Here is a 119,821-nt window from a genome sequence, read left to right on the forward strand (position 1 = left end):
GTTATTCCTTACTAATAAGGTAAACTCGTTGTGGGTCACATGACACGGTTTAAATAAAATACTTTCCTAATATGATTAACACATAAATCCATAAAATACATTCATCTTAATGATTGTCTTCTCTCCTAAACCCAACCGATCGGCAGAGCAATATCAAATATCATCGTAATCGAAGGTATTAACAACGTTTCTTTCATCTTTTAGTTTAGATCTTCGTTTTTTATAATTTGATTCTAAATTGGCGTTTAGTTTATCGATGTTGGTTATGTATATAGCAATATCACATGTCATCGTAATCAAATGTATTAACCCCTTTTCCATATCATCACCCTATTATAGGTTATTCAGGTGAGTTTGCATGTTTGGGTTTCATGTCAAATGTTTGAAATCATAGCTAAAATGGCACGCCTGTAATAATCCTACATAAACCTTATTGGCCATTAATAATCCCACCTTAAAATATTCCTCCCACCAGTCCCACCTTTCACCTATTTTTCCTACAATGGTCCCCCGTTAAAAAAACTTAACGGGGTTAAGCTTTTTTTCTAAATTACAAACAGACTTTTTAGGGCTTTCGATTAGAACGACGATACGAGTCCATTGATGTAAAACTTGCCTCAAAATGATGCTCCAAAAATGTTAGATTTAAATACAAACACCTTTTAATATGTAAATATTACAAATAGTAACTACGGTAATTATGTTTCAAGTAGGTTAATTGTAGTATTGTATCATAATACTTACTAAACTTAAGCATAATTACTCTACTTATTCGTACCATTTGCACATTAAAAGGGTACTAAAGGACAACCCAAAGTACCCAAATAACCAAATTAAAACAATCAACGATACCAAGCCACCTCATCTCTTTTTAACAAAACCCTAATTAAACAGGGTGGTGTTCCAAACCACTCATTTACCCTGAAATTATTATTCCCCTTGAATTCTCCATCATCACAACCAGGTAGTGATGAAACAATAGTTAACCGGGCAGGATTAACTCACTGGTCTCGTCAAGAAGGGTTAATCCCTTCCTCTCGAGGATCGCTGGCTAGATCGTCCGCTGGTTGATCTCATGCACAAGGAAACAAGCCGTGACTCGTAACAAGGAGGATGGGTGGGGGGTGCTCCTTGTTACCACTCTCCGGCGTGAGAATCAGTAATTTGCTTGGGAAGCAAGGTGTGATAGTAGTAGTAGTGAGAGAGTTGTGAAAAGATACCTCAAACCTGGTTTGGGGTTGGTATTTATAGTCGAGGAGTGAAGGAGGAGTTGAATGGACGGACTGACGACGTGCTGCCCTTATGCAGGTGTGTCAGGCTTGTCGGTTGTGGAGGTGAAGCCACGTCCTACTGCAGTGTCAGTCTGTCTCTTACGTATGGCCTGACAGGCGACTGTCATTGGTGCCACTTGCTCTGTGGTGTCAGTCCCACTTGCCTCGTGGGCAGGATGCGGTGCTGCGCCGCATCGCTGCCTGCAGTAACTACCGTTGTTTCCGCGTTCTCACTCTGGCTAAGTTTGCGGGATGCGGTGCCAGGCCGCATCGCCACTTGTGGTGCTGCTGCTGTTGTCCAGATCCCTTGTATTGATGAAAATGTTCACAGGATGCGGTGCGAGGCCGCATCGCTGTGCACCCATTTTCATACACCAGGTGACCAGGTAAGGAGACACACATAGGATGCGGTGCCAGGCCGCATCGCTTATGCCTCTTATTTTCCTATCGCTTGACCGATTGGATTCGACCATTGTGTTTGTGACAACCCGAGGTTTCAAGGTTAGTGTCTTCGGTTTTGTGTCTTTCTTGGGCTTATGATTGGGCCGTAACGTATTATAGGACCACAATTGATTTAACTTGTTACCAGATGAACTTGGCCCAATTGATTTAACTTGTTACCAGACTTGGGCCAAATAACTGTTTCGCATATTTTATGGATCCGGTCCAAATCAATGTAGTGTTAACGATTGAATTACTTGTTAGGTTGTATGATAGTCGATCATCGGATCACTAATATAAACCTCGAACATATGATAATGACATAGGTTTGGAACAAATACATTAACAATCTATGTACATACTAGTGGGATCGATGTTTGTTACTGAACCGATTAGAATTAATGGGTAAGATTGTGGTTGGGCCGCATGTAACTGTGGAAAATGTAGGCTCACATTGAGTCCGAAATGTTGGTTTTAGGGTCTGAATCAGGCCCAGTAGCGGATCTGCTGGACTGATTTTATGGGTCGGGTACATTGGTTGGGTTCATGAAACATAACAGTGATATTATATGTTGGTGTTAGTTAAATGTGTGTTGAAATTTCATGCTCATTTAAGTGGACTATCCATGTTAGTGATGATCGGCCAGTATGTCATATATGTGAATAGGGTACAGTAAACTGTGGTAGACCAAATAGCAAGAAATGACACAAGCAATAGTCCCATACCATTGGGTTGGTATGATCGATTGTGGGCGACATAAATATGTTCGGTTAACCAACAAGTGGGTTGGGCTTAACACATGATGGTTTCGATTTACAAAGTTATGGGCTGCATGGGAATCCATCCGGATGGAAATCATTCGGATGCTGGGCCGAGTACGGTTTAGATTGGGCCGGTTGGGGGAGGGACGGGTTGGTGTGGCTAAGATGTGTATAACTGGAACATTCGTTGTAACTCGTGTGACAATACGTGCTAGGTTTATTCATATTTGTGTAATAACAGTATGTGATCTACTTGAATAAATAACTGACTGGTACTGAAACCATAATAGGATTGGATTGATCAAATTTCGAACACATACGCTAACCTTACCGTGCAAACCAAAGGTGAGTTCACTACTTTTGAGCATGCGTCCCGGTGGTTGGGACAGCCAGTGGGTATCCCGGAGAGGGATAAATCTTTTGGGTAAAAACTGGTATATATTGGATAATATTCTCACCCTATCATTCTTAAGTCCCATCTTTTGTTACCGGGGAGGTAACGGGGTATTAGTTGGTAGCTACTTAGGTTTGGCACCCTCACGCCGTACCGGGGAGGACGGTTGTGAACTAATTACCCAGTCGGGCCCAGTGCTTTGATAGGAGCACTGGGGAAAGGGCAAAACATACATCAGGAGCCGTCTTGTTCTGTATCGAGATATTATCAATATTACTTGTACAATTGTTAATGAACTGTTTTAAGCACTTGGTAATAAACGTTTTCATAAACTGTGAACTCGCCAGCTTTGTCTGATACACGTGTTGCATGCTCGCAGGTCGTTAGGTATCTTGGATTGGGGACTTGCTGTCAGGAGGAGCAGGAGTGGTCATGTGACAACCCTCACTAAACCAGGTATCCGTACGATTTAATTAATAATTAATTGCTGCTTAATTACTGTGCTAAACTGAAATTTCTGACAAACTGCTACTTGATTTCTAGTACTTGCATATTCCTGCATCATACTTTGATTTCCGTCACTACATTTCTTACAAGTTGAACCTTAGTGACAAACATGATGCACTAAAGCACAGTAGCATTAGAACGGATAACCTATTGAACATGCTGATAAAGCCAGCATCAGGCAGACACTGCCTCTAAGGGCCTGTATGAGCCAGAAATATTTTACTACACCCATAGTGAGTGTAGGGATACAAGAGTTGTAGAATTGCGTCTCTAGGAATAAGATATAATAACTGGATGTGCCTAAAACGTACTCTAAGCACAAGCCACAGCACTTTTAATAACATACTAGCTTCTGGCTAACTAATAAAGTGCCAAAACATGAGGAAAATATTCCTGACACTTTGCAAAATGAGTTGTGTCACTAAAAATATTATTTACGACACTTAAAAGCTTACTTAAGCACTTTAACGGATTACTATCCAACCGAACAACCGGACTATACCCGGAACATAAAAATATTGCCAAAAATATTATTGGTCTTTTTCTGAGCCAGTTAGGGTCCCTGATTACCCTAACACCCGCTATAGAACGCATCACACCACTAACCGAGTTAACCCTAAATCTAACTTGGTTTAACATAACTAAACTCTAACCATGTGATTGAAATCGAACTAGAAACCCCCCCACCCTGGGCCGATCGGTCACATTGTGACCAAGTGTAGTACCATTTTGATTATAATAATATATGTTGTCTCAAATCTAGAAGACATTTGATCCAAGGGTTAATCACTTTGATTTTGCCTATAAGTATTAGCTTAAACACACAAGATCATTCTCATAACTCAACACCACAACTCTCTCTCTTTCCCCTTGCCATAGCTCTCGGCCGAACACCCCACCCCCTACACACCCATTTTCGAGTTTGGTCATCTCCACTCCAACATCATACAAGTGTTCAAGGTCACGTATAAGGAGTCTTGGAGCTAACGGAAGGCAAAGGACCTCGTTATCTTGCTTTTATCCACCACATTTTCGCATAGATTCTTCCCTAGCCTCGAGCTAGAGGTATAACACTTAAAACTCATACTCGGATCATTCTAAGGTGGTTAATAAGATTTGTAACGGTTAAAACTCGGAAACTTGCATTTTGAATCTTTAAAGTCTACTAAAACATGAATATAGTTGGTTAAAAGCTTAATACTTGTGTAAAAGTTGTAGTACTTGAAAGTGGTGATTATTTAGGCCCGATCTACGTTGTGGTAGCTCGGATCATCGTTTAACCCGACTTTGTTAAGATCATAGATCTTGACATAAGCTTGTTTCTATCGGTACAAGGGTTAAAAGGTGAAACTCTACCACACGAGAAACATGAACTTGTGTAAAAGTATTATTTACTTGTAAAATAGTATTTAAAACTAGCGGATCTACGTATCTGCAAGTGGTATTTTCGTAGAACCAAGTGTCGAGAAAATCATGTTTTATAAAAGTCGGATGACACACTAACAAATATGATTTTTACAAACCACAAGTGTATAAACACTTGTGAAATGAAAGGTTTCGACAAAATAACAATCTTTGAGAAAGATGACGGGAAGTTGTAAAGGATGATTTATTCTAAAAACGAGGTTTTTACGGGATTAAACTATTTTATACAAAGATCCACCAAATATAACGGGATCTACACTATAGTTTTCGGAAAAACTACAAGTTCATGCGATTATACGATTTACATACTTGTCGACTAGTTTGATGTGTCGGAAATTGATTGATTGATTAAAGAAGTGTTGAAATGATTTTGTAAAAGAAAATGATACGCTTGAAAGCGTGGCCACCTCCAGTTACAGGGGAAACTCTGGCGAAATTTTTCTAAAACCTAACACTTAGAATTATTTACAAGTGTTAGAATTATTTTCGACATGTTTTCAAAATATATTTCGCCACGACTTTATTTACAAATATTCGGAGGTGGGATTTTCACAAAACTAAACGTGATAAATATATATTTGGTAAATATAATTTTTCACAACACTGTTTATGATTATTTTGTGAAAATACACAAATATTATTTTTAGAGTAAAAATAATATTTGCAAACGTTGACAAATCCAAAATAATACAAACGCTTTCACGATAAACATATAAGTTACAACGGTAATTATTATTACCACTTAATCGTTAAAACGTAACTTACGCATTATACGGAAATATTCATGAACGCGTATTTTGTCAACGCATTATTTTGGAAGTATTATGTGAAATGGAAATATAATATTTTTGAGAAAAATATTTATATTTGGAATGAAGATATATTAAGTGAGACTTAATATTATAAATTGAACGCACATGTATTAAATCCCCCATCCTTGGAAAGGAGATTAACTACCAAGTACATGCAAAATATAAACACGAAATAGTTGTCTAACTATTTCCCAAAAACCCAAACTATAAAGCTAAGGCACGGCCATCCGTCTAATAGAATTAGTACATGTAGGTCGTCGCACAGCTGACATTCGGAGTACTTGGTAGAGACGCACTGACTGTGAGTTCATGTCCCCCTTTTTCTCTTAACTGTTTTCAGTTTTCTAAACTGCGGGGGTGAAATACATGTTACTATGATTATGAGTACTTTTTACATGGTATGGTTAGCGTAAGGAGGGTTACTACTTAGATCATGTGAGTGGGTAGGCGGAAACTTGAGGCCATTAATCCTCTTGGTAGGACCGAGGGACAGGAGCGGTAGATCTATCTGGGTGTAGCGAGCCCAGCCCCAGGTCCAGCATAACGGACCTCGGGGTGACTTAGTGCCCGACGCATAAATCCGCTAGGTTTGAGTCTTCCTACTTGCACTTCACACATATCAATGGCCTTGCAAACCATTGGTGATCTCTTTTTCCTTATTTGCTACATACCAGGATTTTTGATAAAGACAAAGGTTTATTTACTCACTTACACATGAACTCGCTCAACATTATTGTTGATTTTTCAACTTACATGTATTTCAGGGAATTAAAGATCTGGCACGGTATGGCATGTTTTTCCCGCTGCATTAGTCACCGAGGTTATCCAGGGTTCGGGGAATGTGACTTTTTCCTGGACAAGTCACAGTCCTTGAATCATGTTTATGTTAAGATTGAATTTGTAATGTTTGGTGAACAAGTTTATGGTCGTTAGGGTGTTATCCCGTTAAGACAATGTTATGGTATTTTTATTTTAATGGATGATCTTGCATATTTTTAATTCATATAGCTTGGTTATGATTAAGCTATGGTATTAAGAAGTCACACCAAATTAACCACGCTTCCGCAAAGCCAGGGTGTGACAGCTTGGTATCAGAGCTCTGATCATAGCGAACTAGGATTCCTTCTCGAGTCTAGACTATGATCACTAGGGCTCTCACGAAAACATTTTTACTGCATACCACTTAAGTCCAGATCCAAAACCTTTTTATAAACAAATGTTGAGCGCATTTTATTTATTATTTTTAGGCTCAGTCTGGGAGGCTGAGGCTCGGCCTGGGAGGCCGAGGCTCAATCCAATGGATCGAGGTAGTTGTCTAGTGGGACTAGGGAGTCAGTCTGGGAGGCTGGGAGATTTGGCTAGTGGGACTAGGGAGTCAGTCTGGGAGGCTGGGAGAATTGGCTAGTGGGACTAGGGAGTCAGTCTGGGAGGCTGGAAGAATTGGCTAGTGGGACTAGGAAGAACAGTCTGGGAGGTTGGGAGGCTAGTGGGACTAGGAGAATTATGTGATTTTTACTTGGTGACTTATGTGATTACCTGATTGTATGACCGATTATTTGTGCATATTTGTGTTGGTGTTACAGACACATGGACTCACCAGGCACAGGTGACTCGGACACCACCAGACCCCTACCTATCGTATCTGATGACCTCCCATCTTCGGAGCATGAGGTGCATACATCTGATTCCACCAGCACGGACGACGACGATTTCCAGCCCTTCGCACTACCCGAGGGTGCTGATGAGCCTGCAGATGGCCCCCTGCTGAGTACCTACCTCTAGTTGTGATTCCGGCTCCTATACCTTTAGCCGTTTATCCCGCATATGACTTACTACTTGACGCCGAGGCTGACGGCGATATCGATCTGTTTGAGGATGAGCCTATAGAGGATGAGATCCCGGACGCAGCCCTACTTCCTGCTGGCGATCTTCTGATGATCGTTGATGCCCCTGCTGAGGACTCACCCGCACATTCACCGGTCCCAGACTCCTTTGAGTCTGTGGCTTCCGCACCTTCTCACGAGGTGAGCGCACAGCACTTTGCACACGATTCGGATCCTGACCAGGCATCCTCTGCTGCACCTATCCCGAGTTTTGCGTTTGAGCATGACGATATAGAGGATTCTGATCCCATCTTTCCTCCGGGATTTAATCTGGATCATGATATTGAGTTTATCCCGATGGACCAGCCCATGGAGGATCCCGCCGATCCAGTTGACCCTATTGATCCCATTTTGATTTCGAGATGGCTTTTGATGACCATGAGCCTGCCTTGGCTCCTGAGCAGGCAGCTGCTCTAGATCCTATGCCCGAGCATGACCCCGTACATGTTGGCATCCCAGTTGAGCCTGCTCTAGCTGACCCGCCCGTTGATGATCATCTGGAGGGTGATCATGTTGTTGCTGTCGATCCTGTTGTTCCTCCACCTTTTGTTGCTGATATACCTGTTGACCATCCTGTTGATCACGTTGCACCGGTTCACCCTGTCGTTGCTCCCCCATTTGATCCCATTCCACTTGAGCCTGAGCACGCACTGTTTGCAGACCACATGGATCCACCGGATGAGCATGCACAGCACGGTTGGATACCTGCTGATGAGGACGTTTGATGCGGGCCCAAGCGTGGAAGAGCGGGCCATCCTGTATTTGGAGGCCCAAGATCGGGTCACAAAAGGGGCTTCACTGAAATGGCTCTAACTTGGGCTTCGGGGGTCCGTTTGGGGCGTGTGACCAGTCAAAACGAACGGGAGAACGAGCTCTATCTTGCTGCAAACCGCCTATGGCGGTTTGAGTCATCGTCCGAGCCGAGAAAACGCTTATTTCTATTAGTTTTTTCCATTTTTATGTTTTTTCAAGTATTTTGGGCATTTTGTTTTTGGGCTTGTGTTTGGCCCGTTGTCTTTTTTAGGCCCGTTTCGAATTTCTGTCATTATTTATATGTCCCTTTAGTGTATGAAACAATCAGACTTGAATTTTGAGAAAACTTATTTTTCACTTCAAATTCCGTGGCCTTTGGGTTGCAATTTGGGGGTTGGGGAAGAGACACACGGGTATTCGTAGAATCAACGTGTTGATCTTCGTTTATCGTATCACTCACTACATCAACGTTCCACCTTTGCCCCCTCAGATCCCTGTTACACGACCTGTTGATTTCACTTTTCAGGTTCCTCAGTTTGTACCTCCAGCGAGGCCTGGAGAGGGTTCTTCAGCCCATCCTTTTGGGCACGTACCGATGTCTAGCCCCTTCATGCCCCAGATGTCATCTGTTCCACCCTCTACTTCACCGTTTCATATGGCACCATTTGACCCCACCAGTGAGCCTTTACTCTGGTCGACACCACCAGTCATGCCACCTACTGATCCTTACCATCCATTTCATGTGGGACACACTATAGAGGATGTTTTGATGTCCTTCGTTCATCAGCACGAGTCACATACGTAGTGTCTCCAGGAGCTCGAGAGAGCTCAGCTGCCACCATGTTCATGCCATGGTCAGATACACTCTCCTCTTCAGCCATGTCGATCATTACCCCCAGATTATGCTGCTCGCCTCTTTACACTAGAGCAGCAGGTTGCTTCTGTCATCCGTACTCAGCAAGCTATGGAGGAGGACTGGCTCCAGTTACGTCGCTTGCTTTACACTTACTTTCCCCCTCCTCCGCCGCCATCTGTATAGAGCTCATCAGTACTGCTTGTGTAGACGTTGGTGAGAGGACCGCGATTGCTTTTGGTTGCATAGCATTTTGGAGACTACATGATGATACTGACTTTTGACACATACTTGATGTATTTGACACTGATTTGATATAGCTTTTGGACAGGGGTGATGTAGCCCCTAGTTGATTGATGATTGTATGACACAGTGATGTACTGATACACTTACGTTGTGGTCTCGATATATATGGCAATCGTAGTATTCTCATCATATTTGATTCGCTTGATTGCTTATTTACATTTTTATGACATGGGATGTTGTGTGTATAATATTTGTGACATGGGATGTTGTGTGATTAGTATTTGTGAAGTATCGATAACATGAGATGTTATGTGCTATTACTATTACTATATACGTACGCGTTACTATGGCCTGACCGACGTAAACACATCTTTAGAAGATGCCGCCAAGACGACAACAACAGCAAATGCCTACGACTCAGGACGAACTACAGCAAGTCATTGCTGCTGCTATTGCTCAATATGCTGCCTCTCAAGGAGGAATGAGTGGAAGCAACTCTGGCAACACTGGCAACAACAACAATCCACCTCATGGTAACCCTAAGTCATTAAGACATACCATGACCTAAATGGATTTCCTTAGCAGAAATGCTAATGCCAATCATATGTTATAATGTATGTGCAGGGTGCACCTACAAGCAGTTCTTAGACTGCAAGCCCATGAACTTCGATGGCACAGGTGGTGCTGTCTCCTTCGTCCGCTGGGCTGAGAAAACCGAATCCGTACTTCGCATGAGCAAATGCGCGCTGGATCAACAAGTCACTTATATCTCTGGGCTATTTTTGGATGGAGCCCTATCATGGTGGAATCTACAAGTACAGACACTTGGCGAAGCTGCTGCTTACGCGCTGACTTGGGTTGAACTGAAGGAACTCATGCGCAAGAAGTACTGTTCCCGCGCTGAAATTCAGAGATTGGAGACCGAGTTCTGGCATTTGAAAATGGAAGGTCCTAAGATAGCGGAGTATGTTCAGAGGTTCCACGACTTGTCGCATGTGGTACCCTACATGGTCACTCCTGAGTTCAAAAGAATCGAACGCCTCATTTGGGGATTAGCTCCTCAAATCATAAGCATGGTGACTTCCTCCAAACCTGCGACTATCATTGAAGCCATTGATTTGAGTGTGGCTCTCACCGAGGAGGCAATTCGTTTGAACAAGTTTGATGAAGCTGAGCCCAAGAAGAAAGAGACTCATGTGGAGTCGTCAGGTGGTAACAAACGAAAGTTTTCGAACTTCAAGCAGGGCACCGGAGTGGTGGTTAAGAAAGGAGAGCATAACGCGCCAGCTCAGGATACAGCTGGTGGTAGGAAGAAAGGAAAGGGATATATGGGTGCACAACCCAAGTGCAACTCATGCCAACGACATCACTCTGGTCGTTGCAGGCTAAGAGTTTGTGAATCATGTGGGAAGACTGGTCATACGAAGGATTTTTGTTGGGCTAGTGCTGGCCGGGGAGGCCAAGGAGGATCTGGGAATAGGAATAATCGCGGTGGTAATGGGAACCGCCCCCAAGGAAACCATGGAGGTGATGGGAATCAGGTCAATCATGCAAACCAAGCGGGCGCCATGAATCGAAATCAGGGAAACAATCAAGCTGGAAACGTTGGTGGAAATGGGCAGAGACCCGGATGCTTTAACTGCGGCGACATTGGGCACTACAAAAGGAATTGCCCGGAATTGAACCAAGCCCGCGGAAGGGTTTTCAACATAGAAGCAAGGGAAGCGCGCCAGGATCCCAATGTTGTCACTGGTACGTTCCTTGTAAACCAACGCTATGCATCCGTTTTATTTGATACTGGCGCCGATTATAGCTTCGTGTCGTTAGAATTTAAGAATATGCTTGGTTTAGCCGCTAGTAAATTAGATACTCCGTACTCGATCGAGTTAGCGAATGGGAAGTTAGTAGAAGCTAATGAAGTGATTCGAGGCTGCGTAATCGAATTGGGAGAGCGCGAGTTCGCTCTAGATCTACTACCAGTCCAGTTGGGAAGCTTCGACGTGGTAGTAGGGATGGATTGGTTATCGAGTAACAAGGCCGAGATAGTTTGTCATGAGAAGGTCGTTCGTATCCCGACCGATGATGGTGAGACCATTGTTGTTCACGGAGAGAAGCGTGAGACGCCGTTGAGGATTATTAGCTGCCTGAAGGCAAGAAAGTGTTTGCAGAAGGGATGTGCTGCCTTTCTGGCACACATTGTAGATAAGAAGGCTGCTGAGCCAAAGATTGAAGACATCCCTGTCGTGAGGGAATATCCAGAAGTCTTTCCAGAAGATTTGCCTGGCTTGCCGCCTCAGAGACAAGTGGAGTTTCGCATCGACTTAGTTCCAGGCGCCGCGCCTGTGGCTAAGGCACCCTACAGACTTGCTCCGTCTGAGATGCAGGAACTGTCGACACAACTTCAAGAGTTGTTAGACAAGGGATTTATCCGACCAAGCTTCTCGCCTTGGGGAGCTCCAGTTTTGTTTGTCAAGAAGAAGGACGGTAGTTTCCGTATGTGCATTGACTACAGAGAGTTGAACAACCTGACAATCAAGAATAGGTATCCCCTGCCAAGAATCGATGATCTGTTCGACCAACTACAAGGTTCAAGCTTTTATTCAAAGATCGATCTTCGATCCGGATATCATCAGTTACGGATACAGGAGGAGAGTATCCCAAAGACAGCCTTCAGAACTCGATATGGACACTACGAGTTTCTCGTTATGCCATTTGGCTTGACAAACGCACCTGCAGTATTCATGGATTTGATGAATCGAGTTTGTAAGCCGTACTTGGATAAGTTCGTGATTGTATTCATCGATGATATTTTGATTTATTCAAAGACGAAGGCTGAGCACGAGCAGCATCTTAGAGCCATTCTGGAGCTGCTGAAGAAAGAACAGTTGTACGCCAAGTTCTCTAAGTGTGAGTTTTGGCTACGAGAGGTGCAATTCCTTGGGCACGTGGTGAATGGCGACGGAATCCACGTGGATCCCACCAAGATAGAGGCGATCAAGGATTGGGAAACGCCAAAAACGCCAACCGAGATTCGGCAATTCCTGGGTTTGGCTGGCTATTATCGAAGGTTCATTGAGAACTTTTCAAAGATCGCCCAACCATTAACGCTCCTCACGCAGAAGGACAAGAAGTTTGATTGGGGAATCAAACAGGAGGAAGCATTTCAGATATTGAAAGATAAGCTTTGCAACGCGCCAATCTTAGCTCTACCGGAAGGTACAGATGATTTTGTGGTATACTGCGACGCATCGCGTCAAGGATTGGGTTGTGTGTTGATGCAACGCCAAAAGGTTATTGCCTACGCGTCACGTCAACTGAAGGTACACGAAAAGAACTATACCACACACGATTTGGAGCTAGGTGCAGTAGTTTTTGCTTTAAAGATCTCGAGACACTACCTTTATGGTACGAAGTGCACAATCTTCACAGATCACAAGAGCCTCCAACATATATTCAACCAAAAGGAGTTGAACATGAGGCAAAGATGATGGGTAGAACTGTTGAATGGTTACGACTGCGAGATTAAGTATCATCCAGGGAAGGCGAATGTGGTCCCCGATGCCCTAAGTCGAAAAGAGAGGATCAAGCCCATAAGGGTTAGGGCTTTGGAAATGATTATTCAAACCGATCTTTCCTTACGCATTCGTGCAGCGCAGAAAGAAGCTCTCAAGGAAAGAAACCTTGAAGAAGAGTATCTCCATGGGATGGAGAAGTTATTGGTACCAAACAGGGAAGGAACGTTGTGTTTTGAGAAAAGGATTTGGGTTCCTCTGTTTGGTGGTTTAAGGAAGGTTATTTTCGATGAAGCTCACAAATCGCGGTACTCTATCCACCCTGGAGCGGATAAGATGTACCAGGATCTTAAAGATTATTATTGGTGGCCTAGGATGAAAGGCGATGTGGCTGTTTATGTGAGCAAATGTTTAACATGCGCCAAGGTTAAGGCGGAATACCAGAAGCCTTCGGGACTTCTGCAGCAACCAGAGATTCCCAAGTGGAAGTGGGAACAAATCTCTATGGATTTTATTACGAAGTTGCCAAGAACGCCAAGAGGCCATGGCACTATTTGGGTAATAGTGGATCGCTTAACGAAGTCAGCACACTTCCTACCTATCCGAGAGAAGGATAATACGAGCAAACTGGCCGAAATTTACATGAGAGAGATTGTTACACGCCCTCGATTATCTCTGATAGAGACGGAAGGTTCGTGTCAAGGATATGGCAATCCTTCCAGGAAGCTTTTGGCTCAAAGTTGTTCACCCACATACCGACGGTCAAAGCGAGCGGACGATACAGACACTAGAAGATATGCTGAGAGCATGTGTGATGGATTTGGGCGGTAGCTGGGATAAGCATTTGCCTTTGGTTGAGTTCTCATACAACAACAGCTACCACACCAGTATTGGTGCCGCGCCATTCGAAGCTTTATATGGGCGCAAGTGCAGATCACCGCTTTGTTGGGCTGACGCAGGTGATAGACAGTTGGTTGGTCCTGAAATGGTACAGGAAACCACAGATAAGATCACACAGATACGAGACCGCATCAGTGCGGCTCGTGACAGGCAGAAAGCCTACGCGGATCGGAGCAGGAAACCTCTAGAGTTTGAGGTTGGTGAGATGGTTTTGTTGAAGGTATCACCCTGGAAGGGTGTGGCACGCTTTGGGAAACGTGGAAAGTTGAACCCGAGGTATATTGGACCGTTCAAGATCTTGGAGAGAATCGGGTTAGTAGCTTACAAGTTGGATTTACCTGCTGAACTGAATGGTGTTCACGATACATTTCATGTATCCAATCTGAAGAGAAGTCCAACACAAGATACCGTTGTCATTCCTACCGATGAAATTCATGTTGACGACACGCTCCATTTCGTTGAAGAACCTGTTGAGGTCACGGATTGGAAGGTTAACAAGACCCGCCGGAGCAGTGTCAAGCTCGTCAAAGTTCGTTGGAATGCCCGACATGGTCCTGAATTCACCTGGGAGCGTGAGGACCGAATGAAAGAGAAATACCCCCACCTATTTCCTGAGAACCCTGCTTCTACAAGCAGAACTTAAAATTTCGGGACGAAATTTTTCTAACGGGGGGAGAATGTGACAACCCTCACTAAACCAGGTATCCGTATGATTTAATTAATAATTAATTGCTGCTTAATTACTGTGCTAAACTGAAATTTCTGACAAACTGCTACTTGATTTCTAGTACTTGCATATTCCTGCATCATACTTTGATTTCCGTCACTACATTTCTTACAAGTTGAACCTTAGTGACAAACATGATGCACTAAAGCACAGTAGCATTAGAACGGATAACCTATTGAACATGCTGATAAAGCCAGCATCAGGCAGACACTGCCTCTAAGGGCCTGTATGAGCCAGAAATATTTTACTACACCCATAGTGAGTGTAGGGATACAAGAGTTGTAGAATTGCGTCTCTAGGAATAAGATATAATAACTGGATGTGCCTAAAACGTACTCTAAGCACAAGCCACAACACTTTTAATAACATACTAGCTTCTGGCTAACTAATAAAGTGCCAAAACATGAGGAAAATATTCCTGACACTTTGCAGAATGAGTTGTGTCAATAAAAATATTATTTACGACACTTAAAAGCTTACTTAAGCACTTTAACGGATTACTATCCAACCGAACAACCGGACTATACCCGGAACATAAAAATATTGCCAAAAATATTATTGGTCTTTTTCTGAGCCAGTTAGGGTCCCTGATTACCCTAACACCCGCTATAGAACGCATCACACCACTAACCGAGTTAACCCTAAATCTAACTTGGTTTAACATAACTAAACTCTAACCATGTGATTGAAATCGAACTATAAACCCCCCCCCTTGGGCCGATCGGTCACATTGTGACCAAGTGTAGTACCATTTTGATTATAATAATATATGTTGTCTCAAATCTAGAAGACATTTGATCCAAGGGTTAATCACTTTGATTTTGCATATAAGTATTAGCTTAAACACACAAGATCATTCTCATAACTCAACACCACAACTCTCTCTCTTTCCCCTTGCCATAGCTCTCGGCCGAACACCCCACCCCCTACACACCCATTTTCGAGTTTGGTCATCTCCACTCCAACATCATACAAGTGTTCAAGGTCACGTATAAGGAGTCTTGGAGCTAACGGAAGGCAAAGGACCTCGTTATCTTGCTTTTATCCACCACATTTTCGCATAGATTCTTCCCTAGCCTCGAGCTAGAGGTATAACACTTAAAACTCATACTCGGATCATTCCAAGGTGGTTAATAAGATTTGTAACGGTTAAAACTCGGAAACTTGCATTTTGAATCTTTAAAGTTTACTAAAACATGAATATAGTTGGTTAAAAGCTTAATACTTGTGTAAAAGTTGTAGTACTTGAAAGTGGTGATTATTTAGGCCCGATCTACGTTGTGGTAGTTCGGATCATCGTTTAACCCGACTTTGTTAAGATCATAGATCTTGACATAAGATTGTTTCTATCGGTACAAGGGTTAAAAGGTGAAACTCTACCACACGAGAAACATGAACTTGTGTAAAAGTATTATTTACTTGTAAAATAGTATTTAAAACTAGCGGATCTACGTATCTGCAAGTGGTATTTTCGTAGAACCAAGTGTCGAAAAAATCATGTTTTATAAAAGTCGGATGACACACTAACAAATATGATTTTTACAAACCACAAGTGTATAAACACTTGTGAAATGAAAGGTTTCGACAAAATAACAATCTTTGAGAAAGATGACGGGAAGTTGTAAAGGATGATTTATTCTAAAAACGAGGTTTTTACGGGATTAAACTATTTTATACAAAGATCCACCAAATATAACGGGATCTACACTATAGTTTTCGGAAAAACTACAAGTTCATGCGATTATACGATTTACATACTTGTCGACTAGTTTGATGTGTCGGAAATTGATTGATTGATTAAAGAAGTGTTGAAATGATTTTGTAAAAGAAAATGATACGCTTGAAAGCGTGGCCACCTCCAGTTACAGGGGAAACTCTGGCGAAATTTTTCTAAAACCTAACACTTAGAATTATTTACAAGTGTTAGAATTATTTTCGACATGTTTTCAAAATATATTTCGCCACGACTTTATTTACAAATATTCGGAGGTGGGATTTTCACAAAACTAAACGTGATAAATATATATTTGGTAAATATAATTTTTCACAACACTGTTTATGATTATTTTGTGAAAATACACAAATATTATTTTTAGAGTAAAAATAATATTTGCAAACGTTGACAAATCCAAAATAATACAAACGCTTTCACGATAAACATATAAGTTACAACGGTAATTATTATTACCACTTAATCGTTAAAACGTAACTTACGCATTATACGGAAATATTCATGAACGCGTATTTTGTCAACGCATTATTTTGGAAGTATTATGTGAAATGGAAATATAATATTTTTGAGAAAAATATTTATATTTGGAATGAAGATATATTAAGTGAGACTTAATATTATAAATTGAACGCACATGTATTAAATCCCCCATCCTTGGGAAGGAGATTAACTACCAAGTACATGCAAAATATAAACACGAAATAGTTGTCTAACTATTTCCCAAAAACCCAAACTATAAAGCTAAGGCACGGCCATCCGTCTAATAGAATTAGTACATGTAGGTCGTCGCACAGTTGACATTCGGAGTACTTGGTAGAGACGCACTGACTGTGAGTTCATGTCCCCCTTTTTCTCTTAACTGTTTTCAGTTTTCTAAACTGCGGGGGTGAAATACATGTTACTATGATTATGAGTACTTTTTACATGGTATGGTTAGCGTAAGGAGGGTTACTACTTAGATCATGTGAGTGGGTAGGCGGAAACTTGAGGCCATTAATCCTCTTGGTAGGACCGAGGGACAGGAGCGGTATATCTATCTGGGTGTAGCGAGCCCAGCCCCAGGTCCAGCATAACGGACCTCGGGGTGACTTAGTGCCCGACGCATAAATCCGCTAGGTTTGAGTCTTCCTACTTGCACTTCACACATATCAATGGCCTTGCAAACCATTGGTGATCTCTTTTTCCTTATTTGCTACATACCAGGATTTTTGATAAAGACAAAGGTTTATTTACTCACTTACACATGAACTCGCTCAACATTATTGTTGATTTTTCAACTTACATGTATTTCAGGGAATTAAAGATCTGGCACGGTATGGCATGTTTTTCCCGCTGCATTAGTCACCGAGGTCATCCAGGGTTCGGGGAATGTGACTCTTTCCTGGACAAGTCACAGTCCTTGAATCATGTTTATGTTAAGATTGAATTTTTAATGTTTGGTGAACAAGTTTATGGTCGTTAGGGTGTTATCCCGTTAAGACAATGTTATGGTATTTTTATTTTAATGGATGATCTTGCATATTTTTAATTCATATAGCTTGGTTATGATTAAGCTATGGTATTAAGAAGTCACACCAAATTAACCACGCTTCCGCAAAGCCAGGGTGTGACAGGTCATGGGTCGACTGAAGAGACTCATGTGATTAATTGTTTACTATTACACATTGGTTTTTGAACAATTTAATTATGGTTTAATACTTTGCTTCCGCTGAACATAATGATTTTCGTATAAACTTGTTATGGGATTTTATTATTAATTTGTGAACTTTATTTTGAAACGTGTGGGTTCAATGTAATTAGTGGCTCATTGTCAGTACGTCACATGCCTATCAGGGACACTCTCTAGGTGGTATTTTTGGGGGTGTGACAGTGTTCGCGCATGCCCGCACGGACACAGATAAGTTCTTGTTGGTGGGGTTTTTTATAAGGGTACTGGTCACTCGCGGTCATGCTGACGCGAGATCTGGGACCATACCCCTTCAGGTAGCACAACCCGAATTCCATAGCCAAACACGGTACCCAAGTGAATGGCCCCAGTATTAGCAAACTACCTATATAAAACCGAACAAGCGGTAGTACCGTAAATGTGTCGAGCCAGGTTGGGTTCGAGCTTGAGCTCCAATTTAACGAGGTAGCTCAGATCGGCTCGAGCACGAGCTCAAAGCTAAACGAACCAACGAGTCGAGCCATGAGCCAAGTCGAGCTTGGTTCGAGCTCAGCTCAGTTACAAAATTAGCCAGATCGGCTCAAGTCATTGAAAATATATTTATTTAGCTAGTTGTTTTTCGAGCTTTTAGTCGCGAGCTTTTTAAACAGCCTCACAAGGTACCGAGGGTGCCTGGCGTGCCCTAACCGTGTATTTATTCCATATCGGAATATCCCACCCCTTAACAAAAACAAGTGTTTTTACAAGTATAAAAGAACTCTAGGGGTTAAAGTGTTAAACCAAAACTTGACACCACTTGAATTGCATCTAGCATCTCCAAATTCCAATCTCCATCATCTATATATACAAACACTACACACACACACACCGGCGATACAACAAACACCTCCACCCCTACACCGCAGACGCCACACTTTCGACCTAAAATAGACCAATCATTCAAACCCAAGTAACTTGCATCACAAGTCTCCTACAATCCTAAACCCTAGATCGCAGCATTCTATCCTCTACCATCATCATCATCCCTAGATCGTTTCGTTCGATAATCCACTATCCAATTGCGTACATTCACACCTCTAATTTCTCATATTTCATGCTTTAATCGCTATTGTTATTATACATACTGTCAATTAGCTGTTACTGTTCTCCTGTTCGTCCGGAAACCCTAACGAATTCGAGCAATTGTCACCTGGAGCATGACGGATGCGCAGGTGGTTAAGCGTGCGAAGTATAAATCGTCTGTTAAAGACCCTGGCGTACGTGGCATATTGAAAATGGTAAGGTTGATATTCAATGTGATTATTGTTGATTTAGGATTTCGTTGTTTGTTAATTGTTGAATGTTGATTGTTAATTGTTAATTGTGCATTTTGGCAGACGAGAGAGAGGTTTGTTTTTCAGCCTAATGATCCATCATTGTCTGTTAAGCTTAATGTGGAGTTTAGATTAATAAAAGGTTAGTTAAATTATCTCATGAATGTGATCATTACATTACACTACATTACATTTATTGATGCATTTTATTGTGGTTGAATAAAGATGTTGAGTGTATTATATTTAGGGCTGTTCATGAGCCGAGCCGAGCCGAGCTAGGGCAAGCTCGGGCTCGGCTCGATTATAAACCGAGCTGGCTCGGCTCGGATTTGAAACCGAGCTGAAAATCTAAGCTCGGGCTCGGCTTGGTTTTAAGCCGAGCTGGCTCGGCTCGGCTTGGTTTGGCTCGATTTAAAAATAAAAATTAATACATAGCTCTCAAAACTCAGTATTCTAAAATATTATTCAATACTTCAAAAGAACATATTCAAAATAAGTTCAACCTAATCAAGGTTTAAAAGAACGGAAACGAGTTTCGAAGCGTTTTCCCTTCGCCTCACGAGGCGTAAGGCCGAGGCGGTATTAATAAATAAATATAAAAATTATATATATTATAAAAATAATAATACTAACTAATTTCATCATCAGATTCATCAAAATCATCAAAAACACACTTAAAAAAGATATGAAATGCTTGAAATTGACATAAAAGGTCAAAAACATCAAAAACAACTATCAAAATCCCCTGAGGCGCACCTGAGGCGCAGCTTTCTTAGTGCCTCAGCCCCTCTGAGGCGCATATACAATAAAAACACCATGAGGCGCGCCTCAGACTCGTTTTTTGGCCGTTTCGCCTCGAGGCGCGCCTTGAGGCGCACGCCTCAAACGTTTTTTAAAACCATGAACCTAATACATTACTCAGGTTCAACAACGCAAAATAAGTTTTATATTTCAAGTAAATACAATATTTGTTCATTAGCACGGCAATTAAACTTTAAATATGTCATAGATATCAAACTACAAGCCTAAATACATGTAAATAATAATCACTTTTTTGTATACATTATATGTATATAAAAATAAAATATATTATAAGTAAAATAATTCGAGCTAAGCCGAGCCGAGCTACCAAGCGAGCCAAACCGAGCCAATTTGGCTCGTCACGAGCCGGGCCGAGCTAGGCTCACTTTCTAACCGAGCGGGCTCGGCTCACTTTCAAACCGAGCCATATCGAGCGAGCTTTTTCCGAGCTAAATCCGAGCGAGCTCCAAGCCTCGAGATTTATGGACAACCCTAATTATATTTGTTTTTTTGTTTTGTTTTTAAGGACATAAATCGAGCAAGGAGGGTGCGAACAGACCTGCTTTACTTAATCTTACTCAAGATCAGGTTATTTGTGTTTTATTTACAGTTTATTTTGTAATTTGTGTGTCTGGCCATTAATTGAATGCTTTGAATCTAAATATGACTTTTCAATGAGCTCAGGGTAATTATATATTCGAGTTCGAGAATTTCTCAGATAGGGAGATTTGCAGGGACTTTGTAGGTGAGGTGTTTTGGACTTTTGGTGTTGTTTTCATCGGAATCTTTTTTTATCTTGATTTTGTTTTGGTTTATGATGTACACGTTACTCGATGTGTTTAGATACCAGGACCGAATGCTTATTTCTTGTCATACTGCATAAACAAACTTTGTAGTTGTCAATATAAATGTATAAAACTATGGTTTAGTATAACAATTTTGATCCAGATATTAGGTGACATGCTGATGAACTTTAGATAGTTGATCATATGTCTACTATAGCTTTGCACTTTCTTACATTGTAAATGCCTCACTAGTGCAGAATCTTTGATGAAATAATTCCAAACTCCAAAGGACATTTATTTAAACCTTAGACGTTTGAAAAATGGATGTGATTGGGATGGGAAAAGAACAGTTGAACCAGAATGCTTGCAGTCTCCTTCTTTATCTTGATGCATTTTATTTTAGAAACACGTCTTTGCATATCTCACTCTACATGCTAACTTGGTACGTGTTAATGTAAGATTATTACTTATATAGTATGAATCAGTGCTTGGCATATGTCCTTCTTTGCTATTTATGTGTGAACTGTTCTCTCTTTCTCCCTCTCTCTCTCTCTATATATATATATATATATAGAGAAAGTATAATGTACTTCAAGGCTTAACCTACATTAACATACATGACAAAAAATATAACGTGCGTTATTATCATAGAACATGCGTGATTATGTGGTCCCATGTGGTCCCATGCGTGATTATGTGGTCCCATGCGTGATTATACCCCTCATCCAACGGTTACCATTGTCTCCTACGTGATGTATGATAAGGCTTTTTGTATGTTAACCTTACTCTATATATATATATATATATATATATAATTGGTTGTATCATGATTGCTTAACAGCCAAAGCTATCGCTGGAGAAGTTGGGGGACCCACGTCCGAAAAGTCTGTTCCACATAAAGATGAACAGCTTAGCTCCGCAGAAATGGAACGTCGAATTAAGCTATTGCAGGAGGACAGGTAGGGTTTGCATTTCAATATTTGTTTCATTTTGAAAAGAAAATTTACATAGTAAGTTTCTTTTGTGACCAATTACTTTAAGTTGGCATATAAATACTTAAAAATATGACAAATACATACATATATATATATATATATGTTGTTTCATCCTTTAACTGCTACCCTTAACTGCGTCATAGTTATCGATAGCGAAGATAGCATTCCCTGTCGCGCGCTTCGTAGCGAATCGACTATATCTTGCAATATGTTACTTAGCGACTCCATAGCGTGAATATAGCGGGATTCCGACGACGATTTACGGCTCCGCCGCTCCGGTGCTGTAATTTCTGCCGGAAAACAGGAAGAAGAAGAGAAGAAGAAAAGCGGCTGCATGTTTTGTGTTTTAGCTTTTTAGGGTTAAATAACTTTGTGGATTTTAACCTTTAACCCCTCTATCTTTTCACTAGTTAACACATAGTCCCTAAAACTTGTAAAAATTTACATAAAACTAAAAGTGTAAAATTAGTTTGTGTATTTTAACATTTAACCTCCTTTATTTTCACTAGTTTACCTTTGGTCCTTAAACTTTAAATATTATACATAAAAGTTCAAAATTAACATTATATATATATATATAGGGTGGAGTTATTGTAAAAAAGACCAAAAGTGTGAGAAATGTAAGAAAGAATCTCAACCATTAGATCTAAATTAATTGAAAAGGGTAAGATTGTAAATGCATTAACAAATTCAAATATGGTAATCCTTGATTTAAGGATTTGGAGAGAGAAAATCCTTGATTTAAGGAATATAACTGTCCATAACATCATTCATTTTAATTTTTTTTGCATCATTCACAGAATCAGAGCCATGTTCATGACATGGTGTTTTAAAAAAATTCATAGTTCAATTCATGGTGTTTTTACGAAAATAATATAACACCATTTAGTAAACAAAAATATAACACCATTCAGTACACAAAATAACACCATTCAGTACAAGATATAACACCATTCAGTAAACACAAAATAACACCATTCAGAAACAAAATAACACCATTCAGAAACAAAATAACACCATTCAGAAACAAAAAAAAACCATCCAGTAAACAAAAAATAACATCATTCAATAAACAATATAACACCATTCAGTCAATAATATAACACCATTCAGTACAAGAATATAACACCATTCAGTAAATAAATATAACACCATTCAGAAAAAGAAAATAACACCATTCAAAAACAAAATAACACCATTCAGAAACAAAATAACACCATTCAGAAAAGAAAATAACACCATTCAGAAAAGAAAATAAACACCATGACTGAAAGAAATATAACACCTCTGTATCATCTTCTCCACTTCCGGCACCGTTCGATGTAGAGAGAGAGATCGCACGACCACCACCACTGCCATCCATCATCTCCGACATTCTCCGGCCGTCGTTCATCACATTCACCGTCAACCTCCATCTCCGGTTGTCGTCGTAATCAACACCAGAGACAGACCAGACATACAAATATAACAGATAATCATCGCCGGACAGACCACCGCCGCTGCCGCTTGATTGACCGGATACAGACCACCGCCGCTGCCGCTTGATTGACCGGAGACAGACCAGACATACAAATAAAACATATAATCTTCCGATTGATTGAACATGGAAGAAGAAAAGAGAGAGAGAAATTGTGATCGTGTGTATGAGAGAGAGAACGAAATTGCAGGGATTTGATTTACAAATGAAGATAAAAAGACACAATTGCCCCTATAAATTTCAATTCAGTCCAAATTAACAAAAATATTTGCAATTTGGTCCCTATTGATCTCAACCATTAGATCAAAAGATCTAATGGTTGAGATTCTTTCTTACCTTTCTCACACTTTGGGCCTTTTTTACAGGATCCTTTACCTATATATGTATATAAAAGTTATAAATAGCTATTTTTTATTTCTTAAATTTTTAACTACCTCGTCGCTAAACACGAAATAGCGGGCACTATTTCGTCGCTATCGCTACGTAGCATATAGGTAGGTACCTTGTCGCTATTCGCTATCGATAACTATGAACTGCGTTGATGTGATAAAGACACGAAGCACGTTAAATTGATACTATTTCTTTACTTATGTGTATGGTTGGTAGTTTCTTTGTGATTTATGCCACCAACAGACCAACAGTTATGTAGCTAAACTGTTCTTGTAGTGAGTTGCAGAAGCTTCATAAGCAATTTGTGATTGGAGGTGTGCTGTCAGAAACTGAATTTTGGGCGACAAGAAAGGTTAGTGCCAGTATAGTATGTGCATGGATGATTTTGAGACTGCATGTATTATGACTATTATCATGTATATATTGATTATATGTGTGTCAGTGTGTGTATGTAGTATTGTGTTAAGCTTGTACTGTTTCTGTTTTTCTGTTGGTAATTTTGTTTTACTGTTGTAAAACATGTAACATAAATTTTACGTTTATAATCAATCGCAGAAGTTGCTAGATGTGAATGCTAGCAGAAAAGCAAAACAACGGGTTGGGCTGAAAAGTGAGATGATTTTCAATGTCAAACCTTCATCTGATGGCCAGGTATCACTCAACTAACTCTCTCTCTCTCTCTCTATATATATATATATATATATATATGGTGTGTATATATATTATATTATATGTATATTTGTTTGTGGCTCACATTAAGTATATATTTAATACATACAATTTCCTTAATCATTTTGTTCAATGATTTAGAATATTTTTGTAATCATAAATGATAAATTACATGTTAATCATTATAAAGTTTTATAAAGAATGGACAAAAAAATGTGTGGGTCAACACAATATGCTCGATCCGCCCATCTTGCACCTCTAATTATTCTTGAAGTTTTCTACTTGTAGTGATATTAATGCTGGCCTTTTCAATTCTTTTGGTTTCAGTCTAACAGAGTTACTTTTAACTTGACGCCAGAGATGATTCACCAGGTATATTCATCATAATTTCAAAATATATTTTGTGGAAACTTAGATGAAGTATAGTTTTTGTTTTTGGATTATGCCAATGGGAAATGATATGTGCTGCTGTTTTAATCTCACAGCTTAATACGTTGAAACTTTTTTTTTTTTTTTTTTTTTTTTGTAGATTTTTGCTGAAAAACCAGCAGTGCGGCAGGCATATATAAATTTTGTACCTAACAAGGTAAGTAGTAAACTTAATTGTGTTTCCTGCTATTATGTGTGTATATATGTATCGTATCCTTCCTCCACATCATTTTTTGCTTTAACTACAGATGACAGAAAAGGACTTTTGGACTAAGTACTGGAGAGCACAATACCTTCACAGTACAAAGAATATTGTTGCCGCTGCTGCAGAGGCTGCTGAAGATGAGGAGCTAGCAGTTTTTTTAAGACAAGATGCCATTTTGGCTAGTGAAACTCGCCAGAAGGTGCTCTAATTTTTTAAAAAAACAAGAAAAACCACAATGATAACTCGCTTCACTTTTTTGATATTTTCTGGTTACAGATTAGGAAGGTTGACCCCACTTTGGATATGGAGGCTGATGAAGGGGATGATTACACACATATTCCGGTAACTTGGATATTTATTGTGTGTTTGGGCTTATTAGGGGGATCGGGGCACCTTCGGTGACCCCTTGCGGGAAGCTGCTTGCCGATTAGGGGGGGGGGGGGGTGCCGCCATCAAGGCGGTGAGGTAGGAGAGAGGGAGGAAATCGGTGGGAAGTCACCGAAGAGAGAGGGAGGAGAGAGGGAGGAGTGGACCAATGAAAAATTTCTTTTTTTTTTTTAATAAAAACCAAGTCACCTAAGAGGGGAGTGCCGCCATCAATTTAGGGTGTTAGGGGAGTTTAAGAGGGGAGTTGACGTGGCACACGAGGATTGGTTATGCGTAAGAGAGGGGACTCCCCTCTTAGGGGAGTGCCCCTTACACCCTTAAGGGATTGGCCTATTGCTACATGAAATAATATGTTTGTTATCTCTGTTTGTTATATATGATAGTAGTTTTATACAATCTTGGTTTGTTGGCCAATATGCATACATCTAAGTTCGAGCCTGCAATTTCTACTCATTTACTTATGAATAGGTCTTGTTGGGTTTTGTTTGATGATGGTCAAACCCGTACAGAAATTACCCGCTCGACCTGTTACCCAAATACATATTAATAGGTATGCTTGTGGTTAGCAAGTGAAAATTTACTTGTAGATTGTAATGCGTGGTCGCTAATGGGTCAAACAAAACAGACGGGCTTAAAAGGGGTGGGACTAACGGGACCGCAAGTATACTTTGTGTTTGATATCGAGCGACAGAAAAATTAAAAAAAAAAAACATCGGAGGTTTTTTTGAGAGCAACCCTTGCTTCGACTCTGATCTGATCGAGTACACAACGGTCTTCCATGATCATCACTTGTTTTTCCCCATTCTTAAATTCTTTTTTTCATATGCTTTGAGTCTGCTTATAGCTTCTTCAAAGGGCATGTTCTCTAAATCTGTAACGTGCTCAATAGAGGCAACAATAGGTAAAACAAAGTTCAGGAGCAGATCCAAGATATTTTCTAACAAGTTTGGTGTCTTCAAACGCAGCCCCAAGGCTGTTTGCGCTCGAGACCAGACCGATTAAGCGTCCAGCAAAGTCTTCGATAGCTTCTCCATCTTTCATCTTCATATCTTCGAATTCTGATTGTAAAGTTTGAAGGCGTGTGGCTTGCCTGTCGAGCTTGTTCAACACCCATGTAACGTGCTTTGAGTGCGTACCAGATCTTTGACCTGTTACCCAAAACACCAACACTAACCGTCATGCTTTTTGGATTGTTTAGTGATATTGAACTCTGTTTAATTGCTTAAACTTTGGTCAACGGGTCAATGTTTACATGTAACTGTAGGGTCATGGGCTAGCTAATGAAGATATCAAGGATGAACTAGAAGCACAATATGAGCCATACAAAAGATCTTTCCTGCAAGATATCAATCGACATGCTGCAGTTGTTCTTGAAGGAAGAACTATAGGTAATGACTAATAACCTATATAAAATTCTAATTTGATCATTGATACCATAGGTATTTCTGAAATTTTGGCGCTAAAAGGTCTTTAATTTATGTCAGCTGTTATGTTGGTAACTTTGACCATGCTGACTTTTTTTTTTTTTTTGAAAATTTGAGCATTTTGTGAGTGAAAACAAGTGTTATCCAGAATATATATCTGACCAAAGTTGGTTACATTATGCAATGTGCCTCAAAATGTTGGTTATTGATTCTTTATGAGCTTTTAAGCTCTGCATACTGTTTTGGTTTTAAATTTAGGGACAGTTTCAAATTTGTCCTTCTAAAAGTTCAAAATATATATCCTTCTAAATTTCATAAAATCATATATGCCCTTTTAAAAACTAAAATAGCATATCTACCCATCCCATAGTAAGTTTCAGTGATAATGTTTTTCTATTCGTTTATTCAGAGAAGCAGGCTGTTACAAGTAATTGAGTTCATTTTATTTACTATGGAATGAGTAAATATGATATTTAAGAGTGCTTTGATAGGATAATATGATATATTGGAATTAGAAGGATTACACACACAGTCACACACACACACATATATATATAGGGGAGGATATATATTAAACTCTATATTTGAGAGTAAGCCCACTAAACCCTAGCGTGACAAACCCTTTTTTTATAAAAAAAATTAGGGCACATATTTTCAAGCGTTTTTTTTTTTTTTTTTTTTTTTTTTATAAAAAATCCAAAAACAGCCTAGTGTTTTTTTTTACAAAAAAATGAAGTTTTTGTTAAAAAAAGTTAAGAGTAAACTTCCGTTTTGCTCCCTGTGGTTTGGTCACTTTAACGGTTTTGCTCCAAACCTTTAAAGATAGCCATTTTACTCCCTGATGTTTCGGTTTTTTGGCCAGTTTGCTCCCCGCCTCTAACTCCATCCAAATTGTTTGTTTTTCCATTTTGCTCCCCGCAGGGAGCAAACTGGCAACAAAACCAAAACATCAGGGAATAAAATGGCTATTTTTAAAGGTTTGGGGCAAAACCGTTAAAGTGACCAAACCACAGGGAGCAAAACAGAAGTTTACTCAAAAGTTAATTAAACATTTGAACGTAACATGTGTAACATCATATGTTAGATCGGATGTAACATATGTTACGTAGGTGTTCAAGCATGTGTTACATATGTTACATAGGGTTTAGTCTCTAAGATAGAGTTTAAACTATACACTTCTATATATATGTATGTATGTGTATTAAAAGAAAGTGTGTGTGTATACACATGAAATTAGTTCTTCGATATATTTGTTTTATTACTACTTAGTGAGATAATAACCTATTGTCTGTTGATCTGATTGTAGACGTGGAGACAGGAGATACAAGAACTGTAGCTGAAGCACTAGCTAGTTCAAAACGTGGTGAGTACATTTCGCGTCTTATATACCATTATATCTATTTATTTATTTTTTGATAAATTTTCTTTCTAAACATGGCGAGAAACAGTTGAGTTAGCAAAAGAAGCTTCCGATGGCAATTCACATCAAGACCGGATAGATAGGATGATTCGCATGGCCGAGATTGAGGACCTGCAGGCACCACGTGACCCCCCGGTTGCACCCCTTTGTATAAAGGTTTGACTTTGAACATATTAATCATTTTTAGAAAAAGTTATATGTTTCTTATGAGTTAGTTTTTAAACAGGATCCACGAGACTACTTTGATTCTCAACAAGTAAATGCAATGAATCAGTTATCTGGATTAAGACAGATGAAATCTAGGTTGAGCGCTTCTGAAGCTTATGGTTCTTTAAGGGCTCATATCTCTGAAATCGGAACCGCAGGCTTCAGTGATCCCATAGTTAGACCTGAAGTGGCTTTCCAGGTAATTGCAAGTTTTATTACCGTTATTATATTTATTTATTTATTTATTATTCTATTTCAAGTGGTCTTTAGATGTGTGTTTGGATGTGCTTTTGCGATAGAAGTTGTTATGATCAGATAATCAGTTGAGTGTTTGGTAATTCTAATTATTATCAAGTAAATTAAGCTAAAAGGAAATTTGTTTATGTGATCAAAGTATACATTTAAAAGATACCAATTTATTATTATTAACTACTGTGCCGTTAATGCGGTAAAAAATCGGATATCAGTCAAGGACCCATATATGAGATATAGGTTATCACGGTGGGATATCAGTAATTTTAATATCATGCAGAATTTATATATATGGCAATTTAACACTAACAATTCAGTATACTCTCCTACCATTAACAAATTAACCTATTGCAACTTGCAAAACACTAACAATTGTAGCAAGTAGGAACTGATTAAGACTTAAAACACTAACAATTAACAATTAAGACTTAAAATACTAATAGCAGCAATAAGAAGAAAGACACATGGTAGAACAAAGAAATGTACTGATATCTATCGGTCAATATTGCCGATAATAATATCGGTACCGATAAGCGATATATCGGTGATATCATATCACCGATATTAACTGCATAGATTAACTGCAATAATTAGTTTTTACATTGTTTGGCTATCAAGTAGAGAGTAACTATAATCCGAAATATTAATGCACGTTTCTTTATTTGAAATCTTAACCACTGGAAACATAGATGAAAAGCACAAGTATGAAAAAGAAAAGACTGGTAAATAAGTTCGGGAAATTGGCCTGTAATAATCCTACCTAGACCTTATTGGTCATTAATAATCCCACCTCAGAATATTCCCCCCACCAGTCCCACCTTTCACCTATTTTTCCTACAATGGTCCCATTTTAAAAAAACTTAACGGAGTTAAGCTTTTTTTCCAAATTATAAACAGATTTTTTAGGGCTTTTGATTAGAACGACGATACGAGTCCATTGATGTAAAACTTGTCTCGAAACGGTGCTCCAAACGATGAAAACGGCGCTTCAATTCGGGTGTTTAAATTTCCAGTTAACCAAAATCAAGTCACTTGGAGCACCATTTCGAAGTAAGTTTTACATCAATGAACTCGTATCATCGTTCTGATCAGAAGCCCTAAAAATATGTTTGTAATTTGGAAAAAAGCTTAACTCCGTTAAGTTTTTTTAACGGGTGACCAATGGACCATTGTAGGAAAAATAGGTGAAAGGTGGGATTGGTGGGGGGAATATTCTGAGGTGGGATTATTAGTGGCCAATAAGGTCTAGGTGAGATTATTACAGGCCAATTCCCCAATAAGTTCTTACATGTTCCCCTTAAATGATCATTTTTGTTGCAGTTGGCATGGAGCTGATTATTTGACCCCTATCATAATCATAGTCACTTTATCCAAACACTAAAAACGGAATATTACAACTTAAAGTCACAATAATCAGATAAAGTATAACTGCTTTTTCCCGTTATCTAGGTCTTCAACAGTTTGACCCAGAATATATCAAGCTCCAAATACCAACTCGGTAAAAACCCACATGAGAGCATATTTGATACATTGCCAAGTTTCACAAAAGAAGAGCTTTTGCTTGTAAGTTTTTTAGTCTTTGTAAAGACGGTTGATTGTTTTCTCATCTTTCTCGTCAAATCTATTCATTTATTTAAGGAAAATTTACAAGTTTTGTCCTTTATCTTTATACCACTTTTCAGGCGGTGTCCTTTTTAACGAATGTTGACAGGCGGCGTCCTTTACTAGGTATTTTGTTGCAAGTTTAGTCCTTTACACCCAACCCAGTTAAAAAACCCTGTTAATTGTTGGGTGTAAAGGACTAAACTTGCAACAAAATATCTAGGTAAAGGACTAAACTTGCAACAAAATACCTAGTAAAGGACACCGCCTGTCAACAATTAACAGAGTTTTTTAACTGGGTTGGGTGTAAAGGACTAAACTTGCAACAAAATAGCTAGTAAAGGACACCGCCTGTCAACATTCGTTAAAAAGGGCACCGCCTGAAAAGTGGTATAAAGATAAAGGACAAAACTTGTAATTTTTCCTTTATTTAATATAATTGAACTTTTTTATTATCTTTCAGCATTGGACGTCTATTCAGGAGTTACTAAAACATTTTTGGTCCTCGTATCCTATTACAACATCATATCTTTACACAAAGGTAATTTCAGCTTTTTTATAAGGTTTCCACAAAAATATTATGATAAATCACCTATATATTTATCTATAGGTGAGTCGGCTGAGGGATGCCATGTCACAAATCTACCCAAAGCTACAGGTATTTTTTAGTATTGCTTATGGTATCAGCATTCAGTTCAAATGTCGTTTTTTCCATAATGATTTTATTACTTTTTAGAAGAGTTGTTTTTGTATGTTGTTAAATTTGACATTCAGTACAAATTGCAGGAGATTAAAGAATCCGTTCAGTCAGATTCCCGACATCAAGTTTCCCTCCTTGTTCAACCAATGTTGCAGGTTAATTTACCATTTTACCCTCTTCATCTTAAAATTTATACAAAGGGTTATTTGCCCGGATGGTCCCTGTGGTTTCACGTTTTTTCACGTTTAGTCCCCAACTTTTCCCTAAGGTTTGTCATTTTGTTACTTGCATAGTCCCCTGAGTAGATGTCAGTTAATTTGGAAATAGCAGGTATGCTCCCTATGGTTTGTCATTTTGTTACTCGGATAGTCCCCTGAGTAAATGTCAGGGGACTATCCGAGTAACAAAATGACAAACCATAGGGAGCATACCTGCTATTTCCAAAAGGTGGGGACTAAACGTGAAAAAACGTGAAACCACAGGGACCATCCGGGCAATTAACTCTTAAACAAATGAATATTTACTTTTTTGGTCATTATTAATCGTTGATAAACATTAATAGCATTATATACCTGTTATAACAGATCAATTGCATCTTATAGTAACGAAATAAAAGTTTGTCACATGGTAAATAAGTAATTCGTTACACAATGAAAAAACGCTGAAAGCTCATTACTTATTGGTTCTTTCTACACTACAAATATCTTAAAACATGTCATAATGCAATTTATTTGTTGCAGGCACTAGACGCTGCTTTTGCTCATTATGAACTAGACCAACAGAAGAGATCTGCAAAAAGTGGCGAGAAACCGAATGGGTATGGTTAACAATGTTTATTTATATCACTGTTTTATCGCTTTTAACCAATCTTGATTGGTTATTACATACAATTAAATCAAATGTACATTGAACAAAATTTTGCTGCGAGTCACCTTTCGGTCTAAAAGACCTGTTTTCACTATTTGGGTGCATAGGTTGTTAATGTTATTCCATCTGTAATCACGACAAGGTATAAATTATTATAAAATAACTTTTTTTTTTAACTAATATGGTTTAAATTTACTTTTTCTTTTTGTACTTGTGTTCATCTTTGTCTGTGTTTCCATAACATTTGTAATGATGTAAAAAGTTGTGTGGTATATGGCTACTTAGGTATGCTTAAATTTACTTTTCGTTTTAATTATTGTACGTTTCGCTTATGGAAAACGGGTTACCATCATTTTTGTGATTAATACTTCAATTCCTGATACGCGGAGAAGACAAGGGGTCAATACTTCAATTCTTGATACATGGTAGATTATGATTAATTTGGTGTAATTTAGGAGTAGAAGTAGAGTAACATTGACCGTTCGAAAAAGAAGAAAAAATAGAGGTAAGAGATTGTGGTATGGTTACTTAGGTATGCTTAATAATAAAAAATATATGTGTTTTTTATATTTAATATCTATTAATAACACCTAGCAAAATAGTGAAAATGATGTTGGCTCTTTTCACATTTTTGTTTATTTTTTAATCATTTTATTTTTATTTGAATTCATCATCATCATCATACTCAGTTAATCCCACCAATAGCAAAGCAAATGTATGGTCTAAGGAGGGTAAGATGTAGACAGCCTTACCTTCACCCCGTATGAATAGAGAGACTGCTTCTATGAGACCTCAAGCTCAATAGTAGTTTTGCATCGAGCCTTGGACATGAGACACATAACACTCAGCAATCGGGACAAAGACTGATTAGTTCACGTACTCTCTTGTCTTTCAGCCATCAACGCCACCACATGATGCATGATTAACCGTCCTCAGCTTTTAACGTTATTTTCACGAAATTAGTAAAATAACGTTAAAATTAGTGCGCTTTCACTTTTGCCCCCCGATGGCCCACACATATATACATTATATACGCATGCCACAAGCATGGCGTAAATTTTATGTATAATTTCATATAATTTATGAGCCAGGTGGGTCTTTTACTTCTCTTATGAATATTGTTTATAATTATTATAGCTAGATCATTGATGCATAGATATCACAGATAAAGGACTATATTTGCTATTTTTTTTCTGATGATATGTGATTATTGATTAGCCTTAATCTTTATATGACTAAATCTCCAAGTAGCTACCGTTCGGTTATCGTGCAATAGCTAATTACTTGATTCTAAGTATTTTGTATCATTTAATTACTTTCAATTGCAATGGCAAACAATGCCTTGTATGTGAAGCTAAATTAAGGGTGTTTGGTCATGTGACACCAATTTTGATTGCTAAACATAAAGGGTTGGTTATTGTCACACATCAATGAAAATGGGCACCCGTCAATCGTTAGCACGTTTGTTATTAACATGTGGTCGTTTTATCACAAATTATGTGATGGTTGTTTTTAAGGATTTGGTAATAGCTATACGTGTTTGGCTACTTAAAACAATTTGATTGCTAACACGTTCATTAGCGTCAAATATTAGTGATATTGGGCGGCTGTCAACCATTAGCACACTAGTTAATAACATGTGGCTGTTATCACATAAGGATTTGGTAATAACTAAACGTGTTTGGCTTTTTTAAAACAATTTGATTGATAGACTTAATGCACTCGTTATCGTCACAACAACAACAACAACAACCATACCCAGTATGATCCCATATATAGCGAAGCTATTGATAGGGTCTGGGGAGGGTAGGATGTAGGTACGCCTTACCTCTATCCCAGGGGATAGAGAGGCTGCTTCCAATGAGACCCCCGGCTCCAAAAACCATAACCAAGACATAAGCTTCTAAAAACATATATAAGCATGCCACTACTACAAAAAGATAGAAATAAAAATAATAATAAACGGATAAATAAGTAAGTGCTTGTTAGTAAAACTACGACACCGAGAATAGGTGAAAACATATATATATATATATATATATATATATATATATATATATATATATATATATATATATATATATATATAAAACTATATCACACCTCATAGAAACTGAAAAAATAAACTCATAAGATAGGAATCTAAGCTAAAAAACCATGCCAAACTCCTAAAAATCTTTAACCTTAATCCTGCGTCTCCACGAAGATCTGTCCTCGACCATGTCCTCAAAGAGGTGCAAATCTAGCAAATCTTGTCTAATCCGCTCATCCCACGTCATTTTCGGTCTGCCTCTACTCCTCCTTCCATCTATCGCGAGTGTTTCAACTATTCTAACCGGGTCTGTCGTCTGCCTCCTCCTGACATGCCCAAACCATCTCAGTCTCCCCTCCCTTATCTTGTCTGAAATACTTGCAACTCCTAATCTTTCTCTTAAAACCTCATTTCTTATCTTGCCAAACCTAGTGTGCCGACACATCCATCTTAGCATCCTCATCTCTGCTACCTCTAACTTTCGAGCATGAATTTTCTTGATGGCCCAACAATCTGTTCCGTATAACATAGAGGGTCTAATTGCAACCCTATAAAATTTCCCTTTTAATTTAACAGGGAACCTCTTGTCGCACAACACCCCTGTGGCTGCTCTCCACCTACACCATCCAGCCTGGATACGGTGAGTTACGTCACTGTCTATCTCTCCATTGCTCTGAACAAACGATCCTAGATACTTGAACTTAGTTGCCTGTGGAACCACCTGGCCCTCAATGGTGATCTGGGTGTCTTGCTCATCGCCTGCTCCACTAAAATCACAGTAAAGGTATTCAGTCTTAGAGCGACTTATCCTCAAACCTTTGCATTCTAAGGCTACCCGCCAATCTTCTAACCTCGCATTAAAGCTCTGTTTACTTTCTTCAATCAACACAATATCGTCTGCAAAAAGCAAGCACCACGGAACTGACTCCTGAATCGACTTTGACAACTCATCTAGGACAATCGCAAATAGAAAAGGGCTCAACGCTGACCCTTGGTGGAGTCCTACTTCCACAGGAAAGAAATCAGTATCCCCTACCGGTGCACGAACACTAGTGTTAGTCTTAACATACATATCCTTAATTAAATCTATATATTTACTAGGTACCCCTCTATCCTCTAAACTGTCACATATCAATCCACGTGGCACATTGTCATACGCCTTTTCTAAATCAATGAACACCATATGTTAATAACATATTAGTGAATTTGGACGACCCTCAACCATTAGCAAATTTGTTAATAACATGTGGCCCTTATCACATAAGGATTTGGTAATAACTAAACGTGTTTGGCTTTTTTAAAACAATTTGATTGGTAGACTTAACGCACTCGTTGTTGTCACATATTAGTGAATTTGGACGACCTCAACCATTAGCACACTTGTTATTAACATGTGTTCGTTATTATTAACACACTCATTATTGTCGCACATTAGTGAATTTGGACGACCCTAAACCATTACGCCTAAATTGTCTTTTTTTTCAATTAAGTAGACTGGTTTAAGCTCTTTTAATCCGCACGCACACACTAAACATGTTTTAAGCTTTTCTGTTTTAGCTATTTTCTTAAGAGTTAACTCTTTCAAAATGCTTTGAGCTTGACAAGTATTATAATAAGTTTAGCAAACTAAACTCTTCTATATTAAGTACAAAACCTAAAAATTTTATCTTTTTTTGCAAATTTGCTTGTCGTTGTGTAAAATAAATATAATCAATAACTCCAATAGTTTATGAAACAACAAAAGGACTTTAGTTCTCTATACACAATTGAAATTTGTGCCAAATTGGGTATATTCTAATACGAATAACCTTTTTCATATCAAACTCAAATGTAACCTAAATTCGCGGATTAAAATATTTCATATAGATCGGCTGACTCAGCTCTACACATGTGTAATGGTCATGTGAGCGTGAGAGCCCCTCTACCCCATCATCAGTACACCCATGCAAGGCTAGCCCAAGGTTTTTGGGGGCCCAAAGCAAATTTGAAAATAAAGACCCTTCTCATAACTTCTTTCAGTTTAAAATGGTCAGATAGGTTAATACAGATTAATACCTTAGTAATGAATGAATAAATAGATAATGTGTTTCCTTCTCTGTCGCATTTTTGATTGCCTAAATCCATAATATCACCCCTAAATTGCATGTGTAGCATCCTTCCATTTCTGCTTACGTAGCTTCACTTTTTTTTCACATTCACTAAACCTGGCCTTAGCAACACAATTCAGAAAAAAAAACCCACCTTTCAATATTCAATGTTTAACTAAGAATGCATGCGTGTGTATCAAAACTCATGAGGCTAAAAACAATATTTTAAAAACCGGTTTAAATCAGCTGGTTGAACCGGTCAAACCGGATGCTTGGCCGGCACGAATCATACCGGTAAATTAAGAAAATGCCACAGAAGTTGTACCGCCGGTAAATTGGGTTATACCGGTTTAAACTGGTAAACCAGTACCGGTTCATACCGGGCCAAAGATCAGAATTTTAAACTTTAAATTTTTAGGTGCCTAAAAAAGGTGACTATTTACCTTCTTAGTTAAAGTATAAAACTAAGCGCCCATAATTGACAATTCACATCAATCAAACTTCTTCCTCACTCAAATATATAAAATCATTGGGTTTTTCAAATTAAGTTCTTCAACCGATCATCCAGGTTTACCATCTTTTGACTTTTGTTCAATCATTCATGTTGTTAATTGTTATAGTGTTTGCTAATTGCTATATAATGGGTATTTAATCATGAACTTTTGGATATTTTTTTATTATAGATTAACTTTTGGAATATTTTTTTATTATGGAATGATGTACTTTTGGATTTTTTTTTTTTTTTGAGTAAAAATTATATTGTATGGATTTATAGAGTTAATTAGTCAACACGGTTGAACCACCCGAGACAATACGATTCAACCGGTTAAACCATTTTTAAGTCTAACCCGGTATAATTAAAATACCGATTTTTAAAACATTGGCTAAAAGCCTAAGACCCTAAATGTCCATTAACCACACCAACAACTACTATGCAACAAACACCACATATAATCTTTGGAACCGGAGACATGGGGCTAAAAGCCTAAGACCCTAAAGTTCCATTAACCACACAAACAACTACTATGCAACACCACATATAATCTTATGGCTAGACGCGGTTGTGTCACAACTAACAAAAGCCAAACAAGCATAACCATAATCGGTTATATGATTTTTTTTATAACTGATTTTTATGGTTATGGCTAATTGCGTATAAATAATTAGTTGATCGAACCGTGATTGTTTAAAAAATAACATATTGGTTATCGGTTAATCTTCTTTGTAAAATAAAAATTGCGAATATTTAAACTCGAAACATCATTATTGAAATTAGTTTGAATCCAACCATGTTGTTAACTGAACCATCTTATTTAACATGTAACCATCAAAGGGTCTTTGGTCTAGCAATACCTGTTGGAAAATTTCGAAATTGCTTAGATAAATCTGAAGTCGTGTAATCACTTTCAGATCAAACAATTGGAGTGGCTACCAATCTTTGATCGGATAAAATCAGATTTGATTCTAGATTTCTGTATGAGAATTTGATTGAGAGAATTTTGAGGGATTTGACGAACTGCTAATTCGTCTAGGGTTTGGAAAAACGTTTGAGAGAGCGTATTTACAGTTTTCCATAACTGCCTGCAGTTTTTGTTTTGAACAAAAACACCTTTGGTCCCTCATGTTTCAAAAACACCTTGCACCCAGCCAGGGGCTGCCGCCCCTTGGACCCCGCTTCTCTCGGGGGCGCTGCCCCCTTGGATCCCCCATTAGTCCCGATGACATTCAAATAAGCATGCACTCTTATTTGTATGTCACGCGCAATCTCAAATTACACTAAAATATCCAATAATACCAAACTGTGTAAAACAGTGTTCAACGCCAGAAGTCGAGGGTTCGGGTTCCATGGTATATAATGGTGTAGAATTAGATATAAATTAGACTGCTCTTAAAATTTTCTAACATATAACAAAACCAATCCATAATAACCTATGGGTGTTCAATATTTGATTCGAATTTAAAATGTTCGAAATTTGACTTGATTCGAAGTCGACTATCAACCTTCGAGTTCGATTCGATTCAAATCAAATACAAATTTATGATTTTCAATTCAATTTGATTCAAAGATCGAATTCAAATTATACATACATTTATAAACATACACACATATGGAAAAAACTTCTAATATTAAGCCAAGCTCTAAAAGCCTTATAATTAGTTTGTAGTATTAAAAAATAAAAGTAAAATAATATATATATTTTTAGTCAATTTGAAATAAATTGAATTTATTCAAATTCGATTTGAATTCGGGTTTTAAATACAAATTGAATTGAATTTCGAATTGGGCATAAAATTCGAAGACGAATTTGAATCGAATAAATCAAATCTTAATCGAATACGAATTCAGATAAAAAATAAAAATTTAATAAATTTGATTCGATTAATTAGAAAACTCGTTATTCAATTTGTTGAACACCTCTGTTAAATAAACTATAAGAGGATGTATTGTGGAGGCGCTAAGGTCTGCCATGTCGGGGGGGGGGGGTGGTGTTTAAGAAATTTTCAATATATATATATATATATATATATATATATATATATATAGGGAGCCGCTAGAATGAAAACCACCTCGAGTTGTAAGAACCGCGAGAACTACACCCCACGGAGCGCCGTTCGCCAAGATTTTTTTTTACAAGTAGATGTGTATATTATAAACACAGCCGTAAAAAATCATGGCGAACGGCGCTCCGTGGGGTGTAGTTTTTTACACCACAAGTTTGGTGAAAAAAAAAAAGAAAAAAGAAAAAAAATTAAAAAACACCAAACTTGTGGTGTAAAAAACTACACCCCACGGAGCGCCGTTTGCCATGATTTTTTACGGCTGTGTTTATAATACACACATCTACTTGTACAAAAAAAATCATGGCGAACGGCGCTCCGTGGGGTGTAGTTCTCGCGGTTCTTACAACTCGGGGTGGTTTTCATTTTAGCAGCCCCCTATATATATATAGGGGAAGGTTCAAATGAAAACCACTAGTTATTGTAAAAACTCGAAAACTAATTAAAAAAAGCCAAAAAAACATACAAAAAAATTTTTTTTTAATTTTTTTTTTTTTGCAATCAAAATTTCGCAGGTTTTTTAATATAAAAAAAAAAATTTGTGTAGTGCACATGTGTAATACTGCACATATGTATGTGTACTACACATGTGTATTATTACACATGTGCACTACACAAATTTTTTTTTTTTTTTTTTTTGAAAAAAAGTTTTTTTTATATATAAAAACTAGCGATTTTTATAAAAAAAATTGAAAAAAAAATTGTGTATTTTTTAGGCTTTTTTTAGTTAGTTTTCGAGTTTTCACAATAAAAGTGGTTTTCATTTGAACCATCCCCTATATATATATATATATATATATATATATATATATATATAGGGTAAAGATCCTGTAAAAAGTGCTCAAAGTGTAAGAAGTGTGAGAAGGGTATTATAACACTATATATAATACTATATAACACCATATAAACACCGTATAACAATATGTAACACCATATAATACCATATAACACTATGTAACACTATATATCATTATATAACAAATATAACACTATACATCTATCATAGACATGCTATCAGACAACCTATAGTGTTATATTTATTATATAATGATATATAGTGTTACATAGTGTTATATGGTATTATATGGTGTTACATATTGTTATACGATGTTTATATGGTGTTATATAGTATTATATATAGTGTTATAATACACTTCTCACACTTTTTACACTTTGAGCACTTTTTACCGGATCCTCTACCTATATATATATATATATTTTTGCTATTCGTTCCGGTTTTCTTCAATATTTTTATACTTTTTCCCCAACTTTATACTTAGTTACATTTTTAGTTAATATTAGTATTTTTACTTAAATTTAAAGTATTAAACAAGTATTCTGAAATTAATAACATGATTATAATCAATAATAAGAAACTGGTTGACATTCACATTATCACGAGATTTCTTGTGTATGAAATGTAAAACCACTAATGCGACAACAGTTTTTTTACATTTCATTTCATCATTACACAGTCTACGTTATAACTTTTAAATCTTTGACACTAGAGGGTTCTCGCGTTTTCCGGCGGACTTTCGATCGGTATCGGTTCTGTAAATTTATCGTATCGATACGATATTGGCACTCGATAGAGTAACCAAAGGAGATAAAAACGAATAGCGGTATTGACACCGATATCGTTCGGATGATTTTGGTTAAAAAATATACTCCATTGTTAAACTAAAAGCATAACAAAAGTAATGGTACGGGTACCGATGTTCAGACGGTATCAGTTTGGTTCTTCACGCTAAAGAAGAAATCAATTATATTTGACTGTTTAATTTTAATGTAGATAAATACAAATACGTTGCAATAATATATTCATAATTTAATAAACGCGTTATCTTAAGTTGTATTATTAGTATAACGAAAATAGGAAACGATGTTAATTTATATTAAAATTTAAAAATATAATCAACGTTTATTAATAAAATAAAAATTATTAATTTTTATACTTTTTTTAAAAATCAAAATAAAATATACCTAATATCGGATCGGTTAAAACTTTAACCCACGTTCGTGCAAGTGCTTCCAACTTATCCGGTGTCCAAGGAATGTTATCCGCCTGGTTGCGTTTTGGGTATAAAATCGTCATTTACGACTAAAGAAACGTAGTCTTCAAACTCGAGTGCAGTTTGACTAAAGGTTGGGACGGTGGCATTTGTGGTATTTGTGATTGCATTTGCATTTGCATTTGCATTTGATGTTTGTATTGAATTTGCCAAGCATTTGGAGTTTGGCTAAACTCACTAAACGAAAATGGATCCATCGATGTCATGGGATACACAAGTAGGGGTTGAGTCGAAGGAGTAGCGGGTATGTTCGGAAAGAATGGACGCGGGTTTGATCGGCTCAGATCCATGAGTTTTTTTGATAAATAGTTGAGAAAAATTTAGAATGTCAATTGAAAAATGGTTAAAGGGGTTTAAATAGAAAAAAATAATTAAAGTTTTTTTTTTTTAAATTGTTGCATAACGTCTCTTTCCAACGTTTCTTTCTCTTCTCTTCGGGGCGATCGGGATAAATGTGCCAATGGCACTGAAATGTCTTCCGGGGGGTGTTCCCGATCGGCCGATCCCATACCCCATCGTCTTATAACTCATGTGAGTTTTTATTTTACCATAAATTTATTTTCATTTACTGTAACTAAAAGTTATATTTAAAAAATATATAATTATGCGTAATGTAATATGTAATTTCAGTTAATATCCCCAACATATTATAGTTTTGACAAGAACTAATGGTTAAAAATTAGGATTACATTTGAATATTTTAATCCAATCTTCTTACAACTAAAACAAATCCAAGTTAACACTACTCTACCAACACTGATCAGTCTCCCACCGCCGTCCGGCATAAACTCCGGCACCGTTATACACTCCCGCTCGCCGTTCAAATCCAGTCCTCAACTTCAAATCATACAACGCTCGTGAAGTCGGATCCGACAACGTAACATAAGCATTCCGAATCTCAATAAAATCACGATCATCATTCCGGTTCGAACCGGAAGCATCCGGATGATACCGTTTCGCTAAACTCCGGTACGCAGATTTGATCTCGGAAGCCGTTGCGTTTCTGTTCACATTCAAAACGTCATATAAACTCGTTGTTTTCATTGTAGTGGATTCAACGAACGGTTCATCGATTACTGCATGAAGTGATGCTTTAGGAGTGTAGTTTTGGTTTCTGATATGTACATTTGATGTCCATTCGGTTGAATTTGCCGGTGATAAGCGGCGGTTGTTGAAGAATCGGAGAGAGGTTGCTCCGGCGGAGGTTGTTAGGGTTCCGGCCATGTTGATCTGATTGAAAATTGGGGATTATTTTGAGAATGATTTGATTGAATGTGGAAGAAATAATGTATGGTGACTAATTTATACTCCAATTTTGGGGATTCTTTTTTTACTTTAAAAAAAAATTAGAGTAAGTTACGTTTTTAGCCCCTGTGTCATATCACTTTTACTATATTAGCCTAAAATAAGAATTTTTAACATATCTGCCCCTATGGTCTCTAAAACTAACCATTTTAGCCCCCATAGTCTCTATACCTAACCACTTTGGCCCCCATGATCTCCATACTTAGGAGCCAAAATGGTTAGTTATAGAGACCATGGGGGCAGATATGTTAAAATTTCTTATTTTAGGCTAATATAGTAAAAGTGATATAACCACAGAGGCTAAAAACGTAATTTACTAAAAAAATATTATTATTGTTTGGGGGTTTATGGGGCGCCAACCTTTCGCCGCTGTTTGTTTCTTAGATTGATTTTTCCAGAAGGAATATTGCTAAGGATAGATGTGTTTACAAGTGTTGTTGTGGATTGTACAAGTTTGTTGAAGAGAGGAGGTTTGGATATGGAAATTTTGGGTCTGGAAAAGGGAATACAAGGTTGTGGGCAGATTGTTTGGCTATCCAATTGGCTTCTTGTCTTTTTCTTAATTAATTAAACAAATAATAACTGTATTAGTTAAGTGGCCTAATCATGTGATTAGAACTTAGTAGTTACAATTATTAACAACACAGTCGTAATACGTTTCGGCCTGTTAAACGGGGTCAAGAGACAAAAGGCTCTAGTAATTGACGCTAGTTGAGTTTTTAATTGATTTGTTATATGTGAAAAAGTGGTTTAGTTATAATGTTGTACTAGCTTACAACCCCGTGTATTACACGGGTTAAATGACGAGAAAATGTAAATTATAAACTTGTATATAATCCTTATTAATGAAATGACTTATTTAGATAAAATACTAAAACAAAAGAACAGTTAATTTTCGCTATTTAAAATAATTTTCTAAGTTTTTACTTCTCTTTTGAGATACTACAATCCATTTTATTATGTCTTAAAAAGAAGTAACACTAAAAAATAAAAAAAATAATGATCATAAAATTATAAGTATTTTTAAAAATAATTATAAGTTATGAGGTTATGATAATGAATTGTAATTAAATTCTACTATGTATATAAATGATATAATAAATACTTTGATATAAATACTATTTTTAGATATACGGATCATGAGACAAGATACGAATATTATCATTGTACAGAAAATATTACATATTAAAAAATCATACTAAAAATAAAGTATACGTTTAAAAAAATAGGACTAAAGTTTTTTAAACTATAAATTTGAGCGTCTACAACAACTTTTTAATTAGTAATTGACATTTAAATATTCAAATTAAAATTTTTATAATATTATATAATGTCTTTATTTAGCATAATGATAATGTCTTTAGTTGCGTAATATGATTAAAATTAAGTTTAATATTTAAAACTCAATGTTATTAGGAAGTTGGACCATTTTTTAAGATGAAAACATATTGATAGTAACATAAATTTAGAATTGGAATAAAATATTGAACACGTGTATTACACGGCTTAAGTAAATATAATGTTATATACTTAATAAAAAAATATGTCTTTTAAAAACCATTTAGTGTTCGCTTTAAAGATAATTTGATACTTTATTTAGATAATCCGCTTGTAATTTTAGTCTTCTAAGTCATATACTATAAGTACTTGTAAATATGATTTGATACTTTATTAGTAAATTATTGTTTATATCCAAATAATATATTTTATCTTAACAAATATATATGGTTAGGGTAAAATGAAAATTTATACAAGTTGTGAGAACTTAGAGAACCCGGCCTTACAAAAGGTTTTTTGAAATTTTTTATAAGGGGTGTGAATGAGCGGTTAAAGACTCAGAACGTTAAACTTTTTTATTTTGAATTCAAGTGGTTAAAACCACTAAAACATAGGGACTCAAAAAGTAATTTAGTATTAATTAATTTTGAAATTATACGTTTGATCTCTAACTATATTAAATAATATTATACTTATTATATTATTTGATACATTTATATTTGTTATAGATAATTATTAATTAAATTTGACTTTATACGTTTATATCTCTAACTATATTAATAAATATTATATTATATTTTATGTATAAAAATTAATATGTAATACTATTATTAAAAGGGAGGAGGCACCAGAGAGTGACATGTGTACATAAAGATTTTTGTTTATTAGTATAGAAAGATGTTCAATGTCTACTTGGTAATGACTTAACACTTTAACCATGACATGTAGTTAAAACCGATATATATAATATAATCAAAACTTACTAATGCATATATAGCGGTGTTGCAAGAATCGCTAGGCGCTAGTCGGTCGATGAGTTACCGACTAGCGATCAATCGAAATTAATCAGATTAGGATTTTATTTGTAATTCTAAGCGTTATATGTATATACACAAATTTTCATATGTGTTTTTTAAGTATACATGTTTTAACATATTTTTAACACATATTTTCAAGTAGATAGAATTAATTACTGAAATTTACATGTTTTAGTCAAGAATCTGACTGGAATCGCTAGACGGCCACCGATTTGGCCAATTATGACCGAAGTTGACCATTGTTGACCATCTACTGATTAATTGACCGATTAGATAAAAATTAATCGGTAAATCTCTGATTAGCGATTAATCAGGAGCATATATTCTTGTGTTCTTTATTTTTTCTACTTCTTTTTGTAAACAACATGACTAATGTGTAATCTCATGAAGTTAATGTGAAAATATCGTAAAAAAACAAATCCAAATGTAATCATACCATGTTCTATGATTTTGTAATTGTTTTTTTACCTTTTTTTTGTAAACGACATAAAAATGATGTGTTTATAAAAATGTACTTCTAGTGATCGACAAAAAAAAGCTCTTGAGCACAAGCAAAGTATAAAGTTGGTGTGTTATAATCATTAAAATAACTTGTAACCACAATGCAACCAATTTAAAATTATGAAGCACTAGTTTGGTATCCAATGAACCTGACCAACGTTTAAATTGGGGCATCTTAGTTATTTATAAAAGTGGTGGCGTGGTGTATTTTGTCTTAAAATTTATTGTCACAGTATTTTTTTTTGTTTTTCTAACGGTAAATTTGGATCACTGACGGACTACTGTAGTATCATCGTGCCACCAGCAGAACCACCCGATCATATCCATCTCTACTAGGCATAATGCCTATACACCAATTCAGCAGGAAACCCAATAAATATGGGAAAACCCCCCCTTGTGGGAATCGAACCCGGGACCTATTGGTCCCAAAGTCTTATCTCACCTCCAAGATGCCACTAGGCTATAAATCCATGGGCTATTGTCATAGTATTAAATACGTAAAATTATTCTTGTGACGTTTTCAAAATTATGTCGCATCATAGTTGGTTTTTTTTCTTAAAAAAACACCAATTATTGTGATCAGTGTTGCAGAAATCGGCCTAGGCGGCCGATTAATCTGCGCCTAGGCGCTAGGCGGCCACTTACTGCCTAATTTTGAGCTAGTCGGTCAATTAATCGGCCATGGTCAAAGTCGGTCCTAGGCGGTACCTAGGCGGTCCTAGGCGGTCAAAAATCGGATTAATCGGACTATATTAATCGGTCAAAATCGGTCCTAGGCGGTCAAAATTGGTCAAAATCGGTCAAAATCGAACCATACTATCTGAAACTTGAAGTATTTATGTGAATTTTGAAGTATTATTTTTATATTATTGGGTATATATATATAATTTTGAAAAAATACATATAAAAATCCCATTCCGATTAATCCCTAGGCGGTACCTCACCGCCCGACTAGCGCCTAGCGCCTTCTACAACATTGATCGTGATTAGTAATCTTTTAACACGTGTGTTATTTAAAGATTTTTAGGAAAACTTAAAAACTCTGAAAAATATGCTATTTGTATTGACGATAGCCAGAACGGAATTAAAAAAATAGTAGTTGTAGATTTATAATCAAATCTAATTTTTGTAAAGCTTTTAACTTTTGTTTCGGTCGTTCTTTGATCGATATAAACGCTAGTGACGACAAACATAGAGACGAAGGCGGTGGCCGGTGTGTAAGTAGAATATGGCGGAAGTTGAAGGATGTGACAAGATGAAGATGTCGGAAACCTTTTGTCTCACTAATAAGATTCATGGGCGGCTCTTTAGGTGTGCGGGGAGGACTTTCGCACAAGGCCCGATTTTTCGAGGGGCACGGGATTTTTAAAAAAAAATCGATATATATATATGTTATTTTTTAAAAAAAATTGTACACACATAACAAATCCAATATAGAGGCCCATTATCAAAAGATTTGTATTTTTTTATAACTTACCCAACTTAATAATAGGTTTATTGGGCCCAATCCAATAGTAAAATGATTAGAAAAAAGAAATACGCGGCAGGAAACTGGACGGACGAACGGCATATGAGCCCATTTTTCAAGCTCGAACAAGATACGTAAATTCTCAGAGAAGCCACTGATAAGATTCTCTCTTTATTCTTTTCTTTGACATATCCACTCTTTTTAATCAGCTCTGAAAATAAGTCTTCTTTTATTGTTTTCTTCAACGTATGTCAAGATGTTTTCAATAGACTGATAACCCCTCACACCCCTTGTCTTTCACCACAACACAACTCTCTTGTGACACATCAAAAGATTAGCATAGACTCATAAAGAGAGAAAGGATACACATAACTTACCTTGAAAGTGAAATAAAAAAATCGTTTGTTTCTTTCAACTTTTTAACACTTGACACATGATTACTCCCATGATTGACAATTCAAGTTTTTAAGAAAAAATTTATCTAAAAATGAAAATGCAAGTAAATATTCATAGTCCAAAGTCTTTTTTTTTTTTTTTTTTTTATCAAATATAACTAAATATACTTCTTAAGTATGTCATTCGATTACTACTTTCATCGTTGTGCAGTCCACAACCATTCAAGGTCTAACATAATAATACTAATTTGGATAATTTAATATATCAAGTGGCTACTCATCGACATAAAATGAACGTATAAATAAAGGTACATGATTTAAGAATAACTAGCCACATTGACTTTCTTTAGTTTCAACATTGACTTTGGCATTTGTATTATTGATAAGGGCATTCGGACTCCACCTTCTAGAGGGTCAAATATAAGGGGAGAAATCCGTAATATCCACTTAGTGTATCCATTCGGGTTTTATATCTTGTCTGGCCTTCGTTTTATATATCTTGGAATTTTTGTTGTTAAAAAAAATCCACTCATTGTATCCATTATGAATGTTTACGGTCTGGCTCTAATGATTTGACGAGATTAATAGACTAAACTTGCCGATTTAGCTCGGTATAGACGATCAGACCCATTTCAACGGTTTTTGAACATTCTTAACATCCATAAATTCATAACACAAAAAGTGGGGCATATTCGCTCTTGTTGTCTAATCTTCTGAAAAATTGGACCCGTCATCGAACTAGTCACCATGCTATTGTACTCGTCACACTTGTTAAACCGAACAGAGTAACGTCATAATTAATTTTAAAAAATATTTATATATTACATAAAATTTAAATGCAAATTGAATGTTGGTTGTATTTAAAAGACATATGTTGTTTAAAAAAAGAGTCAATAAAATTATCTTTTAAGGGATAGTATTAAATTCACTTATATTGTTAAAAAATATATGATTGAAAAGTTTTTCTTCTTATTCAAAACATGTCCAACTACTAAATTGTGTTATCGGTTCAACCGGTTATAAACAGAATATACAAAGTTATTGAGAGTGATGATGTGACACTAAATCGATAAAACTTATTGAGTTAACAACTAACAACTTTTTACTATTGTTGTTAGAAGTAATAAATGTGACATCATTCGATATAAAGCGACTAAAATCTCATTTCTAAGTTATTATTGATAAAACGAATAACCAGTATAAACAACTAATATTGAAATAGATGTTTAATTGTAGTATTGAAGAATTACTAACAATGTTTTTGTATCTAAGTTATGAGTTCAGTATTATATTTCTTTAAACTTATAATAAAGGTTTGAAAAAGGTTTAATAATACTTAGAGGACCCGGGGTGGGTTGTTTTTGTTCCGTGATGAATTCCACCACGCCGTTATACACGGCCGCCACTCACATCCACCACGCGTGGAAGAGTTAACGCGTTGTGGTGGTCACGCGTTGAACTTTGGAACTTTGTGTATGGTGGGTTGTACTCTAGTGCTGAGGAGTTGTACACTGATGGAATAAATAAAAAAGGTTGTAATACCATCACTAGTGATACCACCCCCTCTACATTTCTATCACTAGTGATAGAATATTGGTTGTGCACATGGCATGACTTGATTGAATAGTGGGAGTGATAGATTCTATCACTAGTGAACCACCCCTAGTCCCCTTAATGATTGGTTAATCATTAGCAAATAGATGCCAAGTGTAAGTTCATAATTATTCTTTTAGTATCCGATTCCAATAAAGTATTTGTTTATCGGATAAAGTCGTAGACAGTTATATACAAAAGAAATAAATATTTAACGGGTTCATCATCACCGCTATGTTGTTGAGCTTTCTATTTCTATATACAAGTTTAAAATATAGTAATATAATCAAATAGTATAAGCTAACTTCTAGAATTTCTTCAAAGAAAAAAAACTGTTTTTTAGCATTAATTATAGTACAATGATACGATGGGACTCACCTATCGACATTTGGTGGTATGCATTTAGAAATGATTGTCTCTTGAAGTTGTTAACTTGGTATATTCGTATGTGAAGAAATACTAAGTCAACACATGGTTGGACTTAGAGGTGTAGTCTCATATATGATGGTTAATCTTTATCCTTTCTTCTTGATCAATCCTGTAAAACGAAATAGCACCGGTGAACTCGTTACAAGGAGGTGGATGAGTTGGGGGTTCTCCTTGTAACCACCCTCCCTCCTGCGTGAGGATCAAATTTGCTTTGAGGAAATAAGTGTGTGATAGAATGAGAGAGTAAGGGAAGCGATCCTTGAACCTGATAGTGAAGTCCTCTATTTTTAACCGAAGGGTTTCGAAGGAGGTAGGAGCCAGCTAGTCGTTCGTCAGCTGTCACTCAAGGAGAATATCCGTTTTGTCTCTCCTGACACGATAGGACCATTTATCTGTACTAGGGTTGACTTGGCATAATGTTATTCGCTCCACCGCAGCGTCCTCTAGTACTTTTTGTCTGGTTGTCGCTAGTTGTCGCCAGTGCTCTCCCTGTCGTCATCAATGGTGTCCTTTTCCTTAGTTGTCACGTGGTGTCCTTTTCCTTGGAACCACGTGGTGTCACGTGGTGTCCTTTTCCTTAGTTGTCACGTGGTGTCCTTTTCCTTAGTTGTCACGTGGTTGTCACGTGTCGTCAACAATGGTGTCCTTTTCCTTAGTTGTCACAACCTTGGAGATTCTGCGACAGAATCTGACATCCAATGATTGATGCCACGTGGTGTCCTTTTCCTTAGTTGTCGCCAGTGCTCTCCCTGTCGTCATCAATGGTGCCCCACGTCTCTCTCCAGGCTTGTCTATCGACCTTCTAGATCTTATTTGGACACCGAAGCTTCTATGATGGTATGGTCCTTTGGGTGCACGCATGCGCACGCTCTTTAGAACCATACCCCTTCAATATAGGTAAGATCTGGATGAGAAATGAGTTTAAACTTGTAAAAGTTGGTGAAAGCAATAATTCTTCATGCAAAGTATTATTAGATCACCATTACTTGATGAAAAGTCACATTTTTATATCTAACTAGGATTACGACCCGCCGGAATGCGGCGGGGATTCTTTAGTTATAACTAAGTCGGTCTAGGACCCGTACATTATGTTAACCCTGTCAAACGGGGAATAAATAGACGATGTAAAACGTTCACCCACACACTCATGTTGCATCGTGTTAACTCGCAAAATTTAGAACGAAACGTAAAAACGTTAAGCCAAAGACACACGTTGCGATGTGTTATGTCACAAAATTTAGAACCAAGCATAAAGCAAAAAATTTGCGGAAAATGAAAACTATAAAGGAACAAAGTTGAAAGTAAAAAACTTATGAGAATAAATAGCAAAAGATAAAAAGTTTTGGGTTAAAAGTAAAAAACAAATAGTTTTGGGTTAAAAGTAATTTATGAAATACTTTTGGGTGAAAAGTAAAAAAAAAAAAACCATTTTTTTTTGGAAAACCCCTAAAGCCAATGTTACGACAACCATATGCATAACCAGTTTTTCTTTAAAAAACCCACAAAGTACACATCGCGTTGCAGCGGGGCGTAAAACGGTGTCAAATAGTACCAATGTCACACAACCGTCATCGACCACCAACACTGACTCGACCTAGGATATGCGTGTTGCGAAACCTTTCAAACATGGAAAAATAGAGGCAAAAACGTTGAACCACACATGTACGTTACGTCGTATTAACTCGAAAAATTTAGAACTATACGTAAAACGGAAATTTGCGAAAGATGAAAAGTATAAGTGACAAAAGTTGTGAAGTTAAATTGCAAATAATGAAAAGTTTTGGGTTAAAGTTAAAAAAAACAAATTATATAGGGTTAAAATTACAAAAGGTAAAAACATTTGGGTTAAAAGTAAAAAGTCAAGTTTTTTTTGAATAATGTGCAAAGCATAATGTACAAGTTGATATGCACCAAAAATTTGCTTCTTTATAAGGGTATAATAAGAGTCGCGCTCTTTCATAAAAAGTTACACTATTTCAAACAATATAACAAAAAGACAACTTTACAAAAATGACTAAATGAGGTACCATTGTATCTATAAATAGGCTATTACATAACACACAAAAAAAAACTCACATAACACGTATGAAGAGTTTCAGTTCACACAAGAACTAAAATCTATACACTACACTACACAGAGATTAAAACCCTCATAACTACGTAAAAGAGTTTCACTTTGACAAATTTATCTATTTAAGAACATATAAAAAGAATATGTTAATGTAGCCCTATATGTAGATGATATGCTAATTGGGGGAATAAATTGAAAAAAAAAATCAAAAGTACCAAGGATATGATATGAAATATACGAGTTTACCAGACGTAATATTTGAGGGTTGGGTCGTTTTAGACAATCATTCTCATTATGCTAAGCAACTTATGGCGAGTCAAATGTTGTGACATCGTAATACTTGAGAAGTAGTTAAACGTGTGAGTTCGTTTCATTCTTGCATGTTTTTTGGGATTGTAAACCTTTTAACAAAAAGGTGTATGCCAGATGTGTTTACAATTTCTGTTAGGGCTAGCAAATGTGTTTTAGTGGGTTTAACATGTCTCTGACGACGCGAAAAACACAAGTTATAAACATGGATACGACTCGTTTAACTAACTTATATCCAATGTCTATAACACAATTGTATGTTTTATGTACCAAGAACCATAAATGATGGATCCTAACCTTCTAATTTTAATTATTTAAAAAAGTTAAATAATTATTAAAAAAATAAAAAAATCACATGGTATTTTTCAGTAAACAAGTCTAATCGTGTTTTATAAAAGTTATCTATTGCTAGCCCTAATTTTGGCACTTTTATTTTTAAACATATATGCACTTTATTCCGTATACAATGTAGTTATTTGCTATATTTCTATAGTGATAATACTAAATGTAATTAATTATTAGTTACCTAATAGATGCCCGACGGATTTTGTTGTTGGGTATATCCAACACGTAATTTTTTAAATTAACGGGTTTACTCGATACCCGATGGGTATTTATCCGCTAGAAACATGACAGGTTTTATAACAGGTTTAGGACAAGCTTATCTAACCGAGTTTAGATCTTGGTTTAAGTTTACCTAAACAAGTCCCAAACCCGATCTATTACCATCCCTATTTTCGGTAAAAGTGGTGGGGCAAGAGTAAATAATATTAATGACCAAATTTACAAAGCCCAAAAAGAGAGTCACACAATTTACATACATCCGTTCTCTACTTAAATCTACCAACACTGATCAGTCTCCCACCGCCGTCCGGCGTAAACTCCGGCACCATTACACACTCCCGATCGCCGTTCAAATCCAGCACTCAACTTCAAATCATACAAAGCTCGTGACATCGGATCAAACAACGTAACATAAGCATTCCGAATCTCAATAAAATCACGATCACCGTTTCCATTCAAACCGGAAGTGTCCGGATGATACCGCTTCGCTAAACTCCGGTACGCAGATTTAATCTCACAAGCCGTAGCATCTCTCTTCACACACAAAACATCATACAAACTCATCGATCTCGTAGATTCAACCAGTGGCTCATCGATCACAGCATGAAGCGATGCTTTCAAACTGTTACCGTTGCGGTTTCGGATGTGCAAATTTGAGGTCGATTTGGTTGAATTTGCTGTGGATGAGCGGTGGTTGTTGAGGAACAGGAAAGAGGTTGCTCCGGCGGAGTTAGTTAAGGTTCCGGCCATGTTAATTGTAGAGAAATTTTGAATGTAATTTGAGAGATTTGTTAAATTAGGGTTTTGGTTTTGGGGAAAAAAGTATTGAAGGGGAGTGGTATTTATAATGGAACCGGGGGCGGTAAACTTTCGGCGCTGTTTGTTTAATAGAGTGCTTTCTGGCGCTGTTTGTTTAACAGAGTGCTTTTTTTAGGGAAAATCACGAAATTGGCCACTGCAACGCCGTCTTTGCGAAAATGGCCACCGGACACCCCTTGCCGAGCCGGTTCAAAATCCTGAAACGGCACATGAGTTTTTTTTAACGGCCGTCCACTCCCCGGTTGACACGTGTCCGACATTCCCTGAAACGGCTTGAGAAGGAAGCTGTGAACGACACGTGGCTGTTAATGTGGAAAGATCTTAGCCAAGCCGTTACAACCGGCTCATGTGGAAAGATCTTAGCCATGTTCCTTCAACGAGCCAAGCCACGTTCTTACGAGATAGCCAAGCCGTTTCCGTACGATCTGGCCAAGCCGTTACAGCTGACATCCGAGCCGTTTCCGTGAACTACTTGTGCCGTTTTAGCTGGCTCCAAGCCGTTTTAGCTGGCGCCAAGCCGTTACAGAAGGTCCGTGCCGTTTCAACACATTGTTCGAGTCGTTTCAGCTGGCTCAAGCCGTTTCAAACCTTTATATTTAGTGAGTGGCCGTTAAAAATTTTTCCCTATATTTTTGTATTTGTTTTTTCAACAGATTTGTTTAAAGTTATAAAAACATTTGGCATTTTGTAAAAGAAAGTTTCCAACTTAAAATTATGAAGATTCGTTTGGTTGTATACACTGGCGGAAAGTGGGAAATCGTTAACGGAAAGTTGGAGTATGTTGCTGATGCTGATTCAAGTAGACGTGGTTTAGAAATTGAACCCAACCTTTCATACACCGCTCTTTTAAGTAAACTGTCAAACATTTGTAGTTCTACAAACATTACGAAGTTATCTTATCGGTTGTCTTCCTTTAGTGATCCCATAGATATAATAAACGATGAAGATCTTGCAATTTTTTATAATTTTGCTATGGAAAATATTTTTGAAATTTATAAATTATATGTGATTGAAGGGTTTGGTGTTGGATCATCTGGTTTTTCAAGTCCAAAAAAATTTTTAGTTCCTGATTTAAATTTCTGTAGTGATGAAGAAAATTATGATGTTGTAAACGACTCCCAACCAAATCCTGATAATTCTTTCGAAAATTGTTCGCGATCTTCATCAATTACTTTTGAACCAGGTCACGTATTTAATAACAAAGAAGACATGAAACTTGAATTGGGAAAAAAATGTTTGTTAGAACACTTTGAGTTTAAAGTAGATAGATCCTCTAAAACTCGGTACCAGGTGTCATGTTTGGTCGACGGTTGCGGTTGGCGTTTCCGTGCAAGGAGTTTTGGAGATAGTGGGGTGTTTTTTGTTAAGAGTTTTAACGATAAACACACGTGCTCGAAGACGCTAACGTACCCACATGTTCGTCAGGCAAACCCACATGTTGTTGCTCATTATTTAAAAGAACCTTTAAAAGACAGTGGAAGAATATATCGTTGTAATGAAATAGTGAAAGATTTTAGACAGAGATTCCAAGTTGAGATAACCACTAGTCAAGCTTGGCGTGGAAAAAGTCTGGCACTAGAGCTTTTACAAGGATCAAGCAGAGAGTCGTTCGCAGAACTACCACTTTACTGTTACAATCTTGAGCGGGCAAATCCTGGTTCTGTTACACATATCAAGACTGATCACGAGCGTCGGTTTGAGATGGTCTTTGTCGCGATTGGTGCTGCGGTAAGTTATAGCATTATCTGTTTTTATTTTGTTTCGACAAACTACATGTTCTTGACTCTTTTTAAATAATTTTGTTTCAGATTCGTACCTTTATATGCAATTTAAGACCGGTGGTGATCATTGATGCTGCACACCTAAAGGGTGAATTTAAGGGGACGTTATTTTTAGCTGTTGGAATGGATGGAAACAACCAAATTTTACCAATTTCCTACGGAATAGGAAAATCAGAGGATGGTGAATGTTGGACATGGTTTCTGTCAAAGCTTAAAGAATGTATCGGTGAAATACCTGAAATGGCCATAATTTCGGATAGAGCGAATTCTATACAACGGCCCAGTTGACAATTATTTTGAGTCCACATTTGGGCCAGGTTGGGCTTCACGTTGGGCTTAACGTGACAACTAGTTGCAGTCCACAATTGGCAGATAAAAAAACTTTTCGTCGTCGCAGTTAACAAAACTTATAACTTTATAACATGCAAAACTTTAGAACATGCAAAACTTTATAACATCCAAAATATTTTTTATATAAATATTAAACATAAACATAAAAACACTAAACAAAACATACTAAAACATAAAAACACTAAAAAAACATACTAAAAAAAAAAAACTAAAAATAAATCCTAATAGCCTCCCACTCCGAAACATGCTTGAAATCCTGTCCCTCGTCATGACGATAGTTGATCAGCGCCACCGCCTTCTGATCATCCTCTTCAAGGTCGGGCATCTCTCTCTCCACCCTCTGGAAATAGCGGTCAAACCTCTCGCATTCCAACCGGACCACACGAAACCTAGAAGAGGACCACGAAGCTGTCCAAAAATTTGTTGAACACGGACCCAAAGGCCACCCTGTCCCCGTGGTGGAGGATTGGTCACTGCCTCCTCCCAGGCTTCGCACAAGGCGATGTCGTCAACTTCTGTCCACGAGTTTGCCATTTGAACGGATGAACGGAATGTATTGTCGAAATATAAAGAGTGTTAACGGGGACGGCGTGGAGAAATGAGAAGTTTGGGGGGGTTTATATAGTGGGTAATAGGTGTGGAAGTAATAATGGTTAGCCGTTTACATGGGAAGATGGAAAGGCAACGGGTAAAAAGCCCGTTTAAAAAGCCCAAAACAGTTTATTTATTTTTTTTTCTTTTAAATTGTTACTGTATAGCCCATATAAAAAGCCCAAAGCAGTTTCGTGAACTTGTTAGTGAATAACCCGTATAAAAAGCCCAAAACAGTTTATTTATTTTTTTCTGTTAACTTGTTAGTGAAAAGCCCAAATAAAAAGCCCAAAGCAGTTTCCTTAACTTGTTAGTGCACAGCCCGTATACATAGCCCAACACAGTTTATTTATTTTTTTCGTTAACTTGTTTTGTGAACAACCCATATAAAAAGCCCAAATCATAAGTAAAAGTGAACGAAACACATAATTTTTATTACTAATTATTACAAATTACATAAAAGATATAACATGAAAAAATTACAAACAAAATTTTTCATCGGAACCCTTTCTCATAACAGCAGAACCGGGTAGTAGAGAAAAAATCTCGGTCTCCAAGAAAGCAGTCTTCAGATAACTTGACCAAACCACTGCTTAGAACTTAGAACCTCCCCGAGAACAAATTCAAAGTTAGGAGTGAATCAAAACCCTTCTTCTGGAATTCCAGTCAAAACGCTTGTAGCAATGATAGAGATGCGTCTTTTGCTGGATAGTTCCATCCGGACTAACTGGGTAGTTAGATCCGGCATTTCTGAAGAGTAAGACACTCCAATATGATAAGCAATATCAAAACCGAATTTGATAACTAAAGCCAAGGAACACGTCACTAGCAGATACGTGTGATTTCATAAATATTTCATGCATTTGATACACAAAAACATCTATGCTAATAACATAAAGAAACCAAGATAACATTTTATTTGAGATTTAAGTGTGTTAGATGGATTCGTTAAACAAGCACACCAAAAAACAAGTGGGTATATATATAGTGAGAACATAAGCTCAAACGCCATGAAAAACACGTTGAACCCGGTAACGGCTTGAACAACACGTTGACCCGGCATTTGACAGCTGTACCGGCTTCAATTCAGTTCAAACGGCTTGAGCCAGCTGAAACGGCTCGAACAATGTGTTGAAACGGCACGGACCTTCTGTAACGGCTTGGCGCCAGCTAAAACTGCTTGGAGCCAGCTAAAACGGCACAAGTAGTTCACGGAAACGGCTCGGATGTCAGCTGTAACGGCTTGGCCAGATCGTACGGAAACGGCTTGGCTATCTCGTAAGAACGTGGCTTGGCTCGTTGAAGGAACATGGCTAAGATCTTTCCACATGAGCCGGTTGTAACGGCTTGGCTAAGATCTTTCCACATTAACAGCCACGTGTCGTTCACAGCTTCCTTCTCAAGCCGTTTCAGGGAATGTCGGACACGTGTCAACCGGGGAGTGGACGGCCGTTAAAAAAAACTCATGTGCCGTTTCAGGATTTTGAACCGGCTCGTCAAGGGGTGTCCGGTGGCCATTTTCGCAAAGACGGCGTTGCAGTGGCCAATTTCGTGATTTTCCCCTTTTTTTATGTTAATGTACAAGTTTTGATGCGTAGGTTACAAGTGAGTAAAGCATAAATGGTTTTGGTTTGGGAAAGGTGGGTTTGAATATGGAGAATGCAATGTTTTTGGTGATAGTTTGTCTGTTTGGTGATCCAGGTGGCCGTCGGATACTATTATTGTCCATTTTACAATGAATGTTGTTGGTTTGTAAAAGTGTATATTTTAATAAGGTTAACATGTATTTTTTATTAAGTAATATATTTTTATACCTTTCTCACTATATTTTCTTTCACTTTCATTCACAATCATTTTCAAAATATATTAAAAAATTATAGGGGTGAATAGAATCACGGTATCACCTTAAATATACAGATGAACAATAATATTTTCTCTCTCCTCCATTCACAACCACTTTTTATATTATAAAAACCCCACTAAGACCCCCCGTAACGGGGCGTTTTTTTTAAAAAAATTTGAAAAAAAACGCTGCATAACGCCGGATTCGCCATTACACGGGGCGTTTTCCGGCGTTTTTTTTGAAAAAAATTTGTTTTGGCGTGATTTTTAAAACGCTCGAGAATGTGGAACGGACGAATCAAACGGCTAGTTGCTAACGGCTAGTTTTTATTATTTTTTTTTTTTATTTCCCCCTATATATATATATATATATACCCTCAAACATTTTCAACTCAAATAATCACAAAAACTCTCTAAAAAATACAAGAATTTTATAAAAACTTGATGGATTCTCCTAGTTCTTCCTCCATGCTAAACTATTGCTATCACGAGTTTTTTGCGGATGGCGATGGTTCAACCGATGAGGAGGTTGAGCAAGAGGCGGTTACGGGTGCTTGTAAACTAGCGATGAGATATGCCGAGCATTGTCGTCGCCCACAAGCCAAAAAAGGTAAAAGAGGTTATATTGAACGAGACCGACGCGGGGCACACGATCGTTTGATGAAGGATTATTTTGACGAGGAAGAAAGAGTGAATAACGCGCGAGAGTTGCGTTACGAACCGTACCATTCCCAGTTAATGGTTGATTTACTACACCACGCATGGTCGGTTCGGTATGTTCCACCGGAGGGAGAGGAAGAAACGGAGGACGAGGGTGAAGAAAGCGAAGATGAAAACTAGTCTTTTTTTTTATATTCGGATTTTAATTTTTTTATTTGTAGTATTTTTTTTATTTAATCGGATTTTATGTTTTTTATTTCTAGTATTGTATTTTTTTTATTTAATAAAGTATTTAAAGTTTAAAAAAAATAATTGGGAAATGATTGCATGGGCATTATCTGAATAATGCCCCACTACACCATTTTATGGTATAATGCCCCTTGCTGACTGGGCTGCCACATGGCGCAAAACGCCCCATGGTGGGGGCATTATAATGTTACACCATTACGCATGGTCTAACACAAGTTGATGAAATGGATGTGAACAGTAACATTTTCTCTCTGCTCCATTCACATGTTATTTTTATATAAAGATTCTTGAACTTAATTTTAGTGTACATTGAAGTTCTTTAACTTGCTTAAATGTGAAATCAAATGTAAAAGCGGTGTACTAACATAACTAATACAAGTTCTGATAGTGTGGTCCTAAGTTCCCACCCTAAAATCCTTCAATCGTTATTTGTTAGGGCATACGGAGTGAAGTCGGTAAACTTCTTGTTTACCGATCGGTGACCAATGCCAAGAGTTTACCGAACAATGTTTACCGAATTTGGGGGTGGAATCGGTGAAGGTTCACCGACTCGGTGAAGGGATGGAAAGGGGGAGAGATAGCGTGTGTGGTGGGGTCCATTTCTTCTCAATCAATCACACATTTTTTTAAAAGATAGTTTACCTAAACCCCATTAGGTAAACCACCGCCAACGTTTTTTAGCATTAGGTAAACAATTGACATGACGCTATGTGATTGAGTGATTTGAGAGTTTATCTATTCCAAGTGTTTAACCACTCCCTACGCCCTTACGTCATTTAGTTCATCCACTACTTTAGATTATCCACTTTTGTGGCCCTACTATCTAAAACATGGACCCCACCTTTTTACATCACTTTTTCTCTCTATACACGCAACTCTCTCTATCTCTCTCCTACCCTCACGCATACACACACTCAGCTTGTACCCACCCCAACCTCTACCTGCAGACCGGCAGCGGTGTTGCCGCTTCGGGTAGTGGGTACCCAACGTTCAAAGTCTAAGTTTCTCAGCTCCCCTAAAGTGTCTCTCCTCTATATTTTCTGGTAGTAGTCTATGATGATGCATATTGTTATATTTTCTAGTAGCAGTCTATGATGATGTATAGTGGTATATAGTGATATTTTCTGGTAGCAGGTCAATAATGGATGTATAGTATTATATAGTGTTACATAGCGTAATATAGTGTTATATATTTCTGTTAGCAGTTACATGTTTCCAGATTTTTAGAATGTCCGGATTTTTAGTATTAGTTTAAAAATGGATCGCTGGAATTTAGGAGAGGGTTCCTTATTTGAAACATATAAAAAGACACTATTACTCCTACAATTTTCAAATCAGTCCAAATAATAAAAACACAATTTACAATTTGGTCCCTATTGATCTCAACCATTAGATCAAAGATCTAGTAGTTTAAAACACTTCTTACACTTTTCACACTTTAGGTCCTTTTTACATTGTACTTACCCTCTACGTGTATATATATATATATAAAGTATCGACTAGCTTCTTAATCGTGGATGTCTAGGATGAATATTTCAACTACCTATTGACTCAACGAGTCGTTTCAAACATTTAATATACGACCGTCTAATCTAAAGAAAAATATACGACCGTCATCGACAAAGCATCCAATGTCAACGTACACTACAAGTATTCGATAGATTGACGTTATATAAAAATATGGATTAAATATCATTCTTAATTTACCACTTTAGTTCATGTAGTGCGGTCCACAATTTTTGAAAAAGCTCACAGAGTTGTCATATTTATTTTTATTTTATATATAAAAGAGAAAGTCATTATCAACTCAGAATGGATATATTTAGAAAAAATAACTTTGATATTTTATGTTAATAATTAATTTTAAATAGAGAAGTATGAAAGATGATACAAAAATGGTAAGAGGAACCTAAATAAATTCAGGTATATCATATTTAAAAAATAACCACAAAGTATATGTACTCATAATTTAAATATTGAAGTATGATTATATATGATTCCAACATTGACTTTTGTACTCGTGAGAGTGCAAATTGGTTGCAAAATGCAAATGGTGTTGGGTACGCCACCCTACCAAGCCAAATTGTTTTTTATGCTTGCTATAAAGATGATTATATCAACCAAGTGGATTATTCAATTATTGGTAAAAATTTTAATATAAAGTCTGTTAAATGTTAATTATAAACATAAACTTATTGTATTTATAAATACTCTTAGCTTATTTTTCTTTATAAGGGCTTGGGATACGACTTTAGCCGCTTGGTCGGGTATTAAATCAATGACGAATGATGTCCAACTTTTAAATAACTCGTTTTCATCCGTTTTGCTTGATAACTTAAACATTTAGGGTTAATACGATTGTGTCCTGCATATCCTAAGCTCATTTAATTGCAAGTGGCAACGACTTAAGCGCGGGGTGTAGGCATACACCTGACAGACCCTAATGCCATTTTATATGATATTGAAAATGTGGTGTGTCGGTTAATCATGAACCGGCGTTTAGTTCATGTCCCCCCATATGTATTGACAAGCATCTAAAACTAGAAACAAGAAACATTATTTTATCCCAAGTTATTTTAAAACAATATACCAAATGGTATCAAATAGTTTTTGAAAAGATTTTCAAAAAGAGTTTGTTAATTGTATTTAACAGTGAAAACTGACGTATATTTAAAAGACTAAGAGCAAGTTATATAACAAATACTGAATAGGCTGGAGCAGCTTGGTCTAGGCGATTTGGAATTTGCAACTCCACAAAAGACCCTATTAGTCTCAAGCCATATTTTATTATATTCGGCCAGCCTGTGAATCTTTTAGTATGATATGTCTGTATATTATTTTTGAACTTTTAAATTTTTACTTTGTAATAGTTAGTTTAAATTTCCATCTTCCGTTGTGAATTGTGATTATTGATATCAATCGTCATGCATAAACTCCAAATCGAGACTCACCGGAAAATCAGGGTGTGACATTGAAATACAAGTTATCAAAATAAAAGATCATAAAGATATTTATATACTATTAAATAGAAACATTTGTGTGCATATTTATGTGTAACTTGTGCTTTATTGGTTGTACCTCAATCAAATATAGGTTGTAATGTGTGCTTAAGTGGTTGTACCTTAATTCACATCCAATCCATCAAATTATACATACATTCCACTAAAAAACAACTCCTATATCAATATATTTCCACTAAAAACAAATACTTTTTCTCTCTCTTTTCAATTAAATAATATTATCATTACATTTTTCTCTAACTTTCACTCACAACCACTTTCAAAATATATTAAAAAATTATAACAGGTGAACAGTGTCCCCCCAAATATACAGATGAACAGTAACATTTTCTCTCTCCTCTACTCACAACCACTTTTTATACCCTTTATAATATAAAAACCCCTCCTCACATAATTTGATGGTTAGGATGTGAATGCTCTTAATCAAATAATAATGGTTTCATTACCTTACCAAATTCAATCTTTTTGTATGCATGTATGGTTGTAAATTGTGCTTAAGTGGTTGTACCCTAATCAAATAATGGTTTCATTATCTTACCATATTCAATCGGTTTGATCCATTCAAAGTTGTGTTGTTTTATTTGTAAATTATTATTATTTATAATAATCTAATTAATTTAGCCAAAATCTTATATAAATATAATTTGCAACATATTGATGCAATGGTTGTTGTAATGTATGCATTATGGTTTGTATAGTGGTAATGATATATATTATATATAGATTACGATGAACCTGTCAAACGAGAAAAAATTGACGCGGGTTTATCATAACGCGCAAGTCCTAGATCAACTTAGTTATTTTATTCTATGTTTTATGTTTCGGTTTAATTTCTTCGCATTAACACCGCAACTTCAGTGTCGTCGGTGGTCGCTGACATCAGTGTCGCATTAGTGCACGCCCCCGCCGCAACGCGGGGGGTGTTTAATACTAGTTAAAGTTAAAACATACATAATATTCATTTTCTTTTATTAAAAAATGTGTTTGTTTGCTCATTTCCGTTGATTTAATAGATAAACAAACAAACATGAAGTATAAAATATATAAAAAAGGTCTAAAAATATTTAAATTAAAATAAAATTTCCTATATAATTGTTCGTTCAAGTATAAATCTACTATTAAAATTCTTTAATATGTAACGTTCACGAACCTAAGGAACAAGCTCATATGTGGTCCAAGTGAGTATCCGGATTCATCCTCTAATATTCCGACACATGACGTTAAGTCGCTGACTAGATGTCTTGCCCACTCGCTCCCCCCTCAGTTGAGCATGTTGTGGTAGCTTCACCAATAGCTCCCCAAAGCACTCGTAAACAAGCCCACTCGCCCAGGCTACCACACCCACTTCGCTCGCTCGCACCGGCGTTAGCTTGACCATGTTGTGGTTTTCGCAAGCCACGTGGCTAGCGCCACCCGCTAGCGGCCTCCACATCAGGTAGTCTAAGCAAACGAACAGACCAGCTAGTTTTCAAGCCTATATAAGGTATAAACTTTTTAAACATCACTAGTTCTATTACATTGTTGTTACTATATAAAGTACAAACTTTTTAAGTGTCATTAGTTCTATTACATCGTTGTTAATGTTTTTATCTATTATAAAAAACAACATAATTTAGTGAAATGATTCCTATAATTATTTTATTCAATCTTTGACATTGTTTATTTCATTTATTGATGATTTATTATTTCGTCCAATCATCTAGACTATTTGATTAGATAAAATAGAATAACAATAAATTGAGTAGACATTATAATAGAATAGATTGATAAATTCGATGATCATATTGACAAGAAAAGTAACTAAAGATCAACAACTATATTTTTTTTTAACGGTACGGAACGACGTGCCAATCACCGTGATACCAGGTGCTGTGGCCAAAATCGACTACTCGACCACCCCGGGTCTGCATGATCTTCGACTCTTCGTTTTGCTCCCCCAAGGGCCCAATCAATTCATCTGTTCCTCTTTCCAGTCTGGTCAACTGAGCAATCACAAATTCACAATGTCACATGTTTCTTTTGGGCCTAAAGCCCAACATGTTTCTTGAGATTTTGTTTTGGCCCAAGCCCAACAGTTGCGTAAATCTAGGAGAGGTGTTCAAATATATTTTAGGGCCCTTTACACTAATATTCGTATGCCTATCAAAAGCCCGATCTTCACAGTTTTGTTTGGCCACATACTTTTGCAAGTGTCATATACTCATTTTACTCATATAGTAGTATATTGGCATGGTTTATGATGCCCGATCTTTACATGTATGAAATCCACTTGTACTACTAAGTTTAACTAAACATATTTTGCCTAGTGTTGTAAAAATCGCGACTAGGCGGTGACTAGGCAGCGATTAATCGCTAGTCACCCAGTAACTGAGTAATTTTTCGTTAATCAGTCCATTAATCGCTTGTATTCGAGACCAGTGTTCACGAACAACTGAATTTCGTTAACGTACGAACACGAACATAAACTTATGTTCGGTATGCGTTTGTGAACAATTCGCAAACATGCTAATTTTTCTAACGAACGAACACGAGCATAGCCTTGTTCATTTGATTCGATTACATCCTTAACTGTGACACTCCGGGCCCCGACTTGGTTATCCATATGATTCCATCTCTTGTCACGTCTTTTGTTCTGTCGTATTTTTTCACAAATATAAATACTTGAAAAATAGTTGTAGTGCTTGTAATACTTCTAGGTCTACTAGAATACCTTTTTGTAATCTTGATCTCGTATCACATGACCTTTAGACATGTATATAAGCATAAAATAGTAATTAAAAATAAAATAATATAATGGAAGTGTAAATAAACTGACTATAATTTTATTTACTTATACTACTACAAAATAAAAATTATTTATTAGATGACTTTTGATTTGCTTGATTAGATTTTATGAACAAATGCTGACAAAAAAAAAAATAATTTAATCTGAATGGGATCCAATGCATCACTTGGATCTTAGCTTGCATTTCCCTATCAATCCAAGTCATTCTTGTATGGACATTTTCAACAATAAATTACATGCATCAATTTTGACATAACGTAGCTTTGTTATGTTTCACATTCAGGGATGTGACTGGGAGATAGACGGACAAACTCGAAACATTCATCCGATACAAGTATTTGGATACGAGATCGGGCATTAGATTTGTTTCAAAAAATCTCACGGATATTATATTAGATGATAGCTGACCTGATAATCAGGAACATGCATACCCATTTACCTGAACAGTACTCCTAAACATTGTATTTTTATTTTCCTTTGTCCTCGTATAATATAATAATCTAGGAGTTCACTAATTTATAGTTTATATATGTATATTTATATAATTTTCTTAGATAATAAAATTGTACAAAAACATAAATAGTAATTAATGTATTTGAAAATCTCAATGGTTAATTTTAACAAAGTAACCAGTATACCAGATGCTGCTGACACATCTTGCCGAGTGTCAGATATGTAACTACGCTTACCAATACCCGTCCCAGTGTTATATGTATTAACCATTACCATGAATGACATAAATAAACTTATACTAAAATAAGAAGTAGTATGATTTTTTTACAAAGTCCATTTCGAAGTTGCAAGACACGTGTTTGTGAAATATAATAATGAAAAATTATTAAAAGTCAAGCCCCTTAAACTTTTCATGATTTTGTTGGCTATAAAAATAGGCCAGATCTATTCGCACACGGCTGTTGTCTTTTTGCACATCCAAAGCGCCTCGCTATGGCCAAAGCGGGGCGCTTTGGCTTTGTGTTGCGATGACTTGGAAAGTGACTTTTTAATGTTGCATGCATGCTCTCAACCCTGTTGGTCGTAGTCTGGTGAAAGTTGATAGTTTGGTTAATCCAGCAAGATACAAACTTTTCACGGTACGGATCCAACCAGGATTTCTTCAAATAATCAAAAACCTCTAAAATTAAAAAACGTAAATAGTCAGTTTTTGTTATTATATAAAATTTGAACATAATTATGTAAGAAATACTCACGTTCACGGTCAGCTTCTTTCAGCTGTGCTTCAAGGTTTTCCAAGTTATACCTGTATATTTCCTCGGTCGTAGACTCACACAATGTCCAAAATGTACGTACGAATTCTTTCCACACCTTGTCAGAGAATTTCTTCTTGCTGTTCTTATTAATATTTTGTTGAATATGGAACCGACAAAGATACTTATGCGCTTTTGGAAAAACTTGTTCACACGCGTTCATTAGCGCAAAATCCCTGTCTGTTAAAATCACGCGCGGTTCCATACATCCTGCCAGCATAGACTTGATCCTCTGCAACACCCATAGGTAGTTCTCTGACTTCTCAGCGGAAATTACCGCACAAGCAGCCGTAAACGATTTGTTTGTCGACGTCATGCCTACGACCTGAACAAATGGTAGGTTGCACATGTTCGTTTTGTATGTGGCGTCAATCAATAGCACATGCGGGAAGGCACACCACATAGTGAATGATTTTTCGTGAACAAAGAAGACGTCTTCAACTTCGTTCGATATCTCATTCGTGCGCATGTAATAAGTGTAATTTTTTTTCGATAAGAATGTTTTCAAGTTTTTGCATCGGAGACTTACCGACATTTTTTTCGGCGTTGATCTTCTGAACAGCGTTGTGTATATCTTTCGGAATAAGCTTTCTAGCCGGATTGTTTTTTGTCAGCGTTCGCCAGATACTTTGGTTGCGAATATCTTGCTCTGCCAGCTCCTTAACCAGTTTTTTGTCCTCCGAAGAAAGCCTTCTCGCATACGCGTGACCCTCGAAGTTTTCAATAGGAGTGTGGTTATGTTTCGCCTTCGTCACCTCGATCCTCCAAACACTTCCGGATGATTCCGAAAACCCGATCATCTCGAACGGGCAGCCTATTTTCTTGCTACCCGTTTTCCTCTGTGTAGCTACACTCTTATGCTCTCCACCAAAAGTACATTGAAACCAAATCTTGTAATTCTCTCCTCTTTTATTCGACCTCTTAGTCACAATGAGGTAACCATTGTCTTTTGCCGTGTCTTGTACCCAACGCACCAACTCTTTACGTGACGAAAAGGTCTGCGTTGTATCAAACGAAAATGTAACCGGGTAACAACCTTCCTCGTCAACAGACACATCCTCCGGCTCACCATCGTCACCGAGGTTCGAATAGACTTGATGTTCAAAGCTCTGTTCACAACCGTAACTCTGGTTTGGATAACACTCCTGCTGTACAAAGCTTTGCTCGCCACCGTAACCGAAATTCAAATAACCTTGTTGACACCCGTAACTGTCGTTTGGATAACACTCCTGCTGTACAAAGCTATAGTCGCCACCGTAACCGAAATTCGAATAACCTTGTTGTGCGTAAGGGTCCTCCACAGGGGTATTCAAATCCAGCTGCACCGTGTTATCACGATAACGAATGCCAGATACAACCTCTGTCTCCCTCAAGTTGGACGACACCGGTTTCTCAAACGAGTCAGAAATAGCGGTCCCCTCGTAAGAATCAGGAACAACTGACTCGTCAGAATATTGACCGAAAAGATAGTTACTGAACCACGACATCGTTTTTTCAAAAAATGTAACTAATAGAGCAAAGAAAATCGACAAAAAACAATCGGAGTTATGAATCTCGAGTCTGGCCAGTGATTTAAAGGCAGAATTTGGGGTCGAAGCGCCGCGCTATGGCCAAAGCGCGGCGCTTAGGGTTCACGGGGCGACTGAAACCTCGTATCACCTTTATGTCTGTCAGTCTGTCAGTCAGTCGAAACCTCGTATCAACTTTTGTCGCCCTAAGCGCCCCGCTTTGGCCATAGCGCGGCGCTTAGGGGTGTGAAATTTATTTTGGCCGTGTGTGATTAGCATGATCCTAAAAATATATTCATTATACTTTATAATTATAAATATATAATATAAGTTAATCTTTTATTTTCAATCTTTCCTTTAGGGAGGTGGGGCACATAACCCGCAACCCCTCTGAGTTAATGCGAGTATGCCAGTGTAAGTTGTTACACTATCGCAACCCAACGAGTTATGCTTCCGAATATCAATTGCGAGTATGTGAACTAGCGTGTGGTGAGGTGGGTGCCCCCACCACCCTTATAAAATAAATAAAGATAATGTCTGTTTTTAGAAAGCAGTATAATACAATACAATCGTATAAAATATGTTATAAAATATACAAAGTACATGCATGTAATAGGATTTAACAAGATTCAAAATGGTTAGAGCACTTGCAAGAACGAGCAAAACTTAAGGCGTTAGATTTGTTGATGCCATATGCTTGACATGATACTATTAAAACATATTTCGCGTTTGCCTTACAAGGTACCATAGTTGGAGCAATAGTTGGCTGCTAAAGTTGAATTCACAATTCCAAGATAATACGGAGTTTTTATTCTTTGGTCTACTCATTTGTGGAAATGTGGAATAAATAGAGGCAGACAGTATTGATAACGATCAAGAGGCCATAATCCTATTAGTTTCGTGAAGTTAAAACAGTATATGAGAGTTCCTCACTTTACTTTTCTTCTCGATTTTCATGAGTGTTGTGTCTACTGAGTTCACTTTGTAGCTAAAATAAGAGAAACATATTTAATTATATTAAAGTAATTTAATAATGGTTAAATTTTGACACCATTGTAAAAAATCCTATGGCCTCTTTCCTTAGTGATACCAAGTGTTTATTGTCATCAATGTGGTGTTAATTCGAGCCTTATAAAGTGAGCATTAAGTGAATTTTAGGAATAGATTTTAGAGGTGTGTGTTCGTCATTTAAACAAAATTATGATTAATAGATAAAACTAAATTTCATATAATTGCAACATTTCATTATATAATCATCTATTTTGACAAAATTTCATTTCAAACGCCTCACCTTATATACATCTTAGTTCGTTTAGAATCTTATTGAAAGTATAATTAACATGCAAATCATTAAATATATTATGATGGCGTTGGTAGGTTAATTGGCTTCTAGTAAGCAAGTATTCTACGGATCAAAGAAGCTCAGTGACTCCGATATTAAAATGGTGAAATGTCAGAAAGCATCTCTTGACTTGCACGATAATAAGTCTATAGGTTAACATTCCAGACAAACACTAAATCCAAAGTTCGATTAGCTCGCTAATTGAACTTTGTCCTTGAATAGTAGAATTTGGTCTTTTACACCCAAAATGCAAAGGACACACTGCATCAAGAGAAATGAGGAAAGAAGGTATCCAAAGAAGGTAACAAGCCAACTGTCAAGTCTCGCTTGGGCGGGAAACTCCGCCTTTCAAAGGATGCCATGCCTTAGGTATCCTTGGTAACATACTTTACCTCGGCTATAACTAATTACTCTTTGTACACTTCCTCTTTGTTTTATCACACCCAAATAATAGCTTAGCTAACTTATTATCACGCTAGAGGTTGATCGCAGGAGACCCCCTCTTGCTGTGAGACTACGGATTGTTTCGTTCTCTAAGCAGGACCATAAATAAGGCCGTCCCCGAGAATCTTAAAAAATCTTTGGGCTCCGGGTGAGTAGTGAGAATCGGTCCCTATAATGTATATTTTTAAAAATATATGTATATATATATATATATATATATATATATATAAACTTAAAATGTATTAAAAAAAGCTTAAAATATATAATAAAAATAAAATATATATATAATTAGTTTATAATAATAACTTCCCGACTTTCTCTAACCACATACTCACATGCGCCCTTTAAAAAAAAGAAATCTTCATTAAAAATGGCACCAACTCGAAACCGAGCGACCAACTCCGACTACATATTTACAAATTTACACCAGGACTCCCAACAAACATTCTCACATGCGCCCTGTATTCCTGTATTTTCACACGCCACTTGCACTGAATTTATCCCAATTGCCAATTGGTTTGGGTACAATTTCCAAGGGTGTATTTTTTAAGTTATTTCAAAATGCCTGCAATCAAAGCATTTTTAATTTTTAAGTGATTTCGCTTGCAATTAATTAATTCTAGAGTAAACTTTCGTTTTGTTCCCTGTGGTTTGGTTATTTAAATAGTTTTGCCCCAACCATTTAAAAACGAACATTTTCCTCTCTGATGTTTTGGTTTTATCGTCAATTTGCTCCACGCCTTAACTCCATCCATATTATATGTTAACTGAAAGGGTATTTTGGTAATTTTAAGTATAAAACAAAACCCATAAAATATCTGCAATATCTCTTCTCTTTTTACACTCTTTCTCTTCTAAGTATAAAACAAAACCCATAAAATATCTGCAATATCTCTTCTCTTTTTACACTCTTTCTCTTCTACATCACCAACAACCACCATCACAACCAACCGTCACCAGCCCACCACCACCGTCCACGGCCCCCACCCGATCACCACCTTGTACCAGCTCAACCGGACGACCACCACCACCCGACCACCAACAACCACCATACAACACACGTATTTATAAAAGAAAGAGTCCCTTTGTCTACTAACACCACCACCTAACGACGATCGCCACTGCCTACCCTTTCTAATCACCAGAACCACCGACACACCACCACCAACGCCGTTAGATCTGTTACACCCCCATTCAACCTTTTCAACCCTAAATCCTTTTGAACCAGATCTATTACCACAAAAATCAGATTCTTCACAGATATGTTACACCCCATAGAACTTTTTGAACCCTAAATCTTTCGGCCAACCATAGAGACACTGAGAGAAGCTAGTCTAGTTTCCGGAGTGATTTTCCGGTTGTCGGAGTTAGTTTCCAGCCACCAAAGTTTCAGATGTTGTGGAGGAGATATTTCATTGTGATGTTTGGATGTTTGTTTGGAATATTGGGGAAATTGCATGAAATTGGAGGTTGTGTGAGAGAGAGCAGGTCGATGGTTGACGGGTTGTTATTGGTTGCTAGTGGCTAACGGTGGTTGGCTTAGAGAGAGAGAGGGAAAGAAAGAAAAAGAGAGAGGGGGAGGGAAGAAGGGAGGGAGGGAGGGGAGGAAGAGAGGTAGGGGGAGGGGGAGGGGAGAGAGAGTAGGCTGGTGGAGTGGGTGAGGTGATGGTTTATGGTGGTGGTTGCGATGGTGGTGGGTGGTAGTGGCAGTTGTTGGTGGTGGGTGGTGGACTAATGGTACAAAAGGTAGAGTGAGAGAGAAAGGGTGAGAAAGAGAGATGAGTGTATATGTATATATATATTTATTAATAATATAGAAATTACCAAAGTACCCTCAATTTATACTTGGTATTATCAAAATGCCCTTTGAGTTAACATATAATATTGATGGAGTTAAGGTCGTAGAGCAAACTGGCGATAAAACCAAAACATCAGGGAGAAAAATGTCCGTAATTATTGGGGCAAAACCATTAAGTCAACACAAAATATCAACGGTTACTTTATTTCTAGAAGTATTACATAAGTATCTATCCGTACCAAAGTTTTATTTTGGGACAAACGCGTGTAAATGAACCGGGTTAGAATGGTTTTGGGGGTTCAAACCGCATCAAAACCACATTTTCAGTTTTGGAAAATTGATCGGCTTTTTTTTTTTTTTTTTTTTTTTTTTGCATATGGATCCGGTTAGGATATGGGTTTACATTTGGCATAAAATCAAACCACAAACATTCAAATACGTCGGGTGCATTGATTCCCATGTAACATACGGTTCCGTCTGGAACAAGTTATCACCGAAACCGAATCATATATTTTAGTTTTCAAGAAGAAAAAAAAATCAAAACTGAACCGCTGTTTATCAATTTAGGTCGGTTATTTTGCTTCGGCTTTATTCATTAAATCCCCTTTGGTGCGGTTAATAGATTTTCTCACCCCTAAATTAACGATTATTTTTCTCCAATGATAGCAAGCGGAGTGTTCACAATCCATTTTAACCAGTTTGATTAAAAAACTGCACTAAACAGCCAACTACCTGCAAACAATAAATAAATTGGCCTTCGACCTGTCAATTTTATCAGTTTGACAGTTTAACGGTTCAGTTTTCACACTTTTAAACTTGAAATTAGTATACATACATAACTAATATTACAAAAATTAAAAAAAAAAGATATACAACTAATTAAAGTTAAAAGATAGGTTCAATTTACACGACTAGTTTCAAGTTTTAGAGTTCCTTTCAATTTTCATATTTCCCATCTGACGACGGGCCAGTGGGGAAGCTCACTTTACCCGCTTTGGATCATTTTTCTGGAAGCCTAATTACGCGTAGGCCCACAAAATAGAATTGCCTTGTCCACTAAGGTTTCTCTTCCTTTTGTAACGGGCGGGAAACAGCTAAGCAAGGGGAGCAGAGCTCATTAAATGCCCGATAAGAAAAGGATCTCGTCTGAATTACTGTACTTCTCCGGCTGGGCATTAATTAAGGGGAACATCTCACCGTTGGGGGTCAGACACGTGTCTGCACCCCCCGAGAACCCTCAAAAACCGTTGGATCACGTGTGGAAAATCCCTAACGAGATAGGAGCTGGCTGTTATATAAGAGAAGGCATCAAGGAGCTAAGGCAGGTATCATCTCCGGCATTCCTTCATTTACTACACCCTCATTTACTCACCTCTCATTAACTTCCGACCAACATTCCCCCATATTTAATACACACACATATTAATTAGATTCACACCAAAGAGGAAACCTTCCGGTGATTATACTCATCGGAGGAAGCTCCTCTCATCTTCCGGCAAGTTTACTTACTCTCACGCCGGAGCTTGGTCACGGATCCCCCTCCTGGGGTCCTCCGTGGCAAGGCTAACGGTTTGCTCTTTTGTAGTAACGAAGATAAAGGCTCTTAACGTCAACGAAGATCAATCTAACGTCAGCCGGGAGTTGGGTATTCGACACCATCCAACAAACTTACGAAAATTTGACTTTCGGATGGTTAATAATTTTAAATATCAGGCGGTGAATGCAAAGGGATTCATGTGGTCTCCAAAATATAACCGTGAGTCTGTGACCATTGCGAATTTTTTTACTTTTTTTCTTTATTTCTTCATTTCCATAATTTATTTTGTTCTCACCAACCAAAAGATATTTTTCAGAAAATATCAATCACCATTCCCCCGTGTTGAACATGTTTGCTTCAATCATTTCATCATTTCAAGTCATTTGTAACAGCTGGATAGGTCGCTATCTCCATATGATGTAACACTAGACATGTCTTATTTTTTAATAAATAAACCTTGTTTATATTGAATCAACTGATTTTATCTTGTATTGTATTATTGTACTAAACTTGTATTGCATTAAATTTATCAAAAAAGTGACCTTATTGCATTAAATTTATCAAAGAAGTGACCTTAATGTCCAACTAATATGATGGCATGATACAAAAATATATATTTAAATTTAGGGGCTGTTTGTTTACCTCTTAATGAGGCTCTTAATGGTTCAGACCTCTTACTGGTTCAACACTTAATGGTTCAGACTGTTTGTTTCGCGGACAGATGTCTGAATGGTTGAGCATTATACTAAGTCGGAATGGTTAAGACCTCTAATCTGAATTGGTCAGACATTTGCCTCTAAACGGTTAAGCATTATACTGACTCTTAATGGTTCAGGTCTCTTACTGATTCATCACTTAATGGCCCAAACCTCTTATTGGTTCAATACTTAACCATTCAGAAGTTGCCAAAAAGCCCTTAGTGTAATCTAATTGATAAAGCACTTTAATAGATATGCAAAAGTTACTTAGAACTCAAATTATTCACATATACTACAAACATTAAATTTAATATAACATAGTACAAACTCTTTTTTATTTATTTTAATTACAATCGGTTCTTCAATTTAAAGATTTGCGGGCTTTGCCTTGTTTTATTGTATAAAGGCTTTACCTTGTTTTATTGTATAAAACAAAGTAAAAAGATAGATTTATATTAGTTTTTCTTTGTTTTAACAAATTTGGGACAAATCTATAACTTGTATGTTTTGGTTTCTTGTACGTTTTTAAATTGTGACCTTTTTATATTTTATTCAATGGAATGTTCCTCTTCGATAACTTGATTTGGAATTACTTAACAATTTAATTTGTTTAAAATATTATAATAACAAGAATACTATATCAATCAAGATATTGTATTAAAACAAAATACGTGGATATGAGTCATAAGTTAACAAGCTATGTGATTAAGACAGATCAAGCTGATTGGTTGAACTGAAAACTGGACCTCTAAGGCTGCATGGTATGGGGCGCTAAGCCCATGCCACAGGGTCGGCTTGAAGGGTGTACGGGGTGGGCGACGGCTCAAGGCCCAAACCCTTCGGGGTCCCGAAAATTTATTTATTTTTAATAAAGTTACGCTATAGAACTTAGAATCTATATGTACTGAATTGAAAATTGACATGATGAGGCTTATGGTCTTGTGGTTCGCAAGTCACTTTATTAGCAAGTAGACCTTGGTTCTAATCCTGATAGCTTCGTATTTACTTGATTTTTTTAAGAGTTTTGTGTGTATTTTCTAAATAAATTTGGATAGGTTACGATGGTTTTACATGATCATAAATAACAATTTTTAAAGTTACGACATAACTATTCCGTGTTTTCTGAATTAACCCTTACAACGTGTTTTCTTTCTACGTTTCATTGTCCAAATGCGCTCGTGATATGTTTTTTTATCTACGTTTCCACGTAAAAAAGCAGCCCGCCGCAACATGCGGGCGATTCCACAAATTTTTAATTCATTTTCATATATTTAAAACTTTTTTGTATATTCTTTTTAAAAGTTTATATTTTAGGGACCCATATTTTCCACGATATTGAAGCAAGCTCGAGCCGAGATTTTAACTCAATTGAGGTTGTTCTCAAAATAGCTCGAGCCGAGTCGAGTCGAGCTGAACTCGAGCTTTGGGTTTTACTCGCGAGCTGAGCTCAAATAAGTAGACTCGAACCGAGTCGAGTTCGAGCTTCTTAAAAACATGTCGAGCCAAGCTCAAGCCTAGTCGGGCTCGACTTGATTCGTTTACACCTCTAAGGGAAAGGGCCATAAGGCACCCTCAGGATGTGGTTGGGATGAATTGGTGCTAGAATCACCATCGCCGCAATCAATGTAGGATGAGATTTGGGATGAAAATTATGATTCGTGAACCCAAACTCATCCTAAAAGAAGGTCAAAAGTTGCCTTGGAAATTGGTATCTTGTCGACTTTGGTCTTGATACCGATTCGAACATTGATCTTAAGTAAATTTTGGTAGTTATGATTAAAATAACGTGCCACTTGATTATTAGTTAGTTATTTCGAATAGGTTTTGGTTCGTTAAGGGTGCCCCCTTCACCCCAACTAGTAGTACCACAAGTCTAATAACCGGTTCAGTTTTATACAGGTTAACAAACCATTACTAGCTTATAGTCTATGGCATTATAGCCTTGTGACATCTTGGGGTGGGATAAGACTTATAGATTATTAGGTCCAGAGTTCGATTCCCATAAGGGGTTTTTCTAGATTTATTAGGTTTCCTCCTGAATTAGTGTATAAGCATTATGACTAGTGTAGATGGATATGATCGGGTTGTTTTCGCTAATGACACGATAAGTGGTCCGTCATTGATCTAAATTTTTCGTAATCGATATATATCCGCACCCAATAATTCAGAAAAGTGTATTTGATGAACAAAGCCAAATAATGTATCCGATCATGTTGGCTTTTGATTAAAAAAAACGAAAATGACGTGACCAAATATGGGCCGTGACTGACCCGTATCCATTCCAATCAAACGCAACACATCATTGTAAAAATAATAAATAAATAAATAAATAAATAAATAAATAAATAAATAAATAAAATCACACACGTCACCTATTTTCACATATAAATACCCCTCAGATCTGATATTTTCACTTCAATCAGTTCAGTTCACAACAGATTTCCAGTTCATAACAGATTTCTGTTACATTCAATTCGTTGAATAACGATGACGGTTGGAGCAGGTATATCTGTAACTGATCGGAAGCTCAGTGTGTTCGGAAATCCTGTGTTGAAGGACGTACATGACAATGTTTTCGTCACTTCTTCAACCGGTGACGGTATGATCAATGGCGCGTTCATCGGCGTTCGATCGGAACAAACCGGTAGTCGTATGGTGTTTCCGGTTGGAAAACTCGAGTAAGTTTGTTACTATAAGTTGTTTAACTGTTTGATTTAGTTATTTTGAAAACGGTTATGTTGTTTATGTAAGTTGATTTTGCTGTTGAACTTGTTTAATATGTTTTTGAGAATAATATGATTTGAATTGCTAGATTGTTTGGAATAGAGGATGTGAAATGAGGTGATTTAGGTTTATGTGTGTGTTTTGCTTCGAATTGTATTGTGAGATTTGTTTTGAATTAGAATGAATGATGATATTGAGAATCATATGCTTCAAATTGCTAGAGAGATAGTTTAAAAACGTTTATGTTAATCTCGGTTGATTATATATTTATATATTGCAATATTTGTTTGATTTTGAAAACAGTATGATTTGAATTGCTAGAGAGGGGGGGGGGGGGGGATTTTGGTGAGTAGAGTTATTGATTGGAATAGTGGATGTGAAGTGAGGCGATTTAGGCTTATGTATGTGTTGTGCTTCGAATTGCATCGTGAGATTTGTTTTGATTTAGAATGATCATGGCCGGCCCTGGGGGTGGGTGGGGAGGACCACCGGCCAGGACCCGATATTTCATGGGGCACGTTTTTATGGAAAAAACCCGATATGTATATGTAAAATATTTTTTTAATCGGGTACATTCATACAAACAACAACATAGGCCCCCTTACAAAACTATCTTATGGTTTAGATTAGTTATTAACCCATTTGGCATTAGATTTAGACCTTTAGTTAGCCAAATACCCAATTTAGTTAAGGCCTAAGGGCACATTTTTTCGAGCTTGAACAGGATACACGAATTCTCAGGACCGGCCCTGAATGATATATTGATATTGACTTATTGAGAATAATATGCTTTAAAATGCTAGAGAGATGGCTTATAAACGATTATGTTAGTCACGGTTTATTATATCGTAAGACTTGTTTGATTTTGAATGTTTAAAAAAAAATATGCTTCGAATTGAATAGAGTAATGGATGCAAAATGAGGCGATTTAGGTTTTTGTGTGTGTTTCGCTTCAATTACATCGTAAGATTTGTTTTGATTTAGAATGTTAAATAATATGCTTCAAAATTCTAGAGAGATAGGATTTTGTTAACTGGAGTTATTTAGAATAATATTGTAAGACTTGATTAAATTTGAATGTTTTTGAAAATAATATGATTTGAATTGCTAGAGAGATAGGATTATGTTGAATAGAGTTGTTGATTGGAAATTTGGAATAGTGGAAGTGAAATGAGGCGATTTAGGTTTATGTGTGTGTTTTGCTTCGAATTGTATTGTGAGATTTGTTTTGATTTTGGATGGTATTGAGAATAATATGCTTTAAGATGCTAGAGAGATGGTTTATAAACGTTTATGTTTATCTCGGTTGATCATATTTTAAGACTTATTTGATTTTGAGTGTTCTTGAAGATAATATTCTTTGAGCTACAGAGATAGGATTTTTGTGGGTAGAGTTATTGATTCGAATAATGGATGCAAAATGCTGCAATTTAGGTTTGGGAAAATCACGAAAATGACTATTTTGACCCGATGAGTTTGACAAAATAGTTTTTGACTTTTTTTCTTTTACAAAATGTCATTTGACTTTTCTTGTTTTAGTTAAGTATATGTTTTAGCCAACCAGAGGCTTCCACGCAACAGATTTTAACCTGGCAGCCGATTTCTGTCTGGCGCGCCAAGATTGAAATTTATTGCTCCAAGGGACACTTGTCAAACACTGTTGATTGGAAAACTTTTAAGTTTAAGGCTATTTTGTCAAACTCAATGGTCAAGATGATCATTCGATGATTTTCCCTTAAGGTTTATGTGTGTGTCAGTGTGTGTTCCGCTTCGATTACATCAAAAGTTTTATTTCGATTTAGAATGCTATTGAGAATAATAATTCAAAATACTAGAGAGATATAATTTTTGTTCACCGGAGTTATTGATCATAATATTGGATGCAAAATGCAGGGGATTGAGGTTTATGTGTGTGTTCCGTTTCAAACTATGGTGGATGACACAAAGAATGGGGAATTGCGGTCAGGACATACCTACCGAAACTCAGTTTCTTATAGTCGAAACGAGTGAAGGTTCACATTTCGGAGAAAATAATGAAATCGATGACGGATCACACCAATCTGCTCTATATACAGTCTTCTTGCCAATTCTTGAGGGTGATTTTAGAGCGGTTATACAAGGAAATTCTAATAACGAATTGGAGATTTGCTTGGAAAGTGGTATGGAAGATTGTTCATTTATAAATGTGTTTTTATGTCGTACTTTATAAGTAGATGAATATGAATTTGTTTTAATTTGTAGGAGATCCTGCTGTAAAAGAGTTTGAAGGTAGTCATCTGGTTTTTGTGGCTGCTGGACCCGACCCGTTCGATGTTATCACCAACGCAGTCAAGTATGCACGTTGAAATAATTATATCTTTCATTTATTTCAAGATTTTATAGTTAATTTACGAATTTCGTAAATGTACAGGAGTGTGGAGAGACATTTACAAACATTCTCTCATCGCGAAAGAAAGAAGGTAATTTTGTTAGTTAACTCTCTACATTGTTGTAGTAATTCATTGATGGATTAATAACCTAATAATCTTTTTTCACGGATTATAATCTAATAATTTATTTAGATGCCGAATATGTTGGATTGGTTTGGCTGGTGCACATGGGATGCTTTTTACACTGATGTTACTTCTGAAGGTGTAAAACAAGGCCTTGAAAGGTACAACTCTTATCAGTTTACACATAATTTTTTTATCGAACGATTTAAGTTATTACTTATTAACAGTAGCCCATGACTATATGATAAATACAGTTTTCAGAAAGGAGGTATCTCACCAAAATTTATTATCATTGATGATGGATGGCAATCAGTTGGTATGGACCCCACTAGTGTTGAAGCTAAAGCGGATAATACGGCTAAGTGAGTACTTAAATTAGTTTTAACGAATTCCGTTAAGTCTTTCAGTTACTCAGTTACTAACAAGTACTATTTGTTTTATATAGTTATGCAAATAGGCTAACTCATATTAAAGAAAATCACAAATTCCAGAAAGACGGTAAAGAAGGTCACAGAGTCGAGGACCCGTCTATGGGACTTCGTTATGTTGTTACAGACATTAAAGATCATCACAACGTCAAGTAAGTTGTTATATAACTTCGTATTAAGATTTAGGGTAAAGTGCATGGATGGTCCCTGTGGTTTACCAAAATTTTGGATTTGGTCCCTAGCTTTTCAAAAATACACGGATAGTCCCTATGGTTTGCTATTTGTAACGCATTTAGTCCCCATCTTTTTCCAAAAGCACATGGATGGTCCCTGTGGTTTGCACTTTGTAATGCATCTAGTCCCTAACTTTGGACCTCTTAAAACCTTTAGATAACCTTTAGATCTGTTGGCTGGGGACTTAATGCGTTACAAAGTGCAAACCACAGGGACTATTCGTATACTTTTGGAAAGCTAGGGACCAAATCCAAAATTGTGGTAAACCACAAGGACCATGCGTGTACTTTACTTTTATGATTTATTAAGATTTGATTATTTCTAAATATTGTCCTATTTATTATTCTATAGGTATGTTTATGTTTGGCATGCGTTAACCGGATACTGGGGCGGAGTGAGACCTGGAACGGGGCAATACGATTCAAAACTATCATTTCCGATTCCCTCTCCAGGAATCGAATCCATCGAAAACTGTGATGCTTTTATAGCCATTGCCAAGAACGGGCTCGGTCTTGTTGACCCTGAAAAAGTCTTCAACTTTTACAATGAATTGCATTCTTACCTCGCGTCTGCTGGTGTTGATGGTGTGAAGGTAGATGTGCAAAACATTCTAGAAACACTTGGAGCGGGCCATGGTGGTCGGGTCAAACTTACGAGGAAGTACCATCAGGCGTTGGAAGCTTCAGTTGCTAAAAACTTCCCTGATAATGGCATCATTTCGTGCATGAGTCACAACACAGATGGTTTGTACAGGTATATAAAGTTCGAAGTTCGAACCCCGTTTCATTTAGAGAAATTTATATAAACTACTTAAACGTAACTTTATGCAGTGCCAAGAGGACAGCTGTTATGCGTGCATCCGATGATTTTTGGCCACATATTACAGCTTCACACACGGTCCATATTGCTTCTGTTGCTTATAATACAGTCTTCCTTGGAGAATTCATGCAGCCGGATTGGGATATGTTTCATGTAAGTTTAAGTGTTTAACTACCTAAACACACGTTGTATGTACTTATTTTCATTTAGATAAAATGCCATTTTCTTCCAAAGGTTTGTTTTTCCGCTTCTGGATCCAAAAGGTTTGAAATCTTGCCATTTTCATCCGGCTTGTTAACTTCATCCATTTTTCTCCGTTAAGTTAGATGTATTTTCGTCTTTTTTGTTAACTTAAAAGGCAATTCGGTCTTTTTCACTTTATGTAAAAAGGCCGAATTGCACTTTAAGTTAACAAAAAAGACGTAAATACCCATTAATTAATGGAGAAAAATGGATGGAGTTAACCTGCCGGATGAAAATGGCAAGATTTCAAACCTTTTGGATCCAGATGCGGAAAAACAAACATTTGGACGAAAGTCGCAAAACTGGCCAAACCTCAGGGACGAAAATGGCATTTTACTAATTCATTTATTAATGATTATGTTTGCTAATTTGTATTGAGTTTACATTGTAGAGCTTGCATCCCATGGCTGATTATCACGGTGCTGCTCGTGCTGTTGGCGGCTGTGCTATTTATGTTAGGTGGCCTTTTCAATCATTTTGTTGTTTATTAAATATTTTTTGACATTAGTTAACAAGCAAATAATTATGAAATTATAGGGACGAACCAAACGTTCGGCGAACAGTTCGTGAACCGTTCGGTTGGAAGTTCGTTTGTGTTTGTTCGTTTATTAAACAAACGAACACGAACAAGAAATTCCGTTCGTTTAGTTAAATGAACAAACATGAACAGAGGTCGTGTTCGTTCGTTTATGTTCGTGAACGTTCGGTAACGTGTTCGTCGATACTTCATTAGTGTTTTTAGTATTTATATTTATTTAAATAGTTCAAAATTCCAACAAATTAAATATCTAATAAGTGTCGGTGTATTATATATTCTGTTCATGAACCGATTGTTTGTGTTCGTTTGTTTCCATTTGTGTTCATGAACATTAGTTTATGCTCATTTGTGTTCGTCAACGTCTGTTGCCTAAAATTAACAAACAAACACAAACGAACACGAACAAGTTCATTTCCTTAACAAACGAACACAAACATAAAATCTCGTTCGATAAGTGTTCGTGAACGGTTCACGAACACATATATTTCTTAACAAACGAACACGAACAAGGTCTTGTTCGTGTTCGTTCGGTTCGATTCGTTTGCAGCCCTAAATTATTTATATATATACAATGCAGTGACAAGCCTGGGCATCATGACTTTAATTTATTAAAAAAGCTTGTGCTTCCTGATGGATCGATACTGCGGGCCAAACTTCCAGGGAGACCAACAAGAGATTGCTTGTTTACTGATCCCACCAGAGACGGAAAAAGGTAGTTATTGTTTATTTATCAGTTATTACAAATTCACAACTTTATGATGATATTAGGTCTCTAACTCATACGTAACGTTTTTCAGCCTTTTGAAGATCTGGAACGTTAACAATTACACTGGAGTGGTGGGAGTTTTCAACTGCCAGGGAGCAGGGTGGTGCAAAGACGGTAAAAAGATCCTCACGCACGATGAACAACCAAGCACCATCACTGGCGTCATCAGGGCTAAAGATGTAAATTACTTGCCTAAAGTTGCCGATTCTACATGGGATGGTGATGCAGTTGCATACAGTCACGTCGGCGGTATGTGTTACACACATCAATAAAATGGTTAATCAAATGTTCTAGCAACCAACTAGCGTTCTGTTGCTATTTGTGTAACTAACTTGTACATATATTAACGGGTCAAAATGATACCAGCTAAATATTTATACTTTTTGATTGGAGTTAACTACTAATTTCGTCCCTGTGGTTTTCAAAAATCACTATTTCTGTCCATTAGTTTAAAAATTGCAATTTCAGTCCCTGTGGTTTCACTTTCGTAACCATTTCAGTCCCTGTGGTTTCACTTTCGTCAACCATTTCAATCCATTATTCTGTTAAGTACAGGGACTGAAATGGTTACGAAAGTACAACCACAGGGACTGAAATCGCAATTTTTAAACTAATGGACTGAAATAGTGATTTTTGACAAACCACAGGGACGAAAACAGTAATTAACTCTTTTGATTTCATTTTGCAGGTGGACTGGTTTACCTACCAAAGAATGCATCCATCCCAGTAACATTGAAACCGAGAGAATACGAGGTTTTTACAGTAGTTCCTATTTCGAAACTGTCATGTGGTGTCGGTTTTGCTCCCATAGGTTTGACGGAAATGTTCAACTCTGGAGGGGCGATTTCGGAATTCCGGTATGAGACAGAGAAAGAAGGAAATGTGGAGTTGAAAGTTAGAGGGTGTGGTGTGTTTGGCGCGTATTCAACTAGAAAACCGACTAGAGTAATTATTGATTCGAAAGAAACCGAATTTGGGTATGAAGAAAGAAGTGGACTTGTTAGTATTAAACTGAGTGTTCCTGAAAAGGAAATGTATTTATGGGATATCATCATTCAAGTGTGAAGAGGCGTTTAGTGTCGGTTTGCAACTCAGAATGGGTTCAAGAGCTTGCAGGGCTATAAGTACCAAAAGTGGGATATTTATGAGGGTTGTTCTACCCTGTTATTTGATATTCATCTGACTCAAGTCAACCGTCATTTAGACAAGACTTGATCGTTAAAATAATTCAACGTAGTATGTCGCAGCGTGTTATGGTGTTGTATAGTGAGATGCATAACAAATGTCATCATGATTAATAGATGTGGTTTTTATAAGAACTATTTATCTTGTACTTTAACAAGAACAATGTATTTTAGCTTTGATATTATATGAATGCATTTGGGTCTTGTTCTGATAGAGTGATCGCTCGCTTTTGCTTTCAGTTTGCACTCAACAATCCTCTCCTCAAACCTCAATCTACATCGGGGCTCCCTTTCAACTATAGTCCATGTACTCACACTACGCCTTGTGCTACGTGTTCTAGTTGAGCCAATCGATAGTTAAACCAGGTCGAACCACACATGACATTTGTTATGCAAGTGCATTTAATGAGCCTCATGTCTTTCACCACCCGGCCATTCACAGGTATATTCATAAACAATTCTTATCATTTTTTTAAAATACAAGATTATCCTTTGGATTTATAATTGTTTAAAACCGTTAAACCGCCAAAACTGAACCCTAAAACCATAAAAAGTGGCCCAGTTTGGTTGACCCAACCAACCCAACTGGTTCAGTTTGTCTTTTTCTAAAACCGTATTAGGGGCTCGGCCAAAATTTTTGTTGCGCCCAGTGAACATCCCTAATAAAAACATTGCCCGGGCACCCCCAATGCCATTCTTGGAAAACATAATAAACCTATTTTCTCAACAAGATAGTATACAATTTCAACCACCTCATATTCGATACGCATACACTTACCTTTGTCGAACGATATTTTACCATATATAACGCTACTTACTCTCACACACGAGGTTCGTCTCAGAGAGAACCCATCTCTATGATGAGACTAACCGGTGTTCCTATACAGTGGCGGATCTTTATAAAAAAACGGTAACGAAATCGAAAAAACGTTATATTTTTCCAAAATTTACACTAATTTTACACTACCGCCAGAGCGCCAAGCTGTAGCGGGGGTTACCCCTTGTTTTATGCTGGATCCGCCCCTATTCCTATATATCAACCAGTCCAAGGTCCGAAATCCTTTGTAGCTACATTATTAAAAAAATAAACAAATGCAAAGTTGCAACTTGAAAATATTAAAATCTACAAATATTTCAAATCTCATAAACATTTTTACATTTTGTTTGTTTGTAGCTAAAATAATGCTAAAAGTATACACGGCTGTTTGACGAATCCTCAATCAACCTCTTAAAATTATTGGAAAGGGGAAGGTTATGACGCAAGCCCTAACCTTCAACTAGCCGTTCAGTAAAACCTCAAAAGGCCGTTTAAAAACAGTGTGAAATTAGATTGTCAGTGACGTGTGTATTGTAGGCCCAAACATAATGACATTATTGTGTCAACTACAATAATAGAAAGACTATTTTGCCCACCCAATACTTGGCTTTTTCAGCCATAGCTAAACCAAACATTCAACACTTAAGTTAGGGGTAATTCGGTCATAATGAAGATTAAAAACTAAAAGCCCTATAAATCAGACCTCAAGTTGCACACACACACACACACAAATAAGTAGCACCAGATAGACCAGCAACTCTTGCAGGAAAGCTTTGCAATGCAAAGAAACAAGAATATTAATTCTTGACATAATATTATTCATGTTCAATCTACCAAAACACAAGACATGAAACTCAACTCAACTCACTCACCCACACGTGCACACACTACCTTATCTTTCGTAGCTACTTTTGTATGACCAAATCGGTAAGCCACCCAACTCAATCTCTAGTCAACCATAGCCACACGTGTACATTGAAAGAGGAGTTGACCAAGTGTTTTATGAGTGAGCAACCTGCCAATGTCTCACACGCTCAACGACGTTGAATTCTTTATCCTTTTATCATAATATCATGCACCTCTAATGTTCATAATCATGCAATATTGCATGTATATTTAACCATTCATGCACTTGAATCAAAATATAATTAAAACCCTCACATTTCCTCTCAACTTGACACAAATTCACAAAACCGTCTTTCAATTCTTTTCTTCTCCGGTTGATCTTTCGCGAAAAAAAAAAAGGTTTTTGTAAGGATTTTTTTAGGGTTTACAACTTTTGATAGTTCAAGAGGGTAGTGAACCACTAAACCCTAAAAAGTTTGTTGGTTTTTTTTTTATTATTATAAAATTAAGAAATTAAAGAAATGGGTAGGATTCCATGTTGTGAAAAGGAGAGTGTGAAGAAGGGTCAATGGACCCCTGAGGAAGATCATAAGTTATCTTCTTATATAGCTCAACATGGGACTCGAAATTGGCGGTTGATTCCTAAGAATGCAGGACTCCAAAGATGTGGGAAGAGTTGTCGGTTAAGGTGGACTAACTACCTGCGACCGGATCTAAAACATGGGCAGTTCTCGGATGCTGAGGAACAAATCATTGTCAGGCTACATTCCGTCTTAGGAAATAGGTATGTACAGATTATAAAACCTATGAATGATGTTTGCATATCATTGTCATGGGCCTGGTGCATGTGCATACTTAGGAAATTACTAATGTAAAAAAGGGGTTCTAAACAAGTAAGTCACAATTTTTGTTTAAGGTAACACACGTTTATGTTTGCATTTTATAAAGGAGAAATCACAAAAAGTATTCACTTTCTAGGGTTTGTTACATATAGAGTAATTACATCTATCATAGTCAATTTTTAACTGGTCCTATGATTGAAAGAAAGTCTAATACATAAGGAAAAGTAGATACAAGACAACAAAAGTAGGTATAGAGATGTGAATGTTATATATAATACACACTACTAGAAAATTGTCAAATTGGCGATAACGATATCCACAGCAAATCTGTCAGAAAATGGCGCGAAAGTTTAGGGTTTTGTCGGAAAATTGTGAGAAAGTTTAGGGTTTTTTGTTTGTCGAAAAATTATCGCAAATGTTGAGTTGTGGAAAATATGTTAGAAAGTTTTATGGGAAAAAAACAAGTTCCTAGTAAGATTAAAAAAAAATTAACTTTCAAAAAATAAAAGTTACCATGGACAATGTGTTATTTACCGGATAAAAGAGACATTTTCTAGTATGAAAAGTAAAGATTAAATGCTAATGTGGGGCTAGTTCGTTTGATAGAGACTTCAGCCTTTTAGTGAGAGGGTTCAATCCCAAGCAAGGTGATAATTTGGTGTAGTTAGTAGTGGTTAAGAGATGTGTATCATTAGCCATTAAAAAAAGTAAGATCAAATTCATAAAAGTAATCTCAAACCTTCACGTAAACAAACCCAATGCTTGGCTAATTAATTATGCTTGCATATCATAGCAAAAATATGAATGTGTATAACCTGAAAAGAGAAAAAGGCTTTCTAGCTTAAAGAAAATAAGAGCAAATTATATCAAACTACTTACCCCTTTTTTATGATTAATAACTAAGAAAGCATAATTTTTTAGAATAAAATTATGTATCCCATAAATTATTAATTATAAATTTATCGTAATTTTTAATAGTTGTAACAATTTTATTCTAGGCTCAATGAGCCAATCTAAGTGATGGCACTGATATAATGAAAGCACAGGTGGTCAGTCATCGCGGCGCAATTGCCAGGACGGACAGATAACGATGTCAAGAATCACTGGAACACGAAACTGAAAAAGAAGCTATCGGGCATGGGGATAGATCCGGTGACACATAAGCCATACTCGCACCTCATGGCGGAGATAGCCACCACTCTAGCCCCGCCACAGGTGGCTAACTTAGCCGAAGCAACTCTCGGTTGCTTGAAAGATGAAATGCTACATCTCCTCACCAAGAAACACATAGATATTCAGTTCCAATCACCGGTTGTGCAGGTGCATCCTGCACAACCGATGATTAACAACAACGGCACCACATCACCTTCTTATCACATGACTTCAAAACACGAAGTTAATGATGATGATACCATTGAAAAGATCAAGATTGGATTATCGAGGGCGATTATACAAGATCAAGATCATGCAAATACACCATCAAACAAACTTTGGGACATGAGTCATGGAGCAACATCTGAAAATTTCCCTGGATTTCATTATGCTTTACCATCTTTTGGTCATGAAGGAGAGGGGTCTCCATGGAGTCAAAGCATGTGCACTGGAAGCACGTGCACAGCAGGTGATCAACAAGGTCAGTTTCATCAAAAAATGGTGGATGAAAATGGTGATGAGTCTGAAGGTGAGAAGGATGCAAGAAATGTTTCAAGTATGTTTAGCCAGGATTGTGATTTGTGGGATTTACCATCCAATGATCTCATGAATCCTTTGGTATAAATATATAAGAGATGCATGGTTAACATAAAATAGAATGTCCAAGATTTAATAAATGTAATGATGTTCATTAAACAAGAATGTCATCTTATACCACATGTATGGTGCAAAAAAATTAATCATTTAAGCATCCCGAATAAGGGAGTGTCTGAAAATGATTATTGGAATGGTTTATCTACGTATTGTGTTTTGATATATGATGTTTTGGAGAGTGCTCACGATTAAATAGATACTAGGTTAATTAGATTCCCGTGTATTTCACGAGCTGAATCATGAAAAGAATACGATAAATAAATATCATATATAAAATTTTAAATTTTAAAGGTCAGAGTTAGTTAGCAGATGACTTTGTAAAAGAAAATGTCAATCGTTCATTACCGATTTAAATAAAATGTAAGAAATGTTTTTTTTTTTTGTTTTATTATGTTGATATTAATCAAATATTAAATAATGGAACATAAATTTATTATGATATTGAACTATAAGAAATAATTTAGTTGTCTAAAATAATGGGCTAGAATGGTTTAGGTGAGAAAATATAAACGGATTATCTAAAATAATGGGCTAGAATGGTTTAGGTGAGAAAATATAAATGTAGGGGCTCTAGAATTAGACCATGTGTCCCCTTGGAATTTTTTTTGATTAAGTAGTGTAAAAATATAAATATAAATAGTGGCGAAATTTGAGATTTTTGACTGGGGGGGGGGGGGTATAACAACCCTCGAGAAACACCCCTAAATGCTTTTAAATACGCTCCGTGTGTGAGAAACGAACCCGAATAACATTAAGATTAATAAAAATCAAAGAAAACAAGAAAAGCCCTTCGCTCGCGGGCCGCGACAGACGAAGGCAACTCCTTCGCGGGGCGCGAGGCCCCATTACTTGCGGATCACCTGTGCTGCCACGTATCCTGACACTTGTTGAACCTACGCAATGACTCAGCAACCCTATCGCCGCCTTTAGGGCTCTAGTGGGCCGCGAGAGATGAAGAGAAGGCTGTCGCGGGGCGCGACCTGCCCCAGATCAGGCTATAAAAGGGGCCGATATCAGCATTTCAAATCGTTCAAAATTTCTAAAATCTCTCTCAATTTCTATGAGCGAAGCTCTGCCTCTTTGTAAGTATTATAACCCTATTTATTACCCTACACGATCGATCTAGGGCTCCGTAACGAATGTCAAGGCTCTGCTTGACTCAGTCGTTGGAGTTCTGTCTCGTGTTACACCCGATTGATTTAGGACTCCGTAATGCATGTCAAGGCTTTGCCTGACTCAGTCATTGGAGTTCTATCTCGAGTTGCACGGTTAATGTGATTTGGGTTATCTTACTAACACATGTGCATTGTTTAAATTTAATAAATAATAACGAGGAGAAGCAACAGGAAGCTATAATATTATCGGAAAGCCGGTAGAGATACCTAAGTCTATAAATGTGAGTACATTCTTTTTTTATAAACACTTTTTGTGAGTCAAATTGTTTTACCAAAAACCTCAAATGTTTTCAAATACAATTACAGTGATCAAGTCTTTGTAATTCTACAATTGTTGCCAGTATTATGGGTTTTGTATACAGTACTTGATAACCCTCACAATTGGGCACGGGTATCCAATGTGTGATATGACCATAGTCACAGATCCGTCGAGTGACACGTACTGAACGAGTAATTGTGTAGATATAAACTGTAATGTGTAACAACTGATGTTTTACAAACTGGGATGCACTCACCAGTATTTCATGCTGATAAAACCTTTTTAAAACGCGTTTTAGGTAACTTAGTGTGAAGCCAATAGAAGCCAGCTGGAGAGCATTGAAGGCTTAGAAAAGTGGCTATAAAAGTTACCTAAATAAAAAGGAGACTTGTTTTCAATAATTAGGGTTTATCCCTATAAATGTATTATCAGTAAAACTTGAGTTTTATCCCATTTATCTATTTTAAACATTTTGGTGTTTAACTCTGATAAAAATATTTCCTAAATACGGTCCTGATGAAAATTCTCGCTGCCAAATTAATAAAAATCGATACCATCTGACTGGTTCGCGGCTCCCGCTCCCAGGGTGGGGTCGGCCAGTCGGGGGCTGTGACAGGGGGGTCGAAAACGTATATACCAAAAATTTTCTATACGGAAACTACATATCCCCCCTACTATGCTGCGCCCCAGAATATAAATAATAGATAATAGATTTTATATACGTGTGTGTGTGCCGTATGGAGTTGCATTAACATAAATAAAACAGTTTTGATAATTTTTGCACAAAATTTATTTATATGGTTAAATTTTTTTTTAATTTAAATTAGCATTTTTATTTTATTCCAATCATCAGGGCAAATTACATAAGGATAGCAGGTAGACGATCAACAAACTGTACCGGAATACCCTTCTAGTTAACATAATAAAGGGATGAAGTTAACCCAATGAACTAAAATGACAATGTTTGAAACTATTTAGACTAAAATAACAACGTTTCAAACTTTTTGACTAAACTAACAAAATGACCAAAATACTAGTACTAAAATGGCATCAACTAAAAAAATTAGTAAAATGCACCAACCAAATAGAATCCGAACGTTGGGATCTGGAGAAAAATTCGACCGTTGAGACATCAAGCGTTTTGACTTTTTACACATTTAAATATCTCACACAACCCACTTCAAAAATCATACAAATCTCAGCTCTTTCATCACCGAATCCAACAATTCTCATACATTTCATTTCCTCTTTACTCATTCAACCCATTTGCATTTTCATTTTATCAATTTCACTCGAATAATGGCAGAAATCAAAAACACCCATCATCACATTATCGAAATCTTAACCGACCTTCAAGACCACCCATTAATGGAGATCTCAGAATCCCCTGGTCACCTTCTTCTCTTAAAACTCTGGCAGCGCGAAGAACATCTATTCGGGTCTCGAATCACACGCAAAGAAACCCGAATCGACACTCTCCGAAGCGAAATCTTTAACCTATGTTTATATTTCTTCACATTTCATGTCTTCTTCTTCACCATTTTGTCCACATCATCGGTTACCAACGATACGGGCTCTTGTAAAAAATGGTGGATACCGATGGTTTTGAATTTATCGGTTTCTGTTATGATGGTTTTTTTGGTTCATATGAAGCTTTGCAGGTACTGGAAAGTGTGTGGAGAGTTGCAGCGAGAGCGAATGGATAATCGGGCTTTGACGAGATGTGTGCAGGAGTTGAGGATGAAGGGGGTGAGCTTTGATTTGTCGAAGGAGCCTGCGATTGGGAACAGGATGAAGAGTTCGAGTGTGGAGATTAAATGGAAGCCGTTGACTTGGTGTAAAAATTATTTGGTTACTTTGTGTTTTGTTGGTGTTATGGGTTTGGCTGTTCCTGTTTGCAGATTTATGGCTTGTGTTTAGGTTTTTATAAAGCGGGCGGGTCGGGTCAAAATGAGTTTGGGTGAAAATGGGCTTTGAGCAAAATGAGTTTGTGTTAAAACGGGTTGCTTTAAAAGTATCAAAACGGCTTGTGTTTAGATTTTTACAAAGTTGGTTGAGAATTTTTTTGGGCAAAACGGGCGGGTCGGGTCAAAATGAGTTTGGGTGAAAATGGGCTTTGAGCAAAATGAGTTTGTGCTAAAACGGGTTGCTTTAAAAGTATCAAAACGGCTTGTGTTTAGATTTTTACAAAGTTGGTTGAGATTTTTTTTTTTTTTGGCAAAAGGGGCGGGTCGGGTCAAAATGAGTTTGGGTGGAATGGGTTTTGAGCAAAATGAGTTTGTGTTAAAACGGGTTGCTTTAAAAGTATCGAAACGGCTTGTGTTTAGATTTTTACAAAGTTGGTTGAGATTTTTTTGGGGGGCAAAACGGGCGGGTCGGGTCAAAATGAGTTTGGGTGGAATGGGTTTTGAGGTAAATGAGTTTGTGATAAAACGGGTCGCTTTAAAAAAAGTATCAATTTTGGTTCGCGTCGAAAGGTGCATTTAAAAAAAAGTACTGATTTCGTTGGAATGGGTTTTGAGCTAAATGAGTTTGTGATAAAACAGGTCGCTTTAAAAAAGTATCAATTTTGGTTCGGGTTGAAAGGTGCATTTTAAAAAAAAAGTACTGATTTGGTTTTAAATGAGTTGGTTTAAGTAAAAAAAAAAGTATGGTAAATGTCACCTTTGCCGAAGAGTGGAGGTGTCGGCGGAGCCAGCTGGCGGCAGGTGGGTGCCCACAGTGGTGGTATTGTATTTGACGACAACGGTGAAGGTGGCGACGAGGAAGTGTTGGCGGCAGCAGAGGTGGCGATGGTGGTGCTCGGCGGAGGTATTTAAAATTTGATTAAGGTTTTCTTTTTAAAAAAATTCTTGTTATTAACTTGGGTTTTTGTAATTGTTTGTAGTTCAGCCAAAACAGAAGTTTGTTTGAAGAATTCTTCTAGTGGGGGATGAAGCCTTCTGGTCCGATTAAATGCCCGATTAATGTTTATTTCGGCCTTGTTCGATATCTCCCAAGACGGACAGAGACAAGAAGTTTATGTAATAACTGTCTTGTAAGCCAATATTTTCAACAATGGTTGAAGTTCACAAATGAAATCCCAAATGTGAATCACTGAAACAGTGTCATTCACAAACACACAATTTTAGTATACAAATTCGAAAAGAGAATCGTCGACTATGTTAATGACCGAATATGTAGTGCTGCAATATTGAAGTTATGCATTGGATTTGTTTTTTTCCACGGCTCGATAGATAATTTGATAAGCCAATGATTTTTTTCCGTGTTACAGAATACGGTTAACCAACATGTTAACTAATTGGTTACAATAAATTGGATCGGATTTTATAGTTTTTCTTCTGCAGTACCTCGACGTGACATGAGCATGAAAGAGGGTTCAAGAGTCAGTTTTCTTTTTTATAAGGGCTAAAATCACTTAGGTAGTGTTTGGTATGCAGGAATGAGAGGTAGAATAGAATGGATGATTACGGGGGAATGAAGAAAAGAGTGTTTGGTTGGTCAATGGAATGGAATCACTCATTCCAAAACGCATTCCATTCCCTCAAAACCATTCCTTCCAACCCCCATGTTTTTTTCCATTCCATCCCCTCTTGTACCATTCATCAACAACACCACAACCCACCACCATCGCCACAACCTACCACCACCCACCACCGACGCCATCGCCGCCACCCGCCGCCACCTCACCCCGATAGCCACCGTCACCACCGCCACCGTTATCATCCACAGTCGCGACCAACTGCCGCCGCCCACCGCCATCGTCGCTGCCACCACCGCCACCACCAACCGCCTCCGCCCATCACCATCGGCAACCGCCACCACCACCGCCACCACCAACCGCCGCCACCACCCACCGCCACCTCTGTAGCCACCCACCACCAACGGCCACCTTACCGCCACCACCGTTCGTCATCACCGCCGCACAGGCACCCGCCGCCACCACCACCACCCATCGCCGCAACCGACACCCACCACCGCCACCTATAACCACCCACAATCACTACCACCGACCACCACAACCACTCACCGCTAATTTTATTACTCCGTTTTTCTTGCCTACCGAACAATACACAATAATAATTCATTCCATTCACACATGGTAACCAAACAAGACATGGAATGGTAATGATCCATTGCATTCCCTCGTCCATTCCATTCCTTTTTTCATTCCATTCCTTTGTTCATTCCATTACCCCATACCAAACAGACCCTTATTTTGGCTTTTTTACCCATATTGTAGGGTGGATCTCGAAAGATATGAAAGATCTCCCTCCAAGCCGTACATACGACTTTCATCGAATACGGCTTTCCGCAGAATTCTATATTATGAGATCGAGTATGGAATTTTGTTTACTCACTTTAAATTGAGTATCTGTTTCCCTCCTTTTCCTGCTAGGATTGGAAATCCTGTATTTTGAGTACTCGTTTATATTTGAGTTAGTTAATGTAAATTCCTAAAATCCATAAAGTAATTTAGTTACAAAATATCATAAGAATGTATCTTGAGTGAATCAAACCATATTTTTCATGGCAAATAAGGAAGATAACAAAATAAATTACAAGAACCAGGGTTTATAAGTTAAAAAACAAACTACAAAGAAACAAAAGAAAATACACTCATGATAACATTGAGTCTTCAACCCATATGGTTGTTTCTCTAGTCTTCTTCGTCATCCTCGATTCCGACCCACCTAGTAAAAGCAAACAGAAACTCTTTGAAGTTCACCGTTCCGTTTTTATCCCAGTCCATCTCTTCTGCAATTCAAAACAAACCAAGTTCACCAAACTTTCGTCGTGGATTATGTGTAAGTGTAGTGTGTGTGTGTGTGTGTGTGAGAGAGAGAGAGAGAGAGGGAGGGAGACCAAATCTTTTTATGGCAATTTGGCCCTCAGATTGCTTAGTTTCCTCAATTGCACGAATCATTTCGTTCTTGCTGACATGACCATCTTTGTTACTGTCTAAGAACACAAACGACTCGACCAATGTTTCAAAAGTTGCCTCCAAATCCGGGATTCCCATGCGCGATTTCTATTGGTGTCAAGAACACACAACATTATTCGACAACACACAAAACAATGTAAATTTCTCGTCTACGTTCATCTAAATCATGCAAGATTATGAAAAAGACGAAAGTAAGGGGTGTTTGGCATTGTGTTTTGAAAGTGATTATGCGATAACAAACGAGATAATCAAATTTATTTTCACTATACGCAACGCTACTTTCAAAACACAATCCCAAATAGGGGTGTGAATTTCTGACACAACCCGAAAACACAACACGAACCTAACACGAAATTCGCGGGTTTAGGTCTAAACGGGTTCGGGTCAGTTTCGGGTTGAACCCGCGAACCCGTTTAGGTTAACGGGTCGGGTTCGGGTCAACCTGGTCGGGTTGGCGGGTTGACCCATTTAACACACTTATATTATATTATATTTTAAAAAAAAAAGGGTAATGCGCGGTACCCCTGACCGCGGAGGGGATAAATTTTAATTTTTTTGCAATATGTTTTATGTCATAAATTAAATGGGGTATGTTTTTATTCCATAATTATAACTTAAAAAGAGAAATTAATATAAGATTTTATAATTTAAATATAATTGTGTTATATACATTTGTTAATTAAATTTTAATTTTAATATAGTTATTTCAGAAAAAAGATAAAAATAAAAAAATTCGGGTTGAACGGGTCGTGTTCGGGTCAACCCACAAAATTTCGGGTCGTGTTCGGGTTCATATGAATGATACGATTTTCGGGTTCGGGTCGGGTAAAATTTTCGGGTTCGGGTCGGGTTGAACCTGCCAACCCGCGAACCCGACCCGTTTAGCACCCAAACACCACTTTAGCTGACTATAACAAGTAATTGGTGGATACAGATTGGGTGTCATGATGATCTTCCTTCAAAAGATAGACAAGACAAAGCAGAACAATGAACTCATTGAAGCTTATTCCCATATCATCGTTCAAGTCACACGTCTTGAAAATCTCATTAATTTCTTCGTTCGTGAACTTCACTTGCAGCTTCTCAAAGCAGTGTTTCAGCTCTTTTAGATCAATCGCACCGCTTTTATCCTCATCTACCGAACAAGAAACAAGTAATCATCATATATATATACTCTCATTCTCAAGCACTAGGTATTGAACTATTGGATATTAATGATTGTTACGGTGTTCATACCGAATTGTTCAAATATAACCTTGCATTTTCTCAAATTCTCGTCAATTTTTGGGAACTTTAAGATTATCCTGTTAATCGACTTGATCGAAGTTCCTTTCGATTCTCGTTGTATTATTGCTTCGAGTATTTGAGCTTCAAGCTTGGCTGACCGATCGCCCATGATCGAAATTTCAAGATGCTGAACCCTGATCATTTCAGGTATAATAATATATTAAAAAAAAAAAAAAAAAACTCTGAAGAACTTAGAGCAATAAATTACCAACTGTTAGGCGGAAATGCAGAGTATAAACAGTCAGCAGTTAGTCAAGTTACTACAGTTAGTTTGTTATTTTCTGTCATAAGACCACCCGTAGTCGCCGTTATCCGGCGTTTTCTCCCCCCAAACACGCCCGAAAACGCCAAACCCCCCACCCCTGCCGGCGTGTTTCGGCGTTTTTTTGCAAAAAAATCCTCTCCGCGTGTTTTGAATCACGCTTTGAACATTTTGAGTTGGCCAATAACATTTAATCTTCCTTTTTTAGTCCAATAGCTTTTTTTGTTGGTTTTTTTATTTTTATTAAATTCTTTACACCCTCTTAACATAATGCCCACATCCCCACTACAACCATTTTAGAAAAACGCCCAATAATGCCCCTTGCTGACTGGACTGCCACATGGCAGAAAACGCCCAAGGGTGGGGGCATTATTCACCCAAACCCCTACACATGGTCTAACAGTTTAAAGGCTCCTATTCATTATATCTTTTATTCAATCTATTGTCGTCTATTGGCTGAACGATCGGCCATGGTCAGACAATCAAAATGCTGAAGCCTGATCATTACAAGTTATAAGAAAGAAATACTAAAAATCTTAAAGCAATAAATTACTAGACAAAAGATCAAATACAAAGTATCTTATCGTACAAAACGTACGAATGAAGTGGAAAAGTAAAAAAAACACGGTGGCATTTTCGTAATTATTTTACTCGTAGGGTAATTATCAAAATTACTCTACAAATGATCTTGTAGGGTAATTTTGATCTTGTAGGGTAATTACGAGTCAAATAATTACGAAAATGCCACCGCGTTTTTTACTTTTCCATGCCATTCGTACGTTTTGTATGATAAGATACTTTGTACCTGATCTTTACTCTAAATTTCTAACTGTGAGAAGTAAATGACTGAATGCATATTAGACTACATAAAGTTAGTTAGTTAGTTAGTTAGTATTCAATCTCTTGATTTAATTTTACAGTGGCACAATATCTTGTTTAACGACGTGATACGAATGTATTTGGATACAAAAGTCAAGATCTAATCTAATGATAAACGTTACAGTATTATTTCAAATTATTAAAAAATAGTGAATCAGAGCAATAAATTACTAACTGCGAGGAGTAACTCATAGTTGTTAATAGCGGCTATAGCGACCGCTATAGCGCGCTATGTAGCCATGCGACCAAGTGTCGCTATATGGGTCTTAGCGATCAATAGCGAAATTAGCGACAGTTAGGTTTTTTTTTTTTTTTTTTTTGATGTTAATATCAATTAGATATAGCTATAAAATAGCTGGATTTATAGGTTTTTGTTAAATATACATGTCAAATAGCATATATACAAGGGTATTTTGATGTAATATACATATAAAAATTTTCAAAATTCTTTTTCTAGTGTAATCGCTATTTAGAAAATAGCTGTAGCTATTTGTCGCTATTCGCTACGTAGCCTATAGGTGCCTTGTCGCTATTCGCTATCGACAACTATGGTCAGTAACTAACTAATACAGTCAGCAGTTAGTTAGGTTAATACATTTAGTTTGTTATTTTCAGTTGTATAGGCTCATATATTCATTATATATTCAATCTATTGAGATCATATTGCACTCGCACAATATCTTGTTTAACAATAATAATAATAATAATAATAATAATAATAATAATAATAATATTCAGACAGACAGACAGACGTAATATGAATGTATATGGATACAAAAATCAAGATCTATCATCAATAATAAGATAAATTGAGAAACTAGCGAATGCACATAACGGAATGAGGGGAAATTTTAGATTTAAAATGGATGAATTGGATCGGAGGTACTCACCGGAAGTATGTGAATGAAAAGCGGCTGAAACTTGAATCAAATTAGGGCTTTAAAAAAACAAAATCAATTGAAAATGAATTGTATGTATGAAGATGGAATGGAATGGAAGAGGTGTGGGTGGGTGATTTTGATTGAGGAGGTCCAGGAATCGTGCTGCTCCCTCCACGTTCTCTTCCGTTGTTTATGATCTCCATCTCCCTCTCCCTCTGGCCTTCGATAACCTTGTTAAATTAAATTAATGCCAATTTGTCGTACTTTGAATATAATAGCTTATTTCAAAAATTCTTAAAGTTATTGGATTTTACCATCTCCAACTATCGGTCTTTGGTCGTTGCCACCCGCAACTAACACTTTGACACCCGGCACCCCCAACTTGACTTTTTGTTTGCACTGGCACCACTCAGTTAAATCTGCTCTAACTTGGTTAGTAATTTGTCCGACGTGGCACCATTTTGATGATTTGTACATGTTGATATGGATGATGAGGTGTTATGTCTCATAATATTAATTAAATTAATAATAATAATAATTCAAACTCACAAAACACTTCAACTAAACCAAATCTTCAAATCCAGCAAACCCTAACCCTAAAACAACTGCAATTCCAGAAACCGAAACCGAATCCGACGAATCAGGTCCAGGACTAGCCTCCGGCTCATCACCAGAACTCATAACCTGAGCCGAAGACGGAGCCACATCAGAAAAAGAATCATCCGGCGGAGCAGAAATAGCAGGCGGAAAGTACCTAACCGGCACCGGACTCATAACCTCAACCATCATACTCACACCTTGTTTACACCGATCAGAATCACCACTAGTGAAATACATCGTCCCACTATTATCCAGGTCGATAACAGTATCACCTTCGTTGAAGAACGCGATCGGATTGCTTGAATCGCAGTGGTAGAACCCCATTTTTCAACCACTGTAACAGAATCGTTCTTGTAACGAAAATCTGTAAAAAAATTATAAAAATAATAAAGAGTTAAATGCTTGGTTGGTCCCTGTGGTTTTCAAAAATTGCAGACTTGATCCTATTGGTTTACTAATTACATGTATGGTCCCAAAACTTGTCAAAAATGAACTCGGTTGGTCCCCATCCCTAACATCAGTTAAATTTCTCAGTTAAGTCCATGTTAAATGACCAAAATACCCTTGCTTATTAACAAAACCCACTGCATCATCTTCATCACCATCATCATCTGCATCATCTTCATTACCCGGCCGACTGAGTTGACTGGATCGCGAGACTGAACCATCATATCACAATCCTCATATCCATACTCACGCTCTCCATTACAATTCAGAGCAAATTAAACCTAAACTAATCTAAAAACATAGGAACATGATAAATTTATTAAAGAAATATGCAAATAAAAAAAGTAATTCAATAAGAGAAGATACACACTTCAAGATGAAAATCATCAGAAAGAGCAATAAACTCAGGCTCACACGAAGTACATATTTGACTTTCTTTTCCTTTTGCTGCATGAAAGAAAACTGGAAAGCCCAAGAAGCTTCTAGAAATTCGACAAATGCACTACAAGTATCTGCCTCTGTTCTATAAGAGATAATTTCCAACCTTAAAAACTGAGCAAGATAAAAACCTCAAAGCTTCCATCTTTATGCAAATACCCATCTCAAATGGCATTCATTCTTCACAAAAAACATAACTTTAAGAACAATCCCCAATATCAAAAAAAAAAAATTTGAAGGTCAAATGTTTGGTGGGTTTGAAAATTGAAGAAGAACCCATCTTAGATTGTGCTCTATTGTTGACCAAGAACAAGATCCAATTGGGTTAAATGAGAACACAATATCCATGACCATCTCAAATTCTCTAACCACCTGGTTCAAATTTGATGCCATCCCCTGTCACTAGTCCGACATCACCTGCAAGACTGACAACCATGTCGCCAGAAAACAAACCGCCATCACCTGCAAGACCTCCACCGCCGCCGCCGTGAGCAACAGCGCTACCGCCGTTCCACCATCTTCTCCGATCTCTTCTCTCTCTTGTCGTCTCTCTCCTCTCTCTTCGCTTCTGATCTCCGTCGCCGGAAAAGTGTGGGTTTGTGATGAAGATGGTGATGGTGATGAAGATTATGCATTGGGTTTTGTTAATAAGCAAGGGTATTTTGGTCATTTAACATGGACTTAACTGAGAAATTTAACTGATGTTAGGGCTAGGGACCAACCGAGTTCATTTTTGACAAGTTTTGGGACCACACGTGTAATTAGTAAATCACTAGGACCAAGTCTGTAATTTTTAAAAACCACAGGGACCAACCAAGCATTTAACTCAATAATAAATGATGATGAGTTTAAATTTGATGGTGAAAATAAAAATAAAAAATGAACTTACGGAGAGAATCGCCGATGTGGAAGCGGCGACGGGAAGCCCAGACGTTGTAGAGTTGTGATTCGTTGATGGCCGGAATACGCCACCCGACGGTGCAACCAACTTGGAAGTCGGTGGCGGAGATGGTGGTTATGATGACGGTGATGGTGAAGATGAAGGAGTAGAGGAGAGTTGAGCGTGAAGAAGTGGAAGCAAGTTTTATCCACATCAGCATGTACTGATCATCAAAATAGTGCCACGTCGGATAAATTACTAACCAAGTTAGAGCAGATTTAATTGAGTGGTGCCAGTGCAAACAAAAAGTCAAGTTGGGGGTGCCGGGTGTCAAAGTGTTAGTTGCGGGTGACAACGACCAAAGGCCGATAATTGGGGGTGATAAAATCCAATAACCCAAATTCTTATCATAGCTAGCTTTTTTTAACAAATACCTTATTTTAAAATGTAGAAAAGTTTTATAAAAATTAGGAAACATAAACAAATTCAAAGCTCACCTTGTAGACAATTCCTGTCTTGTCAGAGGGAACAAAAGGATATTCGCCAACCAGGACAGTTGTAGTGAGGCCCATGAGCCCACCTTCGGCTATAAATACGAGACTTCTCCTAAAGGTTGAGGTATCGACTCTTTCACTTTCTTACTATTAACACACACCCTCGTTTCTCTTCTTAAACGATACTTATTCTCACGCCGGATGGTGGTTACAAGAAGAACCCCCCACATCTTCTCCTTGTAACGAGTCTCACAGTGTTTTGTTTTTGCAGATTATACTAAGATCATCATTGAGGAAAGATTAATGATTAACCCATCTTGACGAGACCATTCCCACAAGGATAATGTCACAACCCCTGACCCTATCCTGGATGGGAGCCATGAATGAATTCCAGTGGTACCAATGTTTATTAAAACTATCGCAGCGGAAATTTAATCGGGACCGGGTGTCAGGAAAATATCAGAGTTTTCAAACACCAGTGTTTTATTTCATAACTTAGGGATAAATTCCATATTTAAATTAAAGGTTTTTACGGGGATAAACCCTTAGTTACAAAACACGTTTCTTTATTCAGGTGACATAGCCACTTATTTAAGCTTTTGGTGTCTCGTCGCACTTTCCATTCCTTTCACAGTAAATCACAAATCACCTGAAACGCTTTTAAAAATATTTTGATCAGCAGGAAATACTGGTTAGTACATTTATTTGCTATAAAATGACACATTCTTATAATTACAACATTAAGAGTTTTTACATTTGTTTATATCTTACAACTACCCGGTAATTACTGTGACTGTAGTTATATCACTATTGGCCAATTCTCCAACTAGTGAAGCTTATCAAGTAGTGTATACAAAACCCCACATATTGACAGTAGTTTTCTCGTAAGAATACAAAGACTTAATCACTGTAATATAAGTAATAACTAGAAAACATTTATGGTTTTGGAAGCATTTGATACAAGAGAATGACTCACTTTACTATATTTTTGGCTTAATCCGGCCTCCTGATTCAAAGCCCTAATTACACATAATGTAACACGTATTACTGTAAAACCAAATCAAGCCTAACGATAATTGCGAGATCAAAAACACAATGTAAGTTAACAAAGTATCGCCTTATTCAGGTAGAACTTTGGCATTCTTTGGTTGGTTTTGTGATCGATCGAACAGGGTATCGTACCGGCGATATAGGGGTCTAATCACGATATACGAGACAGAGACGTGAGAGATTTCATAAAGCGAAATAAGCACCGAAACCATCCCATCTATGCCTCTTATATACTAAATTTTGCACTCAGTCGCGCGTCGCGGAAGGGGAGGGGTGTCCCCCCGCGACACGCGGGGGATGGTGTTAGGGCTTAGGTCAGCCTAGTCACTGCCCTAGCCCTGCCACATGTCACATGGTGGTGACACGTGTCACTAACACGTGTAATGCACCTGTCGCGCGTCGCGCCAGGTGACCACATGTCTCCTATGACGTGCGAGGACATGTTGGATCTCGTTTTCTCATTTTTCATGTCGTGTCTTGTCGCGCGCGTTGGGGTTTTGATTACGGTTTATGACCAAAATGATGAAGTCTGCGCCTCCAACAGAGCCAGAGCAATGGGTCCTCAATCGAAAATTTCCAGAGCAGACCATTACCTTGGGCCATGCAGTGTCCAATAACGTTACCTCAAACAACTTATGTTTAAGAACATGGACGTTTTCGCGTGGACACATGCAGACTTGGTGGGTGTCCCACGCGACAATCGCCGAACACTGTCTGAAGACCTTTCCGTCTGTTAAACTGGTCGTACAAGGTAACAGAAGTCTAGGTGCAGAAAAAACACTAAGCTATGAACGAACAAGTCAAAGAACTACTGAAAGCGAACATCATCCTGGAAGTCCGATACCAGACTTGGGTAGCCAATCTTGTCATGGTACCAAAGTCGAATGGCAACAGGCGTATGCGTGTTGATTACAAAGACTTGAACAAGGTGTGCCCAAGAGCCTGCTATTCTCTCCCCGAGATTGACAAAAACTGGATTCTCTCACGTCATTTAGATGGAAGTGCTTTCTAGATGGTTATAAAGGTTACCAACAAGTCCAGATGGCACTCGAAGACAAAGATAAAACAACATTCTGCACGAAGATGAGTATCTTCTGTGATACTAAAATACCGCTTGGACTAAAGAATGCTAGCGCAACGTATCAAAGGTAAAATAAGTTTTTTTAATCATTCGTTGATCTTCAGTTGAAAAACACAAAAACCCAATGGTAAATATTTAGTGGTGCTAGCATATGAATAAAATTTTCAATGTCAGGCTGGTTTTTAAAAGAACGACGAGAACATGAATAAAATTTTAAATTTTAGGCTGGTTTAAAAAAAAAAAAAAAAAAAAAAAAAAAAAAAAAAAAAAAAAGATGAGAACATTCCCAATGAAAGTTCACACAAATGCCCACAAACTTGCTCGGTCACTTGCCATATCCGCAATACATCATATTTTAAAGAAACACATTTTATCTCATTGCCATACCGCATATCCGCGCAATACATCATATTTTAAAGAAACATATTTTATCTCAAATTTGTCATCGTTCACAAAAATATTCTTTAAGTTTCAACATTATCACAACATATTACATGTACCTTTTATAATTAGAATAAACTATTTATTTTTTAGCATTATAAAAGTTTCATGGTTTATTATCGGAACAAATTTGATTATTTAAGAAAATGAAAATAAACTAAATACAATTAAAATGGAAAGGACCCACATCATAACCCATCTTTTTCCTCAACTTCCCAATTTCTTATTTTTCATTTATCGAGTGATGCTAAACGTGGAATGGAATCAAATACAAACATTTAAGTTTGTAAGAACCATAAGAACCAATACATAATTGACAAGTGTCCATCAATAAAAAATTAGTTTAGGGGTAATTTAGACTTTTTGACCATATTTATTTATAACTAATTAAAAATAATTACAAAAAATATAATCAGCACAACACTATATAATTAGCACAACATCATTAATCGTTCTTCATTATCAGCACATCGTCCTCGAATCGTTCTCCATTATCAACATAAACGACATTAGCACAACATCTTCAATCGTTCTCCATTATCAGCACACCAGATGTGCTGATTATATCTACTTTTGGTGTTTGTTTGTATTATTTTGTAATTAACACATAATCAGCACCTTATTAGCACAAATATAAAACACCTTTTGTTAACTTTTTTTAAAAAACACTTTTATAAATACAAAAAGGTATAGCAATATGGTACTCATATTAAAGATAAAAAAATACTTGATTTTATGGTATATATTTTTAAAAAAATAATGAAGTATATAAAAGTTATTTTAGTTTAAAAAACCTTGGTGGAATTTGTATTTAATAGAAAATGGTCAAATGACTAGCAATTTTACAAAATTACCCCTAATTTGTTAGTAGTAATTTTTAATTATAAGAGTTTTATTTATAATCAATATCAACCCTTGATTTAAATTAACAATGGTTCAGATCTGTTCTTACGGTTCTTATAATTAGCACGGTTTGTACAGGATCTCAACCCTGCTAAACGTAACCCCACTTCTTTATATGCATTGGTGAATCTTGAACGAAAAATCGAAAATGGCCGAACTCTCAAAATCCAATATTTTACACTATGAGTAAAAGTAGAGAGGTGATGTGACTGAATTTCGATTGCTAGACTATTATATCATGCAATTATACGAATTTATCACTAAATTTTTAGTTATTACTAATATTTATAATCTAATTTTATAATAAATTTAGTACTAATATAATACAGAACTAGTAATAAGATCCGCGCGCGTTGCGGTGCAGGTACTTCGCAAATAACGAACGGATTAGTCCAAGCTTATGTGATGTGTTAACCATAATACCATATGAAAACGCACGTTCTGACGTATCCGATTGAACTCAATGCATCCTATAGTTGTATTGCGATTGGATCAAAACGTATATCGAATTTATATATGTAACATCCTAACACGCTTTAACTGAAAAGACGCAGCGGAAAATACGTACCATAAAATTTCTTTCATTATGAATGTCTTAACATACTTGAAGTTCATTTTTAAGGTGACACATTTACAATGAATTCAACAATCGAACTCATTTACAAAATAAAAACATAAACTATGTTCACTAAATTAGTTATCCAAGCATTCCCGTACAATCTAACTTGTGACTCGGTCTTCGATCTCCACGCCTCGGTGATCCTCCGTGACTCGTACAACCTACACTTACCATACAATTACAAACGTTAGTACACATTATGAATGTAACAATATTCATACACCTTCACTTTCCATTCATTAATCATTTGCATTTAGGCATTTCCGTCTGAGTATCCACTCCCTGGTGAGACTTCAACATTGTACCTGCATTATTCTACATTCTCAAGGTACACTGTCATTAACGTCAATACTCAATCGTATTGAAATCATATGAGCATACGAACTTACCTACTGGTATACAGATATACATACATACTTGCATGCATACATAAAACGAATCATAACTACTCGCGTGTATACCTTCACTCACACGTACATATACTTACATAAATACATTCATTCATGCCTACTGACTCGTACCTACCACTTACCTAATTCCCACGAATTACTGCCGTATCATAATTACAAACCTTCGTATAATATAACATGTATGAACAAACTTATATTCATACTTACTCTTATTTTTTATTATTTATTAGTTTAAGCGTATTGGAATAAAGTTAAATCTTTACATGCATATCCTATACTTAGTTCATTACCCCGCATACTCGCTCCCACATCCCGATCTTACTCTCCCATCATAAACGCTAATTAAGTGTCATTTGGGTATGTTTCGGGTCTTAAGAATGAGTTCCATGCTCACCCGTAACTTACCTAGCCGTTTGGTAGGGTTGAGGAACATTATAAATGCTTAACGAGGCTTGGAATGGGTTCACGGGGTCCGAAATCGAAGGAAAAACAAGGAATTTCATAAACTACACGTTTGCATCAGCCCTCCACCGTAAGCTACGGTGGCTACCGTAGCTTACGGTGGCCCCTAAAAGTCCTACGGCAGCCTTAAACTGCCTTACGGCAGAAATAAAGCCCCAGCTCTCACCGTAGCTTACGGTGGCACCGTAAGCTACGGTGAAGCCCAGATCAGCCTCCCATTTTAATACTAAAATTCGCATAACTTGCTCGTTTTGCATCCGTTTCACTTGAAACTTGTTCCTAAACATCCGTAAAACAATTCCTTACATATTAGACTAAGAATCCTTACCCTGGGTCCTTAATTATTACCAATTTTATTACCATTACCTCACTTACTCTTATTTATTCGACCCGTTTGGTCCCACAAACTACCTTCGACTATCTAGATCAATACTTATCTTAATACCTTCAATTATTTCATACCATACATGACTTCCCTTCATTTATAAACAAGAAAGTTCTTATGTATACTAAGAAGTGAGTCGGAAGTCACTTACCTTAAGCGTTAGTGTTCATGCTTGCTTCCTCGCCTCCGCTTGACCCGTTAGTCTTCCATTCTTTGGCCCATGCTAGTGAAAACTCCTACCCATTCATGCCATCATATTCAAAACATTGTTCTTACATATATTCATCATCACTAGCATTCAATTACAACCCAAACGGTTGCTTAACTTTCGTTAAATAACTATTAGCATGCATAAGACTCGCATTAGCAATTTTACTTATTCTAATCCATGCTAATTTCATTCACCATCATGTATAGCACATTAAATAATCTAACTTGTATCCTGTGATCTCTCTACCCTTGTAAGTGCATCCAAAGACCTAGTCGTGCTATTCATACATTGTTGACTTTCAGAAAGTCAACCATCTTACTTACATACTTTCATCATATGATCATATACTCATCTAAACCTAGTCGACCAAAGGAATGATACCATTTATATTTCATAATCATGGTGTTGGACACACACATACATAAGCACATGATCAACAAATTACATATATGCACATATACAACCAAATCAATACAAACTAAAGCTCTCATGATCCTACAATTGTCATCCACATTCAAAGCTAGTAGTTAACATAATCCCTACATCATTCTTCACTAGTAAGTCCATAAACTACCCATTTAGTGCACATCCATATCCAAATTACCATTTAGTCACTAATCCGACATATGATATGCACATCACCATTCAAGCACAGGGTGCAAATTCCTAATGCATATTTCAACCCAATTCATATCACCAACTATCCCATCTTACAAAATCCTTCTTCAATATATCTTCTCATGTTTAATTATCATCAATCACGTTATTATCAAACTCTACACATGTTCATCCATTATTTAGCGTATAATTTCACATGTTAGCTTATACTAAGCATTTCATCAAACACTTGGTGTGCGTACACCCTTTAATGCACAATGTACAACTAATTTATGTATAATCATCCAAGTTTATTCATAATTAATCAAATTTTCTTACTAATCAACAAGTATGATTCATACATAAACATCAAACATATCAAACGCCACATTTCTTTTAATTCATTTAACAAGAATCTATCATGCACAACATAGTACATCATTATTGAACAAGAATTGGACATGGATGATATATCAATGTCACCATCTTCACCATCACTAATGGGTTTCATCTTAAAACATCAAATTAGTCGAAATCATACATAATACATGTTTTATATAGCGATTCTAACACATAATCATGCTTAATTTCATACTAATTCGTGGATTAATCAATAACCCACTTCATGCAAGATCAACAAATCACAAATTTCAACTTACCACATGTTCATCTTGTCTAGATGATTAAGAATATAAGCTCATGCATCCGATTTAACTCCAATTTCCATCCTTATTTGATCAATTTGTATCATTCTTGAGTTGAAGAGGGTTTCTTCTCTTCTCCCTCTCTCTGATCGTATACACACACCCACACACCACACACTTAGGTGTTTTATCAAACTTGATTCCTTTCTACCAATTTTAGTCCCTCAACTTTGTCACACCTTCACAATTGCCACCAAACCCATTCCTTACTTATTTTGACTAAGTAATCTGACTAGGTTAAATAGCCTAGTCAATTTTATTTCATGTTTTATCATATGGAACACATGGAAATTATAAACATTTAAATTTTGGGACGTTACACAAATGACGAATGTAAACATTCGGGTTTTGGGGTGTTACAATATCGTACAATCATAACGTATTATACGCGACCCGACTAACTCAAATTTATATCGGGTCAAGCCAAAAACTCTCGAGGGGGTCAAAGTGGCATTTACAAAGTTCATAAAAATGAAGTGGTTAAAAATTGCATTTCCTAAACTTAAGGGCTAAGGGTAAAGATAAAATTTGATAAAGTTTTGGGGTGAGAATGGAACTATAGCAAAGTTGGGGCTGAAAAGGAATCTACCAAGTTGGGGTGTCAAAAGCAAACTATTTGTAAAATAAAGTAGTAGTTTAGGGACTGATATGAAACTTTGAAGGTAACAAAGTCAAGAGGCTAAAATTGCAACATCATGAAAGTATGGGGGATGGGGAGGCAAAGCCGGTGGGGTTTCCACCAACTTTGTCTTTTAAGAGTAAGTATAATCTAACTTATAATAAAAGACTCCAAATAATGTCACATGTCATTCTCTCCTTCAACCTCATAAATTTTATTTATATTTGTTTAATAATTTTTTTAATATTAATATTAATAATTAATAACCAATATATAAATTAATCCCTATCTTTATCTAAAATTAATAAATAACTTCAATTTTGCAATTTAGACCCTTTGTTTTTTTTTACTTTTAACCCAAAGTTTTTCATCTTTTGCAATTTAATCCCAACTCTTTTTTATTTTCAATTTTGGTCTACCATACTTATCATCTTTCCTAAGTTTTTCGTTTTATTCTAAATTTTGTGAGTTAACGCAGCGCAACGTGCGTGTGGGGTTCAACATTTTTTCATATATTTTTTTCCTGTTTGACTGGCCCGTCGCGTCACATCTATTTTTCTGCGTTTGACAAGTTCGTCCAGCATGCGGGTCCTGGATGAACTTAGTTATTTTATTCGTGTTTTACGTTTCGGTTTAGTTTCTTAGCAACGAGCGTGCGTGATTCAAAGATTTTACGTCTGCTTTTCGCTCTGCGTTATTTTTTCCTGTTTTTATTTATTTTGTTTTTACGAGCTTTTCCAGTGTTGGTGATCGCTGACAATGGTATAATATTGCTACTACTTCACACGGTTTTATGACAACCGCTGCAACGCAGGGGCTTAATACTAGTATCTAAATAAAAAAAACGTTTTAAATCTCCAAACAACCCGTTAACCGACCGCTGGCTTGAGTCTTGACCACACAAGTTGCGGACTCTACTTGCCAGGCCCACCACAAAAAGTTTGCTTTGTGAATTGCTAATTGATTCAGAAGAAAGTGATATATCTTGGGAGTTGTAGTTATGTAGAGTTAGTTTCTTCAGGCCCATTTGATGAAGACATGTCCCCATTGACAACCAACAGTTAACGGCCCACACAATAGCCCATTTGGGAGTGTCGGCTTAGGGGTGGGGGTGCATCCAAAATGTTATGTACTATTGACTATTGAGACTCCTATAAAAACAGGACGCTTGTCTTAAAGGAGGAGAGGTTCTTATTCTCTCTCTCTGCTCCACGCGGCCTTTACGGTCGCATTCGATTTTGGTTTACTCAAATTATATAATGGATCAAAGCGGATTGATTTTATAAAAAATACCAACTTAAAACATACTTAAATTGGTTAACATCATCCACAATCATTATTTATTACCACCACCTACTAGTCGTCGACACTTAGACACCACACTCCTCTATATTAAGTTATAGGGGTGAGCAAAAGGAAAAACCCGACCCTACTCCACCATTACCTGACCCGACCCGAGAACCGATCAAACATAAAATACAGAACCGATACACTACCCTAAATATAGGGTCAGTTCCGGTCTATAGGTCCAAGTCGGGTTTCACCATGAAAAGAACTGAGAACCAACCCAATCCGACCCTATTTTATATGAAAAATTAGAACCGATCTAAATACCTTGGTACTTGAGTTCGGGTCAGGTTAGGTATATTTTCAATTCGGTTCTCGGTTATTTTCGGTACGGACCTCACCACTATTAAGTTATACGTTTTTCCATTCACCTTCAAAAATATGATTTTAAAAATGTATTTTGTCCTTTTGTGGTGATTGGTGAATATGTCCAAACCAAAATCTTTGGGTGGTTTCCTTCAATGTTTTGTCACCCTCTTTCATTCATGGGTGTTCATGTCCTCTATAAGACAGGTAGAAAACATTAAATTATTGTTTGTCTCCGTCCATACATGTTGAACGAATAAGTGTATAATTAATTTCGTTTAACTTTAGCTACACCAACAATATTTATTTTGTTATATGATTTTGATAAAAATATTTTATTATTAGGTTTATTTTTATTTTTTATTTAAAGTAATAAAATATAAATGAGAAAAAAAATAAAACACCGTCTATTGTAATATTAGGTAAAAAACTCTGTCTTAGATTACTGTCATGAAAATCATCTTACTATCATCGGTTATCGGTTTCGTTCAACCTGTGTAATTACCATTCGACGACCTGGCACATGAAATTGCCACCATTCTATCTACCGTAGGTACATCATTCTTTCTAAAACACTTTTGCTATACCATATCACTGTAACATCTTGCATTTATACGTAAACTATTAAATAAAAAATATTCAAATAGATAATATATGTTATGGTGTGTGATTTTATTTTTGTTGACAAATCAATAAAAAGTCAAGTCAAATAGATAAGTTAAAGTTTTAAAAGTAAAAAATTGACATGGTGGGTAAAAAGGAAATATGAAGTAGAGTGAAATGTATGATAGATTATGCTGACCAAAATTTTACTATTGTAGTGACACTCACAATAGTTAAATTCATATTTTATGGATAGATCAATACAATGAATTATATGTTATAAGTAGTTTTAATAGAAAGAGTGAGTGTCACTCTATATTCTATTTATAACATATGTAATGTGTGCATAATGTGTTCCAAGAGGAATTCTAAAATCAAGTTGGTAAGGCAAGTAGTTTTCAAAAGTAAAGTATACATCTAGGTGTCTCTTCTACTAATTTTTAAACATGAGTGTATTGCATTTAGCTCTAACAATGTACATCACAAGATAGACAAACATGTTTAAAAATGTTCACACCTTGTTAGCAATTATGTTGTTTTTTACATGCTCTCATGTGTTACATGCAGGGCCGGCTTAAGAGGGAGTGAAATAAAGCAAGCGCTTTGGGCCACCAATTCTATAGGGCCTCACATTCTACAAAAAAAAATATATATTATATGTAGGTAATCTTGGATTTAAGATTATTGATATTGAGGTTTATGATCTATAATTATGTATACACAGAGATGATATATGAATATGATCTAAAACAATTTTTTTCTTTTATTTTTTTTATGAAAAGGGCCTCAATTTTTCTATACACTTTAAGCCTACAATATTTTAAGCCGGCTCTGATTACATGTTTTCTCCGCATAATGTTTTGAATACATATTTACTAATTAACAACTCTCACAATTGTTCATCAACTTTAACTCGTACCCCTTATTTATAGTATTTTATCATTTATATGTTTGGAGTGTCTAGTGTGTGTATATATAGTGAGTTACTTTGTATTTACGTACTATCTTAAAAAAACACAGTTTAACTTTTTTTACTAAAGCACTTTATAGTAATTAAATACCAAATTAACCATTATAAATTACGTGCACGTATAAAAAAGTAATTCAATTTAGTAGTGCTAGACTATGAAATTTTGTAAAATTTGGAAGTGAACATTTATTTTGGTAGAAATGTATTTTAAAAGAAGTTATAAACCAGCCTAAAACTTTTTTTTTTTTTTTTGAATGGCAACTAACTCTCTGTATTTAAATATATAGAGTCAGCAAGAAACTGAAAGATACAAAAGGAAACCGACAAAAGAACAACAAACTAAAAACGGGGACTCATATGATGTCCGCTACATCAAAATTGACCCACTTCTCCCAAGTAGGCGAAGTTATCTTTTCCCTATTACAAATCCAAAGGAACGCGTCTTCCTTGATTAACTCCAAAGATTTTCGGACCGGGACAAAAGTATTATCGAAAACTTTAGCGTTCCAAACGTGCCATGATCTCCAAGTCGTTGTCGCTGCCAGCGTATACGCTAACCGCCTCCATGCTTTGCTTCCCAGATTCTCTTTTAAATTGTCCAAGACCTCTTTCAAAGTATTGCAGTGATCCGGCGACTTTAACTGTAACCAAACGAAAACATTCCGCCACAAGCTTTTAGCCCAAAGATAAGAAGAAGATGTGGTTGGTATCTTCGTGTGAGATGCCGCATCTCGGACATGTTGTATCAGGAAGGCCAACACCTCTCGACACCAGACCTGTTTTCGAAGCCACTTTACCCAATATAGCGCGCCAAAGCAGAAAGTTGTTTTTTGGACCATTAGGTCCTGTGTTCGATTCTCATAAGGAGGTTTTTCTCATATTTATTGGGTTTCATCCTAAATTGGTGTATAGACATTATAGCCTAGTGGAGATGGAAATCATCGGGTGATTTCGTTGATGACACAATGATACTCTAGTATTCCGTCAATGATAAAGGGTGGGGGTGGGGGACACATAATATGTATATAATATTATAGATAATGTGTAATGAATGAGAATGTTATGGTTGTGTGTTATGGTATGATGGTAAAATGATACATATATAATAACAAGTACAGGAAGTACTTTGCATGCAATAAATGGTGTGTTGGTAAAAGAGGGCCTGTTCAAAGGAATGGTCCCTTACACATGTGCAGTTTACACTGACCTGCCATGCGCATCCACCTATCGCCGTCGTTGCCAGTCGTCTTCTCCGCCACAACCCACGTACCTAATTCCCTTCTACTTTTTTCATAATCAGAAAAAAAAAAAAAAAAACATTTTTTTGTAATTATTCATATGTTTATGACTCACTTTTATCAACTTTAATAAAAGTTTATAACTATAAAAATAATTTATTTTGGGGCTGTTTGTTTTAGCTCTTAATGGATCAGAACTGTTAGACTATCTGCATCAGTGAAAGGCTATCCTTTCTACAAACAGCTTAATCAGCATACCACATCAGCTTTTCACTTATTCTTCCCACAAACACTTTTTACCCACAACAATAACATATATATCCTTCCCACAAACAACCTTATAAAAAAAAGAAAGGACCCACCATTAGCCCATTCTTCACCATTCTTCCCCAAGAATTGTGAAGAATGAACACCCTCCATGTCATCCTCTACAACACCCACTAATCCATCCCTCTCACAAATGCCCTCCACATAGGAATGAACACCCTCCATGTCACCTACAAACATCCTTGATGTGGATAGTCTTACTGGTTGAGCACTTAATGGTTCAGACTTTTTGTTTCGTGAGTAGATGTCTGAATGGTTCAGACATTTGTCTCTGAACGGTTAAGTATTATACCGAGTCTGAATGGTTAAGACCTCGTATCTAAATTGGTCAGATATTTACTTCTGAATGGTTAAACATTATATTAGTTCTTAATGGTTTGAACCTTTTACTAGTTCAGCACTTACCCATTCAGAAGTTTCACAATCAACCTCTTAGTGGTTGAACCAGATATTGGAGACATCACCGGTATGATAGAGCCCAGTCTAATTAGAGTACCGTTTTAGTTTTCGAACCGTCAAAAAAAACGGTATTACCGATACAACTAGTTAAACCGTTTTTAATCCCAACCTAGTACAGCAACAATACCGATCTGTAAAACACTAAATGAAACAAAACAAAAGTTGTTAGCATTTCCTTAATCATAAATGTAAAAAGCTTGTCTATTTTAGTAATGGTTCTTTCACTTTTCTGTTTTCTTTTTTCAGAAAAATAACACATCACACGTCTCTGTTTATTCACACGAAAAAAAATCATGTATCATTTGATATTCTAGGATTGTCAAAATTTTCTTCCAATTTACAAACCTAGCACATTATAAACTTTTGTAAACTTCAAATTCCAAGTCATCAACAAAAAATCATGTCCTCATGAAAGTTTTTTTTTTTTTTTTTTTTTTTTTTTTTTGGTAAAGAAGAAACAACGGGTCAGATTTAAAAAAAAATCATTGTTTTATGAAAATAAAGTTAAAAAAATGAAATTTGAGTATTTTTTATTTTCATGACCATATAAATAGATTTTTTTTATTAAATAGACGATATATAAATACTTATTGTTACTTCGTTAGCATCAAATTCATATATGTTTTATGGTGCGAAACTTACAAAGCAAAAGGAATAAGACCATGTGTACTGGGGCGTTTTTTCCCCTAAACACGCCCGAGTGCCCGACCACGCCACCACCTCCGCCCCCGGGGGCGTGTTTTTGCTCCAAATCAGTTCCGGCGTGCTATATTCCACACCCAACCCCTTTTCTTGTGTCCAATCACCTTCATTTTCCTTTTTGTAAAACCAATCGGATTTTTTTTTTGATGTTTCTTTTATTTAATTCTATTACAAACATAATGCCCTACAATGCCCACATCCCCATTACAGTCATTTTAGAAAACGCTCCATAATGCTCCATTACTGACTGGGTAGCCACATGGCGCAAAACGCCCAAGGGTGAGGTGTTAACCACTACACATGGTCTAAATACTGAATGACATTTTCGTAAATAGTGTAAATATAGTACAACCAAGTGAATTATCGTACTAGTTATTAACTTATTACGATACTTGAAAATTGTAGGCCTGTAACATAATTATTATTACTCTAGTTCAATTTTTAGCAGCATAATTACTCTAGTTCTTTGAAAATTCCACACGTTAAATCTATTTATGAGTCCATGACATTATAGTCTATTGATATTTTGGGGGTGAGATAAGATGTAAGGACCATTAGGTTCTGGTTTCGATTCCACAAGGGGGTTTTTCTAAATTTAACAGGTTTACTCCTGAATTGATATATATGCATTATCGCCTAATGAAGTCCATCAGTGATCCAATTCCAAATTTGCCATTAAAAATTAAAAATATATATATTTATTAGTTTTCTTTCTAAAGATTTGAAATGAAGGGTAAGGTGGAACCATAGAAGAGTGGCATTGAGATTGAAAGAGACACAAAACTGGGAGGAACAGTATGGACTATTGAAGGAGTGAGGGGTGACCATCAAGATAACGACGCCTCTACCGACGCTTACCGTAGGGTCACCCTCTTTGGATTCTTACTTTCTTACCAACCTTTTTGCTCCTCCTACTCTCATCCTTCTTTATCCTTTTCCTTGTATATATATGTCCTAATATGTCCACTTAATTACGAGTTTGCCATGCGTAAAATAGTTACTGATTCATTGATCCATCTTAGGTTAAAGAGTAAATTGCTAAAACGGTCCCTGAGGCTTGGTCAGTTTTGATACTTTAGTCCAAAACTCAAATCTTTTGAATATTGGTCATTGTAGTTTCAATTTTGTTGTCATTTTCATCGAAAAGCAAAATCTGATCAGATTTTGCAGTTAACATCCAGTTTTTTTGTCTTTTTCCTCCCTTTTAATGAATGGCAAAATGGTCAAATTTTTTAATTTGTTATAATAAAATGTTAAAAGATCATTTTGCCCTTCATTAATAGGGAGGAAAAAGACAAAAAATCTGGATGTTAACTCAAAAAACTGACCAGCTTTTGATTTTGAATGAAAATGACAACAAAATTGAAACCACAATGACCCAGATTTAAAAGGTTTGAGTTTTAGACAAACGCGAAAAAAGTGACCAAACGTTAAGGACCATTTTGGCAGTTTACTCTAGGTTAAATAAGGGGTTATTTGACAACTTCTGGATAGGTAAGTGCTGAATCGGTAAGAGATCTGAAACACTAAGTGTTGGGCTAGTAAGATGTTTGAACCATTAAGAGTCAGTATAATATTTAAACATTCAGAGACAAATGTTTGACTAATTCAGATAAGAGGTCTTAACCATTCAAAGACAAATGTCTGAACCATTCAGACATCTACTCGCGAAACAAACAGTCTGAACCATTAAGCGTTTTACTAGTAAGAGGTCTGAACAATTAATTAACTCGTTAAGAGCTGAAACAAACAGCCACTAATTCAATAGTTTCAAGTTCAATCATGATGTATATGGAAACTTTTTACATGGTTAACTATATAAATCGGTTTCATAGTGAGTCAAAAGAGCTTAAAGAGATTGGAAGGTAAAATCTTCGAATCTAAGAACTAAGAAGGTGTTGATTTTTCTAAATTAATTATAATCGATCTAGTGAGTAGTATACTGATATGTGAAAAAAGATATTGAGAAATAGTAATGTACCTTATATGTTGTTGTTATATATGGCGTAATGGCGTATTATTGATGGTATACAAACACGTTTTGTGACATTTAAGTTTATTTTATACAAACTTTTATTCAGAAAGAAAACAATAGTTTGTTGCTTCTTGCCTACATTTTTAAATTGATAGCAATGGTAGGTATTCTGTACAAGATTCTACATAAGTAATGAGAAGCAAAGTCCATACTAACCAGAAACACCTTTTCACTAAATTATCATAGACTAAACATGTGGTTAGTTTAAAATTTTCTTTTACAATACTTTGTTTTCTTAAATACAATGAACATGTAAGATTAAATATATTACGTATTGATATTTAATCTATAGCCATCATAATCATTTACATTATAGAGATCAAAATATATTAGAACCTATTAAATAATTAGTTGGTAATTGTTGATGGACCATATTACCCTTATTAACTAATTAGGTTTCCTCCTGGGTGCTTATATAAGGAGAATTATGTGGAGGTTAAGGGGTTACTCAGTTACACAATTACACACACCCCATTAGCCATAACATCAATAATTCGACCTCCTCTCCTAACCGATACCCTTTTCGGTTTTCTAAGTCCCCATCATTAGTCAGCACCCTAAGGAGGAACCAGATCACGATGACAAGCATGTCGAACTCCATTACTGGATTCTCCAACGCACTGTCTGCTATAACAGGTATGTTTTAATGTTTTCCTTCATGTATAAACAGAATTGAACCAACAGAACAAAATAATGACGTTTTTAATCAATTGCCGGTTGTTATAAACTTACTTAAGGTGGTTATTTTATTCGTGTAAAAATTTATAATTATTAATAGATGTCGTGACCACCTTCACGTATACATCGATTTTTAAGATCATTGTGGTCGAGAGCTAGCATGCATTCGGTTTATTCATACGTTATTTGTGGTGCAAATACTTCATTATGTTTCATATTTTTCGCACAACGCCTCCGCCTATGCACATTCATAGAGACTGTAGTTTTATATTATGTGCAAGAGTATGTATAGAATGTTTCACACAACCAACATATCATGTCATATACTCATACGCAGTGGCGGAACTAGCCCATTAAATCAGGGGTATCCCAAAAAAAACTTTTATATCAGTGGTGAAACTAGCCCATTAAATCAGGGGTATCCCAAAAAAAACTTTTATAGTCATACGTACATCATGCTAGGCTGCAATTTATGAGACATGTTGGTGAGCACCAACTTTTTTTAAGTGTGTAGTTAGGTTTAAAATATTTTGCAACAAAAACATTAAGGCATACAAAGATTTTGAATGTTTAATTCTTTACTTTGATCACTAACTCTCGTTTAGGTATTCTAAAAACATGCATGCATGACTTAGTGGTATAGTTGTATGGTGCTTGCTCCCACAAAAATAGTTTCAGTTCAGATTCTTATAAGTACAAGTTTAGATGGTATTTAGGTGTGATGGTAAAGTGTCTCCTCTGTATCCTAAAGACGGAAGGTTCAAATCATCTCAAATGTATGCATAAGAGTATTTAGCATTAAGTTAGTTTGTAGTTAAAGAAGTTATGAGACATATACTGTCCGTAGGACCTAGAAAAATGATATATGCATTACAACACCTAGCATGTGATTGTCACATGCCTCGTAATGTGGATTAAAAGTGATTTACAATTATGCGTGGTTAAATAGGTCTTATCGTGTTTAACAAGTCAGAGATGACGTGATTAACACAAATATCATACATATGAATAGGACAACTTTAACAACTTTATGCGTCATGTCTATAATACATGAAGGAGATATCAGCAACTTTTCGACCACTTAGGGGCGAGACTTTGTTTTTAGCAGATTAGGGTTTTCTATTCAGATAGGGATGGCGGCGCAGTTTTGTAACACCCCGTGTTTTCCAAAAAGTCAAAGTCAAAGTCAAGTGTTGACTGTTATTGGAATTAAAGATTAATAAAGATTAATTTCATTTTAGTTTCATTTTGATTTTCATATTATTTGGAGTAAGTGTTGTATAATCAAACTAATCGACCAATAATCGAACTATGAATCAACGACCGACTGTGAATGATAGGAAGTAACAACGCAATAAAGCTAGTCAATCAATAATCAAACTAATCAAATCAATCATCAAACTCTAGTGTGGGGATTTTAGTACTTTTATACGTGTGTGTGTGCCTTATGTGTTACTTGTGCATGTTTACTTTTATGTTAAAGTGTGTGGTGAATCAATCAAAATCAATCAAGACTCAAAGGTGAATCAAACTCAATGGAAATCGAACCCGAAATGGTTGTAAGGATGCTCGTATGTTAGATATAGTAGTTGAGACTAAAAGTAATTGATTAGGAATTCTATCATTCTCAAATCATCGTTCATCGAAGTCGAAATATCAAAAATCGTCGCGAAACACTCAAAACCAGGCAAGCCGATCGAACAGGGCAACCTGATCGAACAGGCTAGCCGATCGAACAGGGCAACCTGATCGAACAGGCTAGCCGATCGAACAGGCTGTTCGATCGGGCAGCTGCTCGATCAGGGATGCTGTTCGATCAGCTGACCCTTCCTCTTTTGGAAGCCTATAAATAGGGCTGTCCTTGTCAAACTTTCCACTTTTGGAAAAGCTCTGACCGACCAGCCTCTTCTTCTCACAAAATCTCAGATTTCTCTCAAACCGGTAAGTATTTCGCTCTAATCCTTGTACGTTTTTGTTCATTAATCGATTCTACATCTTTCTATCTTTCAAAACTTGGATTTCATCCATGAAATCACCAAGATCTAGGTGTTCTTGGGTGATGTCATCATGTGTTCTTCAAGAACACTAAGTTTTGACATCATTCCACCATGAATCGCTTAGATCTAACCGATTTCCACATGAATAACCTAAAATCTACCAAAGATCTTAACATTTCACGGTGGGAAAGGATTGGAAGATGGGTTTTCATCTATCTTTCAACTCTTTTACACTCAAAAAGGTGAAAACGAGACTTGAACCGATTTACAAACCAATCTAAACAAACACATGGTTCAAGATTCGGGTTCTACCGAGAGATATACCGATTTCGGGTTAAACGTTAAACTTGGGTTCCAAACCGTCTCTGACCGAGTTTGGGTGATTCCTGCTCGAGTCAGTAGGCTAAGTGGGGACTTCAGTTTTGTGGTTCAACTCGTAGTCAAAATATCTCTAAAACATCAACAATTAACGGGAATAACCAAGTGTTAAGTGATAGGTTAACCGAATCGAGAAGCTGGCCGAACGGCTAGGCTGTTCGATCGAACAGCCCAACCGAACGACTATGCCAGCCGATCGACTAGGCTAACCGATCGACTAGCACTTAGTCCCACAAACTCATGAAGTGTAGTATTGACGAGGTACTGTTCGATCGACTACGCCACTCGATTGTAATCATTACTGCTCGAATCATGAGATACTATACTTTCAAAACACTTAGACTTTTCGAAACATTGGAATGTCATCCGATCGAGCATGCCAACCGATCGAGTGACATATTTGAAAACATTGAAGTGCTAGCCGATCGGTTGGGCTAACCGATCGAACAGCTGTTCGATCGGCCAACCTAAAAGGTAGTACAAACCATCATACACAAACACATCCTTCACATCAAAGGAAGAAACAATCCACTTGAAGGAACCAGCCGATCGAGCCAGCCGGCCGATCGAATGGATGTTCGAACGGACTTTCGAACCAATCGAACAGCCCACTCGATCGAACTGCTGTCCGATCGAATGGCCTACTCGATCCAAGTACATTGTTTACTTTTTCCGCATTACTCATCGTTGTGTTATCGAACTATTCAGGCTAACCTATTCTCAGTGTTCCTCTCAATCCACGATCAACCACTGTGAGTATACTCGATCCCTTTTTGCTTTCAGCACTTTTGGGTGTTACATACGTAATCTATCAAATTCACGAACAACACAAACTATTTGAACGCTAACCTACTTGCATGTATTACTTGTCTAAATGATTGCTGTTTATTATGTTTACGCGTGGAGTGCTATCTGCCTGCTTTAGCAACGTAGTACTATAGTTTGGACTCAGCACCCGTTCACACGGGGGTTGCTAAGGACAATTTCTTGCATGGGTTACGGTGGTAATCATGTATTGCGAACTGTCTCGGACAGTCAACTCGAAGTCATTGGTATCGATGGTCCCATGTTGATAATTTACATGCATCGTTTGCCTTTGTGTACGTGCTTGGTTATGCGTAAACTATTCGAACTCTATATGCTATATCAAACTTGTGTACTCACCTTTACATTATATGTATTGACTTTTATTTTAACGTATGTGACAGGTGTTTAAGCTACTAGCGTGCTAGGGAAGCGAGGCAATAATAAGCTTCTAGGAGCCTGTGACCTTAGGACAGTGTCCACATACCTGCTCCAGGGCCATAATTATCTGTAGATCTTGTACTGGCACCTGTAGTCAGTAAGATTTACGGACAGCCGTCTAGGAGTCTTAAAACAATATTTAATTCGGTCTGTAATAATTAAGAATTTGAGTTGTCGGAACAGTTCCCATATTGTTTAGTTGATTTCTATGATAACTTGTTATTATTTGGGACACGGTATGGGACGTGTTATATAACTGAATTGTATGATAGTTGTTGTGGAAACTTCTGGACAATCTGTTTCGCTCAGTGCCGCGCCCCAATGATTCCGCCATCGGTTGGGGTGTGACAGATTGGTATCAGAGCCATAACTATAGGGAATTAGGTTAGACACGATCTAGTCCGGATCGCTGTCTTAGAGACCTAGACTATAGTCAGGAACCAAGAGACCAAGTTTATGTGCTTATTTTATGTTGTTTCCTTCTATTCTATCATTACATCCGAACTCCGAGCCAAATTTTGTAATTTGGACGGGATTAGGAGTGAAACCCGCAAATTCCTGCCTAAATTACAAATTTTTGTCAATTATTTTGTGCGATTTTCTATCAACAAACGGGGAGAATTATACCAAATCAGGGCTGAAACCCATAATTTGATGAAAATTTCCTCTAAATTTTCTTAAAACAAGGAAGAAATTGCTGAGCTAGGGGTGAAACCCTAACCTTGGCAGTTATTCCGACCTTATTTTATCTCGCCAAGGCAATTGACGGACTCCAATGACCTGAACTCACGAGTATGGCCTAGAATGCGCATGCATAATGCCCAAGAATCGAGGCAGAAACATGTCCCCTAGAGTCGAAAGTGACGACAAGTCAACTGTGAATAGTTAAATTGCCATGGTTAGTCAAAGTCTAGTAGCCGCAGACAATCCATTCTCCGATTTTGAGTGTTGCTTCGTTGATTTTATGTGATTTACCTGTTTACGTGTTTTAAGATTCGTTGGTTACTCCATTTGTTATCAATCTGCGTGACCTTTGTTGCTATCCTATCTCGATTCAAATCCCTGTTGATGTGATCTAAACGAAACCAGTGTGCTATGCTACGCTATACGACTAAGTTAGACGATACAGTGTGATGCTATCCGATATGCAAAACGAACGACACTCGACTTGTGGTTATAGGTTTCTGTTTTCTGACAGCCACTGTGATAAAATTGCGTACGTGTTTAGGAAATTAAGTGCTCTATTTGCTTAATTGCTTATGTGCTCTAATTGCTTCTGTGCTTATGTGCCTCTATGATTATGTGCTTATGTGTTTATATGTGTTACGCGACGTGAGATGCGACGTGATTCTAAGCTTTAGTAAACTAAGACGTGCGAGATTCGAATTCGTTGTGTTGAGCCCTATGGCGATGTCTATTGCAGACCATGTCGTCATCATCAAGAACTCGCCAAAACCTTTCCCGTCAGGAAAAGAGAGACCGACGTCTCGCCAAGCTCATCTCGAGGTCTGTAGCGAAAGCTGTCAGTGAGGTGTACGAAAACACTAGCAAGTCGTCGGAAGAATCCGAAC

General features: G+C 36.8%; 8 protein-coding genes across 10 annotated transcripts; 5 read left to right on the forward strand and 3 right to left on the reverse strand.

Moving 5' to 3' along the window:
* Positions 1-18,717: 18,717 nt before the first annotated feature.
* Positions 18,718-31,983, forward strand: LOC110942151 (general transcription and DNA repair factor IIH subunit TFB1-1). 2 transcript variants are annotated; one of them, XM_022183880.2, is made up of 20 exons: positions 18,718-19,161; positions 19,261-19,339; positions 20,525-20,586; positions 20,683-20,743; positions 21,625-21,742; positions 23,922-23,997; positions 24,201-24,296; positions 24,642-24,686; positions 24,844-24,900; positions 24,992-25,147; positions 25,225-25,290; positions 26,600-26,723; positions 28,066-28,122; positions 28,208-28,335; positions 28,406-28,585; positions 30,088-30,201; positions 30,704-30,781; positions 30,851-30,898; positions 31,027-31,095; positions 31,681-31,983. In XM_022183880.2, the coding sequence occupies exons 1-20, from the start codon at positions 19,081-19,083 to the stop codon at positions 31,765-31,767; spliced, it is 1,782 nt and encodes a 593-aa protein (XP_022039572.1). In that variant the 5' UTR covers positions 18,718-19,080; the 3' UTR covers positions 31,768-31,983. The 2 variants fall into 2 exon arrangements, with proteins under 2 accessions (XP_022039572.1, XP_022039574.1); XM_022183882.2 differs by lacking the exons at positions 18,718-19,161; positions 19,261-19,339 and having other exon boundaries at positions 20,539-20,586; positions 20,678-20,743; positions 31,681-31,901.
* Positions 31,984-41,159: 9,176 nt separating this feature from the next.
* LOC110942150 (chaperone protein dnaJ 11, chloroplastic) lies at positions 41,160-41,839 on the reverse strand. The gene has a single exon (XM_022183879.2). It carries the CDS (start codon positions 41,779-41,781, stop codon positions 41,305-41,307), a length of 477 nt encoding a protein of 158 aa, XP_022039571.1. The 5' UTR covers positions 41,782-41,839; the 3' UTR covers positions 41,160-41,304.
* A 9,854-nt stretch (positions 41,840-51,693) lies between these two features.
* Positions 51,694-52,358, reverse strand: LOC110942149 (chaperone protein dnaJ 11, chloroplastic). Its single transcript, XM_022183878.2, has one exon. It carries the CDS (start codon positions 52,255-52,257, stop codon positions 51,784-51,786), a length of 474 nt encoding a protein of 157 aa, XP_022039570.1. The 5' UTR covers positions 52,258-52,358; the 3' UTR covers positions 51,694-51,783.
* A 682-nt stretch (positions 52,359-53,040) lies between these two features.
* On the forward strand, positions 53,041-54,395 carry LOC110944101. Its single transcript, XM_022185816.1, has 3 exons — positions 53,041-53,194; positions 53,342-54,054; positions 54,135-54,395. Exons 1-3 carry the CDS (start codon positions 53,041-53,043, stop codon positions 54,393-54,395), a joined length of 1,128 nt encoding a protein of 375 aa, XP_022041508.1.
* Positions 54,396-74,607: 20,212 nt separating this feature from the next.
* On the forward strand, positions 74,608-81,839 carry LOC110942148 (probable galactinol--sucrose galactosyltransferase 1). The gene is made up of 13 exons (XM_022183877.2): positions 74,608-74,875; positions 76,815-77,080; positions 77,163-77,253; positions 77,332-77,380; positions 77,483-77,574; positions 77,668-77,775; positions 77,859-77,993; positions 78,427-78,828; positions 78,906-79,047; positions 79,529-79,596; positions 80,253-80,387; positions 80,473-80,690; positions 81,130-81,839. The coding sequence occupies exons 1-13, from the start codon at positions 74,685-74,687 to the stop codon at positions 81,504-81,506; spliced, it is 2,274 nt and encodes a 757-aa protein (XP_022039569.1). The 5' UTR covers positions 74,608-74,684; the 3' UTR covers positions 81,507-81,839.
* A 1,823-nt stretch (positions 81,840-83,662) lies between these two features.
* LOC110942145 (transcription factor MYB80) lies at positions 83,663-86,098 on the forward strand. Its single transcript, XM_022183873.2, has 2 exons — positions 83,663-84,072; positions 85,177-86,098. Exons 1-2 carry the CDS (start codon positions 83,810-83,812, stop codon positions 85,904-85,906), a joined length of 993 nt encoding a protein of 330 aa, XP_022039565.1. The 5' UTR covers positions 83,663-83,809; the 3' UTR covers positions 85,907-86,098.
* Positions 86,099-88,554: 2,456 nt separating this feature from the next.
* Positions 88,555-90,595, forward strand: LOC110942147. Of its 2 annotated transcripts, none has more exons than XM_022183875.2 (2): positions 88,555-90,181; positions 90,258-90,595. In XM_022183875.2, the coding sequence occupies exon 1, from the start codon at positions 88,670-88,672 to the stop codon at positions 89,288-89,290; it is 621 nt and encodes a 206-aa protein (XP_022039567.1). In that variant the 5' UTR covers positions 88,555-88,669; the 3' UTR covers positions 89,291-90,181; positions 90,258-90,595. The 2 variants fall into 2 exon arrangements, with proteins under 2 accessions (XP_022039567.1, XP_022039568.1); XM_022183876.2 differs by having other exon boundaries at positions 90,263-90,595.
* Positions 90,596-91,830: 1,235 nt separating this feature from the next.
* LOC110942146 (probable calcium-binding protein CML21) lies at positions 91,831-95,860 on the reverse strand. Its single transcript, XM_022183874.2, has 5 exons — positions 95,634-95,860; positions 93,552-93,736; positions 93,248-93,450; positions 92,237-92,402; positions 91,831-92,128 (listed from the first exon to the last, which is right to left on the reverse strand). The coding sequence occupies exons 2-5, from the start codon at positions 93,709-93,711 to the stop codon at positions 92,031-92,033; spliced, it is 627 nt and encodes a 208-aa protein (XP_022039566.1). The 5' UTR covers positions 93,712-93,736; positions 95,634-95,860; the 3' UTR covers positions 91,831-92,030.
* Positions 95,861-119,821: the final 23,961 nt, after the last annotated feature.

This window comes from Helianthus annuus, chromosome 5, assembly GCF_002127325.2.
Source record: "Helianthus annuus cultivar XRQ/B chromosome 5, HanXRQr2.0-SUNRISE, whole genome shotgun sequence".
NCBI lineage: Eukaryota > Viridiplantae > Streptophyta > Magnoliopsida > Asterales > Asteraceae > Helianthus > Helianthus annuus.

Bases quoted from the DNA above. Each gene is read 5' to 3' on its own strand.
- LOC110942149 (XM_022183878.2), bottom strand. From the start codon at position 52,257: ATGGCCGGAACCTTAACTAACTCCGCCGGAGCAACCTCTTTCCTGTTC.
- LOC110942145 (XM_022183873.2), top strand. From the start codon at position 83,810: ATGGGTAGGATTCCATGTTGTGAAAAGGAGAGTGTGAAGAAGGGTCAA. The intron at 84,073-85,176 runs GTATGTACAGAT...ATGAAAGCACAG, and splicing joins CATTCCGTCTTAGGAAATAG to GTGGTCAGTCATCGCGGCGC.
- LOC110944101 (XM_022185816.1), top strand. From the start codon at position 53,041: ATGAAGATTCGTTTGGTTGTATACACTGGCGGAAAGTGGGAAATCGTT. The intron at 53,195-53,341 runs GTAGTTCTACAA...ATGTGATTGAAG, and splicing joins AAGTAAACTGTCAAACATTT to GGTTTGGTGTTGGATCATCT. The intron at 54,055-54,134 runs GTAAGTTATAGC...ATTTTGTTTCAG, and splicing joins TTGTCGCGATTGGTGCTGCG to ATTCGTACCTTTATATGCAA.
- LOC110942150 (XM_022183879.2), bottom strand. From the start codon at position 41,781: ATGGCCGGAACCCTAACAACCTCCGCCGGAGCAACCTCTCTCCGATTC.
- LOC110942146 (XM_022183874.2), bottom strand. From the start codon at position 93,711: ATGGGCGATCGGTCAGCCAAGCTTGAAGCTCAAATACTCGAAGCAATA. The intron at 93,451-93,551 runs GTATGAACACCG...CTTGTTCGGTAG, and splicing joins GGTTATATTTGAACAATTCG to ATGAGGATAAAAGCGGTGCG. The intron at 92,129-92,236 runs GTCTCCCTCCCT...TTTGAATTGCAG, and splicing joins AATTGCCATAAAAAGATTTG to AAGAGATGGACTGGGATAAA.
- LOC110942148 (XM_022183877.2), top strand. From the start codon at position 74,685: ATGACGGTTGGAGCAGGTATATCTGTAACTGATCGGAAGCTCAGTGTG. The intron at 77,254-77,331 runs GTATGCACGTTG...GTAAATGTACAG, and splicing joins GTTATCACCAACGCAGTCAA to GAGTGTGGAGAGACATTTAC. The intron at 77,381-77,482 runs GTAATTTTGTTA...TAATTTATTTAG, and splicing joins CTCATCGCGAAAGAAAGAAG to ATGCCGAATATGTTGGATTG.
- LOC110942151 (XM_022183880.2), top strand. From the start codon at position 19,081: ATGACGGATGCGCAGGTGGTTAAGCGTGCGAAGTATAAATCGTCTGTT. The intron at 21,743-23,921 runs GTAGGGTTTGCA...CTGTTCTTGTAG, and splicing joins AAGCTATTGCAGGAGGACAG to TGAGTTGCAGAAGCTTCATA. The intron at 28,336-28,405 runs GTTTGACTTTGA...GTTTTTAAACAG, and splicing joins TTGCACCCCTTTGTATAAAG to GATCCACGAGACTACTTTGA.
- LOC110942147 (XM_022183875.2), top strand. From the start codon at position 88,670: ATGGCAGAAATCAAAAACACCCATCATCACATTATCGAAATCTTAACC.